The sequence below is a fragment of the Barbus barbus genome (genome assembly GCF_936440315.1).
Source record: "Barbus barbus genome assembly, chromosome: 46".
NCBI lineage: Eukaryota > Metazoa > Chordata > Actinopteri > Cypriniformes > Cyprinidae > Barbus > Barbus barbus.
In genome coordinates, this window is record NC_136724.1 from 23,086,336 (window position 1) to 23,230,514 (window position 144,179).

Consider the following 144,179-nt stretch of genomic DNA (forward strand, 5'->3'; position numbering starts at 1 on the left):
TGTCAATGGAATGGTACGACAGTTTGTTTCACTTGCTATATGAACACACACACACACACAAATGCAAACATGATTTAAAAAGGTTAAACAGTCCTTAATTAAACAATGAGTTAAGCAAGAGTAACCGTTTCAAGTCAAAATTCTTTCAAATTACAAAATATACAATTTTTCCCCAGCTGCATTTTTGATAATTTTCACAAAACTTTCAGAGCCAATGATCAAAACATTAAAACATAAACAGTAGATCGAGTCCATAAACAAGTTAGCTTACTTGAGCATAAGTCATCTTCTGTCCACTCCGTCTGGTTTACGCAGATCTTCTGCTTCGCTTGTTTTTGGATCCAGAGATGCTGTACTATATCTGTACTATTAAAACGCCCCCTGATGTGTAAAAAATGTAACCTCAGAAAGCCAGAAAAACTTGTTTGGTCACTTTTAAAGCCAGGTTAGGCAGTTTCTGCATCACCAGTGTCCCCTAGTGAACTACGAAAATAAAGCAGAAATAAAGCAGGTTCAAACTATTTTTGCAAACGCCACTTTTGCATGTCACGCTTCTCAAACATCACAGACCCAATTTTTACAGGTCTATAAATATGAAAGCATGTCTCAACAGTTAACAGTCAACTACTTTCAATAAAAGGTCCAAAATATTAAGAATAATTTTAACTAATGATGGGAGAAATTTAACTTTTCAAAGCTTCGAATCAGTTGAACCAATTCACCCTTTGCCATGAGTTTCATTGACAGGCAATCTGACCAATCATAACGCTGAATCTTCCATCTAATAAACAAACCAGACAGGGCTGCGTTTCCCAAAAGCATCGTAATCCTAACCCTCCATGGGATATCGCTAAGAAATTTGCATTTAAAATACAATATTAATGTTCAACCAACAAAATTTTGTTTTATTGATGTCAAATGACGTCCCCTTCAACCATTCATATTTTAATTTATTAGCCATGTGCATCACATTTTTGGTAACTAAGTTGCAAAGCAGACATTAGCACGTTAGGTCACATGCTCTCAAGGCTCCATAGTGAACTAATTTTAGACTAGAAAATACATATAAATTCAAGTTTAAAACAATATAATTGTATATACATCCAAATGCGTTTTTTTGTCATTTTTAATGCACTGTTATAAAACAACAACCCAGAGACCAACAAATCTGAGCATCATGCATAACTGACAAAGTCCTATTATGGGATGCATATTTGCTGTAGCTGACACTATTGACCAGCATTGACACTATTGGCAGGCAGTATAATAACCTTTTTGCATGCGTTTTAAATTTATTTTTGTATGATTTTTGGAAGATGGAGAGACAAATCTGTACTTATTTCAGAAAGTATTGATGGTAGTGATATATGAGTGCATCAGGAAATCAGGTTGAAGTAATAAAACAAGTTGTAGAGGACCAAGGAAGATAGAAGCAATGAAGCTGAGGGCAGTGATGAAGAATAGGTTGTTGTGGAAGTCAGGCATTTGGGTACATTATTGTATGCCAGTTTGAAACAAGCAGAGGTCAGGAAAGATGCCTATGTCTATTGGCATTACTATACTGACAGGCAGCAATGCTCCAATGATGACTGCACAAGTCAGCATCTACTTGTGTGGGGTACACTGAAAAACAAGAGTCTTGTTGTCTTTCACTTGTGCTGCGATAACTGATTTGAAATTCCAATATGAAGCACAAAGTTGTTTTAATGCTTTTGAAACACTAAGATATGGTTTTCAGGCAGTGAAATTGCATCCGAATTTGTGTCACGATTTAGACATTTTCATGCACGAGTTCCAAATCAAATATAGCAGCACAAGAAAAAAACCTGAATGTTCATAAAGATTTTTAATGTTTTTTGAAACAGTAAGGCCTTTTCACGTCTTTTCAGATAGAGAAAAAGCATTTGATTGTGTGTGAAGTTTCAGACAATTTGCCAAAAATAATTTACTCATATGGGACAACGTCAGTTATAAATGACGGATCCTTAAAAAAAAGGTCAAAGGTAAAGATAAAGAAAACTAATTTTGGAAAATGATTTTACTCCTAAATATATGTAAAATATAAAGTCAGTTATTTTTTAAGCTGTAAATTCACAATTAGTCCCATAGAGGGCTAAGTTGATCGTAGAACCATATGATCAGTTTAGGATTGTGATGCTTTTGGGAAACGCAGCCCAGGAGAGTACATTAACGTCGGTGGACTTGAACCTGAATTATGGTGTGACATCTTTCCGTGCTTCAAACAAGATACCTTCCGTTGTTCATTCATGTTTATTTATTTTCACTATTACGACACATTAAAGAGCCACAAAAGGGTATTTATTGTTTGAAAGCTGAGACTATGTTGAGACTATGTTATGCTATGAGACTATGAATTCGAAAGCTGAGACTATGTTTCATATCAAACGTAAACGGCTCTGTCTTGTCTGTCGGCGAGCTGCCAGTGTTGTCTTTTTTTTTATTAACTATTATTTTATTTGACCATGGCAATGCAGCACTTGCACATAGTTTTAGGAAATGATGCAGTTCTACTGCAGTCCTTTGGGCGAGTATGAGTGTGACCCCTAAATGAGGATCACCAGAACGTTAAGAGAAGTATTATTTTTAAAGTGTATGCAAACATTACGATAACTTTTTCCTCAAATGATCATGTTTAGGCTCAGTGATCTGGGCAGAGGAGCTGTATTTTCCTCAGTTACCCAATGCCACATGGGACGAGGCCAGACTCTACTGTCAATCCTGTTTCAAAGAACTGACGACCATCACCAGCAGGAACGTCCATCTGATTGTGAAGAACCTCTCTTCGGACTACTGGATTGGACTCCGCAAGAGTTACAATGGCTCCTTCCCGTGGGCCGCATGGTCCAATGGGGATCCTGTTACATATCAGAATTGGTACCCTGGTCATCCTGTTCCAAATAAAGAAAAGAAACTGATTCCTATATGTTTCTCAACTACAGAAAGTCCACTGAGCACCGTAATAACTGCCACAACATCTTCCCCAATGACCTCATTACAAACCTCCACAGTAACTTCGGCTACAGTAACCTCTCCAATGAATTCCACGATGTTTCAAACTGAAAAAGAAGAAGACACGTGTCCTATACTGATTGATATACTTGATTACTTAAATATGACATGTTATGAGCTTGAAGGTGCCATAAATATGTGTAACAGAACAACGACTGTCACTCCTAAGACCACAACATATAGCACCACCCCTAAGGTCACAACATTTAGCACCACCTTTAATGCCACAACAACCGAGGGCGCCACAACCGAGGGCACTACAACCGAGAGCACCACCACCAGCAACTGCATCTTTGAACCCGAGCCAGATCCTGAACAGTACATCGAGGACGCTTGTGTGGTCCTGCTCAGCTTCGGCATGTGGAAGGAAGAAGACTGCAATAAAAGTCTACCCTACATCTGTTATGAAGGTAAGGACTTTGTTTTAGAGCACAGCATTGTATTGTTAGATTCATATTGTTGGAACGCTGACAAGCTTAAAAATAAAGGTTCTAAAAGGAGGTTTTCAAAGCGATGCCAAAAATCAAACTTGGGGCCGTGGGCTGGAAGTAAATGTTGCATTATATCCAACTCTATTATAATAAAATCTAAATAAAGTCTTCAATTTTCATTTTTAAATTATTTTTAAATGAATAAATAATTTTAATTGTTTTTCTATTTTACATTTCAGTGCAAAAAAAAATGTGCCATTAAAAAAACATTTTTTTGAGTTTTAGGACATTTAAAAAATCCAAACCTTTAGTGAATGTTTCCATGGATGTTAAATGGAACTATTGATGCCAAAAAGAACCTTTATTTTTGAGTGAGAAGAAAGGTTCTATATTGAAGTTCCATCAGGCGTTTCGTAAAAGAATCTTTTAGGGGTTCCAATTATGTGATGGGTTTAGTTTTAATCAATTAGTTTAGTTATAATTCATCTGAATGAAACATCCTTAATCAGCAGAAAAAATTAAGCAACCTTTTAAACATTAAAATGTGTTGTTCAATCATTTAAGACATTTTTCCTTACATACACTCTTAAAAAATAAATGTGCTTTAAAGGTTCTTCACAGCAATGCCATAGAAGAACCATTTTTGGCTCCACAAAGAACCATTCAGTCAAAGGTTCTTTAAAGAACAATCTCTTTCTTACTATAATCTGAAGAACCTTCTTTCACCACAAAGAACCTTTTGTGAATCAGAAAGGTTCTTCAGATGTTAAAGGTTCTTTATGGGACCATTTAGAAAAAAAGGTTATTTTATGGCAGGGGTAGGCAACGTCGGTCCTAGAGGGCCGATGTCCTGCAGAGTTTAGCTCCAAACCTGAAAAAAACCTCACCTGCCTGTAACCCTAGTAATTATGAAGACCTTAATTAGCTTGTTCAGGTGTGTTTGATTAGGGTTGGAGCTACCCCTGTTCTATGAGTTTATTTTTACCTTTATTTTTAAGAGTGTACAAGGCCGGCCCTGATTAATTTGGTGCCTAGGCAAGGTTTAAGCTGGTGCCCGATGCCTCACAGCCAATCCCATCACTGATGATTCACACAGAAATGACATACAATAGCTTTATGACATAAAATGAATTATACACACAATATAAATAAGAGTGACAAAAAAAAACAAAATGACATTAACTCAGCTATTTAAATGAGAGAACTTTACTAGTATCATCCAAAGGCCATATGAAAAAATTAAGTAATTTTTTACCAAATTATTTCCACAGCTATTGCTTAAGTAGTTAAACTTGGGGAAAACAACGTTTTCATAGGCCACATTCTGTTTTTGACCCATTTAATTTGTCTATAAATATATTGTAATAATATTATCGTACTGTAAAAAAGAAAAAAAAGAGTATTAAATAAAATATTTGTATTACATTGAAAAAAAATAACAATACTTATATTTATGTACACATTTCTTAATTTCAAACTTTCTTAAATTTAAGGATGTACTGATCTTGATTTATCATGTCCGATTCAGATGACCCCCCCCCCCCCCCCCCCCTTTTTATATACAAGCAAATAGGGCTATTCTGGTACCGATTACTTAATTTTTTACGAATTAAACTTTTTTTTTCTTTTAAGTAATAGACAAGAAAAAATGAAAATATGAGATGTTTATTTTCCCTATTAAAGGCCGAACCATTGTAGCCATTCTACGTTCTAATCAGTTTGTAAGTTTATGTCGATATACGTCATTTATGCATCTGCATCTGTCTGTCCGTAGAGCGCTTTTTTGGCCAGATATACATTTCCAACGTGAGCACAAGTGCAGCCAATTTGAGCTGGACGGAGGGACCAGGTGCTGAGAACATCAGTCACTACAGAGTGGAGATCACTGGGGACAAAAACCAGACATTTAACCAGACATTTATTCAGACATTTAACCAGACATTTAACCAGACATTTAACCAGCCTGACCTGTCGGAACGCATAGAGAATCTGACAGCAGGAACCCGGTACAGTGTTCAGGTGTTTCCTGTGAAATGTGGCAGGGATCTCAATCCGCAGAATATCTCCTTCTACACCCGTAAGTAGACTCAGACTTGACTTCATTGTGTGCAACATGGTTTCAACATGACTATTGAGCAAAATGACCCATGCCGTCCCTTTTTTAGAGCCCTCTGATGTGCAAAATCTGGCAATAGTGGATAGGACAACTGTTAGCGCCGAACTCAGCTGGAGTAAACCAGATGGAAACCGTGACTTCTACTTAGTAACGTTCATAAACGATGAAAAACACAAGTGTCTAAGTGAAGAATGCACTATTATGAATCTTATTCCAGGAACCGAGTATAAGTTCACAGTTAAAGCTGTAGTGAATGAGACGTTTGGAGGTGTGCCAAGCAGCGTTTCTGATTACACCAGTAAGTGCAGAAAGTTTTATGCTTCACTGTATCCATCCATCCATTCGAACCATACGTTTCCATCCAAAGCTGCAAATTTAACTTTTACACAAAATTGGAATATCGCATTAAACATTTCCAAATAAAGCATCATTTCTGAGCTTTAATTGTATTTGAGTTTTAGAATAGTTTTATTGTTAATTGAGATTTTATTTGTAATTTTTAGTTTTAATGTTAATTCTAGTTAATTTTTTTGTTTTGTGCTTTGCCATTTTATGTTTTGTTTTTTAATTTTCTATTTAGGTTTACATTATTTGGTGCACCATTTTTGCAATTTAAAAAATGTAATATTGGAATATCACATAAAATATTTGTTAATAAAGGACCATTTTACCATTTACATACAAATTTTACTTATGCACAAAACTGAATATATAACTGAAAGCACCATATATCTCCATCCCATATATGTTCAAGTCCAGTCTTATTTTAGCTTTTATTAGTTTTATTAATATCTTGAATAAGGTTTTATTTTTGTATTTTTACGTTTTTTTATGTTATTTATAGTTACATTTTTAGTAATATATTATGCTTTTGGCATTTTAGGTAGTTTTATGTAGTTTTTATTTATTTTCAGTTAATAATTTATTGCTTCAATTTCAACTTTTTTCAGTTTATTGCCAAGGAAACATTTTAATTTTCATAGAGTTTTTCAACTAACATTTATATTATATTTTAGCATTATTATTTTTAATTAACAGAAATGTTTTTAATAGTTTCAGTTTTCCTCAACAATGATAACCCTTATTGTATAATGTTTTTTAAAATTATTAATATATTATTTATACACAACTTGGCACTTCCATCCAGCGTGTGATAAACTCAAATTTATATAGGCAAAAACAGGTAGCAGCTATAAACAGCTGTTTTAAATGTAACAAGCATTTCTTTGACGACCGCTATTGAGAGAAGCTAATTTTGACTAAAACATGTTTTTGATAGACTAACTGCCTTTATTGGTATTTTTTCAGTACCTTCAACTGTCAAAAACCTAACACAAATAGAACTCTATGACAGCACAGTCATACAAGCCTCTTGGGAAAAGCCTGATGGAAGATGTTCAGGATACCGCTATTGTCTTGAAGAAGTCAAACACCACCATGAGTGTACTAAATGCAACATCATAACAAAGAGCAACAGTACGATGAGCAGCAACAGTAAAGCAGACTTCTATAATACATTCTGCAAAATAGTGGAAAATACAACACATTTTATCAATGAGACTGATAAATCAGACGGCAGCATGTTTTGTCTGTGTGTGGCAGTGCTAACAAAGAACAACACCCTGTCAGGAGATATGTTGTCAATCGTAGCATACACACGTGAGTGTCATGCTCAGTTATTACATTATTTCCCTAATTAATGGCATTTCATCTATCATGCATATTTAATTCTAATTGGCTATTCCGTTACCAAGCTGTGAGCTTATTACATTAGATAAAGCTGAATGTGAGTCAAAAAATAATGGAACATTGTTTCTATCATGGAATATTTCTTTTTCTCCAGTTTCTCAAAATTCAGGCTTTTTTTCTTGCAATTGCAAATCTATATCTCAAAATTCTGATGTTTTTTTTTTTATTTATCAGAATTGCCAGTTAATATCTCACAGTACAGAGTTTTTTCTCAAAATTGTTTATGTCTTACAAGAACTCGCAATTGCAAATTTCTTAAATTTCTGAATCTCAATATTCAGACCATTTTTCTCATTTTTTTCCCCCTCAGAATGGTCTCTTTAAATCTCACAATTCAGACAATTCAAGTTTAAAAAAGAAAAGAGACTGAATTGTGAGATAAGTCACAATTACCTTTTGTATTTTTTGTTCCATGACTTCCATAAACAACTAAAGGAGTATTTATGAGTGTTGTCCAAATGTTTAAGCCTGCATTCAATAATGTAGTAAGCATTTCCAAAATTCTGACTAACTCTTCTATTCTCTTCTCTTGATCCAGGACCAAAAACTGTGAACCTCATTTTAACCCCCGGCCCCCAAGCCATGTATGCCTCTTGGACATTAGAAAAAGGGAAATATGAAACATTTGAAGTGACTATTAATACAACTGCATACGTGTATATGCCTGCCGAACCAATTAAAACTGTAAACTTTTTTAAAACGTTTGATAATCTGAAGGCAGGAGTGCATTACACCGTTTCAGTTGTTACTCGTAATGGTAATCTGACAAGTATACCTGCTCTAAAGGAAGGTTACACCCGTGAGTAATTATTATATTGCAATCCCTTTTTTACAGATCATTTGTCCAGTAGCTTAAATTTCTGTCTTCATCACATTTTCAAGTTCAGATGTATAACATGTTACTAATCAATTAACAGCACCTGCTAAACCTAACAATGTAAAGGCCAACGCTAACGGCACTACCATAGATGTAAGCTGGGAAGCTCCAAATGAGTCAGAGGGTGCCAAGATGAATTACTCGGTGGAATGTTACACGGCTTTTTGGAACAAATCTGAAACAACACAATATACACCTGGTACAAACGCCAAGTTTACTGATTTAAAGCCAGGAACAAGATACGACTTTAATGTCCGTGTTGTGGCAGGAAATGTGAGTGATCCAGCCACTGATCATGCATGCACAGGTAAAGACACTACATCTTGTTTGCTCATGAAGCAAACATTTGGCTTTGTATCTATTACATCTATTGCATTTCATGGTTATGCAATTCTGACATGTTATGAAAATGAGTATTTTGAATGTTTTTGCACACAGATTTCTTGGTTTAAAATAGTCTTTGTTTATGTTCAGAGCCTAAGAAGAGGACACTGGTCCTGACAATGTTGTGTTCTTCTGAAAAGCCACTTCATTGTAACGATACTCGGGATGCACTGTTTGAGAAGGTGAATAAATGTTTCATCAAACTTGTTTACAACTTTACAGTAACTAAATTGGTCCCACATTATATTAAGTGGCCTTAACAACTATGTACTTACATCAAAAAATAAGTACAATGTACTAACTGTGGTTATATTTTATTGCAAAACACTTTTGCTGCTATTGAGATGGGATATGGGTAAGGTTAGTGACAGGTTTGGTGGTATGGGTAGGTTTAAGGGTGGGTTAAGGTGTAAGGGATCGGTCAACAGTGTAATTATAAATGTAATTACAGAAATTAATTACAGATGTAATTACATGCAGGTATTTTTCAAATATAAATACAATGTAAAAACATGTATGCACTCAATAAGTGCATTGTACTAAATGATTAATTTAAATGTAAGTACATAGTCGTTAAGGCCACTTAATATAAAGTGGGACCACTAAATTATTATGGAATGAATGAATAAAGATTAAACAATTAATTCTTTAATTCTAAATTTAAAAATTTAAAGGAAAGGAAAGGAAAGGAAAAGAAATAAACATTTTAAAATAGCTTTGTACTGTACAACAGGGACGGATTATGAAGTACTGGTGCCCTGGGCATGGACTGATTAAAGGCCCCTCTCAGTTGAAATTGTGCTCATTTTTTCATAAATTCAAATAGCAATGGATTCTATTTACACCAAGTGAAAATAGCAGTATTTTTAGCGATATGCTATCTACACTATGTGCAAATAGATTATATTTACACTATGTTAAAATAGCAGGATTTTCTGCTATTTATACTACTTGTCGCAAAATAGTGGCAATTATCTGCACTTCAGTATTGTATTACATTAAACCAGTATGCAATAATAACGTATTGAGTGCAAATTTTTAATAATTTTAATTCAAATTATTAAATGGATGCCACCTTATTGATACAATAAAGCCCTCCCGACACCTACCCTAACCCTTACCCGATACTTTATTATCAACTTTTTGGTTATTTCTTTCATTTTTATTGACAATAAATGCTTTTACGATGTGATATGAGATTTGAAAAGGGAGAAAAAAAGTTCGGCAAAATGCGGTTTCGAACCCGGGTCGATCGCATCAAAAAGCACGCACTTTACCATCTGCGCCACTGGAAAATAAGATTCAAAGCCGTTTTTTATAATGTTGACAGGCCCTATCACACGTTGGTGGGCGGAGTTAGTGTAAATAGTCTCCGCCAAAAGGCGGACAATTTGCACTAAATGTAAATAGACTTCATTTACATGATCAAAGAACATTATCATTGGCAAAATTAAAGCAATCTCAAAAACTCCCATTAATCACTGAAGTTGCTTACATTGTCAAATTAATATCTTGCTTACATCGTAGGCACTTCTGCACTTTGTTGTTTCTGATGAGAGAAATCGGCAGAGAGCAGAATTTATTCAGGGAGCTCTCCAGAGCCGGCGCCAGGGCACCACCATCGGGGGGCATTTAAATTTCTAGGGTGGGCACAAATCACGCTGTGTGTGTGTGGGGGCGACTCATCTGAACGCCTCTTATTGGCCATTGTACTCATAAACTCAACAGCTGAGCGAGCGCAGATTTTAATTTAGCAGCTGATGATGTGACTTACTGAATGATCTAATCACACCAGTGTGATTGTTTATTAAATATAAAAAATATTAGTCGGCTATTATATTTTTTGTCTTTTGGAAGCTGCATTAAAAGTCCACTTGCCTCAAAAATCTGAGGGGGAAATCGCGGTCTGGGAGTAACGGTGTTTCGGCTGGGCCCCCTCTGGTCCAGTGCCCGATAGGCCCGTGCATTAATCCGTCCCTGCTGTACAAATACCTGGAAAAGTTAACTGAAATAAAAAAATCCATTTTGTTTTTCAGCTAGAAAAGAACTTTACTGCCAAATTTCAAAACAATGTCCACTGGAATCTGAGTTGGGTAAAGAGGAAAATGTAGGTTTGTAAAATCAGCTGAATCTCCAACCAGTTACATTTATTGTTATTAATATTTCTTACAACTTAGTATGATTTACATTTAACTCTGACTCTCTTTTCACAGAAACAACATCTGAATCCCTATGACATGACCTACTTATTAAAAGAAAAAAATCAAATACTAAAATTTTGTGTGATTTCATGCAAAATGATTGATTCTGGTTTAATTTACATTTATGCATTTAACAGATGCTTCTATTGAAAACGCCTTACAAAAGAGGAAGAAAAGCAGTTTGTCAAAGAGACAGCGATGTTTGTAATATACAATGTCAGGTTTACTAGACTACATTAGGAAACAGAAAAAATGCACAGAAGAAATACATTTTTGTTAGACCCTGCATTATGGGGACCAAGGGCCTCATTTGTAATGCGCATACGCACAGATTTGATTTTAGAGTGCTTAAATCCAAGCCAATGCTGATATTTGTAAAAACTGTCTTTGACGTGGAAAAGTGCTTAGCGTCACGTCAGGGTCTGAGCAGACTATGCACTTTTTCTAGACAGAGTATTGCAGATTTTAAAAAATGTAAGCTGTTCTTGCAGCTCGCTGTTCTAAATTATGATGATTGTTGATATTTTATATGTTAATGACATTAATTAGGAGTCGTTTACCTGCATGCAAGTTTAAGATAATTTGCGATTCATAGATTTCACATCTGAAAGAGAAGCGTACATGCATTTTCTGGTCATACGTTCATTCCATTTATTTAGAAATTTAGGATGATTTCTATGCAACATTTTATAAATGAGGCCCCAAATGTCCTCAGAGGGACAGTAAAACCTGGTATTTTTTACCTTGTGGGGACATGTTTTGGTCCCCATGAGGAAAACTGCTTATAAATCATAATAGCTGTTTTTTGAAAATGTAAAAATGCTAAATGTTTTCTGTGTGGGTTATGCTTAGGATGAGGGTATAGAATATACAGTTAACATACAGTTTAAACCATTATGTCTTTGGAAAATGCATTGCTTTAAGGGGTTGTTACTCTCTGTTCTCACTTGTTTTTTGACCTGTATGTCTTTTTTTTCGTTACCAATTACATATTGACATATTTACTGTAAAATGAGTGTGATATTTGCTATAGTTAAGGGAAATATAATTAATCTTCAAAACTGTAACACGAATACCCTTTTCTTAAAGACATTTGTTATAGCTTCATGTGAATTTTAATTTTCATGATGGATTACTGTAGATTATTTTGGTTTGTTTGGAGATTGGTTTTATTATAAATGAAGATTTTACACATGGGTTTGTTCGCTTTATTTCACTACTTTATGCAAGTTCTCAGTATAATTACTTTCTTTCAAACTTGTGATGTTCATTCACATTTACAACCATAAGTCCTCATTATACACACTGCAAAAAGGATTTTCTTACTCAGTATTTCTGTCTTGTTTTCTGGTACAACTATATAAACATTCTTAAATCAAGATACATTTACTTGCAAAAAGTTTTGTTTTGTGAAAAATGTATCTACCGCAAATTTACTGTTTGCATGGTATTTTTAGGGATATACGTAGAGCCATTTATCCTCCAAACATAGCTTGTGGTATTATTGCCAAAAAGTTCAATTTTTGTCTCGTCTGACCAGACTATATTCTTCCAGTAATTCGTGCAGCAAACTTCAAACGAGCTTCAGCAAGTCTTTTCTTCACTGATGGGTCCTCCCAGAGTGAGCGTGCATGGAGGCTGTGGTATTGGAGTTCATTGCTTATTGTTTTCTCAGTAACAATTGTATCTGCTGCCTCCTAGTCTTTCTGGGGCATTTTCCGTGTGGTCATCGGCTCTTGGACTGCTCTTCTGACTAACCGTCCGACTCCCTGATCAGAAATCTCGCAAGAAGCTCCTGTGAATGGCCAACTGATAACAGCCCCAATGGTGCTTTCAGGAAAATTTAGGAGTTGTGAAATCCGTTGGTAACCAGTGCCATTGTTATGTAGCACAACAATCTTGCAAAGGTCTTGGGAGAGCTCTTTGCCTCTACCCATAATGAGACGTTTGTATACTTGCTTTCAGAGGTGGGTTAGCCTGCTTTCTCTTAGTGTGTTTTTCCTGTGCTATTCCATTTTGTTAAATATAACTTTTTTTATGGGTTGTACAATTATGATTTCTTTATCTGTGTATATTTCTTGAGTTAAAGTCAATATCTGGCCAAAATTTCATGCGAATGAATGAATCGTAACTGTGAGTAATTAAAAAAATATTGACATGTTGATTATGTAGCCTAATATATAATGTAATATGTAAAAAAACAAATGGGTCCTTTTAGAACTGTTCACTTTAAGGCCAATTCACACCACCCAGAAAAACGCCAACAAACTCCAACAAACTAGTCTGTTGGAGTTTGTTGGATCAATGTGTTACCCCTGTTGGCATTGGATGGGGTTGGCTGGAGTATGTTGGGGTTGGCTGGAGTACCCGACTGTACATGCTTATAGATATAGAGTTGGTCGGTGTCTGTTGGTGCAGTGTTAACATGACAGTTATTTTTCATAAGATTCTAAATCCAACAGCCAACTTGTTTATTGGAGTTTGTTGGCGTTTGTCTGTGCGGTGTGAATTGGCCTTAAAGGTTAAGATAAACCTTTACATTTTTGAGAATGTGGGAAGAATTAGAAGAGATATCTGAATATATATATATATATATATATATATATATATATATATATATATATATATATATATATATATAATAATAATAATGTCACGATGTCACAATCAGATTCAAGCATTCACTTCACCAAATTATTTGAGTTATTTCAAAGGTCCTTACAGCAAAAGAACCAAAACCCGCAAGCGGTGCATTCTAAACTGGATATATCGCCCTCTTAAGGGCACTTCGGAGTGAAGACAATCATGGCCGACCATATTGTAGTGTTGTTCCAAACTGAAGAGCTCAAAATTAGCCACTTCAAAGGGCCCTTCGGAATGAAGGATTTCGAAGGGTACAACTGATGGACACTTCAGGACCCCTGATCCCTAAACCTACCAATCTCCACCCCCTAGATGTGGATCCAACCACGCCCAACCACAGGCGAGTGGGACCCGTTACATATATATATATATATATATATATATATATATATATATATTTTTTTTTTTTTTCCTGTCTGATGAACAATAAAAACGGTTGTAGGTCCTTTAATGATTTTTTTTAATCATTCTGCTTTACAATGCTGGACAAACAAGCTTATTTTAGAGCTTAATACTTTTCATTTCATAAATGTCTTTATAGGCTCGTTGACACGCTATTTAGAGCATTCAATAAAATATGTAAGTTTTTTGCATTTAATAAATTAGTCATTAAGACTTCCTGTATTATTAGCAAGCTAGCTAACCAGAGTACATGGTATAGGTAGTAGGCTAGGTAAAATTCATAGGGAAACTATAATAGTGTACAACATTAGGTTTAAATATTTGGGTAATTTGCATTAAGACTAAAATGAATTGTTGGGTCCTTAAATCCACAAAACAAGGGTCTCATATTAATTCACCTCATCAAAATCTTACTCCAGCCAGCAAAGCAAATTTATCAGTCCCAGTTTATTCAAAGAATCAGACCTACTTCTAGACTTTCTGAACGACACTGTGTCAGATTATATGAACAAAACACACATTTCCCTTAGCCTGCTTGTACAAACGTAGTGCTAGCATGAACGCTCAAACACACAGCTTTCAGAGATCAACTGCTCGTAATACTGAACAGAGTTAATGGACTGTTCAGATAGAAAATAAAAAACGAGGCTGCTTAGTAGCCTACAGTACATTCTCTGATTGATGAATAGGCATTCATCACTTCAGAATATATTCAAGAGTCCATGCATCCGCGATATACATATACTACAATAAATATATGCAAAACCATCCATAAAGCATTAAAATGGACATTTGGCCTCTAACATGTGGGCAACACAACACAGCAGATGGGCAGCATTTGCAAACTAAACGTGTGATTCGTGCGACGTTCATTCGGTGCTCCACCAATATGTGCTGATAACCCACGTTACAAATTTAGGTTATAAGAACATTGTTTTAAAATGTTTCTAAACGTTGATATGTCCAGTTTTCTTTTCATGATTAGTATGTTAATTAAAGGTTACAAAAAGTGTTTCTTACAACATTCTACTAACTTTAAACTACATTAGCATATTTGAACATTTATTTTATTAAAAGTCCAGTTTTGTTGTTGTGATTTGAATTTTATTTAAATATTGCAATAAACATTCTCAGAATATTTTCTGTCAACATCATGAGCAAGTTCCATAATTGTTACTTTTAGAATGTTTTGTCCTAATATTTATATAACTTAAAAGCAAAAACAACAACAACAAAACAAAAAAACATTGAAAGTCATGAGAATGTTCCAGTAGGCCCTCACTGCAGAACAAAGATCCAGGTGGCAGGGTTGGATCCACATCTAGGGGGTGGAGATGGTAAGTTTAGGGATATGTAAGGTGGGAGGAATTGGATCTAGATCCAACCACGCCCCCTGGATCTTGTGTTCTGCAGTGAGGACCATCTCGAATGTTCACTGCTAACTTTGGCTAACATTCTGGCAATGTTCTCTTAAAGTTACATTAATAGAACTTTAAGTCGAAGTTCTGGTCTTTAATAATGTTGTTCAAAGAACTTTTAAAAGTAACATTCTCATAATGTATGCAAAATGATAAAAAAAATTGAAAGTTCTCTTAACATTTGCATAACCAAGAAAACATTTTAAAAATGTAAAAAATGGCATTTTGAATGTTCATGTTTTAGTAACTTAATGGGAATGCTATACTATACTATACGTTAACAGTGAAACTCTGTATAGAGTAATTTGTTATAGCAACTGGGATAAATACATTTTTTTACTCAATATTTACTCGAAACTCACTAAAATATTAGAAAACATCTGCATGGTCCTTGGAACTGGAGAATTAATGCTTTTTTAAGCAGGTGCACATTGGTTAGTAACATTTAACAAACATTCAAGTACTCGAATAAGAGTGACATGTTGATTACTGACAAAATCAGTAAAAAGCAGTATAATAAAATGTCAAATGTCCAGTATTTCTAGAAGAGAACAGCATGAAATTAATTTGCATGTTTGGATGTGCACTGAAATATTACAAGAATAAAACAATGTGCATTGTTGCATCCACCCTTTAAAACCACCAATGTCGACTTCATAAACAAAGCAGCACAAAAAGCGGAAACCAAACAAGATTTTGCAGCGAATGAAATGGTGCAGCATAAGACACACTTCAGAACGAATGGTCAGAGGCACTAAATGTGGACATACAATAACGGACCAAACAGGCTTTTTGTGCTGAATCCCTTCTTTAATCAGTCTCCATCACACACACAGGTGTGTTTGCACATGCTGCCCAGCAGGAAGAGTATACAGTACATATTCACAAACACAGAGAACAAGCGCAGTCTTACATTGAAACATTTCCAGTTGGATTATCATTGAGTTTTGTTCAGAAACAGGCAAGTTCAAGCTTACAGTAGTTGGCATTTGACTCCAGTGTGTTCATGTTGAATCAGGGATGAAGACCTCTGAAGATGACCAAACATCCCTCTCATATCTGCAGACTGACAGACTCTCTGAAGTTTGAGTCTCGGACAGAAACAGTTCTATATTGCTGTCAGTGATGTAACAACAACATGGCAATTTTATGTGTTTTAAAATAATAAAAATCAAGCCCTATTTATATTGCAGCCTTGATGTATCACATCACAGAAAAATCATCTCTGGAGGTTTGAGTGACAATTTGTGGAAGGCCATTTACGTCACATGAGAAAAAAATCATATTTTAAAAAGTTGGGAGAAAAGTAAGCTATGACATAAAAAGGTAAAATTATGAGAGAGAGTCAAAATTATGGCAAAATTAAATATTATGAGTCAAATTATGAGGGAAAAAAATTTAATTATGCCATACTAATTTAGTCAAAATAATGAGATAAGTCGTCTTTATGATGACATAAAAAGTCCAATTTGAGATAAAAACTCACAATTAGGACAAAAAGCCAAAATTATAAGTCTATGACAAAAATTCTAAATTGACATATTAACTCTAAAGTATGAAATTGTACTTTAGACTTAGTATTTCATAATTTTGAATATGTCATAATTCTACTGTATCGTAATATAAATTTGTAGGACTTAGTTAACACAAAGTCAAAATTATAAGACAAAAGTCATAATTATGGCAAAAGTCGAAATAAGAATCAATTTATGACAAAAATTCAAAGTCATAACTGACAAACAAAATTGAGATAAAAAGACAGTTGAAATTATGAGATTGTCAAACTATGACAAAAATCCTAAATGACATTGTAAGTCTAAAGTATTAGACAGAAAGTCATAATTATGACAAAAAAGTTGAAATTATGATATCATCAAATTATGACATAATTGAAGGTTATGAAATACTAATTCTAAAGTATGACATAAATAGACAGTTATGACAAAAAAATCTAAATATGAGATAAAAAGGATAAAAACGATGAAATTGAGATAGACATTAAAGACTTTGTCATAATGATGACGTTATCTCATAATTGTCTCTGTAATCATTTTGACTGTATAATGATCATAATGACCTATTATCTCACAAATAATTTTTTTTGCCATAATTTGACGTGTCAAATTTGACTTCAGATTATCATCTCATTTTTATATCTCAATTTCAACTTTTTGTCAGTTTTTATGTTTTTTTCTTTTATGGCAGAATTGGTCTTCCATACAGTGTAGCTTGTGCTGTTAATTTCGTGTCATCATTACCACATGACACTCATAATGCTAACATGACTCCATGTGGCTTTGATGTTGATCCCTTTATCACAACAGAAATTGACCTCCTGCAAATTAAACAGGACAGAAAGCAACAAAAACAACAAAGAAAGCCTGTTTCACACCATCTTTATTTCACTGAATCCAGCAGTTTAAAGCTAGAGTTTGTGCTTTGGCTTGTTTATGTAAATATGATCTGTCTCCTCATGTAAATTAAATTCTATTATGATAGAGTATGAAATTTCTCAAAATGTTCAGTTTATGCCTCTCGTTAGCAGAAATATTAAATCTAGTAGCCTTATTGACATGCTGTTCCTGTGTAAATTGTGAAACAGGCCTGAGAGAGAATGATGTTAAATATTCTCTTGTCCTACAGAGATGATTTTTCCTTGAAGATGTATTTCTATTACCTTGACCAAGTGTTGGTTTCAATCGAGCGCTCACACCGAGACAAATCACATTTGTGAGGGAAACCGGGACAGGTTTAGTTTGGGACTTTTAAACTGTGACATCACACTTCCTGTATAAATGCACAAGCAAAGGCCTCTATTTCCTGTCTCACAGTACACACACCTCCTGATTTGATATGAAACACTCTGAATAAGAAATAAATACCATTTATAAACTACACAGAGCATGTTTCCAGTACAGCAGGTGTTTCTCCAAGCAGCATAAAATACACAAAACACAGCCACATGATTGGACTCTCCAGTCTTTCGTCACGAGGCTGATACAAAGCCGTCGCGACGCAGTGAGAAGTTGCACAGTGATGGACGACCGCCGACACACCTGTCTTCAGTGCATGCATACAGCCAACAGATCCTAGTCCACAAATAAAACACTGCAGAATTGAGCTTAATAAAGCATATGGACTCAAGAATCTGACTTTAAAATGATGTTTTCTGTACGTCCTACTCTTGATAACTGGTGTCTCCAGCCAAACACACACTGCAAAGTTTCAGTAGTGACAACTGCATTTAAATATGAATTATATCCCCTAAACTAGATCTACACCAATACATCTTCAGACTGAAAGATCTCTAGCACCTTTAGCATGTCTGAAATATTTTGGTTTATATTTTTCAGGTTTAAAAAGGCATGTACTAGCCCTCAAAGAAGTGCAACGCTCTGCAACAGTCTTCAGCAGCGGTTCTCAACTTACTGTTTTGCAACTGGAAATAAGATATAAAATACAACTATAAAAGTCAAACAGGCTTAAAAGGAAAATTTATCTTTCTTTCATTCGTCCAATCAAGCTCTACACTATTTCAACCAATTCATCTGACATTTGGTAGAAGAGAATCAAATTAGACAGAAAAAAAGGTTGCTTGACACCAAAAACCATGAACAAAACTCATGGAAAATACAACACAGATGGCATTAAATACATGTACAGATAAAATGGCTACTAATATCTGAGCATTTTCTAAATTGTTTTTCCTATTCAGTCTATCATGTTAATATCTTTGCATATATTTGGGGCTCATGCTCATATTAATTTGTAATATATTAATATTATATACACTACTAGTCAAAAATTTGGAATAATCAAGATTTCAAAGTCTTCTTAGTCTATTCTGCTCACCAAAGTTGCATTTATTTGATCAAAAATACAGTAAAAACAGTAATATTGTGAAATATTATTACAATTTCAAATACCCAATTTCTATTTGAATATATTGTAAGATGCAATTTATTCCTATAATGCAAAGCTGCATTTTTAGCATCCTTACTAAAGTATTCAGTGTCACATGATCCTTCAGAAATCATTCTAAACTAATTCTTATTGGTGCTCAATTATTAATAATAGGTCTTAAAAAACTTTTGACCTGTAGTGTATAATATCATTTCAGTGTTTGATTTGAAGGAGATTTGTTTACTTTTGGGTTACTGCATGATCTCTAATGTAAAATCTGGATTCTGAAGCAAAACCAGTTGAGAACCACTGACCGTTAATGTGACATTTGCCATTTCATATTTGGCAGATTTACAATTCAAAATCATTCAGGTAGAAAACAAAGGAGCGTAAAGCCACAATTACAGCCATAATCAAGTTAAAATGCACACAAACATCAGGATTTTAAATATAACAGTACGAACAAAGCAGAAACATTTGATACTCGTTGTGTTTGTCCGGATCGACCTCATAATACACAGCAAAATCCTGTTTCAGTGCGAGTGGAGATTTCATGCATTTGCAGGCATGGTTTGAAGCAGGAGTCTGTGTTCGCTGTGCTCACGCTAGCATGCAAACACATGCTGACAGATGCTGCAGCGACCTTGTCTGGGTTGCACTGATAGACAACATTGAAAAAATCCTGTAAACCAAAGTCAAACTGCATGTTCGTTTCTTGCACTCACTACAAACATGTCACAGGTACAAAAGCATTTCAGCAAAGCGTGGCTGTTGTTTCATCCAAAAGCAGATTTATTGCATACTTGACACAAAAACTCCCAGCAGCCGATGTTTTAATGCATTAAAACTCCGTGCATGAAGCACAAACGCATGTTTCCTTCAGTTGCATGTACTTCTCCAGTTTTCCAAATGCTCCGAATGCATTAAACTCAATATGCAAACATGCACGTTCGCTCACGCCCCGCTTTAGCATAGGGCTGGACAATAATTCAATATATCGCGATATATTGTTTTCAATAACGGTGATATTTTTAAACACATTCCAAAATATTTTGATATACATTACCAGTGTTCGCTGGTACAACTTCCTTGAATAAACATCAGCACTGCATGTTTCAAAATCAAAAAGCATCTGTATCTTTGTAGGTAACCTACGGTCTCGAAGACATTTTCATTTTATCTAATAAAGATGCATTCATGAGCTGAGCGCTGATTTGTGTACAGATGTTACCGGGTAAACCACTGTTTCTGCCGCTCTAAAAGCGCCTCCTGCTGGCAGAGGATGAATTTGCATTCTCAATAAGCCTGTCTCCAGCATCATGTGTTTTTGTTGTGTTTTCTGCAGCAAGTCTGAGCACTTTTCACATTCTTTATCCGGGCTGAAGCACTTTTGTGTCAATCTAGAAGAATAGCCAGCCTATGTTATAGCTTAAATTTAAAGATATTAATAAGGTGAGTCTGAGACTCTTATGCTTGACGGTGATTTCTTGTTTGTATGAAAGCTAAATACAAATAAAGGTGAACATTTATTTATTTGCACCATTTTTATTTTTAAAATATGATATAGTTTTATAAGAGGAGGTTTTTTTCGTCTCAAATAGAGATCACGATTCTCCCACGATTCTGAACTAAACAAAATCATGTGTGACAAAATATTGCTGCAGTCCATTTAAAAGTGTTTAATTAATTTGAATGAATTATTAAACATTTTAATATGTATACATTTATGAAAAAGTGGTTTGAATGAATGATTCAATGAAAAATACACTTTTAACACTCACTTTTCGCTTCCTAGTGGCAAAACAATGCAATCGACAACGTTTTTTGAAGCACCAATTACTGTCAAAAGGGGATTTGCTCTATTTTGATCACCACCATAGACATCAATGTTTATATCTGAACTATAAACTTTCATCCCTGTATTTCTGTTTTTTTCAAAGGTTTAATAGACACGGGCAAATTGTTGTCATTTAAAAATGGGTGTTTGACTCGAGATCGCAATCTTTTAACGATTAATCATGCAGCTCTAATTGCTCATATCAACATCGGATTTATATTGCATCGACCGAAATTAAGAGATATATCATGATATAAGTTTTGGCCATATCGTCCAGCCCTATGTTAGCAGTACAGCGACATCCGGCTGCGCCGCATTGCCTCGCTGATCAGGTACGCAGGACTGACTTCCGGTTCCTCCGTCATCACCACGATGTTCTGCCACTCGCCGCACTGATTGGACTTCTTGATCGTGTCCACGACGCAAAGCGCGTACAGACAGTCCTCAAAAGTGGCGGCCATCGTCAGCGGCCGGCCGTCCCACGTTCGCCGGTCGTCTTGATCCTGGAAGGCCTGCCGTACGGCTTGAACCATGCAGATGGTGCCGGTGAGATACGGAGACGGGATGTCCCGGAATGCCTTATCCGGAAGAGACGCGTTTCCGACAGGCGTGTTGTCCTTTAGGAGGAGCTCCTGTCCGTTTTCGCTTTCGTTTTTCTGTCCGTACAAATCCGTCCCGGAAACCGTCAACCTGCCGGACGTTCCTACAACCACAACCTCCTGCCGAAACTCACCCGGGACGTTAAAATTGAGCGTAACCGTGCAGCAAGCGCCTCCTTCCAGAGCCATTTGAAAGGTGCAGAAGTCGTCGCTAGTGATCTGCCGGATCCCACGGATGTGATCCGTCTGCTTCACGAAGGTCTTGAGGAAGCCGTGCACCTTCGCCGCACGCTGACCCGTCAAAAACGTGAGCAAATCGATGATGTAGCTCCCGACCGAATGCAGCCCGCCGCCGCCCATCAGGTCGTCGCAGCTCCAGTTGTACTTCTTCCCGAGGAGGCTCCCGCCGTGAACCTGCGCCTCGCAGACCAGGAGCTCTCCCACGTAACCCTCCTCCAGCAGCTCCTTCATGCGGACGAATGCAGGGAGGAAACGCAGCACGTTACCCATGATGCTGAGCAGCTTCGGGTAGTACTGGGCCGCCGACATCATGCGGAAAGCGTCCAGCGGCGTCGCTGTTCGGTCACATATTACATTTTTGCCAATTCCTAGAAGAAGGAATGAGAAAGAAAGTTAGACGTGTAGATGATATTGAAACAAAACTTGCATAAAAGAAAACACATAAACAGAGACATGAGGACATTTTGGCTTTGCAAGTCTTTATAAATATACTCAAAAAAGATTATTTGAGTATGTTTACCATTACCACTCTGCTTCCAAATTCAGTTACTTGGTGTTTCTTTGTAATTATTTGTTAAATTTACTAGCAATTTTGAGTGAAAATGATTTCTGTAGTATTTTTTTTTTTTATGTAGAAGATAGATCATTTTATTTGAAGTGAGGAACACAACCAAATCACTGAACAGTTCTAAGTGCATGTTTCCTTTCATTGTAGTACCTACAAAGACCAGCAGATGGCAAACTTTCCCAAAATACATCTCAGTTTCAAAACAATCCCTGCGTCTCAATATACACCCTATCTGCCCTAAATAGTATTGGAAATTACTAATATCACAGAATTTAGGATGATAGTATGCACAGTGAGACGCAGAGAATGAAATATATCTTACAAAGAGGTTTGTGTATTTATTGAATTAAAAGAAATACTATTTCACTTTTGATTTATTCAATCTAGTGGGTGAACAATTGAATAAAAATAATCTGCTTTCAAGATATGTCTCTTCTGCTCAGCAAGGCTGCTAAAAATTTTATAAATAATCCAGTAGAAACTGTAATATTGTGAAATATTATTTCAATTTAAAATAGCTGTTTTCTATGTGAATATCTGTTTAAATGTAATTTATTTCTGTGATCAAAGATGAATTTTCAGCATCATTACTGCAGTCTTCAGTGTCACATGATCTTCAGAAATCATTCTAATATACTGATTTACTGCTCAACAAACATTTCTGATTATCATCAATGTTGAAAACAGTTGTGCTTCATATTTTTCTGGAAAATGTGATGCATTTTATTTTTCCAAGATCCTTTGATGAATAGAAAGTTCAAAAGAACAGAATTTATTTAAAATAGAGATCTTTTCTAACATTATAAATGTCTTTACTGACACTTTTGATCAGGTTTAATTTATCCTCGCTGAATAAAAGTATTAATTTCTGGAATTTTTTTAAAGCTGAATTTAATATGTAATGCTGAATGATCAGTAGTGAAGTCCTGCGTAATGTCATTTTTCTCAGACTTACAGCAGAATAATCTCCCATTAGCTCCCGACGGCAAGACCCGAGTCAGAAAATGAATCCATCTGACCCATTTCTAGAAATCCAGTGTGGGAGAAGAGAAAATAACTCAACAGCAGCCACCATTGAGAAACGCTCAGCAAGTCAACATGAAATGAGAACGGACTCCAGGTCTTACTGTGAATGACTGATCAGTGCATGATATTCCACAGAGAAATGCTCGTCTTCCATTAAAATATAACAATCTGCCACGCCTCTAAAACAACCTTCCTTTTCAGATGATGTCATCAGTCCCTCTTATTCTTAAGCCCCTCCCCCTCAACCTCAACCTGACTGAGTTCTGATTTATAAGAGAGAGAGCGCTCATTAGTGTGAGGATACTAAGACTTTGCAATTTCCTCTCCTCTAGGGATCCAACCAGCATTAAAGCACATCGTACCTGCACAAAACACAGAGAGAGAGAGAGAGAGAGAGAGAGAGAGAGAGAGAGAGTCCTCTTAGTAAATAATTATGCATCTTCTAGCTTAGAAACCTAGCAACCATCCAGAATACCCTAGTAACCACATAGCATCGTCCTGGAAACCACTCCAAAGCATTTTAGCAAAATACAAACATCTAGATCACATCAAGTCAAATTTGTGATAATATAGTTACAATCAACAATTCTGAACGTCTGTGATACGAACATCTGGAAATCGAAATCAAAGCTGCCAATGCAAACATATACAGTATTATAATAGCTCATAAAGCATAAAAATGAGCACAAATGCAGTGGTTTGTTTGTGGATGTGTGGTTGATCTCCAGTCATGAATTATGCAGCGACTGAGTCTTCAAAGCTCTGAACTGACACACATCAGCAGCTCTCCCAGACTCAAAGTACTGAGCCTTTGTTTGTTCTGCATCACAGCTCCATAGAATACATACTAGTTTAAATAGAAGAACAGCTCAGTATTTCTGTAAAAATATTCTTGTAATCATGTTTGTATTCTCGTTTTATGGAACTTTAGTCAGGGTAGATGCCAATATAACTGAGCACAAAAGAAAACTAGTGGCGTATGCATGTCAATCAAATCCTATTTGTAATACTCATTTTTGTCTTGTTTATATCTACAAATCCTTAAAACAAGATCATTTTACTTCAGAAGCAACACTGCATCATATGAAAATAAAATAATATTAAATAATAATAATAAATAATATAAGTTATATATAAAATATAAATAATACATTAAAAATATTGTTTTTTAAAACTTTAAAAACTTTAAAAATATATATTTTTAGCAACAGAATTTTACAATTTAATGGACATTTTCAATATACAAAATATATAAATTGTATATAAATATACAAAATGTTGCTTTTGATTTACAATAATAGATAAATATTTTTTTATTTGAATTAAAACAACAAATAATGTTTTTCATTTTCAGTTATATATTTATTAAAATGTTTATTTTTCTTTGCAACTAAAACGTTTTTTAATTTAAAACTATTTAACTCCATGACAGAAATGCACTGCAAAATGATGGCATAGCTGATTTGTCGCATTTGCAATATTGGTAAAATTTCAACCAGCCAGATAATTTTGATATATTTTTTCATTAACACTGACCGCAACAATGTTCAAAATGTCTCAGAAAACCAAATAGTTACATTTGCAAGTTGTAAAATCTCTGCATATCATTCAGTGTTCCTGCTTGGCTGAGATTCAGCTTCACTGCTGAGTTCATCAACGCTCTTCTCCAGGCGCTGAGTTTGATTGTTGGCGTTAGAGAGCAGCGGAGGGGAGATAATTACACTTCCATCATCCTAATGGAGCTCTGTCTCTGAGAGAGAGAGAGAAATCTGCACTGCACTACACAACAGCTCATGATGAGACACACAGAGCCATCAGCAATCAAGAGCAGAGACTAACCCAGAGCTGAGGAGATACATGCAGCCGGTGGCTTTATTTTCATCTGTACGCATAAAAACATCCCTAACCATTAGTTCTGCAGGAAAACCCCAGAGACATGATCTGTTCAGATTTAGTCCACAGCAAATCTAAATTGACCCCATTTACTTTCTTAAATGCACGTTCCTGCTCTTGCTGTAAATAATTGATCATTGCACGTTTGATCCAAAGAAAACAAATGTTTTTAAAATGCTTCATCAAAATTCCCTCTGACACGACTTTTCTTTTCGGCTGATGTCACCTGTATCCATCCTATTTTTTCTGCTGGAATATTCTGTTTCAGTGTGAAATATGACACATTACAACAGTTAAATGGGCTTTGAATGCTGTTGTCAAAAGATTATTTTTTTCCAAAAGTATGTTCAGGTTTACTGTTAATAATATATAATATTTTTAGCAAAGGAAATTTATGTATTTTATTAAAATTATACACAAATATATTTTTTTAATTTGATAAAATATTAAGAATATTACTATTAAGAATTTTGAAAATCAAAACACCTATTGTACATAAAATTATGTTTTTATTTTATTCAGAGTGTACAAATAAAATGAAATAAAAAATGAAGTAATCAAGCAGGCGGAGTTATCACCCAAAACTCATCTCAAATGACCAAATATAAAATATACTTATCTCTAGTTATGAAGACATTGGATTTTGATAGCTTTAGATATATTATATATTACATATATCTGTGCATAAAATACAAAAAAACAAACATTGGTTTTTATTTAAAAGTTTAAGGATGACAGCAATGCACTGCAAAAAGTCTTTTCCTGGAAAGCAGCTGGATAATGTTACTGACATGTTTTTCATTTTTAAACGATGTTTAAAACACGACAGAAAAGCAAATGTTTAAATCTGCATGGCATAAAAGCATGAATTATCAGTAGATGTAGTTGTAGAGATAACTGGCTTGAAAGACGAGCAGAAACTCACTCACGCCGGCCTCGGGCATCATCAGGAAACCTGGTCAGACCTACTGTCATTGAGTCCTGGAGATGGTAGTTTTCTAGCTAAAAGCTGTGACCGTCACACTGATGATAATGCAGTCTTATTACTGTGCTGTTAATGTAGTGACGACATGGAAGAAGAACAACATTTCCAGGAAACACAAACAGCATGAGAGTGGAGCGCTCTGGTGTAATCGAGTGGAGACGTGTGAACGCGTGTCGGCGCTGGGATTTCCACCTGACCCATCACCTCAGGCTTTAACACACATCCAAACACAGAGCCAGTAAAACAGGTCCAGATGAGCTCACATTTACACTCTGAAACCATGAATGAGAGATCATACTAGTGTGTGAGTGTGTGTGTGAGTGAGTCAGTGAGTGAGTGAGTGTGTGTGAGATAGGATACAGCTGCATCTGTATAGCAGAGATCACACACACACACACACATTAATCACGGTGAGCATCTCAACGCTCCAACACACAATATTCAAATACAGTCTCAGCTGAGACACATCAGGAGCCAGAGACAGGACAAACACACACCATACACTCATGATCTGTGTGTGGACACAATAATACACACTTCACATAGCATCATATAGAAAATATATCATATATTATATCAAGTATTTGAAAATATTTTAAATGCATCATATGTATAATAAACATTAAATGTCTATAGTAATTTTATATATTTTATCTTTATATATATATATATATTTTTTTTTTTTTTTTTTTTTATTATTAATTTAAATAAAATTATAATAAATAATATTCCAAATTAAAATAATAATACAAATTAAAACAAAAATATACATGTATTTATTATAATAAATAAATAAAAATTATACTTATGTACATGAATATATATATATCTGTGTGTGTGTGTACACATTTTGCTTTGGCAACTAAATGACACAAATATGTTTAAGTTGAAGCACAAAATTTACTAAAACTAAAATTGAAAAAAATATCTGAAATTAAAAGAATTTACAAAAACAATAAAAATAATAAAAACACATTACAAAATTACTGAAACTTAAACTAAAATAAAAAATAAATAAATAAATGACGACAAATTAAAAACTAAAAGCCAATTCAAAATATAAAAAAAAAAAATAATTGTATAATAGTATATAACACTAAAATAACACTGATATAAAATAAAAAAAATTGTGAAAATTAAATGAATGCCTATTTTGCATGAAACGCTAATTTGCTTTTTTATTAAAAATTCACAAATAAAATGGTTATCAACCAAAACTGATAATCTGAAAATGACCAAATCTAAAACATGCTGATCTCTAGTTATGAAGACATTAGTAATAACAGAGATGGGCCGCTGCGGTGATATGTTGTGCGATCATGTATGACAGAATGACTCTTCAGCAACACACTTCTATACAGATATAAGCAGATGAGAGTGAGATCAACACACTGAGCATTAAATCAGCACTGCAGGACACACACACACTTCTGAGATTACAAATCCTGCGAGAGACACTATTGATCACACACACTAACACTCATCAAATCCTGAGAATCAACCTGCAGATGAAGAACAGGTGTTTGTGCTGAGGTCTGCTTTTACTGTCAACATACGATCAAAATCACAACAGCTTCGACTTCATGCTGACATCAGCTCCTGATCAATACAAATCAAACCACATCCTGCATTTCCTCTCTCGCAGAAATACAGCTCTTCATGATTATGAGCAACACGGCTCGCAAATGAAAATCCCTTCATGCTGAACAGTACGGTATATTCTTGCTTTACTATTTAAATAGAGGTAAAAACATAGCATGGTAAAACTCGACTCATCTATCCATCATTAAGGCACTTTAAACTTTCAAGTTAACATTGAACAATTATTTTTGCAATTTTTTTTTTTTTAAATACAGTTTTAGTTTAGTTATTTTACATTGAGTTAGACTAAATGAAAATGAAAAATATTAATTTTAGCTAAAGTTTTTTTTTTGCCATTTTATTATTATTATTAAAAACATGTTCTTATTTTTATTTCAGCTTTAGTTTTATGTATTAAATTCATTTAGTTTTAGGTGTTAAACAATGAAAATTAGAAATGTTAATTTATTTAGTCAGTGGTGTTTTTGTTATTTTTTATTATTAATTTTGTTTTTAGTTTTTATTAATTTATTTATTTCTAATTTTATTTTTCATTTAGTACATTAACTTAAACTAAATAAATAAAAATGAGAAAGGAAAAATATTTAATATTTTTAAAATAATATATATTAATAAAATAATATATTTTATTTCAGTTAATGTTTGTTTAATTTCAATTACCTTTTTTGTTTTAAATAATTTTAGTTTACAATAATAACCCACTTCTGCATCCTTTTTTGTTCCTCAGTTCAACTTCAGGAATTGATCAGAAATGTAAAACCCTGGTGTGTATACACTGCAGAAATAGTGAGCGTAGTATGCTAGTATGCTGTTGTGAACGCAGCCCAGGTCTGTATTCCTCACAATGCTCTCCATCTACTTCCATCCGCTGGGAATAAACAATCAAAGCTGCAGATAATCACTTGCCATCTGTATGATTTCCACGTCTGATTGTCCTGTATCACGAAAACTTTCAAAAACATCAAGTACATCATCATCACGCAACAATGAGCTGATTGTTTCAGGTGATCATGTGACTGTTTATATTCAGGGACGAATCAAGAGCCGTTTTGGCTTTTAGAAAGCTTGTGAAAGTTCCTCTGATGTGTTTGAGTGTAGTAGCAGTTTCAGGACACACACCAGCACTGTTTGATTAAATGAAACGTCCAGGACTGAGGTGAAGCTGAGGCCGTGTTGTTTTCCAGGAGTTTCTAACTGTGTGCTATTGAGTCACCAGAAATACTGACCACAAAACAAGACACAAGTCATAGTGAGGAGAGAGAAAGAGCCACGGCAGGATGAATAGATGCACAAAACACACGCTGGTAAACAAGAGTTTAGTGCTGACTGAGGAGAAGACGTCATCCGTTAGCATTAGCATGAGAATGTGCCGTGATGGATGAGTCTGCAGGGATGTTTGCTCAGGATTCACAAGAAACACTCAACAGAACAACTTCCTTCCTTTACAAATCTGAGTTCAGCTGGAAAACGGTTTCTTGGGACTTTCCTGATGCCTAATGTTTATGTTAAGAGTGAAGATGGCTAGTTTTGGGTCACCAAAGAAATTGCTAAATAAACAGGTCATTTTGTAATTAATAAATAATATAACATAAACAAATACATAATAAAATTATATTTATAACAAAAAATTACAAAAATAAATATAAAAATCTAAACTAAAATCACAATAATATAATGTATGATGTTTATAATAAAATAAATAAATAATCAAACAGGTCAGCAGAGCAAACCTTAACAGAATAGCTGAACTTAACTCAGCAACTCAATATCATCTATATAAAATCATGCATCATTGAAAGTGCATTCAAATGTGTTTGATTACAAGCAAAAAACCCGTCAGTGACATATAACTGCGAATGTAAAATCCCCTTAAAACAGCATCTCTGTTGCTGTGCTGTCATAAACTGCTCTTTGTCCTCGGCTGAAGGAAAACAAAAGGCATTGATCTGCTGTCAGGAGGTCTGAGAGTCTCAGAGGAGCAGTTATCTAGAGCCTCACCTTCATCAGATTAAAGCCACACACAGAAACATCACGCTTGCTGCAGAACCACAGCAACGAGGCCGTGCAGATCAGTCATAAATCACCAGAGCGACACTCAAACACATTGTTATTCTGGACCTGCTTGTAATTCTTTTTCATGCAAAAGCACGGACACAATTAGCCACCCGCCTCTAATTAATCAGTGAGCAAAGATGTGTTGCTGTAGTGTTGAGGAGGTCATTACTGTAAAAACCCTTTGAAATATCTAACAGTGTATTCCTTTAGTCAGCAGTATATTTCTTTACTCTCTAGGCCCTCTCTCATTGCTGAACTCTGTTCCTGGTTTTATTGATTCCTGAAAGTCGTGCTGTAGATAGTGTTTATCTGTCGTCTGTCAGTCGCTACATGAGAAACCAGCATTTGACTATCTGCTGTGTTCAAAGTATGCAAAGACGACTGTTTGCATAGTCCGGCTGAAATTTCACCTTATCGGAGCGCGGCGGGTCAAAGGTCACGATGAGCAGCCCGAGTGTGCGGTCGTTTGATTGGCAGCTCAGTTTGTGTTTTGTTTTCTTCAGCAGCTCACTCACACTCCTCCGTCTGTAGGAGTCAAACCTTCATTAATGAACTTCATCGCAAAGCACTTCACCGCTTGAACTCATCAGGAGCGAGTGCTTTCTGCTCAATCAACCAGAACTTTTCTTACCGGACTAGATTTGGTGCAAAACCAGACAGCATATTTTAGACATGTCTGGAAAGTTTGGACAAATGTGACGTGACATCTCATTATATTAAGAACAGCACACTACTCTCACTAGCTTCGCTGTATGCAGTATGTACTCGTAATGGCATACTTTTACGTAAAAATTAAACAAAAATGCTAAATTCAGCATTTATTGATTTGCTAAATAAAACTTGGAACATGTAAATTAGGTCATGTGACGAAAGCTAATATAATTCTGAATTCTGCACAGTACTTAGTATTAAGCTAGTATTCTATTCTAAACTCATTAAACTCATTAAAAAAATTAATGTAAAGAACCACACTTAAAAAAATAAATGGTGTAGAATTTAGACTGAATCAGAAATTGCTTGTAAATTTCACAATTAAGTATAAATATATGGCAAGTGACACACTGAATTAAATGTATACATACTCTATACACATGTATAAAAAATTATATTCAAAATTATAAACTTTCTTGTAAAAAATTAATCTATTTTACAGTGTACATACTGATAAACAATTAAATTTAAATTCTGCATAATAACGAGAGACCAGAATATATACTTAATTATGGAAATCAATTCCTTATATCATAATCATCTATGCATTACTGTACTCAATAACACTCAACATTGTATACATATACATATATATTTTTCTAATGTTGCATAACTTCCATAAAAGGGACGCAGTGATCAGGACGGATGTTATCAGACGTTGTGGTACAAGTGAGGTTTGACCTCTTTGCCTTATTAAGTCAATGACAGCATGAAAGACTGCTATTCACATTACTGCCGTTACCCTCAACACTTCCTGTTTCTCATTTCCTGTGATATCACACCATGTCACCAGGATGCTGAAGTGACTTTAACCACTTATGGAAAGGTAGCACGAGTCCACCCACATGCAGACCGTTCTCCAGTGCCAGAGGACAGGAAGTAGTCACAAGCCACAGGAAGTGAGAGTGCATGTGGCTTCGCTGTGCATGAAACCTGGCGCTATTTGCCCTGAATGACATCAGAAAGCTTTGCATATAACATCACATTTAATTAAAATAATTTAACCAATATTTATGTTTTACGGTTATTAGAATATTGCATCAACACCAGTCTTATTTTATGACAATTTTCTTTATTAATATTCTGAATTAATTTGTTTTTATTTTTTAAATTAATATTAGTTAGTTTAGTAATTTAGTTGTCCATTTTTTGTCTATACAGTTTGTTTTATTTTTATTTTACCCATAGTTTTAGTTATTTATTAAGTAAACGAAATGAAAATGAGCAATAAAAGAATTTTTTTAAATATTTAATTTTATTTATATATCATTTTTATCTAAATAAAAAAGACAAATGTTTCCCTGGAAACTAGCTGAAATAAAACAAGTTAAATTTGAAATAATAGCATTAATAATTATACCATTAACACTGTTATTTTAGTATAACTGAGATACTATTACATTTTTTCTTAATGTTTGGAATTAATTTTTGATTTTATATTTTCTGTTTTATTTTCATTTAAATTTTTCTGTGTTTTTGCCTTTTTTTAATATGTGCACAAAGTTTTTATTTATTTTTAAATTAAGTTATTTTTAGTTATTTTAGTACATAAACTTAAAACAATACTAAATCAAATATAATATATAATTTTTAAAAATATTTTATATATATATATATATATATATATATATATATATATATATATATATATATATATATATATATATATATATATATATATATATATATATAATTTTATTTTTATTTTATTAAATTTATTTTATTAAAAGTATTGGAAATGTATTTTATAGTATTAGTTTTAGTTAAAATGTAGGAAAATTTGAGTTTGATGTCACATGAACAGAGAAAATTGTTTGCAAAAACAAGACTGTAAAACATGGTAAATTATTCTCTTTTGACGATCTTACACAAAATCAGGCAACAGAGATATTAAGTAGGAACATATGCAATAAGTAAAAAAGGCCTTTATTTGCTGAGTGTCACAGGCTCAGATGCACAAAACCCATATTCACCAAAACTACTGCAAACCTGCTGCAGTGCACTAGTGTGAGTTCAGTCACAGATCAGCCCTGCACGAGGAGCGAGGCTCTTCCGTCCACATGCACTCAGGAATGCTCACTTGTCAGTGCACAGAGAAAGCCGCTGAAAGCGATTCATCGGAGCGAACAAAGAGAATTTCACAGGACTCACAGAGCATTTCTCCCAGCAGACATTAGCATGTAAATAGTGGTCCGGGAGGCTTAATACGGCGGGCCGGGGTCTCCCCAAACAAGCAGCCGTATTCAGCGGAAGCATGGGAACGGGCCCGTCCCGGCATCTCCGGGGGCTCACACCATATAGACCATATGAAGGAAGTCATGCAGTGAGGAGCCTGAAAGACCTTCAATAAGGTGTTCAGACGGAGAAACAGCAGTCATTTGAGATATTTCAGTCAGAATGACTAGAATTAGACGTCTCTACACATTCATAATGCCCTGCATTTCCATGATGTGGCAAAAGCAGACTTTACTGTATATTTCACAAACTTTGGATGAATACATGAAAATGAGGCCTGTATCGAATCACTAAATGGACTAGTGTCAAAATAAGTTTGGTTTAAGTTGAAGAAACTGTAAAATAAATATCTTACTATTGAACAGTAGAATGTGCTTCTCAAAGTAAGAATGATAAAAAATGTATTAAAACGTAATTTTCAAAGAATATCACTTAATTTCTCTTTTAATTTTAACAGTAAACATCTTTTGTGCAGCACTTCTTTTGGACTAAACAAAAGGAAGGGTTACATTTTCATTTAATGACATAATATATATATATTTTTTTTAATTCAATTGTTAATGTTTTGTGCCTTCATTTGATTACCACCATTTTTGATAATAAATTTGCATTAAATCATAAATAAAAAAAATACAGGATTTCTTAAAATCTAGAAAAAAAATACAATAGGCCCCTATGAAATGTTATATTTATTACATTTTTACTGAATTACTGCATTAACACCAGTGTTATTTTAGAATATCTAAAAAGATACTATTGCAGTTTTTACTAATATTTTAATTTTTAGTTTCGTTACAAGCTCAAATGCACAACACAGATGTGCCAAAAATATTGCAGCCAAGAAATAAACTGCATATTTTAAAATGTTTAATTTTTTTTATATATATTTACATTTTTATTGTACAATTTGCAACAAAATTCTAAAATTTAATATTTAGGTTAAAAATTTTATTAAAATTGTATTCATTCAGTTGATTAGACATGCTTTTGGTTATTAAAAAAATGAAGTAAACTAATGTTTGGAAATTTAAAATTTAATTGAACCCTTAAAACTGAATCCAGAAAAATTTAAAATGGAGAAAAAAAAAGAAAAATTGGAGGAGGAAAATAGATTTCACAGTGCCCAAAATTATTATTTTTGCTAAACTTATATTAATTGTTGTTAAATTGCATGTTTCAATAGATATAAGTAGATATAAGCTATAAACGGATAATATAAATAAAAATAATAAATTAATCCAGAAAAAATTATGTAAAAAACAAAACAAAAAAACCAGCATTTGTGGAAAACAATAACCCATATGTCATAGGGCCCTACATACACACTGCTGTGACATCCTTTTCCTTCAGAAAACAGTATAATTCGTCACATACTGTACATCATGGACTCACTAAGGAACTGCTCTATTCTTAGATGCTCCCTCCAGTTCTCAAAGATGAGCGAGCGTCTGTGTGTGTCGGTGGACGACAGCCAGCCTGACATCCGATACACCGCAGAAGCACGGCTCACCGACACACACAACACTGCAGGACTCAATCACATCACAGCACAAACACACACCATATATATGCTTTATACTAGAAACTACACGTTTAGAGTGAGAGACAGATAGTGGCATGGTTTGTTGTTGTTGTGGGTGTTTGCATCACTGTCATGTTTCATTTTCACAGACCAAACCTTTTGGGACTTTTGTGGAAAAATGCATTTCTGATGCAGCAGCAATTGAAAGAACAAGAAGATATACAAGATTACAACATAGTATTATATCCCTCACAACCTCACTTTCATTCATGCCAAATTATAAATACATTTAAAAAATATAAATAAATACTTTGCAAGCAATAACATAGCCTCATAAAAGAGACTAATATTCCTTTTTCAATATAAAATTATGAAGTTTTATTGTTTTTAAAATAGGTCTGCACAATTTTTTGAAAGGGGGGGGGGGGTTTAAATGCAATAAAAAAAAAACACAATTTGGCACAATATTAGAATGTTAGAATATAATATTATTTGAATTAAATTAAATGAAACCATATATATTAATATTAGAGCTGTATGATTTGGGGATTTTTTCCAGTAAAAATGTTACTAAAAAGTTAAGAAAAGAAAGAACACCAGGTTTGTTGTGCTTGTATTTATGCACAATTGGGCCCAAAATGTTACGTCAATATGATTATAAAGTAATAATAAATATATATAATTATAAATAAATATTATATTAAATATCATTATATTTAATTACTATATTATTATCATCTTGAATTATATATATATATATATATATATATATATATATATATATATATATATATAACAAAAAAATATTACTATTATTTTATTTTAAGGCAAGATTATTACTAAAATATTTCTCTGTAAAATCAAGTATTTAAGAAAGCGTTTAATATGTACTTTCAGTGTGAGAATGAGGACAGACTCTGAGAACGCATTCAGAGACGCTGCTCCTTTAACACACAGTGAAGCTGAAGCTGGATCAATCCAGCGGGACAGATGCACTGGAAATGCTAATGTATTCCACTAGAGCCGCTTGAGCTCCACTTTCATAATCCGCTGCTTGTGAAACGCTAAGAACCAGCGCAGGCCGTGAAATCAGAGGGAGAGGAGAAGAGGACCTGATAGAGGACTGCATCGGTGCATTATTCAACAGCCAAAATGGAGGATGAAATAGGTCTCGAACTGCAATCTCACAATCACTCGTTGTCTTATCTTCTTCTTCAACAAACAACAAAAAATTACACTATATATATTTTATTCATTACAATTCTAAATCCATCCCAAACTTAAAAATGCACAAAAAAAAAAAAAACCTTTTTCAGCTAGTTGATCATTATTATTATTCGTATTGATATAAAAATCACCAAATTTCAGGTCAGAATTTTGCAGACCTACAAACATGCTTTTTTTTAATAATAATAATTGCATTTTAAATTGCAATCACTATTGACCCCCCCCCCCCCCCCCCCCCTCCCCTAAATCATGCAGCCCTAAGATGACCCTCCAGGAAGAATGCCTTCAGAAAAATGCAGTAAATTCCAAGAAAAACCAAGACTTCCCCTCACTGACCCCTCAAATGCAGCCCAGCAGGTCAGACAGGAACGCTGTGTGTATTTGCATCAGGCTGCTGTTGAGTGACTTCAACTGTGTTTCTGTCACTAGGTTCGGTCTCATTCATCTGATCTTCAGCTCAAACTCCCATCCTGCTCATTATCCTTATCAACACTCCACACAGAGTAAACAGGCAAAGCCTGAGGTGAAAACCTTCAGAAGAGGAACTGAGCTTTCAAACTAGTTTCTGAATGACAAATCTGCTGGTTTATGCTTTAGTGCAGCTGCTGTTAACGCATCTGATCATCACGAGATGAGAAAGATGACCATTATCTCATTACAACAACTGGGATGTTGCTTTAAAGGGAAAGTTCACCCAAAAATAAAGATTTGCTGTTAATTTACTCACCCTCAGGCCATCCAAGATGGGGACTCTTTTTCTTCAGAAGAAGACTAAATAAGATGTTTAGCTGAAACTGTGGTCCTTGGTGGTTTTATAAAATAAAACTCAGCAGCTACCATCACTTTGAGAGTAAAAAAAGCACATAAAATTAAAACCTGTGGTTCCTGACGATATATTGAGGTCTTATGAAGCAACACGATCGGTCTGTGCAAGCAACTGAACATTATTTACAACATTCATTTATTACATGTAACAGAGCCTCAGGCAAACGGTCTGGAGTGATGTCCGCTTCATGAACGAATCATTCTTTTGAACCGATTCTTTTTAGTGAACCAGTTGAACCAGTTCATCAAATCAGACTGGATTGTCTGAAACAGTTGGCAGCTCGAGCAGCACACATCTACAAGTTCCTCAATCAAAACTCACTTTCAGACGCCTGACAGTCACTCCGACTCAAAATGAGCCAAAATAGAGCTTATCTGATCCGATGATGAAAGAACTCATTCAGTGCTCCCATTCAAAAGAATCAGTTTCCCCGTTTGCCTGATTAGCCCACAGGTAATAATGGAAATAATTGTGAATAATGTTCAGTTTCTTGCACTGACTGATCGTTTCGCTTCATAAGACCTCAATATACCATCAGAAGCCACGAGTATTAATTTAGTGTTGCCTGATATGCTTTTTTGACGCTCAAAGTGACAATAGCCACTGACTTGTATTTCTGAATCACCAAATACCACGGTTTCAGCTAAAAATCTACTTTACTATTCCACTGGAGTAAAAAAGTTAGCTACATCTTGAAATTTACAGTAAATTTACAGAGCTATCCCTTTAAATGCTGACTATTTAGACAGCACAGTTGATTTTGATGGAGTGCCTGGTTAATATAATACACCAAAATAGATCCACTGTCCTTGCTTCAACATTATCTTAATGAGAAAAATCAATCTTTCGGTTTTAAACAGATTAGCTGAACACATGGACACGAGCACAGCTTAAATATTTGCTCTAAAGTACATGTTTACTCAGAGCTGAACTCACAACGGGCTTTTACCTCGTTTATTGACATTTCACAACTTGACCAGGGTAAACTTTGACTGTGAACTAATCCAGCATGAGATTCTACAGCACAGCCTATAAAACAATGGAAAACGTGTCAATTTTGGTTCTACAGGAAGACACAAGGTAAACATGTTGTCCTAGGAGCGCATGGAAACCCATGTGACGTGATTTTACCACCGCAATCAAGCTCTGCAGATAAACAGTCTCTGAGTGCGACGAAGCCTTATGAGTTCCTTATCATGATAAATCACGGCTGGATGACGAGAATGTGACGAACCTGACCTGACCAGAATGACAACACTGCTGCTGTTAAGAGGAAATACAGCGACAGCAATTCACTCACATTCTTAAGACAACTTCAAGGTTTGAGTCTTGGGGTTTTCAAGCTTAAATTTAGGAGCAGAAAATAACCACCTAGCAAAAAAAGTTGAAACTTTAAAAACAGCTGATTTTTTAGCTTTCTCAACTTGTTGTTTTAAGTTTATACAACAAAAAGCTGAGAATCTCCTACAAAAATAAGTTGAGAACTCAAATCTGCTGAAGCTGGTTGCTTTAAAATTTTAAGTAGGCTCAATTTTTTTTCTTCAGTGCATACAACCTCCTTGCAACCACCTACAGTATCCTAGGCTTGCAAGCTTCGCTCACGTGTGCTACAGAAAAAGTAAAAATTTCGGTCTAGATATAATAGTGATTAGTGCTGTGTATAAACGTAATGCTAGGTATTTCAGCGCAGTGACAGAAGAAAGACTGAGGATAATAATCCAGTCTGTTGCTGGTTCCTGTCTGAGGTTATTTTGGGCTCATTCTCCTGATCCCAGAGATGAATAATTCTCACAGGTTATTTCTGACTGTCATTGGACACCTGCAAACATCAGTCACCCGTCTCATCTACTGACTAGACAACAGACTCCAGAAGCAAATCATGAGTGAGCAACGGACAAAAACACAAGCCTGAGATCTTCTGAAGATCCTAAAGCAGTCATTTCGACCTCTAGCAGATCATTGTACTGAACACATGAATCATTACTTACTACACATACTCAGTGGAAAACATTATTGCACAGCCATTTCAAAGCTCAGGAGATTTAATAGAGAATAACTTAAAAATATCAACAGATGTTTCTCCCAAAATTTATTCGGAAAACAAAACACACAAACGAGTCACTACTCATCAACCAGTAAGAATATAGAGCTTTAAAATGAATGTGGAAATGGATATTATTTGTTGAGAAATTATCGAGATCTCTGATTGCAGACTTCTGATATATGATCACAGTTGAGATGTCTTCTGAAGCTCATTTGGAGACACGTGTGACATCAGTCTTTTTCTCAGGAGAAACATCTGAGAAGCAGCAAATTCAAGTGACATTCTTCATTTGCCCTCGATTTCTTTTCACTGCTGTCTTGGAAAAACAACGGAGAATGTTCTGAAGGTCCTAAATCAGTGATTTTGACCTCTAGATTTTATAGAAGATTTCTGTCACGGTGATGACCACATGAATCACTACTTAGTGCATCCTCTGCAGAAAAAAATGCTCTATCAAAGCTCGAAACCTAATAGCGAAAAACTATATTTTATTTAAGGTCGCAGCTCTCTCAGATGTGTCTCACACAATAAAACACACAAATGAGTCACTAATCATCATCCACTAAGAATATAGAGCTATAAAATGAATGTAGTTCAGATCATTTGATGAGAAATGTTTGAGTTCATAACGAGGTCTTTGACTGCAGTTGAGATGTCTTCTGAAACTCAATTGGAGACACGTGACATTGTTAGTCTTTTTCTCAGAAGAAACAGCAGGAGACACGAGCGATGTTCTCTGTTGTGCTCTTTATTTAATGCCACTGCTGTAGGAGGAACAACTGAGATATTAATGAGACTCTAAAGAGATATTTTTCAAAGATCCATTTGCAAGTCCATAAAATGATGGACAAACTTCCTTAAGGCCTTTTACACCTAACATCATGAACTGGTCCAGTCTATGTCAGTTTCACCATTGTGGCTTTCTTAATGACCAAAAAAACAAACAAAAAAAAAACCACACAATTTATGATGCAATGGCTGGTGAAGCAAGTCAGTCATATATTAAAGCCACACCTAACCTGCCAGAAACAAGATCTGACACGCGCGCTCCTCCATGAGAACCATCAGAGGAACATTGTGCAATTCATCCAATATGTGCCACTCACCCAGCGTCTTCACGGCGATCTGTCTCGTGAGCGGCGGAGGCAGGTTGATGCACACCAGGTCCACATCCGGATGCAGCAGCACGTCATCGATCCGGTTAGTGTAGAAGGGCACGTTCATGTCTCGCGCCAGCTCCTCCGCCTCCTCCTGCGTGCGACCCCACAGCGCCTTCACCGAGAAGCCCTCGTTCTTCAGCAGAGGGATGATGACCCGGGTCGTCAGACTGGTGCCAAACACACCCACACCGGGCAACATGACTGTCGCGCGCGCGTGGATGCTCACACACCGGAGGCGGGTGACCCGGCGGGTGCGGGTTCGAACCCTGATGCGTGAACTATGACCATTGCGCCTTTGGGTTCCTCCCAGCTGTGTGAAACCTCTGTAAATCAATAATTATTCATTCAAAGATGAGATGGATTCATCATCATCCACCTGCACACTGAGACCCGCGTCTGCGCATCTGTAAGAGATCCCGGTTTAAATGCACGCGACGATACAATGTTACATTCACAAATGCATTTGTATCCGCTTCGGAATCTGCGCGACGCGCCACACTCGCGTCGCGTTCCCTCTGTATCTTCCAGAAAGACGCAAACGCATCGCTGGCGAGGTCAATGCGTGCGCGTCACGATGCAAATTAAATCCTGATAGTATTTCCAAAGCGTTCCTCCGAGCGTTGTCGCGTCTCTGTACCTCTCGCTATCAATATTGCGGCCGGTGCAGAGTTCCGCCCTCCCCGTTAACCCCTTCACAACCGGAGACACCAATCCTACTACAGCGAAGGCTTGCTCTCTGAATATTAATTACGCAAAGTGACGTTCGACAGAGAAGACTATCTGATTGGCTGCTGGAGGGTGGGCGCTGGGTCAGCTGGCTAATCCAAAGGCGGCAGAGGCGTGGTTTGTGAATATTAATTACGTTGCGTAACAGGACGCCGTGAAGGTTACCAAGCAACGTCAGCGTAGTTAAACGATTAATATTCATAAGCCAAGCCTGCGCTGTAGTAGGATTGGAAAAAGCAGCGGAATTATGCACACAGCTCGTCTGATCACAGCGGGAGACAGTGACTGCAGTGAATGGAAACACAATACACCAGCGAGATGACGACAAATTAATTATTATTAGGTTTAACGCATTTAATAAGTGGCAGAGAAAATAATAAAGGGGTCATATTGAGTATTAGAGCAACAAAAGGTGAGTGAATGAATTAAAAATGTATATTTACAAATGCACAGAAATATATTATACATACTATATATACATCATTTAAATATATTTAAGATATAATATTAAATATTATATATTTAATACTTTAAGTTTATCATGGAATAGTTTGTATAATAAACAAATGTCATATTAAGATAACTCATTTTGAGTGTAAATGCTTAAGATTAAAATATCACAAAGCACTAAATATTGCGCCATCATTTCCAAAGGCGCTTCAAACCTCCCCATGAGTCAATATTCAGATGGAAACTACAGTAGCAGTGAGTCAATAACAGCCCTGTTTAGCCTGTTACGAAACTCACTTACGGCAGAACTGAGGAGGAGGAAGAGGATGAGGATTAATCACTGGACAGATAGTTTGTGACTCAGAAACACATTAAGCTTCACTTTGACCTATGACCTTCAAATCACATCTCATCAGAAAAGCTCAAAACTCACTCTTAAAATACTGGTTGACTGATTTATCGCTGCTGAAAATAGTAGCATTAATGAAAAGAATTTAAAAAATGAAGTGAAACTGTGAAAATGCACTCTTTTATACGCATTGCATGGGTATCAGATAATTTCTACCCGGTATGTTTGTCTTTGACGGTGTTCTTCATGATTTAATCAGGCGCTCGTGTCTCTGATCTGACTGTGTGCTGCTGTGGATCATGTGATGTTCATGTGAGTGTGAAACAAACCCTAAAACACACGGGAATCTGGGACAGGAATATATGGTTTTATATAGAATAATAATGTTTGATCACTCAGACTTCACAAATAAACTCTGCTTGGTTCATATAACAATTTGTATGAATTGTCAGGTAAACATTTGCTTTAGAAAGAGATCGCAATAAAGGAATGCTATGGAATCATAATTTGGAATTAATCCTAATGATATCACACAGCTATTCTCGAATAATAGGATTATAAAATGTACATTTTGGAAAAAATACTGAAAAAAATAGGAGTTGTATATATAAATATATGGGTTGGGCAGGTTTTACATTGTGTATTCATGTTTCCTGAAACCAAACAGAACAAATATTGATTTGGCTGATGGTTCTAGACCTCAGACCGTCAAAAGTCAATAAATGCATTTCAAATGAAAAACTGTTCAAAGAAAAAAGAGAGTAAAACCGAATCAGTATCTGCAGCTGGACTGAACCCACACCTTTACTTTGACTTTAAGGCCACTATTTTAGCGCCAGCTGTTGTTGGATACATCATACATGCAAACCATTTTTTTATTGTAATGTTTTAATGCAGAATAGGCTGTGCACGCGCACACACACACACACACAGAGTCTGGTCAGCTATCCTTGTAGGGACTTTCCATAGATGTAATGGTTTTTATAAGGTACAAACCATATTTTCCATTGCCCTACACCTAAACCTACCCCTTACAGGAAACTTTCTGCATTATTACTTTCTCAAAAAAAAAAAAATCATTCTGAATTATTTATAAGCTTTTGTACCCATGGGGACTTCAATTTAGGTCCCCACTGTGACAGGAGTCCCCATGAGTCTGTGTGTATTCAGGTTTAAGTCCCCTTCTCCAGAATACATAAACCTGTATACACACACACACACACACACACACACAGGCTAAATCTTTTTTTCTTTTAATGCAATCATTATAATTTAAGCTCATACTCAAACTGCATATATGAAGTGACATGTGGCCAAGTATGGTGACCCATACTCAGAATTTGTGCTCTGCATTTAATCCATCCAAGTATACACACACACACACACTGTGAACACACACACACCTACAGCAGTGGACAGCCATATTGCTGCAGCGCCCGGAGAGCAGTCGGGGGTTCAGTGCCTTGCTAAAGGGTCTCACCTCAGTCGTGGTGTTGAAGGTGGAGAGAGCGCTGATTATTCACTCCCTAAACCTACAATTCCTGCCGTACCGGAGACTCGAACCCGCAACCTTCGGGTTTCAAGTCAGACTCTCAAACCATTAGGCCACAACTGCCCCATATAATATTTATATACTTTTTTGGTTAAAATGTTGTTTAAAATAGTTTCAGAAGAATGTCTAATCTAGCCACCTACACTCAGCAAAATTCCCCTGTTGCATCATTCCTGGAGCTACTTCCTTTTTCTATGCCTCAAGAGATGAAATGAGTCAGAAAGCACTGAAATCAAGACTCACAGGCTCTGACATAGTGTAGCACTTTTATTTCAATTACTCAGAGGCACGAATTTCACTTAAAGGGAGATCCTTCACTACACACTCATGAGTAACATCCTACCAGAGTCTGTGACGCTCGCTCGCTCGCCGAGAGCTTCTCATGACGCAGATCTCAGATCAGTTCATGACCTGAGAGCAGCCTCACCTGACACACACACACACACACACACACACACACTCATGTGGTCTTCTTTCAAACAGACAGGATCCTGAAATGACAGATGATTCTTATTTAAACAAAATAAAAAACAAGAAGCATGACGCTGTACAACACTGGACTCGAGTAAAACCATCACACACTGTGAGGTAGATGACATTGAGTGACCTACAGACAGAACTACAGCCTGTTCACATTTCTGTGCTCATTATGAAGAAAACATGGATTTACACGAGTAAAAACATGGTACAATGTGTTAAATGAAATAGTATCTATCAATATATAAATCTAATTTAAACCTGCAAATAAACAATTTCTGAATTTTAAAAAATAACAGAAAATTATGTATTTTTTACGTATAAACATGAAATAATTTTAAACACATTTTAAAAACAGCTGTATTTTCCGATGATCTCAAGAGTTTTGAACCCCACTGGTTATATATTCTAAAAAATATTGCAATAAATTGTGCCAAAAATTTGCATAGAACTTAGAATTCTATGCAGAATTAGAATTCTATTTCAATCCACAGCGTTTCTGAGTGTGTCTGTCTACGATCAAACACACTACATGAGGAACTCCCAATAGCCTTCATCATCATCATCATCATCCTCTGATTTTCAGCTGTTTGTTTTATTCTGGTATTTACATTTTGATCTCCATATCTTTCAGTGAGGTCACAGATGACTCAAACACCTTAGTGTATCTTTGGTGAATAAAAGAAAGAAATGGAAATCTGTAACTGTACACATGTATGTTGAATCGGTTCAATAACCTTCAGGTCCTTTTACAAAGACAGAAAACTATGGCATGTAGAATGAATGACAGAAATGACCACATGAAATAAAATAAACACATATTAAAAAAAAAAAAAAAAAAAAATTCACAATATCCCCAGATTTTCCATGCCCTAATATTCATACTGAAACTACATCCTCAGAGAACACAAGATAAGATGATCTAAGCACATCCGTCTGCCTCCTCTACGTCACGACACACTGTAGAAAATACCGTAGTAATGTCCTGGTAACAAAATACTGCGCCGCTAACAGGGGTTTCAAAGAAACTGCTGGGTATAAACACAGAGATGGACCTTCAACATCTCAAACTGATTGAACAAACCCACTGAAGGAGCAGCAGCTGATGCCGTTTGACCTTCTGCAGTTTCTTATCATTTAATTTTGGCACACATCTTCCTATTATTCTGAATCAGATGCTACCGTTCAAAAGTCTGGGGTCGTAAGATACAACAGAATCTCTTCTGCTCATCAAGGCTGCATTTATTTGATCAAAAATACAGTAAAAATTTGAAATATTATTAGAATTTAAAATAACTTTTCTTTGTGAATATGTTAAAATATCATTTTCAGCATCATTACTCCATGATCCTTCAAAAATCATTCTAATATGCTGATTTGCTGCTCAAAAAAGCATTTATGATTATTATCAATGTTGAAAACAGTTCATATTTGTGTAGAAACCTTGACTTTTTTCCGCAGGATTCTTTGGTGAATAGAAAGTTTAAATGAACAGCATTTATTTGAAATAGAAATATTTTGTAAAATTATAAATGCCTTTACTGTCACTTTTGATCAATCTAATGTGTCCTTGCTGAATGAAAGTATATTTCTTTTAAAAAATAAATAAATCTTTTGAACAGCAGTGTACGTTACATGTGACACCGTGTCCTAACCAAGCTGAATGAATGCAGAAAACAGACAAAATGCCAAAAGTTACAGCCAATCAGAATATATCAGCTGTTTAATATGCAGTGATTCTGGACCAATCAGGCGTGTCACAGCTGAGATTGACGGATAAGACTTACTGCTTGTTGCTTTATTACCTGGTAAGAACACAGTGTATATATATATAAAAAAAAACAGAGCAACAAAAATAAAATCAAAATCTTTCTAAAATTGCTTTCTGATTGTCTAACTCTAAGCACAATCATTCCTAAACCTGTTTAAAGTGAAGCGTGTAATTTCAAAATATAATAAGGTTTTTCAAACAAATATTAAACACTCCACCAATCTGCTACTGGTCAGAAATAGCTCCGCCCCCAAATAGCTCCACCCCCAAATTCACTCCATTGGTTGAGCGAATGTCCAGCTCTTGTCACTCAAACAAACAAAAAAACTGCAGTTCCATTTGGTGCCACTAGGAATAACCCGTCAGCTTCAATCCTAATAGATTGCTTTCATTAACTAGACGGTTTTACAGATTACTCTACAAGTAATGCCGGTTAATTAAGGATTCTCCATGTTTAAGATTTAATTCCAGCTCATGGGAAAACACATTTATTGCTGAGAGTAGGAGATTTCGTAGTGCTGGTTCTGATCATCAGCAAACGTTGTGCTGGACAGATCAGCCGTGCTGTGCCCTGTGCTTTTATCACACAACTAGTGAAAAAAAATCTAATAAAAAAAAGTGCAAATACAGCTGAAATCATCCCGATTAAACTGATTTCAGTGTGATTCATGCCGAGATGGAGCCAAAACAAAACCTCAGTACTGAATGAAGAGACCAAATATTATGGCTTTTCTCCTTGGAAGCTGTTCGCGTTAAACATTTCAACTTTTATAATACAAAACCTTCGATAAGTGGACATCACGCTCGGCTAGTGATGACTTGATAATGAATAAAAGTTATTGCACAATCCTCATCATGAAGTCAGTAACGTCATCCGACACATTCATCATCTGCGCTGCATTATTGTTAAAATTAGCCAACGTGAAAAACTCAAACATTCCCTTGATAACAGTAAAAGTGCGTTTTTGCAACTCGGATATGGATTCGCCACAATAATACACTCGTTTCACAGCCTGGTTCACTAAAAGTAGATGTTATTTTGGGTATCAAGCGACAGTATGAATCGTAGCTAGCATACACTAATAAAATAGCAATGCAGGATGGAGACGAGTGACTCGATATTAAAGCGGCATTAGCAACAGACTCAAATTTTACTTTTATAAAACGCACCTGCTTTAAGCCTTCGGATCATACGCGCTTCAAAAAGTCTTCAGCCTCTTGAAAAACCAAACGATGTTGCACAATAAACAGACATAAAAACTAGCACAGATTGTACGAACAAACAAAAGAAAACAATAAAAGAGTCATAAATTAAAGTGTCGCGTTACGAATTGAATCATCATTCGTCTCGGTTTCTTCGCGTTGTCTCTCTTCAGGAGGGCCGCAAAAGTCACAGCCCTGTAATGAACGCAGCCGGACGTAACGCCGCTGGAAACCCTGACCGCTAGCATTCTCCATGATGATCCAGCTTTGCTGTGGGAAAAATAAAAACTGAATTCCTGCCGCCGGGGCGTTGGGCTGCAGTCTGCTTTATGAGTATATGGTGATGACTTCACGACCGCCGCCGCGCACCAACAGGACCCGGTTGAGACCCTCCATCATAACCTCCAGAAACTCCATGTCTGAGTCGCATCAGTCAAGGAAAAACTTTGTAATTAAAATATATATATATATACACACACACACACATACAAATATGTTTAACAGTTTTAGTTTCATTTTCAGCTTTCATTTTCATATTTTAATTTTAGTTTTTAAAGGGGTCATATGATGCGATTTCAATTTTCCTTTCTCTTTGGAGAGTTACAAGCCGTCTGTGGCTCATCCACTCAGATTTAGAGATGAATCTGTTTTTATAATTGTGAGGTCAGTGTAAGGATACAGTTTTCATCGCCGCCTCTGTTCTTGGGTGGTCCGGGCATGTTGAGGAGCACCAGATGAGCTCCCTGAGACTTATTGACCACCACTTCATTGAGTTTGATGGCCGTGTGCATGCAGCGCACATTACACTGATTCCTGCGACACAAGGTCATGTGATCAAGGACAGAAACAAGAAATAAATTCACAACAACAACAATCAACATTTAATGAGCTTTTTTGTCTCTCCACTGTCTACTTTTAGTATATATTTCAGTATTTGTAAAGCACAGCCTCATATTCATCGTTTACTGTGGTCTCTGAGGTCAAATGCCTCTATTATTAAAGTGATATTTGATTCTGATTGTTCAATGGTTATTCAGTGGTCAAATATTTGTGTATAATGATGCTGAACTGTACAGTATAACACTTCATTGTCCAGGACAGCTGTGCTTTAAATAATACATAAGCTTTGAAATGCTGCTGAATATGGCATGATAATTACATTTGCACTGTAATTTAAGCATTGGTCACATTGCATCTTAGTTATATAATAAAGCCCTATTGAGGTTAGTGAGCACAGCATCCAGATTTGACTTGCACAGCATATGCACATGCCCTTAATGAAGCATAAATGATGGCATCACGAATATGCATGCCACAAGAGAAAAATTAAATTAAAATAAAACTTGTGCTCCTCAGCGCCACCTGGTGCCAATAAATAAACCACAGTAAATATACCAAAAACAAAAATATTTGTAATATTTTAAATACAATAATAATAATAATAATAATGAATTATTTTACAATAAATTATTTTTAGAATATATAATAAAATATATTTGTATAATATAAAACAATAAATATTTTTTATAAAATTATTTGTTACTATTATAAAATGATTGACTAAGAATTTATCAAAATTTAGAATTAAATTATTATTATTATTATTAAAAAAAACATTACGTGGAATTTTAAGATTATGCTGGGCACAACAGGTGAAGGTGAAGCACAAGTTTTCTTGCATGTGGCAAAAATTTATATCATCATGCTGCACATATCAGCGTATGCAGCTCTGATGGAGGTGAGGGAATGCTGGGACATAAACACATGCATGCTTACACACATATCAAAGCTCATATACAAACATATATGCATGAATAATCCAGTGTGCTGCAGGGTTTGAGACGGGACAGTTACAGACGGACAGACAGCTACAGTACAGAGAAATGTGACTTACAGACTCTCCCATTCGCTAGAAGGAGGAAAACAGGACAGAACAACAGAGACAAGCTTAAACACCCACACTGAGAGATGAACACCATCACAGAAACATCTCACAGATCAGCCGATTACAGAGTTTGTTTGCCCAGCACATTTTTTTTTTTAGATAAATCTTCTTAAATAAATAATAGGAAAATAGGAACTTAATAAAAATTATGTTCGGGACAGACTTCCTGACAGACAAACAAACAAATAAATAAATATCCACACGTTTACTTTTTTAACTAAATAATGATCTACATGTTTTTGTGAGATTCACCTATTAAGTCATTAAATCATTAAACCTATTAGTTTCATCACTGAGAGGAATATTACTGTTAATAACCAAAAACATGTCAGTAAATCTATTGGGCAGATATGAATGTATGGAGACACACAGACACGGACATATGGTGGACACGTGACCGTTACACACTGTGGTCATGCAGATCAGATCGGCACACCCCATGCAGACTGTGTCCTGAATTACCCAGCAGCCTCTGGGCTCGTGTCTGAACATGCAGCCTTTCCCTCTTTACATCCCAGTATTAAACCCACGATGCACTAAACGTTACAGTGCTGCAAACCAGAGTCAGTGTGTGTGTGTGTGTGTGTTCAGTGACTTACGGTTTCATGTTGAACAGGTCCCGCATCACCATGTTTGAGTATGGCTCTCGGTTGCGGTTGCGTTCGGTGCAGAACTTGTCTTTGGTCCAGGTCATGTGGACTCGCTCCGGCGACACGTCGGCCTTGTCGTTTAGAGCCGCGTGAGACGCCGTGTTCCTGTCGTGGATCAGCTGAGCCTGTGCAATTATCACAAATCACACATTAAACCCATGAAAAACATTATTAAACAAATCAAATGACTTATGTCATCTACAAACTGCTTCTTAAATTATTTAAACAACGTTTTTTGTATCTATATCAAATGCTATATCAATGCAGATTCAAGCAGAGCATGTCAGATTAATGTTTTAGTTTGTGTACGATGCAAACTGCACACATGCAACTGTATTAGTCTGTGAGACAACATGCAATGGAAACCATTCATAAAAACATGCAATGGCAATAAAAATACAATTAAAAACAAACAAATAAATAAATAGAAACATGAGGGAATGAAAGGAAAGGGTCATTCACGTTCACGTGGGGTCACAACTGTTTAAAGATGGTCGTGCATGATATGATGACATCATTGACATGCATGATGGGAAGAGGTTTCTGAAGGGAGGAGCTACAGAGCCGATGCTAACACTAATGCACACATAAATGAGGACATGAACGATGATCTAGCTCTTCTGGCTCGGTGGTTTCAGGATTCGCTCTTTGAATTCACTACCTCGTCTTTATCGTCATCTAGTCGGGCGTTCTGGTTATTGACGGCCGAGCCGTGAGCGCCGCTCTGGTTCTTCCTCCGAATGGAGCTACGCGACTCATCCGTGATGCTTTGAATCTGAGAGAAGCGTTTCCCCGATCGTAGCAGAAATGAAAGAGGACCACAAGTCACACAGCGCCGCCAGTCCAACATTATTAACCACAGCAGTTCAGATGATTCTGAATCTCATGAAGAAATGTCTGCTCATTTTCACCATAAACTAAAAATAATAAACCACTTTCTGCGTGAAGAAAAAGAAGTTTATGTAATAATATAATTTCATATATTTAATGATGCTAATAATAATAATATATAAAATAATTATATATATTTAGATTACTGTATATTTAAATTGCTTGTTAAATTTTATTTAAAATAAAACACACACACATACATACAGTACAAATATTTGCTTTACACTAAATGTACTTTGCAAATGTGCTTAATTTGATATATTTAATATATATAAATTCTATATAGTTAGACTTTTTTTAGATTTATTATTTTTATATTTATTTTTTAATATATACATTTTTTTTTTACAATATTTATACAAAATATAATTTCTTTTTTCCTTTGATTTTAGAGTGAAATATTTGGACATTTCTTGATCGTTTTGGCGAGATTCAACCATTATGGTAGCATTAATGAAGACACTAAAAGCAAATATGGTGACTGCATATTCATTCAGCACAATGCTGTTATACACAGAACGAGTATACCTCTCGCTCGCGCTCCGTCCTCGACAGCTGCATCTGCTTCAGCATCTGTGAGCGCTGCTCCATCACCAGCGTCTTCTCATAGGTGAACGCTGAGATGTCACTGTCATGCTGGAGTCACAGAAACACAGACAAACTCTCTCAGTTACCCCCAGAGGAGCTGCATGAACACGCATGAGCAACCTCAACATAAAGATCCGAACAACTGATCAACAACACACACAGACTCAAAATATTCTCTGGAAAATTAAAGCTGTGTTAAAGATTACTATTGCGTAATAAAATAATAGCATTTTTTAATAGCGTAATAAAAATGTTAATATTAAATAAATGTAAAAAAAGGTATATTAAAAATATTTTTTATATGAACATGTAACTATTACATTAGTATGCTACATAAATAAATAATAATAATTCAATATGTAGCAAAAAATAAATAATAATAGTACAATATAATAGAAAATTAAAACATTCATATTAAATAATAATTAATTTTAAATAAATTAATGCTACTACCACCACCACTACCACTATATATAGTAATAATAATAATAATATTTAGCAATAATAAACAATTAAAATAATCACAATATAGTGCAAAAACATTCATAATTTTAAACATATTATTAATATAATTATATAAAATATAATATATATGTTGCAGTCCTGCTGTACAACAAAAGCAACTCTACATCCTTTACATCAAGAAAAATCCATCTGCAGCAGCATCTGCTCACCATTTCCACGACCTCCACCTCAGCATTCAGACGGAGGTGGTAGAGGAACATCTGCAGGTCTTTCTTCATCTGGATGCTGTTGTCATCCAACTGAGCCACGGTGAAAATGCGCATCTTGCACTTCCTCCACACCTGAGAGACAGAAGAGTATTAAAACACACATTTAATCCAGAAGCACTGTAACCTGACTGAGAGCCGTACCTTGTGCTGCTGCAGTAAGAACGGCAGGAGCATCAACATGCCTCCGTCATGAACGATCCACCACACGTCGATGGTTCCTTCCCCGAGACGCTCCTGATGAGGGAAACTGTCCACGTTCTTAGCCACCAGCAGGGCCTGATGGGCGGCAGTGGTTTCTTGGACGGTTTCTGTGGAAGAACAGATCATACAGATCCATCTTTACGTCTGTCAGGGTTTCTTTCTCTCTAAACGAGTCACAGCAGCTCTGTTTGGATATGAAGTCAGACTCAAACCTATGAAGTTCCTCCAGGACTGCGGGTCGTTGGACTGTTTCCAGTTGGCGGGCCAAGCCATCAGAACAGAGTTGTGCTTCATTCCTCCGAGTCCGGCTGACTGGATGAAGTGAGAGAAGCCGTCGCGCAGGTTTGACGACACCACAACATGGCAGAAACCCTTCGTCTTCTCTGCAGCCATGGCTGATTTGATGTTCTGCAATGAAAAGTAAATCATTAAGAGAACAAAATGCCATTTTTAGAACATCTAAGCTTCACAACATGGAGTTTTGGAATGATCAGTTCTCTCTGGGGCCACTAGGTGTCAGTAAGACTTTAATGACTGGCTCCTGCTGTGAGACCAGTTCTCTCGGTTTATCTGAGGACAGAAACTGCCTTGACATTTTGTAATTGACTGTTTGTACCGTGTATGATGCAAATCAAGACGTAATCACTTTACATAAGAGTGATTCTTCAATTAGAGGAACTATCTGTCCTCCAGGACGATTTTAAAGACGAAATACGTTTACAAAAAAACATCTGTGATTCTAGCTATAAAGGGAACGCTATAATAGTGTTAAAATCTTCTCTGTTCCTTCTTCTTTATTTTTAAGAGAGCTGAAAAGTTAAAATGGCCAGAATTCCTCTACTCCGACAGATATGTAAATATGTATAATAAATTTATGAAAAGATCAGTGATTCTATTTTTTAAAGGGGAGATAAGATAAAAATACTTAAAATATATATAATTAGAGTATAATAAAAAATTATCTAAAAATGAAAATATTTTAAATTTATAAAATTAACAGCAACAATAATAAAAACAAATAATAATATTATAATTCAATAATGCATAAACAAATTAATGACAAAAATAAGCAGATAATAATCTCTCTTATTATTGTCTTTTTAATGTGTGTTTTCTTATTTTTAAGAGTGCATAAAAGATGAATTGGCCAGAGTTTCTCTCCTCAGAATCAGTACATAGATGTATAATACATTTAAATTAAAAAAGTGATTTTTCAATTAGAGAAACCTTTTGTCCTCTAGGATTAATCTACTTTTGTGAAAATACTTTCACAAATAAAAAAAAATAAAAAAAAGAATCAGTTTTAAAGGGTAGATAATTAAATAAAAATACAATTCTATAAAGAAATTAAATGACTACATGTATTAATTAAATTAAAAACAACAATACAAACAATAAAACATTAAAAATGAGTCAATTCTATGTAGCAACAATAAATAATTAAAATATAATACAGATAATAATAATTTTAAAGTCTTATTATTGTATTTTTAATTACTCGTTTTTGTTTTTCCAGAATTTCTTTTATACACAGAGTCATTACAAAAAAAGTTTTAAAATAAAAGAAATTCCACTGAATTTTGTGTACGGATCATATTTTTCCTAAAATAATTTTTTTAACTTTTTTTTTTTTTAATTGCTGCCCAATATAATTTTTTTTCTCCAAAAAATTAATTTGAAGTAGTAAAAGGGCCTTTATTTGAGGAATCCCTCATGTTTGTGGATGTTTGCGTCACATTTCTACCTGCTCTGCTCTCTTGGCGTCGGTGTCTCTGGTCAGGTAGGTTCCCTCCAGTACTGAGCCCACGATGGTCAGACCTTTGCCTGCTTTCAGCTGCGTGGTGAAGGACAGGAGACGAGGGTGTTTCACAGACAGCTCAGAGTCCAGATTGAGCAGCACCAGCAGCTGAGGCCTGGACAGCACAGAAACATAGTACATGCATATATATAATTCTACTAGTAAACAAAATCTTTACAAAATTCACTGAAGATCTGTTGTGTGAAACTGCATGTAATTAATTTTTAGATCTTCTTAATGCTTTAAAATACACACTGCAATGCACCTTTTCATAACCACAGCTATAATTCGATATTCATGATTACAGCTTTTCATAGTGCAGTGCATATGTGTTTTAATGCTTTATATTCTTCAAAAGTGTAGCCCTGAATAGTATGCATTAGTGCATAACCTCGGTTACAATTATTTTCGAGAACAGCTGACTCAAAGCTGGACTGAATCTACTATAATGCAGTAAAAATGAAGGCATTGGAAAAGATTCTCGGTTCTGAAACCAGGCTGTAGAGGTTTTTGCGGCTCAGGATTAAAAGATTATGCAGGACTATCAGAGGTGTGATGCTTTCAGGTGAATGATGTTAACCTGAGGCTAAAAGTCAAAGGCTCAGAGGATCTGCCATTATCATTAATAATTTACTCTTTATTGAATCCTGAAAAAAAATCCACTAAAACTAATTCCAACTGGGGTTATTCTAGTGCAGCTGGGAAATGATTCCACAAACTCATTTTGATCAAACCATGCCACAAGACATGGTATTTTAGCATCATTAAAGTACCGTTAAGGATTTGATTAGGGATGCACCAAAATAAAAAAAATCTTGGCCCAAGATTTCCCTAGATTTTATTACTACTTTGAATTATTTATTATTTTTACATTTATGTTTTAGTCATTTTGATGTCTGTTTTTTTATTGTTTTTGCTATTTTTTTAAATTCAGTTTTAGTTATTTTAGTACATCAAGTTAAACTAAAAGAAGATCAGAAATGTTGCTTTGGCAACTAGCTGAAAGATTTTTTTATATAGATCTGATGGACAGACTATCATCATGTCAATCAAAGGACCTCGAATGCACAATAAAGAGGTTTAGACACAGGAAAAACTCAGGAGACCTTTAGCGGAGACTGTCCACCTGCTCAAAGATGTCTCAGAACAAAACCCAGATCAGTTTCTGCTGGCGTGGATTAGAGGCGCTGTGATGAGGAATGAACAGGTTTGACCTGATTCCTGAAAGACGACTGAAGTTTCATCGCAGCTCATTGTATACGGGTTATTTAATCCATGAAAGATTACTGAGAGCTCTGGGAAAACTCCAATACTCTCTGGATTACACAAAAGGAGAGAGAAAGAAGCTATAGACATGTGTTGACTGCCGGATGCTTGTATTATTTAGGCTGGTTGATTTTATTGATTCTATTCATTTATTGATTGTTTGTTTTATTTTTTTACTGGTTTGTGATGTTTGTATCATTGAGATCATTGTTTAAAAAATAAACTTTTTAATTTCACAAAACTATTGTTATTTATTTTTTTTTTTTTACTGAATTTTCCAAAACACAGTAACAGTTAATACAATTTATATAATGAGTTTAAATAAAAACAACAAATACTAAAACCAATTATTTAAATATTTTTAAATTAAACTTTAAAAATGACATTGTGATAAATGACAGACTACTGTTAGAAAGTTTGGGCTTTTTTCTCTTTTCTGCTCATCAAGGCTGCATTTATTTGATCAAAACTTCATTAAAAATGTAAAATATTATTACAATTTAAAATAACTGTTTTCTATTTTAATATATTGTAAAATGTAATTTATTGCTGTGATCAAAGCTGTATTTCCAGCATCATTCCTCCAGTCTTCAGTGTCACATGATCCTTCAGAAATCATTCTGATATACTGATTATATTTTGTGTTAAAAACAGTTGTGCTGCCAAATATTTCTGTGGAAACTGATACGGTTGATTTTCTAGAATTCTTTGATGAATAGAAGGTTCAAAAGAACAGCATTTATTTGAAATAGAAATCTTTAAGTAAAATAAAAAGCTTACTGATCTCAAACTTTTGGACATACAGTCCAGGTGTTGAAAGCATGCTTTTGTATTTTGTGATCCTCACCTCCAGTTTTTGGTGTGCGGCGGCGACTCCTCCAATCGAATGAGAGCGTATCGCGCCGCGTTCAGCGACAGACCACGGATCCCATCGCCCCACTCCTTCTCCGCCCTGAACACAGATATAAAAATGTAAAGTTTAAACTCACAATGACACCGCAGACAGTCACTCAGTCAGATGAAGCCCACTTCATCTGTAATCAGCTTAGCGTCTGCACAGACTCACGGCGTGGGCTGTAATGCGCTTCTGCAGCTCTTACCCGCGGTACTCAATGTATTTGTAGATGCATCCAGCGATGAGCATGGCCACCAGAGCATAGTACCAGGAGGAAATGAACATCAGAGCCAGACACAAACTCATCCCCAGAAACGAAAGAGCCCTGATGAAGGAGAACAGCAGCACAAGCTCAAATAATGCAACTTAACATTTTAAATTAAACCATAAAATAAACAACTAGATAGCAATAAGTATACATGAAAGCAAATGGAGAGATTTCTGCAAAGCTACAGCAGATCTGTTCTGTCTCTCACCAGTGGTAGTATTTGAACCGTGGTCTCCAGTTGGGCGTCCTCAACAGCGTCTGTAGAGCACAGGCCAGATTCACGAACAGATAACACATGAGAAAGAACCTGAGGAGAGAAACTCAATCAAACACACAGTATCTCTCCACACTGAAGGAGAAACAACATCAGACATGAGACTCACATGGAAAGGATTGGAGCCACAGCGTCCAGAGAAGCGATGAGAATCCCGCTTTCACAGATCACAGCCGTCAGCAGAAGAGCCCAGGTCGGCTCTCCATTGGCTTTTCCATGACCAAACACCTGAGAGACCAGCAGATGACAGTCAGAGCGCTGTATGCCTGCATATGTGGAGGCTTATGTGTAGAATAACACTAAGACATGTGATATTATTCAAAAGATATCGAATGAATCATCTGAAATCCTTGCCACAGAAAAATATAGTTTAACAGTTATTGTTACTATAATAAACCGTGGTAATCTGGTATTAACCAGCACTGTCATGAACAAAAATCAAATATTCTGAAAGCATCTTACACCGTTTTAAGGAAATACCAATTTAATTTCCATATTCACAATTAATTTATAAAATAAAACTAATAAACTTTTTTTTTTTTTTATAAATGTTATGAAATGCACAATCGCTGTTTCAACAGTAAAACGTGTTATTATTAAATAAAACCAAAAATATTACAATTTGTTTTGTAAAAATACATTTCATAAAATGCACCTGTCTCTCATTCAAAATTGAATAGTACAAACAGTGCTGTTGTTACATAAAACTAAAACTATTAAAAATCAGTTACACTAATTAAAATAAAGCTGAAATTTAACAAATATCAGAAGAAAAACTTTAAATTAAATGACTAATATAATCTAAGTTTAATATGAAGTACTACAATGACTAAAACCTAAATAAAATAAAGCTTAAAAACAAAAGCTGCAGTCCATAAGTTTTGCCTCTTTGTCGCCATCTCTGTTTAAAAACCTGGAATTGCAGCTGTGTGCATAATTATCTTCCTTGCGTGGGTTGTTCTCCGGCACGGCTCCAGCGCGGATGGATCTAATGTTTTGAGGTGAATGTGTGGCTGTCAGTCACTGCACCGGTGTGGATGTGTACTGTACTGCGCAATCACAGATTCTAGCCTACGTCTTGGAATATATGACCCAAATCAGAATTTTCACCGGATATTGTCATCTGAACGAGTAACAAGTCTGCCACGAGGAAAAAAGCATTACCATAAATCACGCTACCAATGGTGATTTAATCTAAAGATCAGTTAGCTCATATCACAAACCGTGCAAATTATTGTTATACTTTATTCTCAAATTATTAATGTTAACAACATCAGCATTGCGTGACTATGAGTATAGTGTGTGTTAGCGTGTAGATTTCAATTTCTGTACAGTCTAATTGTCATAAAGAAATTCTTCTAAACCAAAAAGCTAATTATTCTTCCTTCGAACTGGTTTTCTTTAAAATACAAATCTTGTGTAATCCCAGGCTATCTGTAATCATAAACACGTTTAAAACTGGAATATAATTTAATTTCATTCACATGTGTTTCATAAACACATAATCCTTTCTGGATAATCAAAATGACACATTTAATTATTCTAGCTGCTGTGAGAAAAGGCTAAACGATCCATCACCTGCAGGATCCTCACATGCGATAGCCTACTAGCCGGGACAACTTCTTTATGTTTACAGACGTGACGTAATGACGCAGCAGCATGCTCGAATTTACTGTGAAAACCTACCTGTACCACTCAAATGAGAAAACATTATTATAACCTAACCTAACTGTTGTGAATCGGGCTAAAGTAAGGCAATAGTTTTGAACACTGGCTGGTTATGTACTTGCTCAAATATTGATTTTGGATAATTTTTAACCCAAAAAATGTACGGACTGCAGCTTTAATATAACTGACTTAACGGACATATGCACATAAATAAAATACTAAAATTAAAATGAAACCTGAAAATCTAAAAAGCTTATTCAAATGATCATGTATTATAGATATATATGAAATCACGAGATATCTGATGCATATGAAGTGCGAATGATACCTCGAGGAAGGGCACGATCCCGTCCCGCGCAATGGCCTGCAGTAACCGGGGGGCGCCGGTGAGACTCTGAAGCCCCGCCCCACAGCAGGAGAAGAACGAGCCAATCACGATCACCCAGGGCGAGGGCCAGGATAATGTGCCAATGACTAAATTACCTTTAACAGAGTCTCCAAACCTAAAGAACAAACAAACAACAAAAAAACACTTTATATTAATACAAAATACTAAAATATTTGATAATTTTTTATGCTGCCACACACAGCTTGTTGCAATGCATTCTGGGATCTGGGATGAGATACTGCATCAAAATTCTGCTAAATTTAGAAATCTTACATTTACATTTACATTTATTCATTTAGCTGACGCTTTTATCCAAAGCGACTTACAATTGCTATATATGTCAGAGGTCGCACGCCTCTGGAGCAACTAGGGGTTAAGTGTCTTGCTCAGGGACACATTGGTGTCTCACAGTGGATTCGAACCCGGGTCTCTCACACCAAAGGGATGTGTCTTATCCACTGCGCCATCACCACCCCTTATCTTAGGATAATTTCAGCCTATATAGTATATTGAAAAATGGCTTTGAAACTATTTTCACTCTGAAACTGCCAGTGAATTTCACAAATATGATTTTATAATAGTAACAATAATTGAAGTAGCATTAGTATTTAAAATAAAAATAAAAACTTAATCTATCTCTAAACTCCATCTCTGATGCAAAATTCAATAGCAAATAGTGTTATTGTTACATATAACTATTACAAAGTTACTGGTAATTTAATTAAAACAGAAATAAAACAAAAATTAAATAAACCACCATACACCATATTGATACTCGGAAATTGCTAGTAAATTTAATAAATAATGGCAAAGAAACAGCAAGTATCACACGGAGGTAGAAAGACTGAAATAGTATTTTCTTACAAAATTCACTCCAACAACCTTGGTTTTTATTTCAACTTTTTTTTTTTACAGTGTATCTGTGCATCTCTGGAATGACTAAATGCAGTCTAGGTAGGCAGTGCTCTAGGTTTAGGAACAGACCAGCATTTTCCTGAGATATAATCTTGAGATATTACATATAAGGGTTCATTGACCTGCTCGTAAACAGGCTTCGCACAGAACTCTGCCGTTATTAAAGTAGATTGCCTGTATGTTTATGCAGGAAAATGAGGATATTATGAGTGGAAAACGAGAAGCAGAAAGAGCTCACTTGTCTCGGAGCAGCACACCCTCGATGCAGGCGCCAAACAACACCACGCAGGACAGATCTGAGTTACACCGCTAAGAAAACCAAACAGCATCTCTCCTTACTCGCTCTGTCTCTCAGTGATTTAGTTTTACAATTGATTCGATTATGATGTCAATACATGGTTAAATATATAACGCTGTAGACCAGTCTAGACTAAGGATACAGATGACGGTGGTGGTTGCGATGGCGAGGATGGTGCCGATGGGAATGGACCTCTGAGCATCTCTCAGATCCCCGGATCTGTTGGATCCAGCCATGATTCCTGCACAACAGAAACGGATGGATTAATTACATGTGTGCTTTTCAGAAGGTGAAATAAGATTCTTATCAGATGAGAAAAATGTAAGTTATAAGGAAAAATAATAATTACCGGTGTATGAATAACTGAGTTACATTACAAAAATGCATGATGTTTTTGAGTCAAAATTCAGTTTTATTCGTTGTAAAATAAAAAAACTATAAAACATCATTTTAGTTTACTGAAATAAAGCTGAACTAAAATATATATGCTAGATGAAAAACCTAAATTAAATCCTTAATTGAAATAAAATACTAAAATTAAAATAAAAAAATAAAGCCAAATAAGAATAAAAAATTAAAAATAAATTAAAATGACAAAAAGCACACATCAAAATCACTAAAACTTACACTAAATTAAGAATAAAAAATATAATATTAATATTAAAAATATTAATCAATTCTACACTGTCTATTATATCACTATAATATAAATAACTGGTAAGAGTTTGTGAATTCAATTAATTTCTATGTATTTCCCATTTAAACTGTTTATTTCAATGAATCAGTTTAAAGATACCATTCAAAAATGTTTAATGAATTAAACATTTTAAACATATGTTTAACATGTTAACCTTTTTTAGTAAATTTATAGCTAATATATAATATAGTGTAAGTATATAGCCTACAGAACATATATATTTTAGGCATTTATTGCTATAATATTAAATAAAAAAGTTTTTTTGTTGTTTTATGTTGTTACACACATGTATAGTATAAAGAAAATTCCTTGTATTCATTACATTATTTTAACTAGTTGCTTTCTGTAGTTTGCATCAAACATTTTTTATTTAACTAAAACAACCAATTATTTCGAATGTTCCTCTGAAAACTAAATAAAATCAACCTTTCAAGCCACTTCAAAACAGATGATATGATATATAATTAATTTAATTAGATTACATCCCTCAGCGCTAATGCTTTAGTCAAATTCTCCCAAAAGCTCAGTCTGTTATTACAGTAAGATCATGTCCTGAAACGCTATCGCAGTGTTTACAGGGAGTTCACACGCGTCCTGCTGAGCTCACTGTGAATCTGAGAGCACTAGATAAGACAGATCACCGCTCACACTCATGACCAGATCAGACTAGTTTAGTTTAAACCGAACAGCAAAGGTATGAGGATGAGAGTGATGGTACCTGTGACGGAGGGGAAGTAGATTCCCACCAGCAGCGTGAAGAAGGCAGTGATGTCATTGACCACATACGGCATGGATTGGTCCTGAGACGAGTCGCTCGCTGGCACTGACGGCACGGCTTTCTCCACCAGCATGCCAGCAGGACCGTAGCTTCCCCACATGTTCTCTGTGCAAACCAAAGAAAATAGTATCATTTTCTCATATTTTTTCATGTGATTTCATAAATCCCAGTATTCATTTACCATTAATGGGGAATTTAATTAATGTAAACATAACTTGTTTGTTCACAATTAAACTCCACAGAGTAGGAATTTTAATGTAGTTTAATTATTTTTTAAATGTAATCAAATGAACATATAACAATTAATGGTAACACTTTATTTTAAGGTGTCCTTGTTACACGTTTCATGCACTTACTATTATAATAACAATAAATGATGTATAATTACATGCAAACCCTAATCCTAACCATATAGTAATGACATGTAACTAACTAATATTACTCAGTACTCAAATGTGCAATTACACCGGAACAAGGACATCTTAAAATAAAGTGTAACCCAATTAATTTACAACAAAACATTTGTTATTTTCTGTCAAATAAGATGCTGCACAACAGAAATTTTCATTAAAAATATCTTGATGATATGATTTTACCTTGTAAAACATTTACCTACTTTAACATACAAATTTAGTTTATTAATTTAGTTTATTTGAACTCAAATTCTATAAAAGTAACTTACAAAAATCGAGTTGAATCATGTATAACTTAAAAATGAAGTTGAAATTGGTTTAAGTAAATAATTAAACAATAAAAAAACATGACTTATTGATCATATACAGAGTAGTATACAATAGTAATACATTTCTGTCATTTTTTGATGGACCTTTGAGTTTCAGTGTGTATTTGACGGTTGTTTTTTTCTCATGAAACGGTGAAAAGCTGGTGAAATGACTCCTAGAGCAGCTCTGGAGATGAAGTTTCATGTCCTCATATACTGAGACAGACGTTTCGTTATCAACTAGTTTGATTGTGATCTTGATATGTTATCATTCATCACCCAGCACTACTTCATTATGAATTTGCTTGAAATGCAAAAGGCATGAAAAAAAAAATATTTTTTACAAAAGATAAAGTTGGAGCCAACAGTACTTTTTCAGAAACCGTGTCTCATTCAGCCATAAAGATCTCTCTTGTGAGAACAAGTACAAGCAAGCTGAGATCCAAAAGAACACAAAACCGCATGAGCAACCTATTTACTTTCATAATGTGACTTGTTTCCCAAACCTGATGGATATTCAAGATTACAACGACTAATGTTCCTTTTTTCTTGGACAACCAATAAATCTTGCTCAATAAGATCAGGAACATGTAAATATAATATTCCATTAACTGACCTTTTTTTCTTTACCACAAAACATGAGTTTTCACATGCTGTGAAAAATCACTTGAATGTCCTGTACTGACCTACTTACACAAAACTCCAGACCTGATGCAGTAATGCTGCGTGAAAACAATTACTTCTGCTCACTTTGACATCAGTGTGGAGATATTAATGTCAGGCCTGGCCTGTTAAATCCAGCAGGATCCGGTCTGGAGCAGGAGAAATCCCCAATGACATTCAGAGCCACAGCGGCTTCATGATCAATGACTAAATACATGAACGTATGGCATATGATAAGAGAAGGTATTACAAATACATGCTGATGGCCTAGGCTTGAACTCTTGCCATGTTCTGTAGGGCTTGGGGTCAGAGGTCACTTTAATGCTCAATGCAGGAGTGGGTCCATAAAAAATATATATATATTTTTTTTTATGCAAAATATATTGTTACTGCTTTCAAAGTTAATCTAGTTCAAAGTGCGCAATTAAGATATGAATGCAATACATTTATGTCATTTTATTTGTTTCATATTGACTAAATTTAATAATATTTTGGTCCACTTTCTAAAGGCTGTTCAGAAATCATGGCATTAATTGCAACAATTTTGTTATTTTTTCCATATATTTTTCTAGAGTATTTTTTTCTTAGATATGCTGTCAACTTAATAAAAATATATTTTAAGAATTTGTTTTGTAGAAATATGTAAAAATATTCCAGATAATATTTTAAGAATTTTAGTATAAGAATAGAATAAAATAAAATTTTAGCATAAAAAATTGGAGAGATTTTTTTTATTATTTATATAATGTTTGTACACTTAAGCTATTAATGAAATGTGTTCAAATGTAATATTTTGTCTTTTTTTAGTTTAGAAATCATGCCATTAATTGCTTTATTTTTCCCATTTTTTTTTATTTTGTAAAGTATAGAATAATAATAAATATCTCAACTTAACTTTTAGTTAAAAGCTATTATTCTAACAACTGTTTTGAGTAAAGTTTAGCATAATCTAAAAATACAATAAAATGTATTTTTTTACTTTTGGAAATAATTATAAAAAAAAAAATTATTTATCTTTTATTTTATCTTTATATGATATTTCATATTTTTCTCAGGCAGTAAAATGTATTTTCATATATGAAAATACACAGCTGCCTATACATTTATTAATATGTATCATTACATCATTTAAAAACCATCATCATCATCATATATACATCTAAATATGTTTTAACAGTGAATAGTCATTTAGAAGAGACTTCTTCCCAAAGTGATCAACAGCTGAAGTTGAAATGAACACAAAACGGCACATGCAACCTATTTTACTTCCATAATATTTCGAAGTGTAATGGAGCATATTAAATGTTATGTATATACAAGAATTCACAGAGGGTAAATGTTGCCTTTAGGTCCTGCTCTCACCTGAAATGGCTCCGCTGGTGAGGCCGGGAATGCCCTGGATCTCGGTGACATTATTGAGGGTGAAGTATTCATTGCAGCTGGCGTTGAGCTCCGGCCCTTCACAGAACAGAGACCAAAGCTTCGTGGTCACAGTCACGTTGTCTATTATTTCTGTCTTCATGCACTTGTCAAAGCCGTGGTTCTGCAGGGTGCGGTTGCCCAACAAACAGACCCTGGAGGAGGACAAAAGAGCCTTTACAAAGAATTCAAAGCACGAGCTGCACATTTAAATCAGAGTTTATTGTCAGGAGGCTTGTGGTCATTGAGAAAGCCTGTGTTCATCTGTGAAACAAACACTGCTGCGGATGTTTGTGGTTCAACAAAATGCACAGAGAACTGTCCGACACTGCTACAATTTATAAAGAGGCTTTGTTTAGTTTAGATACATACAATACAAGGAGGCTCCAACAGAGTGCATTTGTTGGCTTAAGAGCAAAAAATTTACACACCAAGTTTACTCCAGAGCTTCAACTGATCTCTCCAAACCGCTAGTGCTTCTCTTCAAACTGTTACGCTACAACGACAGGAATTTGATTCTAAACGAAGCAAGACGGCACGGTCCTGTGAAAGCAGGTGATGTTGAGCTCTTTCCCCGACTTCTCTCCCGCGAAGGCAAAGAAGCAGAGCTCCTTCAGTGCAATACGGAAGGAATTGAAAGAGGCAGGTCTGCAGACCTTTCTTCAGTATCCTGCTACGCTGAAGATCGTCATGAAACACGGCGAGACCAAACTAATGCACTCACCGGACGAAGCTCGTCAATTCCTGAGCTCCATTCCTGCTCCTCATTCTCCTGGGATGGACGAGGCATAAGGGTTTGATACGGGGTCTCTAACTCTAGCTCTCTCTTTTCTAATTCTATTCTTTAAAAAAAGGCCTCTAACACTAGCTTGCTCTATTCTTTTATATTCTATCTGTTTTCTTTTTATTTATTATATAATTTAAAAAAACTTGCTGCGTGTACTGTGTTAAGCTAACTGAGGCTTGTTATAGTACTTTTGATTGCTTCCATTGTCCTCATTTATAAGTCGCTTTGGATAAAAGAGTCTGCTAAATGACTAAATGTCAAAGTAAATTTAGGTAAAATAAAATAAAAAATAAAATAAAATAAAATAAAATAAAATAAATAAAATAAATAAAATAAAATAAAATAAAATAAAATAAAATAAAATAAAATAAAATAAAATAAAATAAAATAAAATAAAATTACTTACGGAAAAACTGGAGGTTCAAAGATGGTTTTGATGACCCCGGCGTAGATGGCCAGGATGGACAGCACCACACAGGCCAGGAAGACCAGCGCGAGCTTATTGACGTACTTCACACCGACGAACACCACGAGAGACATGAGCGTCAGACAGCACGTCCCATAAACACGCATGTTATTCAGCAGAGCGTCCGCCTCCTGCGCCTTCTCCTCCGCCTTAAAGATGGCAGCGCTGGGAACGATGTACGTCTGTGACACAACACAGAAAGGTTTTATAGAACACAATAAAGAAGAAATCATGAGGAAAAAAATGGGAAACATTCAATGTGGGGTTTTCAATCTTTTAGATGCCACAAACCCCAAAATAAGATCATCCTTGTGCGAGTGACCCCCAGCCTAATATTTAAAAGGCAGCTATATATTTTCATGTAAAAAGACCCAATTTATACTGTAAAAAAAACTTATTATAAATGAGCAAATTATTTAGAAAATATTAGTTTCTATTTTTTCAGTACTGTACTTTTAAATTTATTGTTTAAGCTCAACTTTTATTATTTGTTTATTTTTATTTTAACAAAGTCATTAATTTAACATTATTTTTTTATTATAATTTTTTTTTTATTTTAGCATTTTTTATTTATTTTTTAAATAATTAATGTATTTTTTTTATTGTTGTTAAATTGTTTTTTTTACAAGCTTTTATCTAAACTATCCATGGACCTCTGTACTAATTTTTTTCAGGTAAGTGAAACAGAAGTGCTCTAAATAAACAAATAAAATAAATAAATAAATAAAACAAAACAAAATATAAAATAAAATATATGTAAATAAAATGAGAGTGCTTAAAATAAAAATAAAATAAAATACTCACTTTTAGGTAACTGAAATAAAAGTGTTGAAAAAAAAAAAAAAAAAAAAATGAAATAAAATAAAATAAAATATTCACCATGTTGCTTAATTTTATATCAGCAGCAAAAACTTGAATATCTCATGAATATTCACAGCTATCATTGGATAATTCCTCAATTGAAAGTTTGAAGCTATTCTTAGATGATCTTTACGTCCTAGTGGCTAATTAGCGGTTTCTAAAATCTCTTGTCTTTGGATTTTCTGGCCCTAATCTGACCGTAACCTTTAACTGCACACACAACACTCACCAAGAGGATCTCGATAGTCCCGAGGATGTACATGGCGCCGGCGAACGTTGTGCCCAGATAGAAACACAAGCCCACAGCGCCTCCGAACTCCGGGCCCAGAGAGCGAGAGATCATGTAGTACGAGCCTCCAGCTGCACAAAAACATCAGCAAAGTGTAAATGTGACACAGAATGACAAGAACTCAACAGGAACAGGAACATGACGACCGCATGCAATGACAGCAGCAGATTTCTACTGGAAACCAATGGTACGGTTACAATAAATACCATAACTGGTCATGCTGGTTGGGTTTTTGAGGTATAATTTGGCTTTATGCAGATTGTGATGTAATTTCCTGTTTAAATACAAGTAGAGATCAATACATTTAATATGAAAATGTGTTACCTGGAACAACACCGTTTGTAGCAATGGCACTCATTGATATGGCTGTCAACATTGTCTGTAAAAAAAAAAAAACTTTATTAATTCAGATTTTTTTTTTTTAATTAAAGCTTTAATAAAAAATATATACATTTTTAATTACTATTAATTCAGATAAGATATATACATTTTAAATAAATAATTTTAATGATATCAATTCTAATGTGTAGGACTACATAAAAATTTAATATTTACTAAAATGCTGATTTTTTTTCTTATTATTTAATAAAACATAAGAAAATTGATATGAAGAAAATCATATCAATTTTAATGTGTAATAGTATATAATGTAGTATTTAATATAATATTGATTTAACTTATCCTCATTTAATGAAAAAAGAAAAATAGTATAACAGCACAGTAATGAGGTTCTCCTTTTCTTTTTCCAGGAGCGTTTAGTTCTGTTAAAGGTCATCTGCATCTGGCTGTTATGCAATCCGGCCGTTGTGTCTGAGTGTCCTTGAGTCGAGCGTCCACTCTAAATCCCTGGACTAAACCAATTAACAGCCACGAGCCTCCAGCAGGCTTAACGAGTGAAATAAAGCTGTCTGAATGAAGAAGACTCTTTACTGGCCAAATACAGACACAAAGAGCTTTCACTGCGCCTGCCATTTTTATCAGCACCGCTTCTGATTATAATCAGATCAATATTCAATAGAATCTATTTCTATTCTGATCATGTAAGATTATGCAAGAATGGTTTAGAAATAAACAGTAACATAAGTTTCCCCTCCTCCTTAATACCATCAAACTTCAGTTAATTTAAACTTTATATTTTATATTAAATAATTATATATTATTAAAATGGAAGAAAAAATGCTAAAAATGGGTAGCCGTCTGTTAAAAACAAATTACTTAAAGTCCGTGTAAAGTGATATTAAAATATGTTCTGAGTTTGTCACACAATGTGTTATTAACCACCCAGACAAATTTGAATGATAAAAACCCCGCTAAGTAACTAAAATAAGTTATCAAAATCTTTGAAAAATAAGCAGGACTCTCTGCTCTCAAAGCTGGGGGCGTGTCCACTGTCTGTGCTTAAACCACGCCCACTCGCGGGAAAGAGGCTGTCTCTCTCAGCTGACAAATACCGCTACAACCTGAATGGATGCTACTGATACTACCTCTAGTAGCTTAATTGGATTTATACAGCCATACATGTTTGAGTGTGCAAGTTCGCTATTTAATTGTAGATGCTCGTCAGCCTGCTCCGTTGTGCTTTGAAAGAAGAGAAAGCGGTACAGCTCGCGTTTCTAGATGCGAATTGTGAACGCTCCATGTTTTAAAATTGTATGTATTCTGCCACATATTGATGTCTCTGGGCTAAAACCCAGGTATCCATTCACCCTAGAACCATCCCTGCCTAGAATCTGTATATCTAACATCACAGACATTCAGAAAGACAAACTAAGAACTTGACCTCTCAACAGTTATTATAGTGTTAGGGACGGGGCCACGCTCAGTGGTTCTATTGCGTCATCGAGCCACCGCTTTAGCCCCGCCCACAAACTCCTGAACACAGAATTGGTGAAAAACTGTTTAACGGTTTAACTCCACAATTCAGTACTACATAGTTCAGAGTATTTATGTGTTTCAGCAATACATTTCTAACATGTGTAATGTGTTTAGAAACAATTCTCAGAATTCTCTTGATGATTAATCACATCCAAAATAAAAGTAATAAAAGTTTTTGTTTACACAATATATGCGTGTCTTCTGTATATATTTATTTTGTATATATAAAAGACACACACATACAGTATATATTAAAAAAAAATAATAATAATTCTGCAAACTCAAAAATTGCCACGAAAAATCTGCCCTTAAATTCAAGTTGATATTTATTGATGCACATTGTAATCTTTTCAACTTTTAAAATGTATCAAAGAACATTTTTTCAGCATCCAATCAGTTCTTAATGGACACCATTAGGTCCAGCAGTCCTGCATTTTTCATTTCTGTTGAACATCCTGTTCCACTCAATAATGTGTCACATTAAGGAAGAAAAACAGGCTGCAAACACAGCATTGATATTGATTTACCTTCCTAAATGAGGAAGTAAATACGTCTCCTCAATGCAAAGTTAGAAACGTCTCTCTATCAGTCATTTATCTCTAATAGACGCTGCATAAACCGGCAGCACTGAGATCTTGATGGTTCCTGAATGAGCAAAACCTTTCAATCCTGACTGTGACACAATCGCCGGAAATGTATAATGACACCAGTAAGTGAAGGTTGAGGTAGACGCTTGATCTCATTGTCCGCTGTGGTATATAAATAAGCAGCAGTGTTAGAGACTTCTGAGCACAGGAGATTACACACGTGTGAGTTCAGCTGAAAGAGGGCCGAGGCAGGACCAGCCACCCCTGAACCCATGCGGTTTGGACTTACACACGAGCAGCACATGGACACAATGATAAAGGACTCCAGGATTCCCGCTGTTCCCACGATCCACGTCATTCGCAGGAAGAGAATCACTCCCAGGATGTTCTGCAGGCAGGGCAGGTAGACCCCGATAAACGTCCCCATCTGTGGACTCTGCACACAAACACATGCAGAAGAGACGGCATGAGAAACACATGCTTGAAATGATCGCACATGCATGCAATATTCACGCACAAAATCTAAAAATGACCATCTTGAAAGGTTTTGCACACTAATGCCACAAAGAACTTTTTATTCATTAGTTTTTAAAAAGACACACATAGCAGCAGTGTTATTTTAGTATCATTTATATTATAGTTTATATAGAGATTAAATAAGTTTTTATTTTTGAATGTTCTGTTTTAGTAACTTTTAGTAAGTTTGTTGTGTGTGGTTAGTTTTTATAATTTTTTTTATTTTAGTTTTAGTTAATTTAATACTTTAAGTTAAACAAAAACAAAAGGAAAATGATAAATTATAGTGCATTTTACAAGAAATACAATGCGTTTAATTAATTCAATGCGTTACATGCAGTTTCTTTGTAATTATTTGTGAATTTTATTAGGAAAATCGATTCTCAAAATTATTTTTTATACTTTATTTCAGTTAACATTTATTTTGTTTCAAATAACATTTTTTATGGTTTTAGTTTTACACTGAAAAATGGTTCATATTGCTAGTAAATTTAGCAATAAATTACAAGGCAGCAGTAAGTAACACTGAATTGAATGTAAATTTTGAAGTAGAAAAACTTAAGAGTCTCGTCTTGTAAAACACTCTCATAACCTTTAAAAAATATTATTTTTGCAGCTTAATTAACAATAATAACTGAATATAGAACCTGGAAATTAAAACACTGATCTGAAGAACCTGTAATGATGCATCAAAACCTATATTTCTAATCTTCAGACAGGAACCCTAAACAGCCTAATGGTTCTTGAGTGCTTCAAGACTGTTTTAACAAAAGAGGAATTTGCAATGTTAACATTTTGAAAACATGCTTAATTCTTCAACAGTTAAAAGAAGAAAAACATCAACCATCATTTATGAAATGCAAATCAGCTTTAGATCTCATACATAAGTGCTGTTGCATCTAAATGTACAATTACTGTTTAAATGGAAGCTATAGCTATACAAGTCCATCCAAATCATAAATGATCCAACACTGACGTTAACACTCTAGTCATTCTTCAATCTTCATGCACAGGTTAAATCACAACTACGATAAATCATATCCAATCTGTGCACGATCAAAAAATATAAATGCATGTACTTATAAAAGCATACCGCGGTGAGATGAACAGCTCTTGACAGTTCCTGCTGGACTCTGCTTCAGTCAAATACACTATATGACCGAACTTTAGTAACTGACACTTGAATATTATAAAAACCCTTCCGAGATCGTTCGTGATGCAGGGAGCAAAATGTGGATGAACTGCGAAGTTTCACGCAGTCTGAGCATCTGACGCCCATCGTCTCAGGACTAATGAGAGCGTGTTTGTCCAATCACAGATAGATGTCCAGTGACGGGGAGACTGGCTGGGGACTGTGGTTTGTGGGTATCGCCTGCCCATTGATTCAACATTTTTACTGACTGTCAGCAATAACCACAAGAACTCAAAAAGTTGATGCCCGCTGGGCTTGAAATGGAAATCAAGGAAAAATCATTGCAATAGACGTCATATTTAATTTAATGTGAATAAAACGAGGCTGAGAGAGAAATACAGTTCTGTGTTATGGCATATCAACTTCGTTAGTTTTAGTCATTTTTATTAATAGATTTTTTTTTCAGTTCTCATTTAAATTGTTTCATAATTTTTGTTGTGCATTTTAGTCATTTTTTATTTTAAACATGTCGACATTTATATTTCAGTTTTAGTTATTTGAGTACATCAAGACAAAATAAATGAAAATGAGAAATGTTACCTTGGCAACTAGCTGACAAATATTTTATATTTATTATTTCAAGTTTAAAAAAAAATGTTTATTTTTTTAGTTTTAGTTAACGATGTTAATTCTGTGCAATGATTAATTACAGAAATCAAAACACTGATCTGAAGAACCTGCAATGAAATATCAAAACCGATATTTTTAATCTTCAAATAATTTTTAACCATGTAAGAACCATATAAATGTTTAGTAGTTTTGTTTTTTGTTTAAAAAATGTTTATAATTTTATTTTTTGTTACTTTAGTACTGAATAAAATTAAACTAAATGAAAATAAGAAATGTTGCCTCTTCAACTAACTGAAATAACACAATTTAAAGCTTTTTTTCTAAATATAAAATCAGTTTTTTTTTACTCTGTGTGCTGATGCTTTATAGAAATTGGAAAACAAAACACTGATCTGAAGAACCTGTAACTAAAAATCATTTTAATCCACAAACAACCAAATAGAACCAAATCAGGAACCCTACAGCTTTTCAAAAGATTTAAGGTTACGCTATCTTATAATAACCCTGGTTCAGACTCAGGTTTATTGCATTTCCTGGATGGTGAAATGAAGTTCAGGTCATTTCCGACATGTTTCCGTAATCAGACATTCCAAACGATCTGACCTGTATTAATTTCCTGTCGTATTTCAACAAAGGCTAAAGAATGTAGAGAATGTGTGTCCGATTTGTTTTCGATTAGAGTACTCAGACACAAAGCTCAGACATCCTACAGAAAGCTGGGCTTCACATGTGTCTCTAACTCAGATAACTTCATGTCTAGAGAGAAAATGAGTTTAGTCGGTTCTCTAGTGCCAAATTGAAAGGAAATGGTCTGCAAACTTGGCCTAAAGTCATGTAAATGTTTTGATGATGTGTAATGGCTCCCAGTCTGTTACCTTGACTGTTTGCTTCTTGGCACCTTCATCCTCGTCGGCCTCCTCGTGTTCCCTGACGCCCTGCGTGAGGTTCGTGTAGTTGGCCAGTTTGCTGAGCAGCGAAGACACCATGGGATTGCTGTCCATCTCCTCCTGAAAGGGTAAAAGATGAAAAACTGTAAAACAGCAAACACAAACGACTCGTTTCAAACCTCGACAATGTCTTGAAGGGTAAAAATAAATGCAGGCACCAAAATCAAAGGATGTAATAACAGCTCTGTCTGTCCAAAATCATAAAAGTACACAAAAATAAACTTCATGACCCATGAATTACTTTATTTGTGGTCATAAACATGAAACGAGAATGTGGAAAACAGAGAAGAGAAAAGCCATGATGGCTTGAAAATAAACACAAAGATTGTTCAGACTTGACTGCAATAATAGAAATATCACGAAACATATTTCACCCTAAAATTAAAGAATGAAAAAATATATTTTGCATAAAGTATAAAGTTTGTTTGTTTGTTACTGCTATTAATATTTTTGCATAATGACATTATTTAGGTCTTATTCAACCAAAAATCTTATTAGAATGCAAATATATATAGTGCTTATTTTGTTATACTTTTTTGTTATTAACATTTTTGCATTATGATATTATTTCAGTTCATTTTCCACCAAAATTCAATTTAGTTATATTATTAAATTACTTAATTTGAAAAGTACTATTAAAAATTATTATTAAATCATTAGTTATTAGAACTTTATCTTAGAATTTTAGTTAGCAAATACTAATTAGTATTTTACCATTTTAAATAGAATTGAAAATAAAAGAATCTAATGAAAAAAAAAAAAAAAACGCTGTCAAGAAACCGTCAAGATTTGAAATGACTGAAATGAACATTTGAGGATAAATGTGTAACGTTTCCATGGAAAAAGTCAAATGCAAAGAAAAGAAAATCCTGAAATAAAGTTCAACTTGATACAATATCTTATTTTTAAAACAGTTTTAATCTTATTTTTCATTTTGTTATTAAAAAATATGCATATTGTTAGTCAAAAAAACATGCAAAAAATATTATTTTTCAGCAATACTGAAATTAAGTTTAAAGATACTGTACCTCAAAAAGTGCCATGTTTTTCCCATCATATAGAGTTCCCTTATCATCGGTGTTATTAATGAACGGGCTGCTTTCCCTTGGGTTTCCATCACCTGTTATACACAGACAGACAGACGGATGGAGAGAGCAACAGAACAAGAGAGAAAGATTAAAAAAGACATGATTACAGGTGACTGCAGGAGATTTGCCAGTGAAATGCTGTTTGATTGTGAAGCGAGAGGCGCTTATGGTCTGTTATGAATAGTCTGTTGGGTAAATTAGGAAAAAGCAGACTTCCTATCATTGCCGCCGGACAGACGTAATGATTTTCCTATAATTAGAGCATGATGGTGATCGATGTCCTCCGCTTCACTGGTCAAACTCTGTGGCGTTCAGACAGTCTGATGGCATATGGTGTGCTGTCACTGAAGCACTTATAAAGGCTCAAACGTATAGCTGAAAACATACAGTTACTCAGAAGCCACTGATCCGCCGGGGTTTGTGCATGCATATATATATATATATATAGATATTTAAATAAAAATCTGGACTGGGCTGCGTCACTATAGGATTTATTTTCAGATTACATCACTTTATTAATTTCCTCAGACCTATCATTTTAATGCAGCATATAATTCAGATTTAGAACGACACGCTGTTCCAAGAGTTTCTTAGATTAAACTTTTGTTACGCCACAGACGCTGAACAAAATATGTTTGAACAGTTTAACTTTGTAAACAGCAAAGTCCAAGAGTATGTTTAATGGTAAACTTAAAAAAAAGCTTTTGGAAACTACAAATGTGGCTATTATCCATCTTAAAGATTCATCAGAATCTGTGCTTGTCTAATAAACCTGGCATTATACGTTATGATTATTGTTGGCTCGTTTCTCTCTCGTTTCTTGGATAAAGGCATCAGTAAAATGCATAAATGAAACCACAAGATGTTCTAAAGTGCATACGAGTCATTTTTCATGCAGCCTGAAACAATAGTGCATTTGCAAACTGGTTTGAAACCAGTTCAAACTGTTTGGTGCACATATTTATGCTATTTCCAGGAGAAAAAGTACTAAAAGTGACGCTGAAATCGCAGCTTACACAAAATATACACGAATTGACATTATCTGAATGCATCTGACAGACACTTTTATTTAATGCACCTTTATATGCATTTAATCAGCAAGTGTGTTTCATTGGAATTGAAACCCTGGTGAGCATCAAGTTTCTACCGGTTGAGCCACAACCTCCAGTTCTACAACTTCACCAGAACAAAACATGCTGGCTAAGATGTTAATAACCTGGCTGAGGTGTTTAACTATGTTAACTATGTACAGTAGAATCAAAGCAATTAACACTGAGAAGATTCAAAGCCCTTAGGCAGATGAACCCCAGCGTACAGGGAACCTTCTGGCACGGTTAATAGGTTAGACAACATTCTCAAAGCATTAGCAGCAAAACATTGTTTATGTAATGTCTTTCTGGAACAAACGTCCATCTAAACTGTTGCTACTTACCAGTTTCAGATGGTTTAGAAAGCATTCAAAAGTAACAACGTTTGCAAAATTCTAAAATGGAACATTTCCTTAATGTTGTTTCTAACGTTCACATAACCAAGAAAAAAAAAACATTTAAAAAACTAGATAGTTGATTTTTGTTAAATATGCTCCCAAATATTCATGAGACCTCTGAAATCTGAAATACCACACAAGCATGAATCAAATGAGCATTTCAGACCGTATGAACCTTTAGATTCAAAGGGTTTCAGTCATTCTTTATTATCTCTGGAACTGTATGAAATCGTGAGCAACTCTACAGACTTAAATTGATCTTGTGGTCAAAACCGCTTCTACAGAAGATCAAAATTTGTTCTAAACCTTTTTTAGAAGACAAGTAGGTAAATGAATGAGTCCAAAATCCACAATAACGCTTCCTCCAGTGACAAGTCCATCCCCTGTTGTCTCTAACATATCCTTTAGAGCGGTTTTGTCTTATAAACTTAGTTTGATCTGTGCAGACTCCTCTCCACATTCAGACCACAAAACCACTTTTTCACTATAGAAAGCGATTTTATGAATAGAGCACTCATTTTAGCAAAGTCTAGTACTTGATAGAAACATCTTTTTTATTTTGAGCCTTTGCCACTTTTATTGACAGATTTATGAAGAATGCGATTATGACAACAAAAGTCATACTTGAACTTTTGATTTGTAAATTATAAAGTGTTTATTCATTTACCCCTTGAACGGTTTAGCTTTGGACTATCATTATTATATTTTGTTCACATTCACATGTGCATTTATGACAACAGACACTTGATACAGTAACGCCAAATCTCACGAGATGTGATCCACTTTCATCAAAACGACCTAGATTACAGATTATATCACTGCAGACGTCACAGTCCTTTATTCAACTGTTCAAACGCTACACAATGTGCTCCCTTCTTCCAGAGAAACACGCATGGAGAATGAATGAGCGCGCAAAATGGAAAGCAGAACAGAAACGATGAATAAACAGGATGGACATTAGGTTCCTGGTGCACAAAAATGGCAAAGAAAAAAAGCTTTTGATGCAAGTTCTCCAAGTTCTTAATCAGTATTTTGGCTGGTTTTCCAGGGATTTAATTTTTTTAAATTAATATAGGCCTAAATAAATAAAACCCATTAACAAAAAATATTTACATTTAAAGAAATATTAAAAAAATAATTTAAAAAATAAATGCACAATAAACAAACAGACCCAAAATTAATTAATTTGTAATTCAAATTTACATTAATGTAATTTATTAATTAAAATACATAATATTTTTAAAATAAATTCAATAAATTTATTTTTTTTTTTTTAAACATGGCTTAAAATTTTAGGCAATTTTGCTTCTCTTCTAAAGGATGTGTATATATTTTTACTAGAAAACAAGACAAAAATACAAATAAGGAACATTATTTTTCCCATATCTGCTGAGGACATGTTGCTGAAGATTTGCACGATAAGAGAAAAAAAGTGCAATTCTAAGTAACAATCTAAATAACCTTTTATTTAACACTGCATGGGCTGGCCAAATACGCCATGCCAAGCTGCCATAAAATCTACAGCAGCTGGAAAGTCAGGAAACTTTTATAGTTCCATTACAATCAGACTGAGTTTAAACCGTAGCAGAACCAGACAGCTATGATACAAGCCAAAATTACCTACAGGATCATGGAGTTCATCCGATCAGCAGCGCTGCACTGCATGTTCTTGGCTTAAGATGATTCCTTTACCAGGCATGACAGAGAAGGCACTTTGTCCGAATGTTTGCAAACACTCTAATTTCAAACCACTGAGACTAAACCGGATGCTGGTGTGACAGCAATGACAATCAACTGATCCTAATAAAAGTGACCCTTCTTTTGCAAGTGAAAATGTCATAGACAGCCAAAATCATGCCTTTGGCACCACGCAAACATTTATTTACTCATGTAAGCAATCTATATAAATCTCTAAGTTGTTGTTCAGCAGCTGACATATGATTTGAGTCTTGTTAATTTAACACATGATCAGATACACTATTTTCACCTGCTGGATGATAAAAAATTATAAGGGGTTCAGTCATATTTTTCACATAGTTCAGAAAAATAAAAAAATTAAATTAAAATAAGTAAAATACAAAGCAAAATCTAAATTTAATAAAACTTTAAGAAACAAAATAAAATGCAAATGCAAATACAAATAAAATCGAAAACTGTATAAAACAATAAAAAATACAAATAAACAGAATTAATTAAAAAATTAATTTATTGAAAAATAAATAAAAAATTACAAATCAAAATAAAATAAAATTGAATGAAATATGAAGGAAAATTAAATACATACACGTAAAAACTGTATAAACAAAATAAAGTAAAATAAACAGAACAAAATAAATAAAATAAAACACCAACTGCACTAACAGTTGATTTGCACTAACGCAGCAGAGTCTCAGTTCTTCTCAGGACAGCACTGACGGGGATCAAACCCTCCATACAGACTGTGACATGACAGCTGAGGAAGGAAGGCCATACAAATGAGAAACGACACACCTTTGATTTAGCCTTCATGTATTCACGTTAACTGTTTCCTTTTCAGGCACACAACAGTCAGAGTTTGCAACAATAAAACAAAGAACCTTCTTGATGACTACCTTTTACAATAAACGCACGAAGCAATCGTCACAAGACGGGTTGAAATGAACATGTCAGGTAGAGCAGGGCATTAACAGGTACCGTGAATCAGACTCTATGGTAATAAATGGCCACGTACTATTTATATCGACTAAGCTCTCTGTCGTTCTGATCTGTAAGCGGCCTACGAGAGCTTGTTTTACGCCGGCTGACTGTGCAAGAGACGCTGGCAGAATGAGTCACTCCAATCCCGTTATTCAACACGGATGTCAAGCAATTAGAAGGCCCAAAGTCTGACAAAGTAAATAAGCACACGTATAAACGCCTACAACTGATGATAGTAATGCTGACGCTGTCCTTCAAAATGTCACTCAGTGTCAGTTTATCATAATCTGAATCTCAAAATGGTATGTTGAAGTTGCTTGAGGAGGTCTAGAAAGGTAGCTTTTTACCTATTCAAGCAAGAGCAAAGCAGAAATGAAATGAATAAAGGTACGTTTGTTTTGTTTGCAGGGATATTCTTAACCGCAAATTCTTAATCAGCGTATTTTGTCTGGGTTTCCAGCTAAATAAAATAATAAGATAAACAAAAAATATTTGCATCCTTAAAGCAAGATAACGTTACAAAAATTACATAAATATAAAATGCATGATTTATTTTTCTTGTTTGCATCTCAACTGATCATGAAACTTTAAAAAGTCACTTAAAGTCACCTTATAAAAGATGCTTAGGTTTATTTTCACGTCAAGTGAGTTTATAGGAGAAGTTCTGGCAATATTCTGATTAACGGCATTAAAAACATCTCATTCTAGCTGATTATGAAGTTTCAGAACAGCGCTTTCACATCTATTACAATAAGAACTAAGACTAGCTCAATGCAGCTTGTCACATCCTTCAAAAAACTTCACTCTCAAATCACAAAAGCTGATTTTCAAAAAGGGTTCATTTTGGCACATTAACATTACATAATAGTACCTAAAAGGTGCAAAAGTGTACCTTTTGAAAAGGTACTGCACCAGTGACAGCTATTGTAACTTTTTTCTGAGAGTGCACTGAAACTCAGTTTAGAAAAGGTTATACTCTGGTTGACAACATTAAAAAGAAAACATAACTTCTACCGGAGGATATTGTACATCTACTGAAGTTCTAGCTGAACATATCTGATTGCAGTCTTCAAAAATATCACTTAAAATCCTTTCTGAAAAGGTTCTATTCTTGTTAACAACATTAAAACGGCAAAATATCTCATTCTAGATCCCTGTGAAGTTCCTGAACTGCAATTTCATCAGCAATTACTGAAGTAAGAATGAAGATGAGCTCAATGCAACTGGTTGCTTTAGAGAAGTTGTTCAGGTTATATTCTTGGCTGACTGCATTAAAACACCAAAATACAAACTGCAACTAGCGATATCTTTAAAAAGGTCACTTAAAGTTAGTTTAGAAAAGGTTATTCTGGTTGACAACATTAAAATGGCAAAAAAAAAATTCAGAGATGTTCCAGAAGGCTAGTTGTACATCTAGTATAGAAAAACAAGATCAAGCTCAACACAGCCGATCACAACTTTCAAAAATGCACTTAAAATCAGTTTAGAAAAAATCTACTATCTATATTCCAACATTAAAAGATGAATAACTTATTCACAGCTACCTGCTAATTTTCTAAAAGGAAGTTTGGAGACAACTGAAGTAAGAACAGTGGCATTAAACACAATAGACCAGCACTACGAACATCCACGGCCATCACAAACCAAAGAGCGAACACTTACCCCGCGGGCAGGAGCTCAACCCCGGCTCCATGCTGATGGAGAGAGAGGGTGAGATGGGTCTGCCGAGGGTCCCTGGAGAGACGCGCTCAATGGGGGTTCAGACGCGCTCAACTATCAGCGCTCTGATGATCAGCGCCTGTGACGCTGCCAATAAAACGCCAGAGACATCAGTCCCTGAGCGCTTGATCCCTGATCTAAACCACTCGCCCAGACACGGGGGAGGAGCGAGAGAGAGAGAGAGTGGGGGATAAAGAGATATAAAAGCTAGGAAAGTGATTGATGGAGGCGACAGAGAGAGAGAAGGCATGCCACCACACTAAAGCTACGCTCAGTATGATTGGAAATGCATCCAAAATAATAATCTGACACTTTCTAAAATGCATATCTGATATATTAGATGAGAAAAATAATATACATTGGTACTGTTTTGGGTCGCCACTTAATGTCCAAAAATTGTTAATCATAAAATTAAAAAATAAATAAAATATATGTGTGTGTGTGTGTGTGTGTACTACTAGTACTACTACTATTATTATTATTATTAATATATATTTTTATAATTTACATAAATATACAACAGTTAAATATATATTACAGTAAATAAATTTATTTATTTATAACGCATTTATTTAATATATTTATTTAGTAGCAAAAAATGCATAGCATTTCCATTCTAAATTCTAAATTAAATATTTTATATTACAATAAATACATTTTTTAAAAAGCAAATGCTTGTCTTTGTAAATGTAACATTTATTTGTAATGCATTGTTTTTATTTTATATTTTTATTTTATAAAAATTAGTTGCAAAATGCATGGCATGTCCATTATCTATTTTTTTTATTATTGTATCTAAATAAAAATGTGGATAAACATGCAATATATAATAATAAATAATAGTTAACAAATAATAAATATTAATATAATAAAGAAATAATAAAATAAATATAAAAAATACTAAATAATTGCTTAAAAATATATTCAGAAATAAAATTCACAAAATAAAAATTGCATTTAATTATTTTCAAAACGCAATAAGGCACTAGAGGTGGTGTTATATTGTAACATGTACAGCTGTGTGTCATGTCTAACAGACACCCTGTAGTCATGACTATAGTGACAATATCTCACAGCCTCTCCTAGCTTATTGCTCACTTCATGAGTGTCATATTAATTGCTGCTCATCTAGTGGCTCTTTATCAGCAAGTGAACTGGGTAGTAATCACTTAACCAGATTAACCAAATCCTCTCCTTTTTAGAAAGCGTAGCAGGGCCTGAGGAAGGAAGACAGAAACTCTTCATTTACAACACTGACCTAAACCTAGACCTAAACACGAGGGAGGAGGTTACAGGTTATCCGTATGCTAAGTGTACTTAAGAAATGGACACTAAACCTTCTGTTCAAATCCAAACAATGACCAAACACAGATAAAAAATGTGGAAATCTCCACAATATGTGATTAAAAAGTCAGACACAGGCTTTCTATATTAATATTTTTAAAATATCCGATTTTTCTTTGGGTTTGTCCTTGCTAGCGGTGGTCAAACGTCAGCAGTGGCGCTGTAAGCCGTTAAAGCCTTCAGGTAAAGGAGCGTGTTATGTAACAGAGCATGCTGGGATTGCGGGGGCCGTGAGGGGGAGGGAGGGACTCAAGACCATTTAACACACAAACCCCAGTGTGACTTCAGCTTCATGAGTGTGAACTAGGGCTGGATGAATTTGAATTTTATCGATTAATTCAAATTTAATGTTCCCTTATAAATTGTGGAATCTCGATCTTGAATAGAAATATTACCAAATGTTAGAATTAGACACTGACAATATGCCAATGATGACAGCAAAGAGAAAAGAAGAATCCAATTGCATGATTAACCACTCACGTGTGACGAACTCTGTGAAGATCCAAATATTGTTTATATATATATATATATATATATAGCAACAATATAAAAATAGAAATATAATGATGAGTCTGGTTTCTCCCAAGGTTTTTCCTCCATTCTGTCTCAGAGGGAGTTTTGGTTCCTTGCCGCTGTCGCCTCTGTCTTGCTCAGTTGGGGACACTTCATTTCTAGCGATTATCGTCAATTTGATTTCACAGATACTATTTAAACTAAACTGAGCTAGACAACGACATCTCTGAATTCAATAATGAAATGCCTTTAACTGAAAATTGAGTGTTTAATCTTATTATTATACATTACTGACACTCTATCCTCCAATTTGATACGGTTAAGTTTTATTATTTATTATTACTCCTCTTCGTCCCCTATGGGACATAAGGCTTCAATGAGCACTCTCCATTGCATTCGGTCCCTGGCAGCATGTTGGGCCTCTCCCCATGACAGATTCATCTGTTTCAGCTCTTGTGTCACAGTTCTGCGCCAGGTGCTTTTGGGTCTCCCAGGTCGTGTCCATCTTAAGGCGATTTTTGTGATGCACTCCTGTTCCATTCTCAACACATGTCCCAGCCATCTCAGACGTCTATGCGTAATCTCCTTAATCTTACTCCAACTTCCCGTTTTCTCATACAGTTCATTGTTGGAGATCTTATTAGGCCACAAAATCTGGCATATTCGTCGGAGGCATCCATTATGGAACACTTCCATTCTCTTCATGTCTGTTTTGACAGCTCGCCAGCTCTCAGAACCGTACAGCAGAATGGATTTTACATTGCTGTTATACAGGAGCATCTTCATTTTAAGGCTGTATTGTTTTGATCTCCAGATAGGCCAGAGTTGGGAGAAGGCAACCTGAGCCTTTCCAAGTCTTGTTTTAATATCTTGCCCCGCTGTCCTTACTGATAAGACTGCCCAGATAGGTGAAATCTTCCACAAACTCAAGTGGTTCATCATTAACAAGTATGGGTGCTGTGGGGACGGAGTTGACACACATCACTTGTGTTTTGGAAGTATTGACACTGAGCCTAACTTGTCTAGCAAAGTTGTTCAGCCTATCAGTCTTAACCTGCATGTCGTACTGGTTGGTTGATAGGAGAGCAAGATCGTCAGTGAAGTCAAGATCTTCCAGCTGGGAGAACAGAGTCCACTGGATGCCTCTGGGTCTGTCTGCTGTGGTGTTGGTTGTAACCCAGTCTATGGCGACCCTATTATAATGCACCCCTGTCTCACTCCGGACTGTACGGGAAACCACTCAGAGAGGTCGTTTCCCGTGATGACACTACACTCAAAATGTTCATAAAATGTTTTTATGATTGAGATGATCTTTGATGGTATTCCATAGGAGTGCAGTATCTTCCAGAGGGTGTTTCGGTGGACACTGTCGAAGGCCTTCCTGAAGTCCACGAAACTGATGTAAGGGGATGTATTCCATTCCAAACATTGCTCTATGATGTTACGCAGAGCAAAAATCTGGTCCATACATCCTCTTCCCTTCCTGAAGCCTGCTTGCTCCCGTCTAATCCTGGTGTCAATGGCTGTCTTCATCCGGTTAAGAAGGACTCTGCAAAACACCTTGCTTGGAATATATAGAAGGGTGATTCCACGCCAGTTGTCGCAGTTCTTAATGTTGCCTTTCTTAGGGACTAATAAGACCTTTGGACCAGGCTTCAGGGATGGTATCACTGTTCTAAATGTCTTGGAATAGGTCCGTCAGCACTCGTGTAGATGTTAGAATGTCGGCCTTGAGCATCTCAGCATAAATAGCATCAATGCCACATGCCTTACCGCTTTTCAGGGTTTGGATTTCAACTTTAACCTCAACAGAGTCAGGGGGGTTGGTGTTGATTTCCAGGATATCGTTTGTTGTTGTAATGTTGGCTAATTGTTCTGGCTCAGGGAGATTGAGCACTTCGTGGAAGTGTTGAACCCATCTAGCTGCTTGTTCACTCTCTGACATATGTTGCCTCTCTTATCCATAACATGGGTAGTTTGGTTTGTACATTTGCCGCAGAGTCGCTTTGTGATTTTGTACACTATGCCCAGCTTTCCAATGGCTGCAGCTTTCTCGGCTTCACTTGCCAGACGTTCAACAAAGACCCTTTTGTCTCTCCTAGCACTCCTCTTCACCTCTCTGTCCTTGTTTTTATAGGACATTTTGGTTTTCTTGAGGAGTCGTTGGGACTTGGAGTTCAGCATCTTAGCCTTCAGCTGCTTCCTCTCTTCAACTTTCTGCTATGTGCTAGCTGATATCCATTCTTTGGCCCCTTTCTGTTTAAAGCCCAGGATCTTTCGTGCAGTTTCAGAGTATATGTTCTTGATAGCACTGTAAGATGGTGAGTTTACAAAACTTTGAGCTGAGGCGTACTCGGATCAGCCTTTCACTTACTGGTTCCCACTCCAGCTAGGTTTTGGCCTTCTCTTTGGAGATTAAGATGGCTACACCATGTGTATGGGTGTTCTCGTGTCCAGAATGGAGGATGACAGACCCATCATATAGGACCTGACAACCGAAGCTGGTCCAGTGACTCTCACTTATCCCCAGGATGCCCAGGTGATACCTTTTCATCTCACTGAGGACTTGTGCTGTCTTGGTAGTCTCAAACATGGTTCGGACGTTCCATGCTCCAATGCGGATCTTGGTTTTAGGACCTAGTAGGCCCTCTTTCGTACTCCTGACTTCCTTTCGGATTTCATCAGAGGTGGTCATACTCTCATCCAAAGAGTTTGGGGGGTCAGGGTCTACTATGGGCCTGATGTCGGTAGGATTGCTCATTGTCGTTTCTGTAACAATAGGTTTTTTACGTGGTGACGTTGTTAGCGCCACGCACAACCCCCAACCAAAATATTTATTTTTATTTATTTTTGCTATATCGCCCAGCCCTAGTGTGAACCGCTGCATTTCATCAGACTTTGACATGGACAGCAGCATCAGCATTATTATTATTAGTTTATTATTAGTAATTTATAAATATATCACAACCTGCCATTCACACAGAATGCATTTTTGCGCCGTTTCATGCATGAGATGCTGCTAGAGACACGCGTTGAATTACTTTGACTTAAGATTTTTAAAGCAATTTCCTTGGATTATTTCTGAACATATAATATGTACAGTATGAGACAAGTTTGTACAAGATGTAGTTGCAGTTCATTGCATCTTTTCTGCAAAGATATTAATCAAGTGATCTGTTTAACCTTTACATCATGTTGACAACTTCATGTGGTGCACTTGGAGGGTTAATAAAGAAAACGTTACTTGAATAGTGTTGTAGTTACATTTTAAAGTTGATTAGTTAAAAATCTTAAAAATAGAGAATCGGTCTAACATTCTGAAAATAACTGAGATTTGTTATTTTTTGCTATATCGCCCAGCCCTAGTGTGAACCGCTGCATTTCATCAGGCTTTGACATGGACAGCAGCAGCAGCAGCATTATTAGTAGTCATTTTTTATAAATAATAATAATTACAGTAACAAATAACAGAGACAATTAATAAATAATTATGTTCATATTTAATATTAGTAAGTGGGTACTTTGGTAATATTTGATTATTATTTTATTTATATATCATTACTATTTATTTTGGACATTTTTTGAACAAAATTAAATGATTATTATTATTATTATTATTATTGTTGTTGTAATGTTTACAATGTATTTTAATAAATGACATGATAAAATACTGTTAGTATTAGTCCTGTAGCCTAAAGCCCAATACTGAGGATTTGACTTCTGGCTGACGGTCTTTATTTCTGTTTGTCACAAGCTCTTCATATCACACGCTCACTTCCTCGGAGCCTACAGAAAATAAAGAACTGGGACACAAGGATGTTATTTCATACAACAAAGTATCGATTATAAGATTAGAAACCATCCATATGACTAAATCAAATGAACCTTAAAAACAATTCCATGCATTTTAATAGGCAGCATCCATCAAAAACTACAATGAGCTAAACAAAGAGTGGGGCTTCAGATACAAATAAGATGCAAGTTAATATATAATCCAAATATTTATTAACAAAAGCAAGGTTTCTCCAGCAGAGGGGGTCAGTGAGTTACTAACAATGATGGACAAGCTTTAAATCAGTCTGTGCTAAACATGGACTGTGTTCAAAGTGCATACTACTCACACTACTGCTGAAGTATATAGTATATACACAGATTTTGTGCATGCATGGAATGCTTGACTTCACCTTCTGTTTCCAGTGTAATGAATGAACCGCAAGTAAAATCATCTCGTTATTGACTGGGTTTGAATGGGTTGGAAAATACATTACAAATACAAAAGGACATTTAAATTCCATGTTTAACAACATGTTTAAATTATGCATAAGTCCACATTTTTTCCTATATTTTTGCATAAATGTCTGTTCATTAAAATCTCTAATTGAGTTTCTAATGGACTCCAGCAGCAGCAGCAGCTGTGTTTCCAGCCGGTGATTTCTGTGCGTCAGCCAGAGCTGTAAAACTGAAGAGTAATTTCATCTTGATGTAATGGCAGCGGTGAATCAGTGCAGCGCAGCGCAGCGGGAATAACAAGCGCAGATTAAACCCACGTTTGAAAGGAGAGCAGCTACTGCCGGAGAGGACCAAATCACAAAGAATGCAATGTAAAAATTGACTGAAGTGATTTAGTGAGCTGAGAACTCACTCTGCTTGTTTACAGCGTCTCGAGGTCACACTCGGTCAGCCTTACATGCATTACAGATACTCCCGCACACAGCACTGCATGAATGCCTATTTAAGATTCCACTACAGACATGACAGAGCAGGACTAAGTGCTGTTTTGCATGTCTGTGTTCCAGAACAAACTTCACACCAACTTTGACTTCTTTTTGTTAATTGTATTTCTTATGCACTAGTTATGATTTGTTTTAAATGCTTTTTATGTAAAGCCCTTTCAGTTACCATTGTGCATAAAACATGCTACATAAATAAACTTGCCTTGCCAAGTTATTTAATAAGGGCACGCCTAGAAAACACAGCACAAAGAATAAATCAGTGAACCAGGGTTATTATAGTTAACTAATTTTGAATCATTTTTATTTCAGTTTTATTGTTTATTATTATTTTTAGTTATTCAGATAAATTAAATGAAAATAAGAAATGCTGCCTTGACAACTAGCTGAAATAAAATACGTTTTTAAAAAACATTTTTAGGTTTATTTCATTATAAATAACCAAAATTGTTTTAAGGTTTTAGTTTTAGTTAACTATAATAGCCTTGACTAAAATAATAAAACTACACACTGTAAACTTGACAAAAAAAAAAAAAAAAAAAAAACTTTAATGGAAAATATGAAAATAAAAACAAATTCTAAATATTAAAAATTCTAAAAAAAAACTATAGGCCTTTTATTTATTTACCTGTTTATTGCATAATTTATCATTATGTTGTTTTGTTCAGTATCCTTTTTTATGGTTGTTTTTTGTTTCAGTGTTGCTGTATTGTATTTTCTCCTTCCCTTTTATTTCTGCTGTTCATGCATAATTTGCATCATATGATAGATCCTTTAGTGTATAACTCTGTTTTCCTTTAGACTTAGAGTTAACCTTGTTTTATTTTCACTTGCTGCATGGACCTGTTTATTAGAAAGAGACAGAAATCACTCACATATTAAGAGTTAAAAGTACATATACATGTTATCAATTAATAAAAAACTATAAATGTTACTAAAATAACACTGAAAGGAACAAGTACACATTGAGGAAACGACAGTTTTAAAGTACAGTACATGAAGTAGTAAACTTCATTCATGCTTTCTCTTTTTAAGTAGTTTGCTACACAATAAGATACTCAAAATGAGAAATGTCAAAGGAGTCAGTGTTTGTCTAAACATGAAGCATTTTGACTGAATGCAACATACATGGCTAACACTGATCATGTGACCAATACATGAACAAGAAAAGAGACCCAGTTAAATGAACCCTGAGCAGAACCCGGCCTGTAAAACATTCAAATCCTTACAAGGCAGCGGGACGTTCAGTATCTTATTATTAGCACAGGCACTTCATTTATAAGGCTGATTGTGCACTGTTATCTGGTTTAAATGCTCATAACTTGAAGGTTATTTCAGGCTGTTGGCTTCTGAGGAAACTGCCAACCTGCTGAAGGAAAATACGAAATGTTTGGCCATTGCCTTCTCAGACATTTAGGCTGTAAAAATTAAAGTTTGGGTAGAAAGCCATTCTCTGGAGGAACTGAAGCTGGGAAAGGCAAAGTGTCCGTCAGAGGATGTAGAGCCGGCGGGTCAGCGCTCAATGTGTCGCAGCGGCAGGGAAACACACACAGACTCTTATCGGCCCCAGCACATGGAGACCAGAATCGGCCTGCCAGGAAACAGGAAGTACAAGCTTCTGAATGACAACAGATCTGTGAGAAATGTGCTCAGCAATCCTGAAACAAACTGTACGAGGGATTCAGATCATCTGTTGTTGGTGGTACCCATGCATTTCATTTAAAAACTCAAGTTTTCACCTTTTGGGGCTCCTTGATTGCCAGTATTGAAGGAAGTTGAAATAAAATAAAGATATTAGAGGAAGAACCTATTTAATTAGTTCTAATTTTCAAATAGTTTAAGTTGAAGCACTAAAATTACTAACTGGAAAAAAATAATAAAACTGAAATAAAGCTTAAACTGAAAAAAGGTTCAATTAAAGCTAAATATAAATATTTAAAATAAACTAAAACTAATAAAAATGACAAATGCAAATAACAAAATTACAAAAATAAATTAAAATTGAAAGTATAAAAATAAAAGCTAATTCTAAAATATGAATAAAAACTATAATAGAATAAATAAAACACTAAAATACTGCCTTCTTGTTATTCCAAATACAGTATTTTACTTTTTTTCTGTTAAACACACAAAAATGCAGCTCCTTGCCATAAACAGTATTTTTGTCTCGTTTTCCAGGACAAAAATTCTTAATCAAGATCCATTTACTAAGGAAGCAAAATAACATAAGTCCCTTTTTCCCAGATAAAAATAGATCTAAATTAAGTGAGTTTTCGCCTAAAATCCAGTTAATTTTGATCACCTATTTTTTTCACTTAATATCTTCAGTAATTTTGTGTCTCAATTAAGTGTATCTTCACTGAAAAACATCTGTAAAATAGAGCTGAAGGTATCGTGTTAATATGAATTTATTGTATTGATTTTTCACAGGCGTTTTACCTGTATTTTGAATGATATATTGCATTTTATTGAAGGAAATGTCTGTAAACTTAACAGAAAATGTCCAGGTAAGAAATTACAAGTATTTCTATTTTTCTACTGTATTAAATAAATTTTCCTGCAGTGTTGATTTATGAGTATTTGTACTGGAAAACAAGACAAACGTGCTTATTTAGAAATCATTTTTGCAGCAAAAAAAAAAAAAGTACCATAAAAGAATCATAACATAATCCATATGACCCAGGCAGTATATTGTAAGTCATATAATAGCTTTGTGTGAGGATCAGAATGAAGTTTGGAAATGCAGATATCTTAGTTTTTCCACGAATAACCTAAATTTTGGTCTGTTCTTCGCATAAAGCTATAAAATGACCTTGAAAAACATCTAAAAATTCTCCTTTTGTGATCCACAAAAACAGCATTCAGGGTTGAAATTACATGCAAGTGAGTAAATAATGAGACTTTTGGGTGAACTATTGCTTTGAGTAACAAGGAAAACTGTGTAAGGAAAACACTGCAAGGAAGACTGCCTTATCTGTGATTATGAAATCAAAAACAAACACGGGTGGTTTATCAGATATATGAAGTGGAATGTACAATGCTCTCACGTGCTGATGTTGTGTAAAGAGGGTGCGGTGTAAACGCTGACACACAAACACACTGCAGGATTTCTATATTCTCCACATCTGGTTGGAGTTACAGCGACAGAGGGGAGGCCTGCAGATCATGACGTCATGGGAGCACAAAAACTACAAAACACATCCTAGAAGGACGAATGAGTCTCTGTGCTCTCGCTGAGATCAATACACAAACAGCAGTGAATATGCAGGACTGCTAATGAAGCTTAAAACCCCAAGACTTCGTTTGATCAATAACACTGTCTTTGCCACATTAGTTCAGGTTCAAGGTGAGCTGGGACAAACGTGCCCGATACTTTGTAACATTTACACTGTGGCAGATATATTTGCATGGAGGTCAGCGGTAAGGACTGTTTTACATCATTTACATCGGGAAAGGACAGAAGAAACATGGAGTATTAGGAAAATACACAGTGGGATGTGTCCCAAACCATTCAATATAAGAAAACAACATGTTTTTTTTTAAGTGTAAACGCAATGTGGAATTTAATTGGTCGCAATTGCATGTAATACAGCTCGTCCAATCAGAATTAATAATTGAGGTTTTTGTTTCAAGCTCAAGCGCTTCATAATTCAGATTTATTCAATGAAAAACGTAAATAATTTTTTTTTTTTCTATGGTGGTAGATATTTGCATGGATATCAACAGTAAGGACTTCTTTATTCATGCATTATTCATTAATTACATGTGAAAACGGCAGAAGAAACAAGCATTATGAAAATATAGAGTGGGACATGTCCAAAAAGAAAAACATTTTTAAGGTTATAGGCATAAAGTATAATTGAATTGTTCACAATGTCCAAAAAACCAAAACAATGAGAATTTAGAAGTTTTAGTAGTTTGAGTCTTTTGTTTTGAACTCAAATGTTTCATAACGTGAAGCTGTTTTGAATAATAAAATTTCCCCAAAAATAAGAAAAACCAAAAGGTAGCTAATTTATTTGTAAAGTATTATTTATTTTCATTTATAAAAACATTTTTGTTGCTTTTCTAGCAAAAATAACTATATTGCAAAATATTCCATAATCCAATTAATTACATACTTTATGAAGAAATGTACAATGAGATTTTGTATCAATCTTTAAGTGACATGAAGTTCCTCAAACGCTTTCATTGCCATATTCAATCTCGGTCTGTCTGACACAATTAATCATCTCTTCAGAAAGCAGGAATTCACTCAGTTTGACCAGTCTTTCTCTTATAAGCAGTCATGGTTTCGTAACCAACCGGTGACACACAGACATTTGAAGCCTCCCTCATCACACACACTATGCATGGAACTGACCTTTAGAAATGAGTTCATCTCACCATCAACCACTTCACATCCATGTAGAAATTCATTATACTCTCATAATCCTCCCTAGGCATTAAACAAACACTGCCAAACATCTGTGTTTTCACAGCATTAAAAATGCATGTTGTGCAAAAGTTAATGCTGCTAACCTTAAGTATGGACTTACTAATGAATAAAGAGGTTTCCCAAACAGGGTGGAATCATGATTCTCTGCCCTGGAATCATCAACAATTATATTTTATGGCCACTAACAACGGTTATCATACGCACAAGCTGCTGTGCTGTTTAGGACGTGGATGTTTTTAATAATCATCTTGCTTTGCGCCGTCGAATCAGCAGAAAACTAAAGACAAATGTGAACCAAACCTGCTATTATCAGTTTAATGAACATCACACTTTCAGTGTTTTCTGCAGCATTGCATATGCAACATTTAAATGTTTAATAAAACGTAATCCAACAATGCAAGTCCATATAACTCTATTTATTCTCGCTGAGCTGAAAGCTTTGAGTAGATAAAGCACACGCTGAGAGGGTTTACAGTTACGCAGCTATTCAATTTCAGGTTGCCTTTTTCATGGGTGGAGATCTGGAATAATTGGATACAGATGTCGGCCGCAGCGCCGTATCCTAGTAATATGTAATCAGGCAGAAACGCAGGGAGTGAGAGCGTCCTTATCTCTAAGGAGGCTCTTGTGGTTAGGGCCTGAAATCAGCTCTGTGTGGACACCGTGGCCAGTGACCTTCATCTGTAACGTCCCAGAAGATATACAGACAAAGAGCAGCTCCAGAGATTACGGTGAATGTGAAGGGTGGGGTCTTAAACTCCCACCGGCGGGAGCCAACAGGAAGCAAGCAACATGACAAATCAATAGCATTGACTGGAATCTGAGTCCGTGTTCAACTCGCAGGAGAGTCAGGGAAGAAAAACAGCCGTTGCACAACACTGAAAACTGCCTGCTTACATAACCCTTAATATGCGTTCAGTTGCTCTACTGAGTCTGTAAAATTTGGGCCGTAATTGTAAGCCAGGGTAGCAATTAGCAGGAGAAAAGCCATCAGCTGGTGCATCGTGTAACGAGGGTCAGTTTCTGAAGATGAACTCAGTGACCTGTGCTTATTACACAGAATAATGCACTTTATAACTCAGAGACTGCATGGCACTAGTGCTAGTAAAAGCTGGAAAGAAATCAGTTTTTCTCAAACAGAGGAACAATAATTTCAACCTACATGTAAGCAAATATTTTCTAAATATTTAATGCATGAAGTAAAATACCATAAATAACTAGTTTAATATTACATGACTAGTTTACTGTTTTTCATTAAATGAACATAAGAACGAGGTTTAAAAAAATTGATAATAATATATTATACATCTAATGTTATTATATAAATAAAAAATATTTTATTACATTTTTTAAAGTATTTTTAACTGCATTGATTTTTTGTTGAAACATTTTGAAAGTGTCACAGGAAACATTGATTCGCTGAATCAGAGACTCGATTCACTGAAATTGATTCACATTAATGAATCCTACAACTTTGACTGAATTTTAGCTACTTTAAATATGAAACATTATTATAAACATTTCTATCCTTATGCCCTCAAGAGACAAGAATCATAAAATTAGAAAAATTTCCATTTAAAGTGCACTATTTACACTAGTCATGATGATGCTTCATCTTTATATCATGAATGTTTCATTTAAAAAGGCTTTTACTGACATTTTTATCCTGCTGCCCTCAAAAGACAAGGCTCACAATTAATGTAGTTTAATGAGAAAGACCTTCAGAAATTCAATATGTAGAAAAGTTTGCAATAAGCATTATGGTGATTCAATGTTTTTTACTCGCAAATGTTCATGATAAATTCACAGTGAATTTATCATGAACATTTGATATGAAACTACTAATTAACCTCTCTATCCTACTGCCCTCAAAAGACAAAGATCACAAAATTAGTCTTGATTATAAACCATTTTAGAAAGTGCATTAAAATATTGTAACATTCATTTATGTTGCCAACAAAACTCAGTGAATTTTTCGTGCATATTAAATATCACCCTGCTTTAATTGGCACAAGAAAGATGCTGTAAAACAGAATGTATAACTAAGAGCTACTCTGTATACTGCCAACATTTATGCAATAAATGCACAAATATTGATTCAGCACATTCAGTAATGTCGTGCACTAAAAGAGGCATTAAATGACCAACACAAAGCTCACGAAATGACAAAAGATGCAAGAAACATTCTGGAACAACATCACAAGAGCTTGTCTTCAGCACATGCTCCTCTCACCCGTGTGAAAAGAGGAAAAAGAGAAAGCGTGCTCGCAGCGCAGAGAGAGAAAGACAAACAAACTCCGGACAGTGACCCGCTCAGTTAACCTGAAGCAGCACGTTACACCAGATCAAGCCGAGCTGTTTGGATTCAGTCTGGAATATTCTCAGAGGGAACATCTCACCTACGGTTTCTTCATCCTCCTCCTTCAGGACGTTGTTGTCATCTGAGTCTTCCTGAGAGGACTTTCTGCCATCATCCACGGGGACCACGGTGAAGTTGGTGGGCATTTCTCACGTCTGTCTTTCTCCTTATCTGTCTGTCTCACCCTCTGCCTCTCCTCCTCTGCGCTGGCTTGTTTGAGTAGTGGTTCGAAGTTCTCAGTTGTGCTCCTATCTCTTTGACACCGGCTCGACCATGTGACCAGCCTGCCTCCGTATAAGGAAGCAGGGAACTCCCGCCCCGTGGGCCGTCCTTAATGCACACTTAATACAACCTCCACAGACACAACAAGACACCAGATAAAGGAAGCTACTGACTACGAACCTCTTCTAGAAACTTCCTCCTGGGTCAACAGGGTTATTATCATTTAATACATTTAAAATCAGATTTGTTATGTTAACCTGAAGTAAATAAAATATAAAAACTACTTAATTTCAGTTAGCTGCCATGAAAACATTTCTCATTTTTGTTTAGTTTTTTTGTTTACTTGACTGTTAACTAACAAAAATGTACTAAAAATTCAGTCAATTTAAAGTTAAATGAGTATTTAAAGTTAGTATTTAAACAATTTAATACCATGTTTGCATATTCATGCTTCTCTAATGTTAGTTGATGGTCACATGACATGCATGCGGGTGAACAAATTAAATATTTGATCTTTTTATTAAGTGTTTTTTTTATTTTTTTTATTAAATTAGATGATTAATCATCAACTCACAAATCCCCTGCATTTCTGCAAACCTCTGTTTAGAAAGCAATATTAGGAATTAAAATATTTATTTTTATTTAATTAGCAATGGAAGTCCTTCTACCATCACTGATCTTTTTTTGATAAAAATATAGTTTTTGAAAGAAGTCTCTCATGCTCACCAAGGGTGCATTTATTCAAATCAAAATACAGTAAAATTGTAAAATTGTGAAATATTATTACAATTTAAAATCACTGTTTTATATTTGAATATATTTTAAAAATGTAATTTATTTTTGTGATCAAATCTGTATTTTCAGCATCATTACTCCAGTCTTCAGTGTCACATGATTCTTCAGAAATCATTATAATATTCTGATTTGCTGCTCAAGAAACACTGTGTTGAATATTTTTGTGGATACATTTTATTGTCAGGATTCTTTGGTGAATAGAAAGTTTAAAAGAACAGCATTTTTTTTTTACAATATGTTTTCTAATATTATAAACACGTTTACTGTCACTATTTATACATTTAATGTGTCCTTTAAAAAAAAAAAAAAAAAAAAAAACATTTGAAAAGTAGTGTAAGTCATACTACAGATGTAAAATGTTGCAAACCCATGTGTGACCGAAAAGCATGTGAAGGGTGTTATTTCTGGAGCAATAGTGGTACTAAATGAAATTGCATAAACTACAAATGACTGGATATTGTGCTGGATAGAAGGAAGTATTTTAACATCAAAGCAGCAATTCAAAGAGTAATAAACATTACAGTAAACATGTTTGTGAATCGCACTCGTCCATGTGCACAATGCAAACACAAGGCCATGAACACAGCAGCCTATCATTAAAGCAGCTGAACAGCATATCGCTGTGGTTACAGATGGTTGTTTCATTTTAAGGAGCGCTCATTCCACACGAACAATACAAGACTTGACATACGATAGGATCTTTTGTAGTAACACATGGCTGCGATAGTTCCCATGCAGCACAAGTCATGAGCTGTTTTGTCTTCATGACCCTTGACATACAGTTTAGTGCAGAGTAAAGACAAGCCTGCACTGGCTGCGTGGAAGTGTCTAGATTTACACCGAACAGAGGTTTAGATTAGGAAACTTAGAGAAGAAAATGAAAAGCGTGTTAAAGGTTATTCAGATCTAATAAATCTAGTCAGATCTGAAACACGTTAACTAAAAATACTGGTCATTTTTCAGCTTGTTTTCTTATGTTGTGGTTATGTGAATTTCTTCAGCTAAGTTATGCAACGGAGACTCAGTTTTTGTAAGATGATTCGTGGAATTAAGAAACACCTGCAGCATTCATCTGAATCAAACATCACTTTAGCATACTTTAAAAAAAGTACTTATTACAGAAATAAGAATATACTTAATTGCGAGCTGAATGTAACGCTTTCATGCACTTAACTGCAAATAAATAAAAATGTATTATTAGTTTAAATGTATATTAAATGCAATTAGCTGAAATTTAGAGTGCTTTTTGAGGACTTGAGTACCTCGTTATATATAATTTTAGAATTATTTCTGTTATTGAATTACAGTTATACTGCCAAACATACAGACAAGCATTTTTGGTCAGTTAAAATATATTTTATTGTCAACTGACTATTTTATGTCATGTATTAGTGAATAACACATTTGTAATAATGAAGTTGCAATTTAGTATTTAAAAAAAATATTCACAAATATATTCACTTTAAATTAAATATTGATTAACACACTACAGTTAAAATTATAATCATGTATTTTACATGCTCATTAGTATGTTAGTCCAAATTAAAGCATGGCAAAAGATTACAATTTAAAATGTACTTTAATGTTTTTTTTTATTAATTTGATTTTATTACAAAGTGCACTTTTTATAACTGTACTTTATAAGAAAAATAGTCATTAAGGTGTACTCTAAGTACACTTAAGTGGCCTTTTAAGTCATTAATATAATATGATTATATTATTATATATTATGCTATTAGATTATTGATAATATTTTATTTTATATTATCAAGTGCTTTTTTTTTCAAAATTACAATTTTAAGATTTGATGTACATTATAATTGCACATTCATTACAATTAAGTGCACTTCTTTTTCACAAAGGATGCACATTTAGGAGAGAAGAATAAAAAAGTTTTTTTAAGTTAGATATTTATTTGGAGAAACATATGGTTAATTTTTCCCTGAAACACAAATGAGAGCTTCATTATGTCTTCTATGAAAGTCAATGGCTTGACTGATAAACTTATCTTAAAGTGGCTTAATGAGGTAAAGTTGTGTCAATATTTCTTGTGAAAAGGGGATGCAAGAATCCTGATACCACAATCATTACAGATAACCACACAAAGCCTATAGTATGTTTTTCCACCTGTTTTCTGGTACAGCAGGTTAAAATGGTGCATCTGATCACGTAGTAAAGAAACAGCACAACTTTCTTCAACAACACATGATTTGAGCAATCATTCATGTCTGGAGCACAAACACTGAGATGATAGACAAACTGGAGCCATAAAAGATTAGCAAAGAGGAAGTCAGCGCAGATATCAGTAATATGATTTATTCCACAGTCCTCATTGTCAGCGTGACATATGGACCATTAATTTCTCCTAGAAAGACCAAAAGACACCAGTTTAATGTGAAGCTGCACTCACACAAAGGATGCTCTTATGTTCAGGGTGTTCTGGGAGTCGAGCTCTTCAGATTGTATTACACTGCAGTGCTCAGAACAGACAGACTCAAGAACAGCAACGGCCCACTGGAGGATTCGACGGTCAAACCTACCAGGTCATAGAGAGAAAAATAACATGGGCTGACTAATGGACCAAAAACACAGGGATTCAGGAACACGCTGATGCGGTTTTCTTTTGCATCATTGCTCAACACAGATTACTCACGATTAAACCTTGACAGAGTTAAAGGAATAGTTCACCCAAAACATGTCCATGACCTCAAGGCATCCAAGATGCAGATGAGTTTGTTTTTTTCATCAGATTTGGAGAAATGTAGCATTCCAGCACTTGCTCACCTTCGACTTCTATCAGGGAAAAATTTGTATCATCTGAATCAGGAGATAAATCTGCACAGATCAAGCACCGTTTACAAGCCAAAACAATCCAAAATAGCTCTAAATAAATTTATGGGTGGTTTTTGATGTGAGACAAAACAGCAGATGGACTTTTTCACTGGAGGAAGCCTTATTACGGACCAAGGAATCGTATTTTAGCCAGAAACAATGGTTTGAAGTTAAAAACATCTTTATGGATGTTTCTGGGGGTTTTTTTCTTTACACAAACACTCTCCTTTTGTCTTCTCCAGATGTTAACTGATGGACTGGAGTGGTGTGGATTATTGTGATGTTTTTATCAGCTGTTTGGACTCTCATTCTGACGGCACCCATTCACTGCAGAGCATCCACTGGAGAGCAAGAGATGGAATGATACATTTCTCCAAATTTGATGGAGAAACAAACTCATCTACATCATTGGTGGCCTGAGGGTGAGAACATTTCTAGTAAATTGTCATTGTTGGGTTCATTAGCCCTTTAATTTGTCATGCCACTCGCATCCTATATGGACACTGTGAACTGCAAGCTGTTTATGATACCAGGCAACATATATTTATTGAACCATTACAGCAAACGCACACCTTATGGAGGTGCAAGTTAGGGAAAAAGACTACAATATATAACTGCACACTCACTTTTAAGCTTATTTTTACCAATGTTATAGCAAAAAGTCTTTGTAAGGTACCAAGCAACATTAGCAATATCTGTTTGCTCACAGATATGACAATTGACAGAGACTGAATACATAACAGCTGAAAGGTGAATGAGTTTTGCTCAGTTATCTCCATAAGGAATTTCCAATTATGATGGACTTTGTGTTCCTATATATGTCCATCTGAACAGGCCCCAACTAGCTGAGACTTAAAGGAACACTCCACTTTTTTTGGAAGTAGCTCATTTTCCATCTCCCCTAGAATTAAACATTTGAGTTTCACCATTTTTTAATCCATTCAGCCGATCTCCGGGTAGTCCCCAGCTATCTAGTGTGCTATCTAGCTGGGGACTACTTTCAGGCGCTGCGTAATATCATTGCGTCTGCTGCACCCACGGTACGGCAGCAAAGTTTCTTGATTATTACACCAGAATGAGAGTATAGTTCCTAGCCATATCAGACTAGAAAAATCACAACTTTTCATTTTCCGTCGGTCTTAGTACACGAGGTAACTACAGAAGAGTCAAGCTTTGAATAGGAAAAATATTGAAACTCTTTGGTCATTTTTGATGACCAAATGCTAATGATCTAATCCGATTCAATGATCTATGCTAAGCTAAGCTAAAAGTGCTACCGCCGGACCCGGAGATCGGCTGAATGAATTCAAAAATGGTAAAACTCAACTGTTTAACACTAGGGGAGTTTTAAAATGAGCCTATTTCCAAAAAAAGTGGAGTGTTCCTTTAAACCTGAAACAAAAAAATGTTAGAATGAAATAATCAAAAATAATTACAATGTAATCAACTAAAGCCACAAATCCAAAGATGCCAACATTTATGGTCTGGACAAACATCTCATCTGTTCTTGATAGGCTTCCCCAGAAATGAGTAAAGAGCAACAGAAAAACATTAAAGCTGCCAGGAATTTGCTCTAATGAATTGTTTCCACCTGTGCAACGATCTTTAAATGGCAAAACGTCCAAAGCTGCGGGTGTTTGGATTCAGTGAGCAGTACACTACTGTACAGGACGTTCAGTTTTTGGAAGGAAACTTACTTTCTCCAACTGGCTAATCCCAAATATGGCATTCTGGCAGGTAAGATCAACCATAGTCTCACAAATTCAGATCCGGTCAGAAACTGTGTGACTTAGACGTCCAGCTGAGTTCATTTATGAAGCTGGATTTGTTTGGTCCGGGCCTCATTTCCTGCTCTTTGAAGACTGGATTGCAACTAAAACCTTAATGACGCATAAAGCAATTAATAAATAAACGGTAAAATCTTGCACAGGCCAACACAGTCACTAATGTACAATACAAACACAGACAATTGTGAGAGATTGTTTTGAGATGTCAGACAGGTCAAACAAGTAAATTATGGCTGATGGTCAGAACAGATATATAGGCTAATGCAGGAATCAGACGCCAGAGACATGAGGTTAATCACAAGCAATGAGAAAGATACAACACAACCACATCAACACACACAACAAGAGCTCAACTATAAATAAACCACTATTAGTGCTGATACACACACACACACACACACACACATTTACTTTTATAATATAACATATGACTACCATAACAGAAATGGGTTTGTGCACATAGCAGAGGTATTTCACAGTATCCATATTTATATAAAAAATATTTTTTTATAGTAAAATGTCATTTTTTTTTTTTTTTACTATAAGGTCATTTACAGTTAACCAACTGAAATGAGATGTAAGAGTGGTTGTTTCTTCCAACAAAAACAAACTACAAACAGTCATGTTGCAAGTTCAGTCCCATGTATAACACATCACAGCATCGTGTAAACATTACTGCACTCCTGAGCAAAGCACAAAATAACACAGTGTGCTCTGAACATTCATTCACAACAATTAAGAAACTTTAGTTGGTTAAAGTTGGAAGAAACAAGTGTGCTGTGTATTTACAGTAAAGCTGTTATGTAACAAAGCATCAGGAAGAAATGTGCTGCCACCTGCTGATGTTCTTTGGAAAATTTAATTGGACATCTAAACAAATGAAATTCTGTGCTTCTTTAGCATGACAGCTCAGTCAGATTGATGATTTTATACCTATAATACTAACACAACAACAGAACAGGCTTAGTCCACGAAATGCATGTAGACAAACTTTTCCTGGCATCATGACATCCACAAAACCCAACTTTCCACTTGTTGACAAGGTTTTACACAAAGATTCTTTAGGCCTGCAGTAATATTTCCATGCTACATTTCTAGAGTAAACAAACAGACTCATGCTTCAACTAGTGGTCGACTGATATAGTGGTTTTTTAATAGTGATAGCAGTGTTAAAATTGACAGAGTAGGTGACCATTAACGCCATTATCGTTAAAAAATAAATAAATAAAATTAACACGACATATTCATATAGAAATGAATAGATCTCATTTTACTTCAGCTATTGTTTCCACAGTAAAACAAGGCAACATTTAATTTTTGCTTAGTTTGACTTGAAGTACTAAAATAACTAAAACTGAAATAAAAAATGATAAAAAAATTACTGTTAAAAAAATACTGTATTAATATGAAAGAATTTTACACATTGATTTTTCACTTGTGTTTTAGGGTTAATGGAAATATCTGTAAAATGAATGGACAATCTCATGGCTGAAAATTACACATTTTAGTTTATTATTATATTTTTTTAAATGTATTTGACATGATTTATTTTCTATTGTTTTACCACCGGCACCCACCTATGTAATAACTTCATTCTGAATGAGTAGCATCTGTATATAAACACAAAACCAATAATGACAAAAAAATAAATGAAGAAAGAAAATGTAAAAATAAATTTAAAAAGCTATAATAGTACATTAATGACACTAAAATGGTCGGTGAGTAATGATGACAAATGCACCATACACAAATTTACAAACACTTATTTTACACAATATTTACCCATAAAGCATATAATTTATTACATTATTTGTAATAAATATTGCATATTTGGTTGGTAAATGTTATATCTGACATCTTAAACTGGCATCAATATCTGTCATTCACTAGTTTAATCTGACCCAGACTAACTATAACTAACAGTATTAGTTCACACACACAGTGTACATATCTATTACAGCAGATTTTCACCCACTTCCAATGCATGTCGCTGTTTCTAAAACGGACTTGAATGTACAAAGTTACAGGGAGCTTAAAAACGGAAACCAGAGGGATCTCAAAATGTCACGCCATTGCGCCTCTGACACGCGAGGAATCTGCACTAATCCATTCAGCACGTATAAAATTATTACTATAAATGAATTTCAACACGTTACAGTCAACAGGTGGAGACTGGCAGAGGTTTTCGCTCTAAAACGACGCGACTGTAAGCAGGTGATGACAGATGCTCAGTCGTGCTGCCAGAGCATCTCAGATGTCAGAGCAGATGCACGCTTCTCCTTCAGCTGTCCCTCATACACCACAGGATCAGGTGACAGCTTTTTTTGCTCTTCTTCAGCAGAAGACAAATATCTGAAGCATTCAACATTATCCAAGAGTGTCGTTTGATCCTGGTGCCCGTGAGATGATCCTGAAATGAGAGCTTGGGCCAAACACAAAGCCAACAAAAACCCCCACGGTGCCAGCAGCACAGTTTATCTAAATGATTGTGAGGTTTATCACCTTCCACTTTATAAGACTGACATGACAGCGACCACCAGACATGACTCACACTCTGTTCCCAGTATGAACACAGAGACTGATGTCCCATACAGAGCAGAACTAGAGAAAAGGGCACATTTAAAGATAAACCCAAACCAGAAGTTCAACCAAAATATGTACATTTTGTCATCGTTTATTCATTTTTTCATGTCATTACAACATCCTGTCTTAATTTGCTTCTCTAAAACACTAAAGGAGCTTTGCAAAATGTTCCTACTGCATTTTCTATTTAATTATGGACTATCAAGCTAGTGCATTCTCAGCTAATAAAAATATGTCCCGAGAACGTTGTGCTAACGCTCCAATTTAGTTATGAAACATTTATTTTGGAAGGTTCTCTGAACTTCTCTGTTCTCCAGTTTTTATTTGTTTTAAAAATGTTTTGTTTATGCAAACATTACAGAAAATATTAGGGAATATTGGTTGTTTAAAAGAAGCATTTCAGAAAAAAGTTCCAGAAACAATGTATGAACAAGAAGAAGTCATAGGATAGTTTTTGAGTGAGATAAATATAAAAAAAAAAAAGATAACATTCTTCTCCTCCATTGCCACATAAACCTCATTAGTAAATGCACATATTCAAATTTGGTGCATCATAATTGAATAATTAGCGTAAAACAGTCTACCTGACATCTCTGTGGAATAAAGTAAGGCATATATATTTCATATATTTCATGCATAAAGGTGAAATGCTTTAAACGTTTATGTTCCCTATGTCCTGAAAACACAAACACCGATATAACACCAAACTGATTCTGCCTGCATTAAGAGACCACCTGCTATTTCCAACGCCTGAGCAATGTTTGAGAGACGGAGCGTGATGACATGAAACACAAGAGTCCTGAGCCAAGAGCACACTGTTCTTTAGCACGGGGCTGATGGGAATGAAACTCCTCGCAGTGGAGAACCGAGAGGAAGAGGAACCCTGTTTGAGTCTGGGTAACTTCTCACAGAAAAATCAACTCAGATCAGCTGAGAGGAGTCATGCAGTGATTGTGCTTAAAGTGGGTCTAAAAAAAGCTGTGGAAAAACACTCCAAGAGGACAACAGGAGCTCTATTTCAAAATGCTCATTTGCAGAAATTTCAGTTCTACTCAAGGTTTCCACGATGGGCATATTGAGTGAAATAGACTACTTTTAAACATTTTAGAGATATTTCCAGTATTAGATCAAATGTATGTATAATCACTGCAGTGCATTCTGGGATTTCTGTATTCATGTGTTTGGTGATGCTGGCTTAGAATTTGGCCTAAAAAAGTGTTAAAAGCAGGGTTAACAATCTAAAACCATAAAAAAAAAGTTACCTGAACAAAAAAGGCAACATTACTAACAGGAAAAAACAATACAAATTACATAAACACACAATGAAATTACTAAAAAAGTTTAGCAGTCATAAAATACTGCTGGTTAAAAGGCAGTATAAATTTTCTTCCTATGTTTGGATTTTTTATTTGTATTTTTTTTAGCATCCCGTGAAGCTTTACAATGCTGCTTAGGTAAGCAGTTCAACAGGGTTTGAAACCAAACAAGCATCTGAACAAGAGCACAGTCACATGATTGTCATCTTATGATGCCAATTAGAGCGATACAATTACAAATGGCTCCTGAACTCTAAAGCTAATTATTGCTGCCCAGAAGCACAGAAACAAGCTGCACGGCGCGCATTGTGTTTATGTGTCAGAAGAAGAGAAGAAACTTTGTTTTGGCAACTGGAAATGTTGGTGCACAGAAACCTGTGGAGACAAACAGCCAACATTAATAAATCAGGGTTGCTTGAGTCAGCTGTTCACAGTGTCCTGATGGAGAAATGTGTTAAAAAAATAATTCCCTCTTCTCTTTTTCATTTGCCCTGACCGAAGACCACCCTCCAACACATGACCTCCAGCCACTGAGAGGAGACCACAGCATTCCATTAACCAGCAGAAAATGACCGTGTTTGATTTCACATTCTCATCTCATCCAAGACCTTCAGATCTAGTTATATAACATCATCAAAAACTGATGTGCTTTCAATAACAGGGTCGTCTCTGATCACATATGAAAAATACACTTTCAAGAACTACACTGTAGAAATCTGTTAACTCAGCCTTGTGTGTTTGCAAAAATATCATGTGATTTTACTAAGTAAAATAGTAAAAATTTTAAAAAAAGTAAAATTTTCATATGGCCTATGAAACCTCAAATATTCCAGGTTAAATACTACTTTCATTTTGTTTTACTGCTCTTTTGAAAGGATTTTTTTTTCTTTAATTAAGGACCAAATATATTGTACATATTGTATTGCATATATTGCACATACATAAGAATACATCATGTGAGGGGTATATATAAAAAATAAATAAAATTAAAATACAAATTTGCAGATGCACGTGTTGCTTTTAAGCTTTTACTTAGATATTTCTAAATTTGTCTTAATATCAAATATACATAGTTCAAAAATAGGCTCTTTTGCAGTCTCTTTGACTTTATGTATATAATAATAAACAATTAGAATAAATAAAAATTATTCATTTTATCATCAAATGAAAAACATTTAGGCCTAAGACAACATCAGCTTCTACAAATTACAAAACTAGCTTTTATTTAATTTTTCACCAAATACTTTCAACTTATACCTCAACTTGGATGATCGCCCTATATATTTACATTGTAGGTATAAGGCTTTTCCATTTATACATCAACATCAACGTCTTTTATTTTCAAAAATGATGGGAGTCCATATTAGAGTCTGTGGTAATCAATAATATTACAGTTTGTATTTAACCTGGAATATCTGTTTATTTTATTTCTGGTTGAATGTAAGTTTGTAATTGTTATGGTGGCCAACAAGCTGCAATATGCTTCTAAAATGAAAACCTAACATCATTGGCCCACATTATTTGGAATAAGGTCTCAGCATTGGGTTGGGTTTAGATGTGCGGCCTTATCTAGTATTATTCAGGGTCTGCAAGACCTCAACATTGCTTAATGTTTAGGAGCAACTTAAGCAATTGCTCAGCATAGCTCTGTGTCTGGGAGTAAAGTCTGAGAGCATCACCACATATATGAATAGAGATGTTCCTGACTCCCATAATGATTGTGTAACCCAATCTAACGCTCCCCAGCCCAACCATCTGGAAGATGACTCCCATTTGCACTTCGCACGCCAACAAATTAAACTGATGTGTCACTAATGTGTCTGTAGATCTGATCTGCTCTTAGAATCAGCTCAATGCATTGGGAAGCTTTGGAAAGCACATCACCAAAAGTGCCCTTTACTAACATTGTCTTTATATGATTAACACCAAGCAAAACTTTTGAAACAAGATGTTGAACTTCGATTTTGTAGTAGCCTATATTTAATTACTGCACCTGAAATAAGTGCTGTCTCCGGATCACCTGGACCTTCTTAAGGGCTTCAGACCTTCAGCAGAAGCTCAGCTCTCACAATCACACTTCTTTAAACTTCTTTATAGACTACGTGACTGGTGCTTAAGTAGATAATCAAAGGCACTTTGGTTTTAAGAGGCCTAAATGTAATGAAGGGTCAATTATAAGCTTTCATATCTATTTAAGATACAGAGAGACCCTAAAATGCATTTACATTAATGCAGTTGGTTATATATTTCCTTCCTTAAATCGACATGGACATAAACCTCATTAAATAAATGACAGAGCAAAGAGAGACTATAAAAGGCCAGAATCACTCACGTAAATCATTGTTTTGTTAGTATTTTCGGATGTAGGTTGCTAGATCTCAAAGCTGGGAAACAAACAGATGTGTCATGGTAATTAATGAAGACAGCTGAGCATGAAAAGTGTCCCAAGACACGTCTAGACAAGCCCCTGAAATCAGGCAGTCATGTAAAACCAAAAGAGCCTCATGTTTCGCAAAATGCTATCACATCACAGTCAGAACTAAAAATATATATATATATATACAAATGACAATAATAAAGACTAAGCAAATGTACACTTTGCTTCAGGATCTAAATAAGCATATTTCACAGCACAATTTCACCAGCAAACTTTCCTACTGTGCTTATTTCTATTATAAAGTAAATGCAATCAAACAGAAACATTTAATGCAAAGAAACACTAAATTAAAAATATAAATATACTGCAAAATACAGTGTCAAATATGCCAACTTTATTGAAAAAAGAAACAAAATCGATTTCCATTTTGTTACATATAATATATTAATTTCTGTATTTTTAATGACTAAATGTAAATGTAAGGACATTGGTAATAAGTTAGCAGTTTTACTGGAGCTGCAGCTGTTACTATGATTATCATGGTCATGTTTGTAAGGAAAGAATACTTCCAGGCTGATGATACTCTGGGAAACTTTTTGAGCAATGTTGATGTCAACGGGCCACCAGGTAAGACACAGGACCCACGATCGATCTAAAAGATAGAAATGTGCAACCCATTCTCAATGAGAAAGTGCCCAAGAAGCACTGCTGGAAAAGATCCCTGGCCAAACTGCTCTAAAAGTAGCCATGTATCATCAGCCTAACATTTTAGATGAAACAGTACTGTATTTCCTGGATATCTGACTAATGAGAATAAATCCTGAATTCATGTTAAACTGGAAGTTAAAATAAACAAACAGGTACTGAACTAAACACCTCACTCATTTTACTCATATCAGATATTTTAATGAACTCGTGTTATTAAGCATTTAATTAGTTTTCAGTTACCGTTCGACTTTGACTTTAGGAAACATTTCCTTTCTATATCTTAACGTTTTCATAACGTTTAATAAACCATAAAATGAGAATTAAACCTCCTGAGAGATATTTGCGGAAAAACAAAGCGTCTATAATAAACAATATTCCATATACTGTACGAAACTCTTCAGTGAACTAAGTAATTAAAACACAGAGATCTTTCTGCAAAGGTTAGTTTGTGTGTAACTTCATTTATTAACGCTGAAGTTTCTTCCAGTTTGTTTACTGTAAGTTACTCGAGAGACGCGCGCGACGCTCCTGTTATTATCAACATAACGGGTCTGCGTTATTGATCACACGAGCGGTAAGTGCGACACATTCTGACCGGATGAAGTCTCACCGTATTTGTTGGGTTCTCTGCTGTACTGGAGGATGGGCACCGATCCCCGCCGCTCCTCACCGGCACCGGCGTCAAACACCGAGTCTCCGTCCGTTGCGTCTCCAAACGCGCTCTCCTCGGCGTGCGCCACCGGCACGACCATAAACCTCTCGCTCATGTTGGTCGTCCGTGGGTCGGACCTGTCCGGTGTCTGATAAACTTCAGGGATCAGACGGTTTACACCCGTGATTCATCGCCGGTAATCTGTGTTTGTGAGCGCGCGCGCACCGAGGCGTGAGTGTGTGCAGAACGCGCTGCGCTCATTGGCTGAGAGATGAACGGGGATTCATATAAACAACAGATGCATGAGATTTAGATCAGAGTTTGTGTCTGATGTGCTTACAGTTCCATCAATGAAGCCAAACTAGAATTATTCCCTTTAATGTTGAAGTATTTAAAAAGTTGAATTGTGCTATTACAAACTTAAGGAAATCAAGAAATGAAAAATGTTAAATGATTTTTTTTAACAGAAAAACATTTTTTAATGTTAATAACTCCCTATTATTTTTGCTCTAAACCATTATTTATTTTATTTTAATGAATGTATTTATTTATTTATTTAAATATAATAATAATAATATTTTTTTGTTTTATAGCTAAAGCCATTTCAAGATCAAGGAATTCAAGAAATTAATAGTTAAACCACTGTTTGCAAAAAGAAAAATATTATTTGAATAATGTAAACAAATCCCTCATTTTCACATTTTTTTATGTTAATAACTCCCTATTATTTTTGTTCTATTTATTTAATTTTAATGAATTTATTTATTTATTTAAATATAATAATATTTTTTGTTTTATAGATAAATTCATTTCAAGATCAAGGAATTCAAGAAATTAATAGTTAAACCACTGTTTGTAAAAATAAAAAATATTATTTGAATAATGTAAACAAATCCCTCATTTTATAGTATTATTTATTTATTCTTAAAAATATGTTTTAGATTTAATAAAGCCATTTCAAGATCAAGGAGTTAAACCACTGTTTACAAAAGCAAAATATATATTTATATTAATACTTTATATTATTTTTATATATTTATTTGTTTAAAAATAGGTATATTTATGTTTGAAATATTTAACAAAACAAAACAAGCAAAAATTATCCCTGGAAACAGTTTGTATATTTCTGATTGAGAATCACTGAGACAAATAATTCCCCTTCAAAGAAAAAAACATTTTCTGCTCTATTTGAGTTATTTGTTGACATTGTATAAGTCTATGTTTGTGTTATTTGTTCTGTAGTTTGTTGTTTTGTCATTAAGATCATTACTTGTGAACTAGACAAGCTATTTATAAACAGTAAACACAGATATGTGAACAGTTAACAGTTAGTGTTTAATCGTCTTAATGAAAATGTTATTTTATTTAAATGATGTTAATGACAGACACGTTCCTGTGCTGATGTTCTCTAGTGTTTTATATAGACGTGTGTCTCATATTAACTCATATTCACATGAGCCTGTGGCTTCATTAACATCCACTTTCTGTTTCCCTTTTGTGTCGTGTGTTTTCTCACAGATACAGATGAGTAACACATATGAGGAGTTTCCAAACCTGCAGAAGATCTTCACACACAACATGATGAAGAGCTGCTTTTAATGATGATACTGACTTTGAGTCGCACAGAGAAACATCATTTCCACAATGTCACATGAAATAAAGACACTCTGTTAAACTCAGCATAACTTTTTTGTTAAGTGGGACTGTTTGTGAAAGAAAAGATTAAATGAAGCCTAATTTAAACTGCATGGTTGGGATGCCAAGACCTCCACTCCTCTTTATTCCCAGAGAATGATCGGTCAGACCCACAAAACACACCACGCAGGATCTATGAAACAGGACCCGGTCCAGGACTACAGATAGTTTCCTCTTCTCTGGTGTTCTTCTGCTGGGAAAACAGGCTTTTGCCACTCATGATCTGGCGTATTATAGCTATTATTAGTTTGACTCAAGTCAACTTTAATTGTGAAATCTGAATGACCGTATGAACTGGGTCTCGTTTGTTTTCACGTTTTGTTCAGTTGTGTGAGTTCAGTCATCAGCATTAACTGTTCCAGTCTCTCAGGTTTTGTTTCAGCTGCTGTGGGTTATTTTAGGAGACAAAGTGGGACGGGATGATTCACATACTGCTACTGACCGACACACAACACACACCGGGGTCAAGATTGGACGAGTTTGGTTCTGACAAGAAATTATGTACAGGAATATTCTGGAAATAATGGAAATCTATAAAGACCCTAAACAGCTGCTAGTGACCATGATTACACACATAATTTTATGATGCATTTCAATATTTTTTATTAATTTTACTGTATAATCTGATTATATTATACTGTTGCCAGTTTGTGATATATTCCAGGACGAGTACTACAGTAATAACTATAGTATTTTACATCAGTTAATTTAGCAGATGCTATTTATCCAAAGCAACTAGAAGAATGAGGAAAAAATAAGTCTGATAGTTTAAATCGTATGAAGGACATGTTTTTGAAAGAAGCAGAAACATTTTCAGGATCCTGTTTTCAGAGTCAGCAGGGTTTGAGTAGTGAAGTGAAGTGAAGTGGCATACTGGCAAGTATGGTGACCCATACTCGGATTTCGTGCTCTGCATTTAACCCATCCAACGTGCACACACACACACAGCAGTGAACACACACACCGTGAACACACACACACACACACACCGTGAACACACACACACACACACAGCAGTGAACACACACACACACACACACACACACCGTGAACACACACACACAGCAGTGAACACACACACACCGTGAACACACACCCGGAGCAGTGGGCAGCCATTTATGCTCCGGCGCCCGGGGAGCAGTTGGGGGTTCAGTGTCTTGCTCAAGGGCACCTCAGTCGTGGTATTGAGGGTGGAGAGAGCACTGGACATTCAAACCCCCCACCTACAATCCCTGCCGGCCTGAGACTCGAACCCGCAACCTTTGGATTACGAGTCTAACTCTCTAACCATTAGGCCTCGACTTCCACGTGGAAATCAGCTAAGACATGATTTGTTTATTTTTTTTAAAAACCTTGTAAAGTATTCAATTACTCCTTTTCCCCTGCTCTGTTCTTGATGTTTTCCATTGTTTTGGCCTTTTCAGGTTCATCAGTTTCCTTCAGCTTCTCAACCAGAAAATCGATGTGCTGAAGTGTGGACAGTGAATCAGTGTTGAGAGCGATCATCTGCAGAGTTTCCACACAGTCAAAAATCCTGGATAATGACAGTTCTCCTCACAGACGGTGCAGCACATCGCCACACTGGCTACAGCACGGTTAATATCAACCGTTTTTTTGCAGGGCACTTCAACTTCATTCTCAAAGTTTTTATTTTCTTTGACATCTTTCTTGTCCTGCTCCAGAGCTGCTTGAGTTTGTTTCAGCTCATTTGGCTTTTGTTCCATCTCTTGAACACATGATTGTAGATTGGAGATATTTGCCTCCAACTGGCTTCGTTTCTGCAACACATTTAGAGTCATCTTCAAGGATTTTGGTTTTATTGTGTCAAGAAACTCGAAGAATTGTTCCATACTAAAACTGTGATCCCATTGTTCCTGTATCATTTCATATTCTTCATCAGCGGCTTCTGACTGACGATTGTCAAACAGAAAAAACACAGGCTGATTCTTGTCATTCACTGCACACTTGAGTTTAGCCTCTTTAACAGCCGTCAGGACATTTTTAGGTGGAGCTCCAGTTGAGTGGTTCTGATGCACAGGAATATTCTGGAAATAATGATTCTCAATATTCTGGAAAAATTAGAAGATTTTATTGATAAGCAAGAAACAAGTGAAAGCATTTCATATTTCTGCTGCATATTCTCTAAGATTTCAGTATTATTTGAAAGAAAAACCATTAAGCTATAAACATGAAAGGCCGACAAATGTCACAGAAGATGAACAACACAGTCCAAGAAGAGCTTCTGTGACGGTCTCAGATTTTTTTCCCACTGTTTCTTTACATGAAGAATATGCAACATTTTCTCATATAATCTCTAGATGGCAGCCTTTAATAATAGAATCTAAATAGTCCCTCATCAGCCTCTTAATGACCATAATTAAACACATAATTTTATGATACATTTCAATATTTTGGTTGTCTCTTACAATGTAATTGCTATATTTTCAATTGAATCTTACTGTATGTTGTCAGCTTGTGTTGTATTCCAGGACAAACACTACAGTAATCACCATAGTATTTTACATCAGTTAATTTAGCATATAGACTACTGTTTATCCAAAGTAATTTTCAAATGAAAACATTGTGAGGATATAAATACAGTGTAAGCATGATGACAGATGTTAGATTCATAAAACAATTACAATGAATGATAATCTAGCTTTATATCATATGAAAGACATGTATATGAAGGAAGCAGAACAATTTTAGGATCCTGTTTTCAGAGAGTGAGCAGGGTTTGAGAAGCTAAGACATGATTTTTTCATTTTTTTTAAGTATCCAAGTGCTCCTTGTTTTTCTTCTCATGCTTTCTTCTTGATGTTTTCCATTTTTTTGGCCTTTTCAGGTTCATTTATCTCCTTCAGCTTCTCAACCAGAAAATCGATGTGCTGAAGGATGAACAGTGAATCAGTGTTGAGAGCGATCATCTGCAGAGTTTCCACACAGTGAAAAGCTTCAATCACTAGCTTTGTTTTCTTTTTCTCTAATTCTTTCAGTTCTTTTTCCAGCTTCTTGACCAAAAACACATACCAAATCTTACCATCATAATCCTTCTTTAAATCTTCATATGTCCTCTTCTCCTTCTTTGTCTTTGTTACATATATTTTTGCTTCTTTGATGTGTTTGCTGTAGTGGCATTTATTAGTGCACACTGTACAGTGATTATTTCTCATCGCGCTGCACCACGAGAGATCACTGATCCACCAGCATCCTGGATAATGACAGTTCTCCTCACAGACGGTGCAGCACATCGCCATCTTGGCTATAGCAGGATCAATATCAACCCTTTCTTTGTAGAGCACTTCAACTTCATACTTTTTCACATTTTGCTTTAGTTCCATCTCTTGAACACATGATTGTAGATTGGAGATATTTGTCTCCAACTGTTTTCGTTTCTGCAACACATCTTGAGTCATCTTCACGGATTTTGGTTTTATTGTGTCAAGATAATTGAAGAATTGTTGCATTCCTCTTACACTGAGATTCCATGATTGTTCTTGGATTGTTTCATATTCTTCATCAGCAGCGTCTGACTGGCAGTTGTCAAACAGGAAAAACACAGGCTGTTTGTTGTCATTTACTGCACACTTGAGTTTAGCCTCTTTAACAGCCGTCAGGGCATTTTTAGGTGGAGCTCCAGTTGAGTGTGTGAGGAGTAAGACAATGTTTTCAGCAAAATCTGTTCCAAATAAAGACTGAACAGCATCAAATATGTAGATTTGTCTGTCAGAGAAACGATTCTGTGTTGCTTTAATCACCAAACACACTGCATCTATTTCATGAATCCCTTCTTCAGATTCACTTAAACGAAACAAACTCTCAGCGATCTGTTTATCAAGATCAATTCCACGTGTATCTCCATATCCTGGTGTATCAATAATTGTTAAATGGATTGGACTCTCTTGTAGATAAAACCCATAAACAGTGATGCTGGTGGTCTGAGTGTGAAGTTGTGATCGGATGTTCTGATCATCTGTGATCTCAAACCAAACCTTGTCTTCTCTCTGAACACCTAAGCAGTAGTTGATCATCACATTGGTCAGGGTTGTTTTTCCCGTTCCTGTTTCTCCCACCATCAGAATGGTTTTATGGGGTTTGTTTTTGTCTCTCTCACCAAAGGTCATTTTTCTGTATGGTTCTGATTGATTCAAATTGTCTGTCCTTGTCTGCAGACGATATCGAGCAGGATTTCCATCTTCAATTAAGATGCTTTTCTTCATGAGATAATTTTTGTTCTGTATATTAAAAAAAGCACAATAATAAAACAATAAAAATATAGATGAACAAGTATAAATCATGAACAATATTATATTTATAAATCATAATCAAATTATAAACACCAACATCCTTAACAATAAAGGCCCTTTCACATAACTCAACCCAGAAAAGGTTATCATTATACATTTGTTTTTATTTGTCCTTTACCTCTTAATAAATATTAAATGTCATTTTTGAGTTGTTGAATTATAGTTGTGTGTTTTAAAGTTTTTTAAAACTGTTTTAAAGCATTTTTCCCAATATTTGCTGCGTTTTTTCCCAGCAAAAGGCAATGACGGAAAAGCACATCCACTATAATTTTTGAAATACTACTGTCACAGAGTGTAGTTTTTTCAGTCAAGAATAAAACTGCATGAACCTCAAGTATGCAGTTTTCTTATACATTTTCGGAGTTGTAAGGTCTGGGCTCAGGTAGATAATATCAGTAGCTCATGCTAACAGGTGGGTGGGCTCATGAATATTAATCACATTGTCTGCATTTGCCCAAGCTGGTTTGCTAAAGTGAAAATGCAGAAGGTGAGTGCTAGCCAATGGGATTATCAGATCAGAACCCCATATGTCAAAAGAATCAAGTCTCACCTGGATGTGTTGTCCTGTTTTCTCAAACGTTTCTTTAATGTTTTCTTTGTGTTTAAGTTTCTTTTGTGAGGACTTCAGTGGTGTATAGTGCTCCTCCTAGAATTTTAATAAAAAATCTAAGACATCAGAGATTTGTGTAATATGTTCATATATATAATACACATATATAAATGGTACTGAGAAATGTGCATGTTTATGACTAGTTTTGTTCCTCAGAAATAAGTGTGTCTTACCTTGGATGGACCAGCTTCACTGATGGGTCTGATTGTGTGATCGATGTGTTTCTCTGAGTCTCTGCACACCACACACACCGGCTGTTTGTCCTCCAGACAGAAGAGTTTGAGTTTCTCACCGTGTAAACTGCAGATCTCCTCAGATCCTGATAAAGGACTCTCATTTCTCTGCTTCAGGAACGACTCACACTGGTTTTGTAAAGCAAGATTAGGAGGAGGTATAAGTTTTGAGGATCGTCTCCTGCAGACAGGACACTTCTGAGTATCTTTAGTTCTCCAGAACTGATGAAGACACTCTTTACAGAAACTGTGACTACATGACAGAAGAACAGGAGTCTTGAAGATTTCACAGCACACAGGACAAGAAAGCTCTTCTGCAGACACATTTAGTGAAGCCATTTTACAGCAGTCGGAACTTTACTTTCACTTTCTGTTCGATCGGTTCAAAAACGAATAACTACGAGAATCAAAAAGATCTGCTTTCCGTTCAGAAACAAACTTCCCATCTCATAAATCCTTGTTGAAAGTTTTTCTGTTCGTTCTTCACACCGATATAAAGTCGATTCGACGTTTGACGTTGAATATTAGACTGATATTCAGCCGCGAAAAACTTCAATACATTCTAAGTGTTTGAGTATAAGTGTATAAAACTGAATAAAACAGGCTTATCTGAAGAGCATTAGAACGTAGAACTGAACACACATCGTAGTTTATTTGTTTTAATCCTCCTCGATATGTTGCGACCTCTCCCTCTTTCTCTCTTGAAACACGGAAGTGACTAAAACTAGCTAGAGGCAGGCCCTTCTCCTTCTTCTTCTTCTTCTTGTTCTTCTTCTTGTGTGATTTGCGGCAGCTTAGACGCTCCAAATGCATATTGCTGCCCTCCTCAGTTCATCTGAAGAACTCCATCTCATAGATTAAATCCTCAATCAAAGACCAGGGTGGAGTAAAAAACTTATAACAACCTTTATTGCGTCATATTCCTTATTTTCAAGAATCGATTTTAAAGATAAAGATAAGACTTCAGCTTCCATCAGATCAGAAAACATGCGGTTTCTTGCAGCACAAAGAATTATGTAAAAAAAAAACATTAAGTTGAAAGCTTCAAAAAGTTTACATCTATGATTAGTTTGATTTTATATTATAGATATTGAGTTATTCAAGTATTATTATAATACAGTAATTTGAGGTTATAAAAAATAACTTTAAATCCATAAATAATTTATAATCTGCTGTTTTGTTTGCTTTTTTTATTAGGGCAGGGCGAAATGTTAATATTTAAAGTTGTTCCTATCACCCTTCCTCCGTTTTAACCATTGTATATTGCTTCTCCAGTTGTCCGGTTGTATGTTCTCTATTTCTTTCATGTCTTGTCCCTGTTGTTTTGTAGTGTCCTGTAAGTTTGTCCTGTTATATGTCCCCACTCTTGGACTGCACCTTGTCGTGGTGAGTGGGCTTTTAACCAATACAGGCCATACTGAATGTAATTTACCTTGTCATCCTTTTCTCATGAAGAACAGTCCCCTGCTGTGTGTGTTCTGTCATTAACTGTACCCCAGGTTGTCTGTTGATGTGCAAGAAGAGCTGATTGCAGTACCCTATCCATTAAAAGCACTGTTTTTGTCAAGTCATTTAAAAAATCTGATTAATTTATTTAGCACTCTCAAAATGTTTCCAAATATTGTTCATAAACCCTTTTCTTCTATCCCAGCTCTATCTTTCACAAACAAGCTACACTCTTCATTAATTTTTATAATAAGAGAACGTATACCAGGAATATTCTTATCAAGTGGATTTATTGAAGTTTTAACAAAATGAAAAAAAAAAAAAATCAAAACAATGAAACAAAAGGAGAGAAGGAAGAGCAGAGGTGACAACAGTTTTATGGCTACATGTGTTGCTTAACAATGAACATAAAAACTCAACATTAGCCATGATAGTCAGGGCTATATTTAAGCATATCTAAATGGGCCCTAAAGGCCAAATTCTCTTAAAGCACCGGTCTAGTCAAGCGAGACTTCCATGTTCAGAATGAGAAGTAACCATGGAAACGGACAGCATATCCTGCTAATATGGTGGCGCCTTCCCGAAATGCAACGCGGAAAGAATGTGACGTAACACCTCATTCTCTATACATCGAGGTCGAGATAGGCGAACGTGGTTTCAGCAACCAAGCACCTCAGTTCCACCCACGTCCCGCCTCTTTGCCCATTTTCGATTATCCAGGAGTAACGCGCTGCTAAGATGGCGATGACCGGCTCCGCCCACTTTAGGCTTCAAAAATGCACCTCAGAATCCTACGGGTGATGTCACGGACACTACGTCCATGTTTTAAAAAAAGATGTAGAACGCGTCTCTGTTTCCTTCCACTATAGAAAAGTGAAGCGAATACATCTCAGTATGGCCGCTGCTGTCTTGAGTAAATGACGTCATTTGGAGCCAGAGTCTGCGCAGTAGAGATTCGTTTGGAGCCAGAGTCTGCGCAGTAGAGATTCGTTTGGAGCCATAGTCTGCGCAGTAGAGATTCGTTTGGAGCCAGAGTCTGCGCAATAGAGATTCGTTTGGAGCCCGAGTATGCGCAGAAGAGATTCCTTTGGAGCCAGAGTCTGCGCAGAAGAGATTCGTTTGGAGCCCGAGTCTGCGCAATAGAGATTTGTTTGGAGCCAGAGTCTGCGCAATAGAGATTCGTTTGGAGCCCGAGTATGCGCAGTAGAGATTCCTTTGGAGCCATAGTCTGCGCAGTAGAGATTTGTTTGGAGCCAGAGTCTGCGCAATAGAGATTCGTTTGGAGCCCGAGTATGCGCAGTAGAGATTCGTTTGGAGCCTGAGTCTGCGCAGTAGAGATTCGTTTGGAGCCTGAGTCTACGCAGAAGAGATTAGTTTGGAGCCAGAGTCTGCGCAGTAGAGATTCGTTTGGAGCCTGAGTCTGCGCAGTAGAGATTCGTTTGGAGCCTGAGTCTGCGCAGTAGAGATTCGTTTGGAGCCTGAGTCTGTGCCGTAGAGATTCGTTTGGAGCCTGAGTCTGCGCAGTAGAGATTCGTTTGGAGCCTGAGTCTGTGCAATAGAGATTCGTTTGGAGCCTGAGTCTGCGCAGTAGAGATTCGTTTGGAGCCTGAGTCTGCGCAGTAGAGATTCGTTTGGAGCCAGAGTCTGCGCAGTAGAGATTCGTTTGGAGCCTGAGTCTGCGCAGTAGAGATTCGTTTGGAGCCTGAGTCTGCGCAGTAGAGATTCGTCTGGAGCCAGAGTCTGCGCAGTAGAGATTCGTTTGGAGCCTGAGTCTGCGCAGTAGAGATTCGTTTGGAGCCTGAGTCTGCGCAGTAGAGATTCGTCTGGAGCCAGAGTCTGCGCAGTAGAGATTCGTTTGGAGCCTGAGTCTGCGCAGTAAAGTCGTGAGGTGGAGCCGCGGAATCTAACTCCCGCCCAAACTCCCGCAGATCCAATCAACCATAACGACACGCCCCGTTTTTATAGCATCAAATTACTAGCTAAAATCAAACTTACCACAAAAACGAATAATTGAACATATATCAGCGTGATAACCATTCGTTTACATGGAGAGGGCGGGGTTTATGACCTGTACTGCAGCCAGCTACCAGGGGGGCGATCAAAGAGCCCGCAGCTTCACTTTCCAGTACGAGTGAGACACACCCGGTTGCAAGCATAAAGGCTCTAGCTGCGGTGTGGCCCAACGCAGGCCAGCTAGGGACCGTCTACAAAGTACCTGCAGAATGATAAAACGATTAATGGTTTCCCACCGGATTGTTTTTTACAGTTAACAAAACAAGATAAATTTGTGAACCAAGGTCTTTGAAAGATATAAAGACAAATACTTATAATGCTCACTTGCATTTAAATAAGAAGTATTGTAGACAACATATGTAATAGTGGTTATTATTATATTATTACTATTAATAAATATAATAAAAAAAGAAAAATAATATTAAAAATCATTATTATTCCATAATTCAGTGGTTATGCAGTAGGCTTATTCCAGGTCCTTGTGAGAACATTTTAATGTCCCTTGTATTCACAGAAGTATGACACCAAAAAGTGCATGCTATTGAAATTAAAACCAATAAATAAATTAATTTACAATAAATACACTCTTCTGTATCAACTTCAAGGTGTGTCTTGTTACCGGTTTTATAAGAACATTTTTATATTTGTTTTAGTCACAGAACTAACGGTATAACAAAAAATATGCTATTGAAATTCAACAATGAAGACAAAGCTGGCAAAGTGTTGTTTTGCAGTATTTGAAAATCAAATTTTAATACATATTGTTCTAGAAACCAGTGACAAGACACAGCCTTTGAAGTTAAGATAGAAGTGCGTATTTACTTTACATTGATTGATGTATTTGTTGACATTTCAATGTCATGTGCTGTGTTATAGAGATTCCTTTGGAGCCTGAGTCTGCGCAGAAGAGATTCCTTTGGAGCCAGAGTCTGCGCAGAAGAGATTCGAGATTTGTTTGGAGCCAGAGTCTGCGCAATAGAGATTCGTTTGGAGCCCGAGTATGCGCAGTAGAGATTCCTTTGGAGCCATAGTCTGCGCAGTAGAGATTCGTTTGGAGCCCGAGTATGCGCAGTAGAGATTCCTTTGGAGCCATAGTCTGCGCAGTAGAGATTCGTTTGGAGCCCGAGTATGCGCAGTAGAGATTCCTTTGGAGCCATAGTCTGCGCAGTAGAGATTCGTTTGGAGCCATAGTCTGCGCAGTAGAGATTCGTTTGGAGCCTGAGTCTGCGCAGTAGAGATTCGTTTGGAGCCTGAGTCTGTGCCGTAGAGATTCGTTTGGAGCCTGAGTCTGCGCAGTAGAGATTCGTTTGGAGCCTGAGTCTGTGCAATAGAGATTCGTTTGGAGCCTGAGTCTGCGCAGTAGAGATTCGTTTGGAGCCAGAGTCTGCGCAGTAGAGATTCGTTTGGAGCCTGAGTCTGCGCAGTAGAGATTCGTTTGGAGCCTGAGTCTGCGCAGTAGAGATTCGTCTGGAGCCAGAGTCTGCGCAGTAGAGATTCGTTTGGAGCCTGAGTCTGCGCAGTAGAGATTCGTTTGGAGCCTGAGTCTGCGCAGTAGAGATTCGTCTGGAGCCAGAGTCTGCGCAGTAGAGATTCGTTTGGAGCCTGAGTCTGCGCAGTAAAGTCGTGAGGTGGAGCCGCGGAATCAAACTCCCGCCCAAACTCCCGCAGATCCAATCAACCATAACGACACGCCCCGTTTTTATAGCATCAAATTACTAGCTAAAATCAAACTTACCACAAAAACGAACAATTGAACATATATCAGCGTGATAACCATTCGTTTACATGGAGAGGGCGGGGTTTATGACCTGTACTGCAGCCAGCTACCAGGGGGGCGATCAAAGAGCCCGCAGCTTCACTTTCCAGTACGAGTGAGACACACCCGGTTGCAAGCATAAAGGCTCTAGCTGCGGTGTGGCCCAACGCAGGCCAGCTAGGGACCGTCTACAAAGTACCTGCAGAATGATAAAACGATTAATGGTTTCCCACCGGATTGTTTTTTACAGTTAACAAAACAAGATAAATTTGTGAACCAAGGTCTTTGAAAGATATAAAGACAAATACTTATAATGCTCACTTGCATTTAAATAAGAAGTATTGTAGACAACATATGTAATAGTGGTTATTATTATATTATTACTATTAATAAATATAATAAAAAAAGAAAAATAATATTAAAAATCATTATTATTCCATAATTCAGTGGTTATGCAGTAGGCTTATTCCAGGTCCTTGTGAGAACATTTTAATGTCCCTTGTATTCACAGAAGTATGACACCAAAAAGTGCATGCTATTGAAATTAAAACCAATAAATAAATTAATTTACAATAAATACACTCTTCTGTATCAACTTCAAGGTGTGTCTTGTTACCGGTTTTATAAGAACATTTTTATATTTGTTTTAGTCACAGAACTAACGGTATAACAAAAAATATGCTATTGAAATTCAACAATGAAGACAAAGCTGGCAAAGTGTTGTTTTGCAGTATTTGAAAATCAAATTTTAATACATATTGTTCTAGAAACCAGTGACAAGACACAGCCTTTGAAGTTAAGATAGAAGTGCGTATTTACTTTACATTGATTGATGTATTTGTTGACATTTCAATGTCATGTGCTGTGTTATAGTTTTGTGAATAAAACCAATATTTAAATGTTCGTTTATGAACCAGGTACAAGACACCCTTTGAAGTTGAGATGGAATACTGTATGTTTTAAACTCAAAATTAATTCAATAGTGTGCATCCTGATTTACATATGATAGTAAAAGATGGGTGTACATATTGTTCTTTGAACAGGTAACAAGACACACCCCTTGAAGTTTACATATCAAACTGTGAGCATTCTAAATTAATTTATTTAAATTTCTGAATGTCAAACTTGGTCAAAACAAGTGCAATATCTTCTCTAGGGGGGCGGTAAACTGCACAATCTTTGTAATGCGTTGCAAGCTTTTTCTCAATTGTTCCATTTTAATAACGTTTGTTGTGGTATAGTTCAAGTTCAAGTTGAGCTTTATTGTCATTCCGTTACATGTGGGGACATACAGTGGAACGAAATGTCGTAGCTCGCAGGACCACGGTGCTACATAAATACAGACATACAACAATGAAGTAAAAAACACTATAAACCTATACACAACTAACCTACTGACAGATTTAACTATAAGTATACTATACATAAGTATTTACCCTATATAAACTAAAATAATAAAGGATAAAAAATACAAACTATACGAATGCTTCACATAAATATTACCCTATACAAACTTAAAAAATAGAACATAAAAAATACAAACTATACGAATGCTTCACATAAATATTTACCCTATACAAACTAAAAAATAGAAGATAAAAAATACAAACTATACGAATGCTTCACAAATACTGTACATGTGCAAAGAGAGACATTTGAGTCAGCAGCTGGTTGGGGAACAGTGCAGGATGATTTGTAGTGCATGAGCATGTAAACATACATACAGGTCCTTCTCAAAAAATTAGCATATTGTGATAAAGTTCATTATTTTCTGTAATGTACTGATAAACATTAGATTTTCATATATTTTAGATTCATTACACACAACTGAAGTAGTTCAAGCCTTTTATTGTTTTAATATTGATTATTTTGGCATACAGCTCATGAAAACCCAAAATTCCTATCTCAAAAGATTAGCATATCATGAAAAGGTTCTCTAAACGAGCTATTAACCTAATCATCTGAATCAACTAATTAACTCTAAACACCTGCAAAAGATTCCTGAGGCTTTTAAAAACTCCCAGCCTGGTTCATTACTCAAAACCGCAATCATGGGTAAGACTGCCGACCTGACTGCTGTCCAGAAGGCCATCATTGACACCCTCAAGCAAGAGGGTAAGACACAGAAAGAAATTTCTGAACGAATAGGCTGTTCCCAGAGTGCTGTATCAAGGCACCTCAGTGGGAAGTCTGTGGGAAGGAAAAAGTGTGGCAGAAAAGGCAGCACAACGAGAAGAGGTGACCGGACCCTGAGGAAGATTGTGGAGAAGGACCGATTCCAGACCTTGGGGGACCTGCGGAAGCAGTGGACTGAGTCTGGAGTAGAAACATCCAGAGCCACCGTGTACAGGCGTGTGCAGGAAATGGGCTACAGGTGCCGCATTCCCCAGGTCAAGCCACTTTTGAACCAGAAACAGCGGCAGAAGCGCCTGACCTGGGCTACAGAGAAGCAGCACTGGACTGTTGCTCAGTGGTCCAAAGTACTTTTTTCGGATGAAAGCAAATTTTGCATGTCATTCGGAAATCAAGGTGCCAGAGTCTGGAGGAAGACTGGGGAGAGGGAAATGCCAAAATGCCTGAAGTCCAGTGTCAAGTACCCACAGTCAGTGATGGTCTGGGGTGCCATGTCAGCTGCTGGTGTTGGTCCACTGTGTTTTATCAAGGGCAGGGTCAATGCAGCTAGCTATCAGGAGATTTTGGAGCACTTCATGCTTCCATCTGCTGAAAAGCTTTATGGAGATGAAGATTTCATTTTTCAGCACGACCTGGCACCTGCTCACAGTGCCAAAACCACTGGTAAATGGTTTACTGACCATGGTATTACTGTGCTCAATTGGCCTGCCAACTCTCCTGACCTGAACCCCATAGAGAATCTGTGGGATATTGTGAAGAGAAAGTTGAGAGACGCAAGACCCAACACTCTGGATGAGCTTAAGGCCGCTATCGAAGCATCCTGGGCCTCCATAACACCTCAGCAGTGCCACAGGCTGATTGCCTCCATGCCACGCCGCATTGAAGCAGTCATTTCTGCAAAAGGATTCCCGACCAAGTATTGAGTGCATAAATGAACATAATGGCCATTCTTTTATTGGTCGGATGAAATATGCTAATTTTTTGAGATAGGAATTTTGGGTTTTCATGAGCTGTATGCCAAAATCATCCATATTAAAACAATAAAAGGCTTGAACTACTTCAGTTGTGTTGTAATGAATCTAAAATATATGAAAGTTTATCAGTACATTACAGAAAATAATTAACTTTATCACAATATGCTAATTTTTTGAGAAGGACCTGTATATTGCTGAGTGTCACGAATCTGGTCCATGCTCTCCCGGTCAACCACCACTAGAGGTCACCCGTTCACCACATTGACTTTTTCACTCACAACACACTGGACTCCATTTCCCTCAATCCATTGCACTGACGACACGCACAGCTGTTCACCATTATCTCGCCCACACCTGATTATCATTTCACAATCACTCACTCACTATTTAAGTCTGGGTATTGTTAGCCCGTCTACCTTACAAAGCGTTTCCCTGTTTTCTTAGTTAGTTTTCCTGTGTCTTGATTCCTGCCCGTGTTCCTGGATTATTCTCTCTGCCTTGCCCTGTCTGGATTCTGTACGCTGATCGTCGACCCACGCTGCCCTTCGGATTGTTCTGTGTCTTGCCTCTGCCATACCTGTCTGCTGTTATTTGACCCTGCCTGTCTTGACCATGTTTACTAATAAAGCCTTGCGAATGGATCCGCACGCCTCACGTCTCGTCAACCCCGTAACAGAATACTCGGCCCCAAAAGGATCCAGCAGCTTTTCGGGTAGATGCTGGCCAAGTATGGACCTGGCAGGTATGTTGCAAACCCTCAAGCAGGGAACACGACCCCTTGAAGATTATATTAAGGATTATCTAATTTTGGCAAATGGCTCTGACCTGCCAGACTGTCTGCTTATAGATTTTTTTTGTGAAGGCATTAACCAGCCGATTAAATCACAGTTAATCCGAGAGGGTCCCCGTTCGTCTTTCGTTCAGTTTCTGGACTTTGCTCTATTGATGGCTGGCTCAATGTTCACTGTGGGGGTCGCGGAGGAACGAGACACCGCACCCAATTGTTTGATCAGAGTCCCAGCCTACGTCAAAGAGCCAAGTCAAGCCCCAGCCTACGCCAAAGAGCCAAGTCAAGCCCCAGCATACGTCAAAGAGCCAGATCAAGTCCCAGCCTACGTCAAAGAGCCAAGTCAAGTCTCAGCCCACGTCAAAAAGTCAAGTCAAGCTCCATTTGATCGTCACGAGGCAAGCCAAGTCACAGCAGTGCTCCAGCCAGAGTCACACCACGTCTCAGTGCTCCAGCCAGAGTCACACCACGTCTCAGTGCTCCAGCCAGAGTCACACCACGTCTCAGTGCTCCAGCCAGAGTCACACCACGTCTCAGTGCTCCAGCCAGAGTCACACCACGTCTCAGTGCTCCAGCCAGAGCCACACCACGTCTCAGTGCTCCAGCCAGAGCCACACCACGTCTCAGTGCACCAGCCAGAGTCACACCACGTCTCAGTGCTCCAGCCAGAGTCACACCACGTCTCAGTGCTCCAGCCAGAGTCACACCACGTCTCAGTGCTCCAGCCAGAGTCACACCACGTCTCAGTGCTCCAGCCAGAGTCACACCACGTCTCAGTGCTCCAGCCAGAGTCACACCACGTCTCAGTGCTCCAGCCAGAGTCACACCACGTCTCAGTGCTCCAGCCAGAGTCACACCACGTCTCAGTGCTCCAGCCAGAGTCTCTTCACGCCTCAGCTCCTCAGCCAGAGGCTGTTGCCACAGATTCAAGGTCAGTCCTTCGAGTTCTGATATCCAGTATTATGGACCCACCACTGATGTCGGTGCGAGAAGCAGGCATTCCCAGGGCCTCAACCCTGGCTGTTACCGAGACCGTTCCCCTGACCTCAGTGCTTCCCGTTATGGCGGTCGCCATTTTGAGTGTGTGGGCTGCACACTGTGCTCCTGAGGCCTCTCCTGTCCACGAGTCTGCTCCCGGGGCCCTTTCTGTTCACGAGTCTGCCCCAGTGCCTCCAGAGATGGCGGCTTCCGCTGCAGAACCTCCCGAAGTGGTGGCGCCCGTTCATGAACTCATTGTCTACCCTGTCACGGCCACGGAGGCCATCCCTGAACTCACTGTCTGCCCTGTCACGGCCACAGAGGCCACTCCAGAACTTCCTGTAGCTCAAGTCAAGGCCAGGAGTGCCGATCCTGAACTCCGAGAATCCAGTTCTCAAGTCACGGCCAGGAGTGCCGATCCCGTATCCCGAGAATCCAGTTCTCAAGCAACGGCCAGGAGAGTCGATCCCAAATCCCGAGAATCCAGTTCTCATGTCACGGCCAGGAGTGCCGATCCCGAATCCCGAGAATCCAGTTCTCAAGTCGCGGCCAGGAGTGCCGTTCCCGATCCCCAAGTGCCCGCTCCTCCAGAGCGCCCTCAAGTGCCCGCTCCTCCTGAGCACCCCAAAGAGGTCATCTGTGAACTCATGCCCTGTCCTGTCATGGACCTGGCTCTCCGTTCCCTCCCCCTGTTCCGCCTCCGCTCCACCGCCCTCCTGGACTATATAGGAGCGTCTGGAAGCCGCTCCTTGGGGGGGGGGCTATGTCACGAATCTGGTCCATGCTCTCCCGGTCAACCACCACTAGAGGTCACCCGTTCACCACATTGACTTTTTCACTCACAACACACTGGACTCCATTTCCCTCAATCCATTGCACTGACGACACGCACAGCTGTCCACCATTATCTCGCCCACACCTGATTATCATTTCACAATCACTCACTCACTATTTAAGTCTGGGACTTGCTATTGCTCACTGCCGAGTATTGTTAGCCCGTCTACCTTACAAAGCGTTTCCCTGTTTTCTTAGTTGGTTTTCCTGTGTCTTGATTCCTGCCCGTGTTCCTGGATTATTCTCTCTGCCTTGCCCTGTCTGGATTCTGTACGCTGATCGTCGACCCACGCTGCCCTTCGGATTGTTCTGTGTCTTGCCTCTGCCATACCTGTCTGCTGTTATTTGACCCTGCCTGTCTTGACCATGTTTACTAATAAAGCCTTACGACTGGATCCGCACGTCTCACGTCTCGTCAACTCCGTAACAGTGAGTCTTTTGTGGGATTGTGTACACGCAGCAGTGTGTGTAAGTGTCCATAGTGCACATAGAGGAGAGTGTGTTACTACAGGTGGTTTGTACAGGCCCACTCACCTGTGTGTAGCACACTTCCAATTGCACTAAAAATATAAATAAAAAAATGAAAGTTCCATACAGTTTTTCTTCGGTGTGGTAAGGTTTAGGGTGGGGGGTGGTCCATGTTTCAGGAGGTAGGGGGTTTGCATGGGGTTTCAGAGGGGGGCGGGGTGGTTTGAGTTCAGGGCTTTCACAGCCTGGGGGAAAAAGCTGTTGAGCAGTCTGGCGGAGCGGGCTCTGATGCTCCGGTACGTTTTCCTGATGGTAGGAGCTGGAAGAGACTGTGGGAGGGATGGGTGGAGTCCTTCACGATGCTGTTGGTTTTGCTGGAGCATCGTGTAAGGAAAATGTCCAGGATGGAGGGGAGAGGGGCACCGATGATCTTTGCAGCTGTGTTCACTGTCCGCTGGAGGGTCTTGCGGTCAGCAGCACTGCAGTTCCCGTACCAGACAGTGATGCAGCTAGTCAGCACACTCTCAATGGTGCCTCTGTAGAATGTAGTGAGGATGGGTGGAGGGAGACTTGCTCTTTTCAGCCGGCGGAGAAAGTGTAGGCGCTGTTGTGCCTTTTTGGAGAGTGACATTGTGTTGGTGGTCCAGGTGAGATCCTCTGTGATGTGCATCCCCAGGAATTTAGTGCTGCTGACTCTCTCCACAGTCGAGCTGTCGATGGTCAGTGAGGGGTGGTCAACGGAGTTTCTCCTGAAGTCCATCACAACCTCCTTTGTCTTCTCCACATTGAGGGACAGATTGTTTGTGCCACACCATTCAGCCAGCTGTGCCACTTCCTCTCTGTAGTGTGTTTCATCGTTGTTGCTGATGAGACCTACCACTGTTGTGCCATCAGCAAACTTGATGATGTGGTTGGAGCTGAACTTGGCAGTGCAGTCGTGGGTCAGCAGTGTGAAGAGCAGCGGGCTAAGCACACAGCCTTGTGGGGCACCTGTGCTCAGTGTGGTAGTGCTCGAGGTCTTGTTGCCGACACGGACTGACTGAGGTCTTCCAGTTAGAAAGTCCAGGATCCAATTACAAAGGGAATTGTTAAGGCCCAGCAGGTTTAGTTTATTTATGAGCTGTTGTGGGATTATTGTGTTGAATGCCGAGCTGAAGTTAATGAACAGCATTCTAACATAGGAGTCTTTATTTTCTAGGTGGGTAAGAGCCAGGTGGAGGGTGGAGGAAATTGCATCGTCCGTAGAGCGGTTTGGACGGTATGCAAACTGGAGCGGGTCGAGTGTGTTGGGGAGGCTGGTTTTGATGTTATGCATGACTAGCCTCTCAAAGCACTTCATCATGATTGGAGTCATGATTTCTTTGGTACCGGTATGTGTTAAGTTAAATCTGAAATTGAAGGAAAGAGGGAGAAATATATATTCATCATTGTTTAATTAAAAGATTGTTGTGGATTTGAAACACGTGGGGACGACTGCCTGACTCAGCGAGGTGTTGAAGATATCTGTTAGGACATCTGTCAGCTGTGCAGCACAGTCTCTCAGAACACGGCCAGGTATGTTGTCAGGACCCGCAGCCTTGCGTGGGTTAATCCTAGATAGGGTCTTCCTTACGTCGGCTGGAGACAGACAGAGCGCCCGGTCGTTGGGAGATGTGGGCAGTTTTTGTGCAGGTGTGTCATTCTGCATTTCAAACCGTGAATAAAAGTGGTTGAGTGCATCGGGGAGGGATGTGTCCTCATCACAGGCCTGTGGCGGGGGCTTGTAGTCAGTGATGGTCTGAATGGCTTGCCACAGGCTCCGTGTGTCTCTGCTGTCTGTGAAGTGGTTGTTGATTTTTTTGGGCATATGACCGTTTTGCTTTTTTGATGCCACAGGACAGATTGGCTCTTGCTGTTTTGAGGGCTGCTTTATCTCCTGATCTGAATGCTTCATCTCTGGTCTTTAGCAGCCCACGAACCTCTGCTGTCATCCATGGCTTCTGGTTTGAACGTGTGGTGATGTTCTTGGTGACTGTCACATCATCAGTGCACTTTTTGATGTAAGCAGTCACAGTTTCAGCGTACTCCTGCAGGTCTGTGTGGTTGTTGTAGGTGGCTGCCTCTTTAAACATGTTCCAGTCTGTGTCCTGGAAGCAGTCCTGCAGTGCTGAGGTGGCATTGTTCTGTGAATAAAACCCATAAATGACCTATAAAAACCCATAAAACATATATATGTTCTTTTATTACCAGTAATAAGACACACCCCTTAGATTTGAGATTTACTTTTATACATCTCACAAGTGAAAAATTTAGATGCAATAATTGTGCTTTTTGCCCTTGGTTTTGCACTTTGCAGACGGTCTCTATCCTGCACTATTACATTATAAGGTCTATCAGTTACAATATCTTAAGGCAGATTAAAACAAATAAAACACATGGTGTGTTCTCTTCTACATCTGAAAACAATTATAACACAGTATGTTTCTTGTCATTGAGCTAAATCATTAAAGAATTATTGAAGATTTCCGAGGCTGAATCTCTGACAAATGTCAAAGTCGAACTTTATATCGTGTTCTTCACTGATTGCTGATTCCTTTCTCTTTTCTCAAGCAAGAATGAAGTTATGATAGAAAGGAGAAATAATGCAATAGTCTCTTCCTGGTAAGTGTTGTGGACTTTCAACAGGTCAAAGAACAAACGATGGTAAAGCTGGTTTTATATTTGCACATTCCGTGACTTCCGTGTTCAATAACTTTCTAATTATATGTGCAATAAAGTTAATTTTTGCAAATTCTATTCAGCCACATGGCAACTTCATTTTAGCCAGCTACAGATACCAGCAAATATCACTCACATCATGTCTTCGTCTAATGCTATAGATTTTCATTTAGCAACAATATAAATTGCATTATAAGGATTGTGTTTGAAAAGATGTTTAAGAAATGACAAAGAATGAACACGTGCATGAACTGTAATTTGATAACAATTTACAACTGTTTTGGTAACACTTCAGAATACTGTTTCTTACTTACTGCATAACTAATAAGGAATTATTGAAGAACTAACAGGTAATTATTCATTAACACTTAACTCACTACTGTTAACTACTAGGGAATATGGGTTAACTAATTAGTATATAATACAATTTTGTGATTGTGTTAAGTAACAGTTAGCTAATCAATAACTGATGTATTCTGTCATACCTCCTGAAGAACTACTATTAATTATCTACTAGTTAAGGTTCAAGAAAAATAACTATGAAGTAACTACTAATGAACTGTTATACACAATTACATTGAGTTGTGACCCTTTCATATAAATGTTATTAGCAGTAGTAGTAGTAATAGCATTATGAAAGTGCAATATAAATAAATGCAATACATTTTATAGAGGTATTCCCTGTGTAGTGAATTGTTTTGTGAGTGTGTTTTGTAAGAAATCAGCTTCTGATAGGAACCCCACCACCTCTCCAGTGACATGCAATAACTTACCTTAGTTTTTATATTTTATATACAGTACTGTATGTGTGCCTCCTCGGCATATACCATATTACCATTAATTAAATTCCTGTATGTAAGGCAAGGACTGATGGAAAGTGAAAATACAAGTAACCCATTAGTAATTAATAAAGAATTATCAAATAATTCTGCAGGACTTATTTCAAACCTGAAATAGTAGGGCTATTCTAAAGTCAAAATATTGGGAACCCATTAGTAATTAATAAAGAATTATTAGATAATTCCGCAAGAATCACATAGAACCTGAAACAGTATTCTAAAGTGAAAATATAGGGAACTCATTAGTAATTAATAAAGAATTATCAAATAATTCTGCAGGACTTATTTCGAACCTGAAACAGTAGGCCTATTCTAAAGTCAAAATATAGTGAAACCTTTAGTAATTAATAAAGAATTCTTTTAATAAAGAAATAATTACTCGTGCGGAAGCTGGGATCTGGGAAACTGCAGTTAACTTCCCTGTGTTAACTTAGGCGTTAACACAACACAAAAACTACCCAAGACTAAAAAACACAAAAACAAATATGACCCAACAGCTTCATCCCAGTGTTTCGGTAAATTAATTAATTAATTAATTAATTAACAAACCACCATTTTACAGTATGTGCAGAGTGTACTGTATCTGTTGTCATTTGGATAGTTATGGTAAGACAGTGGAGTTTGGGTTCCTTTCCGAAGCAAGAAGAATTCCTACAAAACATGTGCACAAGGCAATTATTTACCATACAGGCAAAATCATAAGGGGTGAGAGGCAGAAAGAAGTAATTGACATTTCACCAACTTTACAGGAGGGCCAAAACAAAGATTTAGTTTAATCGTTTATAATAAAAAGTTGTACACTCATGGATGGTAGTATACTTTTTCTAGTAGAAAGAGCTCATCAAGAGCTTTCATTTCATACATATATATACAGTATATATACAGTGGTGTGAAAATGTTTTGGCCCCCTTCCTGATTTTTTTTTTTTTTTTACAACAATTCTGCCAAGATGAGTGGGCCAAAATTCCTCCACAGTGCTGTAACAGACTCATTGCAAGTTATCGCAAACGCTTGATTGCAGTTGTTGCTGCTAAGGGTGGCCCAACCAGTTATTAGGTTTAGGGAGCAAGCACTTTTTCACACAGGGCCATGTGGGTTTGGATTTTGTTTTCCCGTCATAAAAAAAACTCTTCATTCAAAAGCTGCATGTTGTGTTTACTTGTGTTGTCTTTGATTAATATTTAAATTTGTTTGATGATCTGAAACATTAAAGTGTGACAAACATGCAAAAAAATGCAGAATCAGGAAGGGGGGCTACACTTTTCCCCCAAAATTTCACTTACGCCCTTCTGGTTCTCACCCCTTGTTATGTACAATTATAGTAACTAGAGTCCTTTTGGGTGTGCAGCGAACAAAATGCATATTTATTTTCCATTATAGGCTAATAATAGTAGTAGTGGACTGTAACAAAGTTGCTACTGTAGTAGTACTGTCACGGTCTGGTTCTGCTCCTGAGCTTCCCACAGAACCTGCTCCTCCAGTGTGGCCCCTAGAGAGGAACACCCCAAAAAAAATTTTTGGGGGGGCCATATACTCTGCCTGTGTGGCCGGGCCAAGGGCCAAGGCCACTGAGCTCTCTGATCCACCTTGGGCTCCCAAAAGAATTATACAGCCATGGCCATCCAAGTGAAATTACATCCATACAAATTACATAAACACACAATGAAATTACTAAAAAAGTTTAGCAGTCATAAAATACTGCTGGTTAAAAGGCAGTATAAATTTTCTTCCTATGTTTGGATTTTTTATTTTAATTTTTTTTAGCATCCCGTGAAGCTTTACAATGCTGCTTAGGTAAGCAGTTCAACGGGGTTTGAAACCAAACAAGCATCTGAACAAGAACACAGTCACATGATTGTCATCTTATGATGCCAATTAGAGCGATAAAATTACAAATGGCTCCTGAATTCTAAAGCTAATTATTGCTGCCCAGAAGCACAGAAACAAGCTGCACGGCACGCATTGTGTTTATGTGTCAGAAGAAGAGAAGAAACTTTGTTTTGGCAACTGGAAATGTTGGTGCACAGAAACCTGTGGAGACAAACAGCCAACATTAATAAATCAGGGTTGCTTGAGTCAGCTGTTCACAGTATCCTGATGGAGAAATGTGCTAAAAAAAATAATTCCCTCTTCTCTTTTTCATTTGCCCTGACCGAAGACCACCCTCCAACACATGACCTCCAGCCACTGAGAGGAGACCACAGCATTCCATTAACCAGCAGAAAATGACCGTGTTTGATTTCACATTCTCATCTCATCCAAGACCTTCAGATCTAGTTATATAACATCATCAAAAACTGATGTGCTTTCAATAACAGGGTCGTCTCTGATCACATATGAAAAATACACTTTCAAGAACTACACTGTAGAAATCTGTTAACTCAGCCTTGTGTGTTTGCAAAAATATCATGTGATTTTACTAAGTGTACAGTATCATATGGCCTATGAAACCTCAAATATTCCAGGTTAAATACTACTTTCATTGTTTTACTGCTCTTTTGAAAGGATTTTTTTTCTTTAATTAAGGACCAAATATATTGTACATATTGTATTGCATATATTGTACATATATTGCACATACATAAGAATACGTCATGTGAGGGGTATATATAAAAAATAAATAAAATTAAAATACAAATTTGCAGATGCACGTGTTGCTTTTAAGCTTTTACTTAGATATTTCTAAATTTGTCTTAATATCAAATATACATAGTTCAAAAATAGGCTCTTTTGCAGTCTCTTTGACTTTATGTATATAATAATAAACAATTAGAATAAATAAAAATTATTCATTTTATCATCAAATGAAAAACATTTAGGCCTAAGACAACATCAGCTTCTACAAATGACAAAACTAGCTTTTATTTAATTTTTCACCAAATACTTTCAACTTATACCTCAACTTGGATGATCGCCCTATATATTTACATTGTAGGTATAAGGCTTTTCCATTTATACATCAACATCAACGTCTTTTATTTTCAAAAATGATGGGAGTCCATATTAGAGTCTGTGGTAATCAATAATATTACAGTTTGTATTTAACCTGGAATATCTGTTTATTTTATTTCTGGTTGAATGTAAGTTTGTAATTGTTATGGTGGCCAACAAGCTGCAATATGCTTCTAAAATGAAAACCTAACATCATTGGCCCACATTATTTGGAATAAGGTCTCAGCATTGGGTTGGGTTTAGATGTGCGGCCTTATCTAGTATTATTCAGGGTCTGCAAGACCTCAACATTGCTTAATGTTTAGGAGCAACTTAAGCAATTGCCCAGCATAGCTCTGTGTCTGGGAGTAAAGTCTGAGAGCATCACCGCATATATGAATAGAGATGTTCCTGACTCCCATAATGATTGTGTAACCCAATCTAACGCTCCCCAGCCCAACCATCTGGAAGATGACTCCCATTTGCACTTCGCACGCCAACAAATTAAACTGATGTGTCACTAATGTGTCTGTAGATCTGATCTGCTCTTAGAATCAGCTCAATGCATTGGGAAGCTTTGGAAAGCACCTCACCAAAAGTGCCCTTTACTAACATTGTCTTTATATGATTAACACCAAGCAAAACTTTTGAAACAAGATGTTGAACTTCGATTTTGTAGTAGCCTATATTTAATTACTGCACCTGAAATAAGTGCTGTCTCCGGATCACCTGGACCTTCTTAAGGGCTTCAGACCTTCAGCAGAAGCTCAGCTCTCACAATCACACTTCTTTAAACTTCTTTATAGACTATGTGACTGGTGCGTAAGTAGATAATCAAAGGCACTTTGGTTTTAAGAGGCCTAAATGTAATGAAGGGTCAATTATAAGCTTTCATATCTATTTAAGATACAGAGAGACCCTAAAATGCATTTACATTAATGCAGTTGGTTATATATTTCCTTCCTTAAATCGACATGGACATAAACCTCATTAAATAAATGACAGAGCAAAGAGAGACTATAAAAGGCCAGAATCACTCACGTAAATCATTGTTTTGTTAGTATTTTCGGATGTAGGTTGCTAGATCTCTAAGCTGGGAAACAAACAGATGTGTCATGGTAATTAATGAAGACAGCTGAGCATGAAAAGTGTCCCAAGACACGTCTAGACAAGCCCCTGAAATCAGGCAGTCATGTAAAACCAAAAGGGCCTCATGTTTCGCAAAACGCTATCACATCACAGTCAGAACTAAAAATATATATATATATATACAAATGACAATAATAAAGACTAAGCAAATGTACACTTTGCTTCAGGATCTAAATAAGCATATTTCACAGCACAATTTCACCAGCAAACTTTCCTACTGTGCTTATTTCTATTATAAAGTAAATGCAATCAAACAGAAACATTTAATGCAAAGAAACACAAGATTAAAAATATAAATATACTGCAAAATACAGTGTCAAATATGCCAACTTTATTGAAAAAAGAAACAAAATCGATTTCCATTTTGTTACATATAATATATTAATTTCTGTATTTTTAATGACTAAATGTAAATGCAAGGACATTGGTAATAAGTTAGCAGTTTTACTGGAGCTGCAGCTGTTACTATGATTATCATGGTCATGTTTGTAAGGAAATAATACTTCCAGGCTGATGATACTCTGGGAAACTTTTTGAGCAATGTTGATGTCAACGGGCCACCAGGTAAGACACAGGACCCACGACCGATCTAAAAGATAGAAATGTGCAACCCATTCTCAATGAGAAAGTGCCCAAGAAGCACTGCTGGAAAAGATCCCCGGCCAAACTGCTCTAGAAGTAGCCATGTATCATCAGCCTAACATTTTAGATGAAACAGCACTGTATTTCCTGGATATCTGACTAATGAGAATAAATCCTGAATTAATGAATTTAAACAAACAGGTACTGAACTAAACACCTCACTCATTTTACTCATATCAGATATTTTAATAAACTCGTGTTACTGAATATTCAGCATTTAATTAGTTTTCAGTTACCGTTCGACTTTGACTTTAGGAAACATTTCCTTTCTATATCTTAACGTTTTCATAACGTTTAATAAACCATAAAATGAGAATTAAACCTCCTGAGAGAGATTTGCGTAAAAACAAAGCGTCTATAATAAACAATATTGCATATACTGTACGAAACTCTTCAGTGAACTAAGTAATTAAAACACAGAGATCTTTCTGCAAAGGTTAGTTTGTGTGTAACTTCATTTATTAACGCTGAAGTTTCTTCCAGTTTGTTTACTGTAAGTTACTCGAGAGACGCGCGCGACGCTCCTGTTATTATCAACATAACGGGTCTGCGTTATTGATCACACGAGCGGTAAGTGCGACACATTCTGACCGGATGAAGTCTCACCGTATTTGTTGGGTTCTCTGCTGTACTGGAGGATGGGCACCGATCCCCGCCGCTCCTCACCGGCACCGGCGTCAAACACCGAGTCTCCGTCCGTTGCGTCTCCAAACGCGCTCTCCTCGGCGTGCGCCACCGGCACGACCATAAACCTCTCGCTCATGTTGGTCGTCCGTGGGTCGGACCTGTCCGGTGTCTGATAAACTTCAGGGATCAGACGGTTTACACCCGTGATTCATCGCCGGTAATCTGAGTTTGTGAGCGCGCGCGCACCGAGGCGTGAATGTGTGCAGAACGCGCTGCGCTCATTGGCTGAGAGATGAACGGGGATTCATATAAACAACAGATGCATGAGATTTAGATCACAGTTTGTGTCTGATGTGCTTACAGTTCCATCAATGAAGCCAAACTAGAATTATTCCCTTTAATGTTCAAGTATTTAAAAAGTTGAATTGTGCTATTACAAACTTAAGGAAATCAAGAAATGAAAAATGTTAAATGATTTTTTTTTAACAGAAAAACATTTTTTAATGTTAATAACTCCCTATTATTTTTGCTCTAAACCATTATTCATTTTATTTTAATGAATGTATTTATTTATTTAAATATAATAATAATAATAATAATTTATGTTTTATAGCTAAAGCCATTTCAAGATCAAGGAATTCAAGAAATTAATAGTTAAACCACTGTTTGCAAAAAGAAAAATATTATTTGAATAATGTAAACAAATCCCTCATTTTCACATTTTTTTATGTTAATAACTCCCTATTATTTTTGTTCTATTTATTTAATTTTAATGAATTTATTTATTTATTTAAATATAATAATATTTTTTGTTTTATAGATAAATTCATTTCAAGATCAAGGAATTCAAGAAATTAATAGTTAAACCACTGTTTGTAAAAATAAAAAATATTATTTGAATAATGTAAACAAATCCCTCATTTTAGTATTATTTATTTATTTATTCTTAAACTATGTTTTAGATTTAATAAAGCCATTTCAAGATCAAGGAGTTAAACCACTGTTTACAAAAGCAAAATATATATTTCTATTAATACTTTATACTATTTGTATATATTTATTTGTTTAAAAATATACATATTTATGTTTGAAATATTTAACAAAACAAAACAAGCAAAATTATCCCTGGAAACAGTTTGGATATTTCTGATTGAGAATCACTGAGACAAATAATTCCTCTTCAAAGAAAAAAACATTTTCTGCTCTATTTGAGTTATTTGTTGACATTGTATAAGTCTATGTTTGTGTTATTTGTTCTGTAGTTTGTTGTTTTGTCATTAAGATCATTACTTGTGAACTAGACAAGTTATTTATAAACAGTAAATACAGATATATGAACATTTAACAGTTAGTGTTTAATCGTCTTAATGAAAATGTTATTTTATTTAAATGATGTTAATGACAGACACGTTCCTGTGCTGATGTTCTCTAGTGTTTTATATAGACGTGTGTCTCATATTAACTCATATTCACATGAGCCTGTGGCTTCATTAACATCCACTTTCTGTTTCCCTTTTGTGTCGTGTGTTTTCTCACAGATACAGATGAGTAACACATATGAGGAGTTTCCAAACCTGCAGAAGATCTTCACACACAACATGATGAAGAGCTGCTTTTAATGATGATACTGACTCGGATTACTTTAAATCACACAGAGAAACATCATTTCTACAATGTCACATGAAATAAAGACACTCTAGTCAACTTTAACTGTGAAATCTGAATGACCGTATGAACTGGGTCTTGCTTGTTTTCATGTTTTGTTCAGTTGTGTGAGTTCAGTCATCAGCATTAACTGTTCCAGTCTCTCAGGTTTTGTTTCAGCTGCTGTGGGTTATTTTAAGAGACAGGCAAAGTGGGATGGGATGATTCACATACTGCTACTGACCGACACACAACACACACCGGGGTCGAGATTGGACAAGTTTGGTTCTGACAAGAAATGATGTACAGGAATATTCTGGAAATAATGGAAATCTATAAAGACCCTAAACAGCTGCTTAGTGACCATGATTACACACATAACTTTATGATGCATTTCAATATTTTGTATTAATTTTACTGTATAATCTGATTAGATTATACTGTTGCCAGTTTGTGATATATTCCAGGACGAGTACTACAGTAATAACCATAGTATTTTACATCAGTTAATTTAGCAGATACTATTTATCCAAAGCAACAAATACAAAAAAATACAAGTGTGAGGATATACAGTTCAAGTCTGAGTATCATATGAAGGACATGTTTTTGAAAGAAGCAGAAACATTTCAGGATCCTGTTTTCAGAGAGTCAGCAGGGTTTGAGTAGCTAAGGCATGATTTGTTTTTGTTTTTTTTAATCTTGTAAAGTATCCAATTGCTCCTTGTTTTTCTCCTGCTCTCTTCTTGATGTTTTCCATTGTTTTGGCCTTTTCAGGTTCATCGATTTCCTTCAGTTTCTCAACCAGAAAATCGATGTGCTGAAGTGTGAACAGTGAATCAGTGTTGAGAGCGATCATCTGCAGAGTTTCCACACAGTCAAAAATCCTGGATAATGACAGTTCTCCTCACAGACGGTGCAGCACATCGCCATCTTGGCTTTAGAAGGATCAATATCAATCTTCTCTTTGTAGGGCACTTCAACTTCATACTCAGAGATTTTCTTTGACATCTTTCTTGTTCTGCTCCAGAGCTGCTTGAGTTTGTTTCAGCTCATTTTGCTTTAGTTCCATCATTTTTTCCATCAAAAACTCAAGATGGCGCCGAGTATGGCTGCTGTGGTGTGGAACGCTCCCGTACTTTTGTTGTTTTTGTTTGTTTGTTCTGTGTTTAGTCATTCTCCTACTGTCAGTTTTACCAGAGACGAACTACTGGACATAAGGCAACACACACCGGACAATTTTTTTCCGGTTTTTGATTATTCAGACGCTTTGTTGGATGTTTTGGTCGGAGGGGCAGCGGTCCTAGCCAAACGCGCGCTCAGACGGAAAAGAGGGAAGCGCGCCGGCGCGCTGGTTAAACTCCGCGAACGCGGCTTCCGAACTGCGCTCCCAAGCATTCATCTAGCGAATCTCCGATCCCTTCCTAACAAAATGGATGAACTACTTCTCCTCACCCACACAAATAAGGACTTTACAAACTCTGCTGCATTGTGCTTCACTGAAACCTGGCTGAGTGAAAACATCCCGGATAACATGCTTCATTTGCCGGGATATCAGCTGTTCAGATCAGACCGCATCACGGAGCTAACGGGGAAAACGAGAGGTGGTGGACTATGTTTCTACATAAATGAAGGTTGGTGTTCAGATGTAACAACTCTGAAGAAGATGTGTTCTCCTAATTTTGAGGCCTTCTTCATAAACTGTAAGCCGTTCTATTCGCACCGAGAGTTTTCCTCCTTCATTCTCGTGAATGTGTACGTGCCTCCGGACGCGTGCGTGAGCGCCGCGATGCAACAGCTGGCCGAACAAATATCTGAAACAGAGCAAAGGTACCCGGACTCTTTTTTAATCATTCTTGGAGATTTTAATAAAGCAAATCTCTCCCGCGAACTGCCAAAATACAGACAGCACGTTACATGTCCCACCAGAGACAGTAATATATTGGATCATTGTTACACAAGATGCATATCACTCTGTCCCACGGGCAGCTCTGGGGCTCTCTGATCACTGTTTGGTTCATCTCATACCGACCTATAGGCAAAAACTCAAATCTTCGAAGCCTGTATTAAGAACTGTTAAGAGATGGACTAATGAAGCAGAGCAAGATTTAAAAGCTTGTTTTGACCTCACTGATTGGAGTGTTTTTGAAGCCGCTGCCACCGATCTGGATGAACTCGCAGAGACTGTAACATCATATATCAGTTTCTGTGAGGATATATGCATCCCCACCAGGACATTCTTATCATTCAATAATGATAAACCGTGGTTTACTGGGAAACTCAAACAGCTTCGTCAGGCCAAAGAGGACGCTTACAGAAGTGGGGATAAAATCTTGTATAACCAGGCCAGGAACAGACTAACAAAGGAGATCAGAGTGGCTAAAAATAACTACTCTGAGAAGTTGAAAAAAGAACTTTCAGCCAACGATCCGGCGTCGGTATGGACTGGTCTGAGGAACATCACCATGTACAAGTCACCACCCCCACAGTCTGTGGAGAATCAACAACTGGCTGACGATCTCAATGTGTTCTACTGCAGATTTGAAAAGGCCAGACTGACACCCAGCACCCGCTCTGATCTGCACTTCACAAACTCACCTTCACCCCCTGCAACCCCCCTTACTCCCTCCCCCACCATTCTACCTGCGTTTAAAGTCTGTGTAGAGGATGTGAACCGGGTCTTCAGAAAACAGAAATCTAGGAAAGCTTCAGGACCAGACGGTATTTCACCTGCCTGTCTAAAAGTCTGTGCTGACCAATTGGCCCCCATCTTTACACAAATCTTCAACAGATCTCTGGAGCTGTGTGAAGTTCCCTGCTGCTTCAAACGCTCCACCATCATCCCCGTCCCCAAAAAGCCCAAAATCACTGGACTTAATGACTACAGACCTGTCGCACTCACGTCTGTGGTCATGAAGTCACTTGAGAGACTGGTCCTGGCCTACCTGAAGGACATCACTAGACCCTTGCTGGATCCTCTTCAGTTTGCCTATAGAGCAAACAGGTCTGTGGATGACGCTGTCAATATGGGACTGCATTACATCCTGCAACACCTCGACAAACCTGGGAATTATGCAAGGATCTTATTTGTGGACTTCAGCTCGGCCTTCAATACCATCATACCTGACCTTCTCTCAGACAAACTGAGACAGCTCTCTGTGCCCTCCTCCATCTGTCAGTGGATCACCAGCTTCCTGACAGACAGGCAGCAGCTAGTGAGGCTGGGCAAACTCACATCCAGGACTCTAACCATCAGCACTGGCGCCCCTCAGGGTTGCGTTCTCTCCCCACTGCTCTTCTCCCTCTACACGAATGACTGCACATCAAAGGACCCCTCTGTCAAGCTCCTGAAGTTTGCGGACGACACTACAGTCATAGGCCTCATCAAGGACGGTGACGAGTCTGCTTACAGACAGGAGGTTAAGGAGCTGGCTGTCTGGTGCAGTCTTAACAACCTGGAGCTGAACACGCTCAAAACTGTGGAGATGATAGTGGACTTCAGGAGAAACCCCCCTGCTCTCCCCCCACTCACCATCATGAACAGCACTGTGACTTCAGTAGAGTCATTCAGATTCCTGGGCACCACCATCTCCCAGGACCTGAAGTGGGACAATCACATTGACTCTATTGCGAAAAAGGCCCAGCAGAGGCTGTATTTCCTCCGCCAGCTAAGGAAGTTCAACCTGCCTCAGGAGCTGCTGAAACAGTTCTACTCTGCAATCATCGAGTCTGTCCTATGTTCTTCTATAACTGTTTGGTTTGGTTCAGCTACCAAAACAGACATCAGAAGACTACAACGGACAGTTAGGACTGCTGAGAGAATTATCGGTGCCCCTCTGCCCAGCCTCCAAGAACTTTACACCTCCAGAGTGAGGAAAAGGGCTAAGAAAGTCACTCTGGACCCCTCACACCCAGCTCACTCTCTCTTTGTACTGTTGCCCTCTGGCCGGCGCTACAGATCACTGAGCACCAGAACAGCCAGACACAAGAACAGTTTTTTTCCCCCAGGCCGTATCCCACCTGAACAACACATAACACACCCCGGTACTGTACATCTGTAAATAACTCATCAAACCTTCATCTGTACATAGGACACATGCACATTCACAGTTCTGTCTATGGTCATGTCTCTTTTCTGTATATTTTTATTTTTATTACTATTGTTATCCTTAATTATTGTATATTCTCTCATTAGTGTTCTTTATCACCTTAATTATATGTTGTCTGCACTATGTTTGTACTTTCTGTACTGGAAGCTCATAACACCAAGACAAATTCCTTGTGTGTGCAAACACACTTGGCAATAAAGCTCTTTCTGATTCTGATTCTGATTCTGATTTGAACACGTGATTGTAGATTGGAGATATTTGCCTCCAACTGGCTTCGTTTCTGCAATACATCTCGAGTCATCTTCAAGGATTTTAGTTTTATTGTGTCAAGAAACTTGAAGAATTGTTCCATACTAAAGCTGTGATCCCATTGTTCCTGGATCATTTCATATTCTTCATCAGCAGCGTCTGACTGGCAGTTGTCAAACAGGAAAAACACAGGCTGATTCTTGTCATTTACTGCACACATGATTTCAGCCTCTTTAACAGCCGTCAGGACATTTTTAGGTGGACATCCAGTTGAGTGTGTGAGGAGTAAGACTATGTTTTCAGCAAAATCTCTTCCAAATAAAGACTGAACAGCATCAAATATGTAGATTTGTCTGTCAGAGAAACGATTCTGTGTTGCGTTAATCACCAGACACACTGCATCTATTTCATGATTCTCTTCTTCAGATTCACTTAAGCTTTTAAAACTCTCAGCGATCTCTTTATCAAGATCAATTCCACGTGTATCTCCATATCCTGGTGTGTCGATGATTGTTAAATGGATTGGACTCTCTTGTAGATAAAACCCATAAACAGTGATGATGGAGGTCTGAGTGTGAGCTGATGTTCGGTCGCTCTGATCGTCTGTGATCTCAAACCAAACCTTGTCTTCTCTCTGAACACCTAAGCAGTAGTTGATCATCACATTGATCATGGTTGTTTTTCCTGTTCCTGTTCCTGTTTCCCCTCCATCAGAATGGTTGTATGGGGTTTGTTTTTGTCTCTCTCACCAAAGGTCATTTTTCTGTATGGTTCTGATTGATCCAAATTGACTGTCCTTGTCTGCAGACGATATCGAGCAGGATTTCCATCTTTAAATAAGATTGTTACGTCCGTAGGAACGAATGTTTAATATTTTTTTTTATATTATTATTATTCTTGAATTTGTTTAGCTATTGTTTACAAAGGTGTGGGTGTGGTTCAATGCTCCGTGTCTGTTTTTGTTCCGTGTCTCTCTTTTTTCTTCTCAGGGCAAATCACCACCACCTGTAGCTCGTTTGTGAGAGCGTGCCTGAGACCAAGAGGATATAGGGGCAGTTCAAAGTTTGCTAGGAGACACACTTCTCTTAAAGTGGAATGCTAGAAGTATTATTGCGAATGGTTTGGTAATTTAAGAAATTTATTGATGATTTGGAGGAAAAACCTCAAGTAATATGTGTGCAAGAGTCATGGCTCAAACCCCATTTAAAGTTGGGATTGAACGGATATTCTGTATTAAGAAGAGATAGAGGAGTTGGAAATGGTGGTGGGGTGATAACTTTCATTAAACTAGGTATAGGATTCAGAGAGGTAGTTGTAAAATCAGAATATGAAGTAGTGGTGGTGGAGGTGTGGGAAGGGAATCCGAGATTAAGAATTATAAATTTTTATAATTTTTATAAGTATTTTTACAAAAAGATAAGTACAGAGATTTTAGGAAAGATAGGGGTGAGGGGATTAGTAGGTTTGTGTGGTGTGGAGATTTTAATGCACACAGTACGTTATGGGGAAATACAAGTAATGATAGTAATGGATATATTATGGAGGAAATACTCGACAACAATAGTTTGGTTTGTATAAATGATGGAAAGTATACAAGAATGGATGTTAGTAAAGGGCATTACTCTGCAATTGATTTGACAATTATGTCTCAAAGTTTGGCTAAGGATAGTGTATGGAAAGTTTTGGATCAAACATCTATGGGTAGTGATCATTTTCCTATTTTGAGTAAAATAGGTGTAGAGATAACATTAGTTAATATTGACATTATTCCAAGATGGAAATTCAAATCAGCAGATTGGGACAAATTTAAAGATATTTGTGAGGATAGATTTAAGATTTTAATGGGGTCAATAGAGAATGTGGATGAGTTAAATGATCAAATTAGTGAAATTTTGAATAAAACTGCAGAAGAAGTAATAGGAAAAAGTAAAGGAATAAGAAAAAGAAAGCGGTACCATGGTGGTTGGAGGAATGAAACAAATTATTAAGGAAAGTAAAGAAGACTTTTTTATTTTATACAAAAGAGCTCTGCTAATGTGTGGAAAGGTTAGAACAGCAAAAAGGAAACTTTGGAGAGAATCGTGTGACAAAATTGGAGGTCAAATTGAAATATCAGAAGTATGGGGAATGATTAGGAAGATGGGTGGGATCCAGAGATGTAATAACATTCCAGGATTAGTCAGTGAAGGGAAATTATATGTTGCTGATGGTGAAAAAGCAGAAGTTTTAGCAAAATCATTTGTGAAGGTGCATAGTAATGGAAATATTTCTAATGAAATGAAGAATTGCAGAGAGCAGAATTTGAGGAAATATCCAAAATTGTTAGAGAGGAAGGATAATGTTGAAGGTTATATTAATATACAGTTTTCAATAAAGGAATTTAAACAAGCTTTAATGAGTGTATATACATCAAGATATACATCACCTGGGAAGGATGAAATTTGTTATGAAATGATTAAACATCTCTCAGATAATTCTTTAAATGTTATATTAAGCCTATTTAACAAGATATGGAAAGAACGTCTCGGTTACGTACGTAACCCTCGTTCCCTGATGGAGGGAACGGAGACGTTATGTCGTGACGACATTAGGGGATTTACTTGGAAGCCCCGACTGCCTCTGATAAGAGAAAACGCCAATGAAATTTGGCTAGTGGATTTTGCATACCTGAGCCACTCCCCGTGCATACGGGTATAAAAGGGCGACAGGTGCATCCACTCATCAGGTTTTCCGCTGAGGAGCCGAGAACGTGTCCCTGGCAACCAGCGATGGTTCGAGATTGTGGCATGGGGACATAACGTCTCCGTTCCCTCCATCAGGGAACGAGGGTTACGTACGTAACCGAGACGTTCCCTATCTGTCGGTCACTACGAGTTATGTCGTGACGACATTAGGGGTCTATGGAAAGCGCCACAACCTGAACCCCGTCACGACCTTGTGGCATGCAGATGTTGACAAGCTAGCGCGTGACAGACAAATGCGATGCGAAGGTCGCAACCTTCCCGTCGCCCCAGCGCAAATTCGCTAACCTTGGTGCCCGCAGGGACCACTGAGTACATTGCTGCTGGAGATAGCCAAGCCGCTGTTCCTTTCCCCAGAAATCGGAAGGGATTTCGACCTTCTATGAAAGACTGCTTCAAGTCTTTCCTGTTTGTTGTTACAGCCCGGCAGTAACGACGGGGAAGCGAGCCTTCCGGAGAAGGGCGCTACGGAGGCCACACCCTGCCCGAAGGGAGGTAACGTGTGGAGACACTGGTATGGACTGGCCCAAGCCTGGGGCAGTGCTACATACGCCTGGACCCTGGGGCAGATCCTACCTAGAAGAAGGGAGGAAGGCTGCCAGCAGGGCCTGACAGAGCTCTGTCAAAGGGAAGACACGGGTTTACCATGAGGGAAACTGTACCGTGGATGAATACACGTGTGGGATCACCCGAAGGGAATCAGGCCGCACGGGCACCTAGCCGAGTACAGGGGCTGACCGGAGACCCGGGCAAGCTAACACCGGTACTGGGCCTGGCGTCAGACTGCTCCGCCCAGCCTGACTGCCGGGGGTGCTGGAGGAACTCCGCCAGGGTTCGCCGTCCGGGGAACTAACTGGAGGAGAGAATAGGCGCTCGTATCCCCGGGTAAGGGGGAATGGCGCAGCAAGCGTGACACCGGCCAACTCTTCCCGCCACTTACCTGTTACCCAACACACGGGAAGAGACTGGCTCAACGCGGAGACTGTAAAATTTCGCGAAGGTGTTCGGTGTCGCCCTGCCCGCAGCTCTAGAGATGTCTGCCAAAGAGGCGCCGTGCGCCAGCGCATAGGAGGAGGCAACACTCCGTGTGGAGTGAGCCCTCACCCCGAGGGGGCACGGCTCGCCTTGGGATTGGTACGCCAAGGCGATGGCATCCACTATCCAGTGGGCCAACCTCTGCTTGGAGACAGCCTTCCCTTTCTGCTGACCTCCGTGGCAGACAAAGAGCTGCTCAGAGCTTCTGAAGCTCCGGGTGCGGTCCACGTATATGCGCAGCGCTCTTACGGGACACAGCAACGCCAAGGCTGGGTCTGCCTCCTCCGAGGGCAGTGCTTGCAGGTTCACCACCTGATCGCGGAAGGGCGTGGTGGGAACCTTAGGCACGTATCCAGGCCGGGGTCTCAGGACAACGTGAGAGTAGGCCGGCCCAAACACAAGGCACTCTTCGCTTACCGAAAATGCTTGGAGGTCCCCGACCCTCTTGATGGAAGTGAGCGCGGTCAGGAGCGCTGTCTTGGCCGACAGGAATTTCAGCTCGACTGAGTCCAGCGGCTCAAAGGGACCCCTCTGAAGTCCAGCCAGGACAATAGAGAGATCCCAGGAGGGCATCAGGGGTGGCCTAGGAGGATTTAACCTTCTGGCACCCCTCAGGAACCTCACGATGAGATCGTGCTTCCCCAGGGACCGGCCGTCCACTGCATCGTGATGGGCCGCAATAGCAGCCACGTACACTTTCAAGGTGGAGGGCGACAGCCCGCGCTCCAACCTCTCTTGCAGGAAAGAAAGCACCACTCCAATCGTGCATCTTCGGGGGTGCTCCCGCCGAGAAGAACACCAGTCCGCGAACAGACTCCACTTCAGCCTGTGGCAGGCCACTCAAGTCTGCCGCGTCCCATCCAGGAGCCGCACATGGCGGTTCCACAGACCTGGACGCGGGTGCCGTATGGTGCCGAGCCCCTGAGAAAGAAGGTCCTTCCTCAGAGGGATGCGCCAGGGAGGGGCTGTCGCGAGGAGGGTGAGTTCCGGAAATCAGGTCCGGGTGGGCCAATATGGCGCAACCAACAAGACCTGCTCCTCGTCCTCCCTGACCTTGCACAGTGTCTGTGCGATCAGGCTCACTGGGGGAAACGCATACTTGCGCAGAGCCCGAGGCCAGCTGTGTGCCAGTGCGTCCGTGCCGAGGGGGGCCTCGGCCAGAGAGAAATACAGCTGGCAGTGGGAGGACTTGCGGGAAGCAAACAGGTCTACCTGAGCTTCCCCGAATCGACTCCAAATCAGCCGGATCGTCTCGGGATGGAGTCGCCATTCTCCGGGGAAGTGAGCTGTCGTGAGAGCGCGTCGGCTGCACGATTGAGCTCCCCCGGAATGTGGACGGCGCGCAGCGATTTGAGCTGTGACTGACTCCAGAGGAGGAGATGGCGGGCGAGCTATGACATGCGGCGTGATCGTAGACCTCCCTGCCGGTTGATGTACGAAACAGCCGCAGTGTTGTCCATGCGGACCAACACGTGCTGGCCTAGGAGCAGTGGCCGGAACTGCTTTAAGGCCAGATGCACTGCCAACAGCTCTAGGCAGTTGATGTGCCAAAGCAGTCGAGGCCCCATCCAGAGCCCCGAGGCTGCCTGCCCGTTGCATGTAGCGCCCCAGCCCATGCTGGAGGCATCTGTTGTGACAACAACATGCCGGGACACTTGTCCTAAGGGCACCCCGGCCCGTAGGAAGGCAAGGTCCGACCAGGGGCTGAAAGAGCGGCGACACGATAGCGTGATGGTGACACGACGTGTCCCGCGGCGCCATGCCCATCTCGGGACCCGTGAGTGTAACCAGTGCTGAAGTGGTCTCATATGAAGCAACCCGAGCGGCGTGACTGCGGCTACGGATGCCATATGCCCCAGGAGCTGCTGAAACTGTTTCAGCGGAACCACTGCCCTGCCTCTGAAGGAACTCAGGCAGTTCAGCACTGATTGGGCACGCTCGTCCGAGAGACGTGCCGTCATACTCACAGAGTCTAACTCCACACCGAGAAAAGAGATTCTCTGCACAGGGGAGAGCTTGCTCTTTTCCCAGTTGACCCGAAGCCCCAACTGGCTGAGGTGCCGGAGCACCAGGTCCCTGTGACCACCCAACTGTTCTCGCGATCGGGCCAGGATGAGCCAATCGTCGAGATAGTTGAGGATCCTGACGCCCACTTCCCGTAACGGGGCAAGGGCGCCCTCCGCCACCTTCGTGAAGGCACGGGGAGACAGGGAGAGCCCGAAGGGGAGGACCCTGTACTGCCATGCCCGCCCCTCGAACGCAGGGCGAATCGAGACATGAAAGTAAGCGTCCTTCAGGTCG

The 144,179-nt window shown here is 36.9% G+C and overlaps 4 protein-coding genes across 9 annotated transcripts in view; 1 reads left to right on the plus strand and 3 right to left on the minus strand.

The window, feature by feature from the left end:
* LOC306865335 (receptor-type tyrosine-protein phosphatase H-like) overlaps window positions 1–11,985 on the plus strand; it is a 14,015-nt gene extending 2,030 nt beyond the window's left edge. The window contains exons 3-11 of the mRNA XM_079409877.1: window positions 2,658–3,440; window positions 5,236–5,538; window positions 5,627–5,875; window positions 6,886–7,236; window positions 7,865–8,125; window positions 8,244–8,510; window positions 8,678–8,769; window positions 10,624–10,694; window positions 10,801–11,985. Coding sequence (XP_079266003.1) covers window positions 2,658–3,440; window positions 5,236–5,538; window positions 5,627–5,875; window positions 6,886–7,236; window positions 7,865–8,125; window positions 8,244–8,510; window positions 8,678–8,769; window positions 10,624–10,694; window positions 10,801–10,813 — 2,390 coding nt within the window. The 3' untranslated portion in view covers window positions 10,814–11,985. The remainder of the gene's footprint in view (window positions 1–2,657; window positions 3,441–5,235; window positions 5,539–5,626; window positions 5,876–6,885; window positions 7,237–7,864; window positions 8,126–8,243; window positions 8,511–8,677; window positions 8,770–10,623; window positions 10,695–10,800) is intronic.
* An 8,722-nt stretch (window positions 11,986–20,707) lies between these two features.
* On the minus strand, window positions 20,708–40,374 carry LOC306864796 (glucose-fructose oxidoreductase domain-containing protein 1). Its single transcript, XM_079409030.1, has 2 exons — window positions 39,631–40,374; window positions 20,708–22,198 (listed from the first exon to the last, which is right to left on the minus strand). The coding sequence occupies exons 1-2, from the start codon at window positions 39,881–39,883 to the stop codon at window positions 21,276–21,278; spliced, it is 1,176 nt and encodes a 391-aa protein (XP_079265156.1). The 5' UTR covers window positions 39,884–40,374; the 3' UTR covers window positions 20,708–21,275.
* A 2,498-nt stretch (window positions 40,375–42,872) lies between these two features.
* LOC306865097 (solute carrier family 12 member 7-like) lies at window positions 42,873–105,117 on the minus strand. Of its 6 annotated transcripts, none has more exons than XM_079409463.1 (26): window positions 104,943–105,117; window positions 72,388–72,479; window positions 71,288–71,419; window positions 68,424–68,570; window positions 65,997–66,051; window positions 65,613–65,743; window positions 64,463–64,704; window positions 63,213–63,424; window positions 60,407–60,571; window positions 59,134–59,232; window positions 58,932–58,989; window positions 57,719–57,893; window positions 55,832–55,950; window positions 55,657–55,755; window positions 55,386–55,505; window positions 55,133–55,237; window positions 52,966–53,134; window positions 51,434–51,629; window positions 51,162–51,328; window positions 50,961–51,092; window positions 50,227–50,334; window positions 49,469–49,582; window positions 48,757–48,932; window positions 48,107–48,121; window positions 46,892–47,025; window positions 42,873–46,631 (listed from the first exon to the last, which is right to left on the minus strand). In XM_079409463.1, the coding sequence occupies exons 1-26, from the start codon at window positions 105,097–105,099 to the stop codon at window positions 46,540–46,542; spliced, it is 3,411 nt and encodes a 1,136-aa protein (XP_079265589.1). In that variant the 5' UTR covers window positions 105,100–105,117; the 3' UTR covers window positions 42,873–46,539. The 6 variants fall into 6 exon arrangements, with proteins under 6 accessions (XP_079265589.1, XP_079265590.1, XP_079265592.1 ...); XM_079409464.1 differs by lacking the exon at window positions 104,943–105,117 and adding an exon at window positions 91,753–93,018; XM_079409466.1 differs by lacking the exon at window positions 49,469–49,582.
* Window positions 105,118–108,748: 3,631 nt separating this feature from the next.
* On the minus strand, window positions 108,749–114,180 carry LOC306864985 (uncharacterized protein). The gene is made up of 4 exons (XM_079409320.1): window positions 113,927–114,180; window positions 111,770–113,507; window positions 111,537–111,632; window positions 108,749–110,914 (listed from the first exon to the last, which is right to left on the minus strand). The coding sequence occupies exons 2-4, from the start codon at window positions 112,166–112,168 to the stop codon at window positions 109,481–109,483; spliced, it is 1,929 nt and encodes a 642-aa protein (XP_079265446.1). The 5' UTR covers window positions 112,169–113,507; window positions 113,927–114,180; the 3' UTR covers window positions 108,749–109,480.
* Between the last annotated feature and the right edge of the window lie 29,999 nt (window positions 114,181–144,179).

Excerpts from the sequence above, each read along its gene's own strand:
- LOC306865097 (XM_079409463.1), bottom strand. The coding sequence starts at position 105,099 with ATGAGCGAGAGGTTTATGGTCGTGCCGGTGGCGCACGCCGAGGAGAGC. Across the intron at positions 55,756-55,831 it reads GTGGCTCCAATCCTTTCCAT|GTTCTTTCTCATGTGTTATC; the intron begins GTGAGTCTCATG and ends TTCTCTCCTCAG. Across the intron at positions 49,583-50,226 it reads GGACGGAGCGCGAGCGAGAG|ATTCAAAGCATCACGGATGA; the intron begins GTATACTCGTTC and ends CGCTTCTCTCAG.
- LOC306864985 (XM_079409320.1), bottom strand. The coding sequence starts at position 112,168 with ATGGCTTCACTAAATGTGTCTGCAGAAGAGCTTTCTTGTCCTGTGTGC. Across the intron at positions 111,633-111,769 it reads GTGAAGCTGGTCCATCCAAG|GAGGAGCACTATACACCACT; the intron begins GTAAGACACACT and ends TTAAAATTCTAG. Across the intron at positions 110,915-111,536 it reads AAACAGGACAACACATCCAG|AACAAAAATTATCTCATGAA; the intron begins GTGAGACTTGAT and ends TTTAATATACAG.
- LOC306864796 (XM_079409030.1), bottom strand. The coding sequence starts at position 39,883 with ATGTTGCCCGGTGTGGGTGTGTTTGGCACCAGTCTGACGACCCGGGTC. Across the intron at positions 22,199-39,630 it reads GATCGCCGTGAAGACGCTGG|GAATTGGCAAAAATGTAATA; the intron begins GTGAGTGGCACA and ends TCCTTCTTCTAG.